General features: G+C 60.6%; 2 protein-coding genes across 3 annotated transcripts; both read left to right on the top strand.

Moving 5' to 3' along the window:
* The first annotated feature begins 18,793 nt into the window (after window positions 1–18,793).
* RCAN1 (regulator of calcineurin 1) lies at window positions 18,794–73,957 on the top strand. Of its 2 annotated transcripts, none has more exons than XM_028503952.2 (4): window positions 18,794–19,244; window positions 69,999–70,172; window positions 71,553–71,712; window positions 73,557–73,957. In XM_028503952.2, exons 1-4 carry the CDS (start codon window positions 19,002–19,004, stop codon window positions 73,718–73,720), a joined length of 741 nt encoding a protein of 246 aa, XP_028359753.1. In that variant the 5' UTR covers window positions 18,794–19,001; the 3' UTR covers window positions 73,721–73,957. The 2 variants fall into 2 exon arrangements, with proteins under 2 accessions (XP_028359753.1, XP_028359754.1); XM_028503953.2 differs by lacking the exon at window positions 18,794–19,244 and adding an exon at window positions 67,068–67,363.
* A 22,586-nt stretch (window positions 73,958–96,543) lies between these two features.
* Window positions 96,544–96,977, top strand: KCNE1 (potassium voltage-gated channel subfamily E regulatory subunit 1). Its single transcript, XM_028503975.2, has one exon. The coding sequence runs from the start codon at window positions 96,547–96,549 to the stop codon at window positions 96,946–96,948; it is 402 nt and encodes a 133-aa protein (XP_028359776.1). The 5' UTR covers window positions 96,544–96,546; the 3' UTR covers window positions 96,949–96,977.
* Window positions 96,978–114,399: the final 17,422 nt, after the last annotated feature.

The raw sequence follows: 114,399 nt of genomic DNA, 5'->3' as shown, positions 1-114,399 counted from the left end.
TTTTCCTTTTTAAGATTTTATTTATTTATTTTTAGAGAGGAAAAGGAGGGAGAGAGAGAGAGAGAGAGAGAGAGAAACATCAATGTGCGGTTGCTGGGGGCCGTGGCCTGCAACCCAGGCATGTGCCCTGACTGGGAATTGAACCTGGGACGCTTTGGTTCGCAGCCCGCGCTCAATCCACTGAGCTACGCCAGCCAGGGCTTATTGTATTTTTCCATTGTCATTTATCACCCTGTACCCCTCCCCCAGCAATCCCCACACTGTTGCCCACGTCCATGAGTCCTTTTTCCTTCTTGCTCGGTCCTTCCAAACCCTCACCCCCACCCGCACCCAGAGCTGTCAGCCTGCTGTCCGTCTAGGAGTCTGTCTCTGTTTTGCTTGTTTGCGCTGTCTGTTCATTGGATTCCACACATGAGTGACATCACATGGCATTTGTCTTTCACTGACTGGCTTATTTCACTTACCATAATGTTCTCCAGGTCCATCCATGCTGTTTCAAAGGGTAAAATTTACAGCCAAGTAGTATTTCATTGTGTAAATGCCCCATAGTTGTTTTAACCACTCATCTACCGATGGACACGTGGGCTGCTTCCACATCTTGGTGATTGTAAGTAATGCTGCAATGAACATGGGGGTGCTTATGTTCTTTCGAATTACTGTTTCCCATTTCTTTGGGTAAATGCCCAGAATTGGAATTGCTGGGTCATAAGGCAGATCCATTTTCAATTTTTTGAGGTATCTCTACACTGCTTTCCACAGCAGCTACACCAGTCTGCATTCCCACCAGCAGTGCACTGGGTTCCCTTTTCTCCACGTCCTCACCAGCACTTGTTGTTTGTTGATTGACTGATGGTGGCCGTTCTGATGGGTGTGAGGTGCTATCTCATTGTGGTTTTCATTTGCATCTCTCTGATGATTGGTGACGTTGAGCATCATTTCATACATCTATTGGCCCTCCGTGTGTCCTCTTTGGAGAAGTGTCTCTTCAGGTCTTTTGCCCATTTTTAACTGGCTTGTATGTGTTTTTGGTGTTGAGTTTTATAAGTTCTTCATACATTTTGGATATTAACCTCTTGTCAGATGTATCGGTGAATATGTTCTCCCGTTCGGTGGGCTGTCTTTCCCTTTTGTTGACGGTCCCCTTTGCTGTGCAAAACGTGTCAGTTCGACGTACAAGATCCTGTGTTGAAGGAGACCCTCAGAGACCCCGGGAGGGGGCGATTGTCCTGGAGTTAGAACGAGGGACGCCACAGAGTGAGACGACGGGGAATCGAGCTGGATTCAATGACACGGCCGGACCCTTGCATGCAGTTGTTTCTGAAATATCCCCACCGAGGCAGGAGCTAGCAGAGGAAACCCGGAGACGTTGCAGCTGTCGCCCGTCCGCATCCTGACTTCCGAGAATCGTCTGTGACAACTGATAAGAATTAGCACCGCGGTTTCCTCCCCGGGCGGGCGGTCGAGGAGGATTGTGGGAAATCGCAAGTGTAGAGGCTTAAGTAAGATCCCTGTAAAGCCTGTCACCGTTCGAGAGAAGAGGGCCCTTCTCTGGCCAGAGGTGGCCTGCCCCCGCCCCTTGGGATGGCGTACCCAAGAGAACCAAAGCTGATCCTACGGTCCCTTCGGTTCCTGGAAGAAATGAGGATGTTGTGACTTGGGGTGATTTTGACCTTGGAATTTGTAAGATCTGTGTTTACTTTGAAATTTTTAAGATACAGGGTTCAGTACAAATAACACCCCTTGTTATTACAAAATTGTAAGTGTGTCATTCCGTAACATAACAATAGCATACTCCGGCACACCATGTGACATTTTAGGTGAAATGCTCAAATTAAAACCATAAATTATGGCACCCACGCTATTACCCTGCCAACCGCACGCAAGCAGGCCTTACCTCTGCCGTATGTGTTTACTTTGGAATTAAATAGTTCAGTGTAACTTTCATTATGACGTAATTCTTCATTGGTAAGATGAGATCCCTGACACTTTCTGTGTGATCATTAGAGTCCCTTTTTCTCTTTTTCTCTCAACTCCTGATCATTGGGCCGAGGGCTGGGAGTAGGGGAGGGATTAGCTACTAGGAGCAAAGAAAGAATTGGCGTGGAACATTCCAGAGGATCCCTGACGCACTGGAAGGATGCGTTCTCCCCTCTCTCACCGGATCGCACTGTTTCTCCTTGCGCCCCACCCCTTCCGCTGCAGGGAGGTACGGGCCGCTGCAGGATTGGTCTCCCTCATTCGCTGGGTCCTGGTTGTCGGGTCCCCCTCGCTCCCCTGGGTGTGCTGATGGTCAGTGTCGGCTCCGGGTGTGTCCTGGCTTTAGGCTGCCCCCTGTTCCTCAGAAGACTTACCAGTTAGGACGCCAGAAACCGTCTCTCGCTTGCTTCGCTTCTCTGTGTCTGCGTGGTGTGCTCAATTCTTGGTTCTCGACCACCGAGAGCCCAGACCCCGTCTCCACCCGCAGCACCGTGAGGGCCGCCGGTCACGTTCAGGCCTTGTGCAACGTAACAATCCCAGTCACGGCCCGTGACCGTCAGGAAGTGGGGCTCTGTGAGCCATTCTCTCCAGCTCTGTTGAGACAGAATGGACGTGGAGCACGGGTAAGCTCCAGGTGGACAGTGTGGTGACTTAATGCATGTGCCTGTCGTGAAATGACCGCAGTCAGGTCAGTGAGTGCCCCCCGCCCCCTCCCACAATCACCTTTCTCTGGGACCGCGCTGAGAACATTTCAGATCTGCCCTCTTAGCGACTTTCAAGTGCATGACACAGAACTATCGCCTGGGTCGCCACACGGCACATGGAGTCAGCGAGCTCATAACTGGAAGTCGCTCCCCTCTGGCCAGCGTCTCACCGTCTCCCCCGGTTCCCCCCCGTCTATGAGATTGACGTCTTCAAACTCCACCCCGCGCTCCCCTCCCCCAGGTGCTCAGGGCGGCCGGCGGCCCCTGTCTTCTCAGCAAGCCCGAGATCACTGCCCGACTTCCCTCCGCTGAGGCTTAGCTGGTGCCGCTGACGCCAGCGTGGCACTGCTCGGGAAGGGGCCCGACCACGTCTGAAAATGAGAGAGCTTTGTTGTTGTTCTTAAGCTCCTTAGGGTCCCTGGATGTCACAGGCGCCTCTCCCGGCATTTATTAACACACAGCTTTGCCGGCCAACACAACCCCAGATATGCCAAGGGCAGGCCCAGCCCTTCCTTACACTTGGCGTCTGGGTGTGTTTGGACAAGTTGTTCTTTAACAAACACCTCCAGCACTCGCTCCCGGCCTTGGGCAGTGACCCCTGCCCTGCCTTTGCGAAGTTACTTGGGACCAAGCAAGAAGTCGGTAGGAACGAACCCGCGGCCCCACCAGGGCAAGGCCTCCCCCGCCAGACATGCCGTGCTCCGAGCCCAGCCGCGCACCCGGGGGGCAGAGGGGTGCGTCAGACTGATAGATCCATCCGCCCTGTCTCCCGAAACCACATAGGCAGCCAGTCAGACCCGGGGCCCTGGGGTCTGCAGGAATGTCGCCTGCTCTTCCAGGTCTGGGAAGACTGCTCTCAGGACCCCCATTGGTATGTTTGTGTGAATTTGGCTCTGTGAGCTACCACTCCAAAGAGTTTTGCATTTCATGTTCTGTATCTATCTGAGAAATAAAAACTTGGTTCCCGCCCTGGCTGGCATAGCTCAGTGGATTGAGTGCGGGCTGAGAAACAAACCATCGCAGGTTCGATTCCCAGTCAGGGCACATGCCTGGGTTGCAGGCCATGGCCCCCAGCAACCGCACATTGATGTTTCTCTCTCTCTTTCTCCCTCCCTTCCCTCTCTAAAAATAAATAAATAAAATCTGTTTTAAAAATTTACATCTTTAAAAAAATAAGATAATTTTAAAAAATAAAAGCAATGAAAAAAGAAAGCTTTTGGGTGAAGATAAAAATAAGTAAGTAAGTAAGTACGTAAGTAAGTAAATAAATAAATAAAATGTAAGATCTTTAAAAATAAACTTGGTTCCCACGGAAATTTTATGGCACCCCAGATCAAATGAGAAGCCTGTTTTTCAGGGGGGAGAACCTTTGACAGTTCCCCGAAGTTAATCCACTGGAGACGTTTGATGGAAATAGAATTAAGGTGGATTTTAACCATAGGAACGTTGATGGCGGGGAAGTGAATAAGGAGCCTGTAGCCCCACCGGCCGGCTAGGCGCATGGCAGGAAGGGGGGAAGTCCGAGATTTGGGGCGAGACGTAAGAAAAAGGGTGAAGAGGCAGATCTCAAAGCACCCCTATTTGGAGGAAGTTTTAAATTTTTGAATGTACGTGTTCTTCCTTGTCCAGCCGAGTGGTCGTTAAGGCGTGGCGGTGCGTGTCTCTGGCACACGCACCCGCATTCCGTCCCACTGGGCGAGTGAGGAGCATCTGATACCCACACGCCCAGGTGAGCCCTCTGCAAACCAGGAAGGCAACCTTTCCCAGAACCAGCCGCACCGGCTCACGTTTCAACAGCAACACAGAGCTCACAACACATGGGCTGTGTTTTTCCACCTCTGACTTGACAGTTCTTGCTTTTTTTTTTTTTTGCTTAGCTAGAAGTGTGTGCACCCTGCTATAAATCCAGGCAGCGGGCCTCCTAGGTCAAGATAAAGGTGGGCGTTTCGCCTCTCCCGGGACGCAGGGGATCTGTCCACGTTCTCCCTGACGGGACTGGAAGGTGTCGCGGTCAGACTGCTGTGAGCTCAGTGGCTTCCGAAGTCACAGGAACGGCCAGGGAGCGCGTCCCCGCTCGGAACAGGTGGCTCACGCACAGTCAACAGGGGCGAGTCCGCAGAGGAAGGAGCCGGTCCTTCTCTCCAAGGCAACAGAAGTCAGCAAACGCTTTTTGTCTCCTGTTTTTTCCAAGGTCGTAGCAACAACACGAGGCAGATGATCCGACCAGCAAGGCGCCCTAATCGGAGCCCCCGGGACACACCCGGAGAGGTTCCCCAGGTTCCTGCGGGAAGATCGTAGTTTTGTATTCGGGAACCTCAAATGGAAACTTAGCATTTCCTTCCATGATGGGTGAGGGGGAAAAAAGACAATAGTTATTGTACCTGGGATTCTACCTCCAAAAAAAATCAATGTTTTTGCATCTTACTCCAGACATAAGTTATCTCAGTTTTACTCATCCATTCTTCACAATTGCGGTGGTCCCCGACCTGCCTCTGGATTTCATTGAATGTGTGCGTAAAGAAATATACATATTTCTTCATCTCCTCTTATAGTTCTTTTTAATCACACATTCCTTCTTAACATTTGACCCCAGTTGCATTTCAGTATAATTGGCTTTCTCTGAAATCCCGTGCACCTCAATTTACTCATTAAAAGCATCTTTCAGAGCAAAGGGTGCCAGACCAGCCGAGGGACCCGTGGCTCAGAAAAGGTTAGGAACCCCTGAGGTAGAATTTCTTTCTCAGCGGTATTGAAATGAAACCTGTACGTGTGTCTTACGAGGGGCGCAAGTCACACAGGAGTGTTGGTTTGTGAGATGTAACCGTTGTGGAAGACCACCCGAGTGTCCCCGAACCCGGGCCTGGACAAACGAAGCGTGGTCCGCCCCCCCCAGCAGAGCAGTGCTCGATGGTGAAACGGGCCCGGACAGTGGTTCGTCAGTGGACTGGAGGAATCTCCAGTTCATCGTGAAAAACGGAGGAAGCCAGGCCCAAAAGGCTACATGCTTCACGGCGTCATTTCTGTGACGCCCTTTCCAAGCCAGAACCACACGGAGAGAAACCAGGCCGGTGACCCGCACGGTGTGAAGTCGCTGGCAAAGGGACACAGGGCACTTCTGGGGTGGATGGAATCTTTGTATTTCGGTGTATGTAAACTTACCTAAAATGCTATCAGTATAACCCGCATGCTAGTTGCTGAATACTCCTCATCTCCGAGTTCTCCCTAAAAACGGAAGTGGCCGGGAGCCCCACTGGGGCACGGAGGGCGGCCCCACCTCTGCCCCGGGACCCCAGCCGTGTCTCCCAGTCCCCTCTGGCCCGGAGAGCTGTGTCTGCCCTGCCTCCGCCCCATCTGCACCCACTCCTCTCTCCTCCCCAGCAGTCCGGGTGAGGCCAGCCTCTGTCCCTCGGCGTCGCAAACACACCAGCTCGCAGAGGGCGGCTGGCGCAGTCAGGATGTGACGCACAGCCCAGACTCAGACAGCTTTGAGAGCAAGTGTCACTGAGCTGGGGAAGCGGGTGTGGACCTCGGGACTGTCCTGGGGAACTTGGACCCGTGGCCTCATGGTGAGGGAGAAGGAAGGTTCAGGGCTGACGAGGGGCGGCAGGTTGGGGGCTGGTTACATCAGAGCCACAGTGGGGAGAAATGCCGAAAATTCGAATATTCCTCCTAGAGATTTTTGAGGGCTTCAGGTCACCCCCAGCCCAAGACTTTCTACTCACAACAAGGCGCCGTCCTCCCATCCCGCCTCGCCCTGAATCCTGCCCGCCCCCTGTTCCCACTCCAGCCCCAAGTGCCTGTGAATTTGTCACATGAAGCAATTTGACTCTGTCTCTGCTTCGTCCTCGCCCAAGCTGGCGGCTACTGTCCCCGAACCGAAAAGGCCTGACTGAAGGCCAAGCCGATTCGCCCTTTCCCTCCCTCGACAGGACTGTCTCAGCTGCTCTCGAATCCTAATGGCAGCAGCGACGTTGACAGCTAAGACACAAGCGGCTGTCAAGTTCCGTCCTTTCTGGCCCCTAGGAGGGAGCTAGCGACCCTCTCCCCGCTTCCAAGGTGAGCAGACTGGGAGTCAGGGGGTTCCAATCGCCCCGGAGAGCGGCAGCACCGGGGTCCGAGCCAGGACCCTCCGACGGCTCCGGGCCCCGGCGGAAGCCCTGCCTCCAGCCACCCATGTCCTTGCCTCGTCTCGGGGCACCTAGCCCGGGTGCCCGGCGCATGTTTGCTGTCTGTCTGCCGGCCTCCCTGCCCGCCTGATTCCATTGTTTGAGCAGCCAAGTGGACTCCACAGCTGACATCTCCCCCGGGCATTTCCACTGCTCGAGGAATCAGCCAAGGTCACCGTGAGCTCAGGCACGTGGTCTCCAGCACCCGGAAAAGGTCCCCGTTCTCGGCTGTCCCTTGAGCCGTGATAACCTTGCCCAGACACTTGAAGTCATTTCCCCCTGGACACCAAACCCCAGACCTGACCCCCCCCAGCAGGTGGCTCCTCTCCGGCGGCATGCTGGGAGTGGGGCTGGAGAGTCTGGGTTGGGGTTTACTGCCCGGCGACACGAATCCGGAGAGCTAGGGGCGCCTCTGGGGCAGGCCCACAGCGTCCACTCCATCCGGACGCTTGGTCGCGAGACACACCACTGTGCTTTCGTGGAACTGGCGGCGCCTGCTGTTCTGACCCACGTGTGTCGCCAGACCAGGAGGCCAGAACTGGAAATGCACATTTTCTCACGGCGACGATGTCCGCAATAGTGACTCGGTGCCCAGGGCAGCTTCCTCAGGTGGGTCCTGGGGACAGGGCGCCAAGCGGGGAAAGAAGGAGCCAAAATAAAGCTACCACAGACTCTTGAAAAATAAGTGAGTTTCTGGAAACTCCCTGCCCTCCACGGCACTGCTGGCTGAGAAGCCCATCCTGGAGAACCCCTGGTTTTCCTGGGAGGACTCTCCGCCCACCTTGTCACCCCTCCCCTTCCATCCCGGCCACCTGCTGTCCCCCTCACACCACGTCTCCTACCCTCCCCGGGTGGGTGAGCCCACTGAGTGTCCTGAAGCTCTGACAGTAAACTCTCAGTGCGGACCGAATGCCGGCCCTCTTGCAAGCAGGAAACACATACTGACCCCTGTGACTCCTGTACCGCCCCTGCAGGCAAACGCTGCTACCCGCGCCCGCACTGAAGATGAGGAGACTGGACCAGAGAGGGTGAGTGGTTTGCCCAAGGACACTCAGCGGGAGAGCGGCAGAGCCCGGAGGGGCAGCAAGACAGGCCGGCTCCAGCGTCTGTGAACTTGACCTCTCCTACAGCGGGTGCATGTACTGAACAGATACCCCTGAGACCGGCTGGTGTACCAGCCTCTGCACCAGAGCTGGGGACACCGGGGGACAGGCCATGCAGCCCGTGCCCGAATGGAGCCACGCTCCTGGGAGGCCTCAGACAAGACGGAGGTCCAGGTCCTGCTAGGAGCAGGTGGAGCAGGTGGGGGGCGTGCCCAACCCTGAGCTGGGGCTGGGAGGGTGCGGAGGGAGGCGTGGCCAGGTTGAAGGCGCAGCTGAAGGATGAATGTAATTGGTTAAAAAAAAAAAGTTTGGAGATAACACTCCGGGCAAAGGGAAGAGCGTGGGGGGAGCCCAGGGCAAGAAGTACACCGGGGGAAAGGCGGCGTGTTTTGCTGTATAATGCAGACCCTATTTTGGCCCAAACTTTCAGGCAAAAAACTTTTGTTGTAAATTTTTTAACTCAATTATTTATTTATTTATATTTATAAATGAGACCAACCATCATATTCCAGGGTGTTATTTTGCATGCGGATATGGTTATTGCTTTCTAGAGTTATACTTTTAACGCATAAGCATAAAAAATAATTAAAAATGTTTACATGGATACAGAATTAGTACTCCCCATGTATAATGCTTATTCTTTCCTCAAATGTTTGGGCAAAATGGTGCACACTCTCTGAATGAGGAGGGAGCAAACCGTGGGTCGGCAATGAGGGGCCGGGGCACCGAAGAGCCGAGAGCCCTAGAGATGCTCAGAGGGTCTGGTACCCAGGCGCTGGGGCGGGTACGGGCTGAGGGTGTCTGGAGAGGGCAGTCGCGGGGGGCCAGTTAGGAGGACGTGCAGCGGTCCACAACGCGGCGCTGGGCACCCTCTGCCTCCCGAGAGGTGGGGGCCCCAACCCCGAAGTCTAGGGCCTGGCAGCTGTGCTGGGTGCAGCATCCTGGGAGGCTCGGCACCTGTCCGATGGGGGACAGTGCTCCCTGCACCCAGGACGGGAGGAGGTGACAGTGTGCTCGTCCATTTCAGAGGCTCAATGACCCTCCATCCCTGGTGGTCTGTGGCTCCCTGCTGGGGCCGGCCCTCCCCCTCTGGGCGGAGGAAGTAAATACACACGAGTATTCGGAGGTATTTTGGTATCAGCACTCACATTTCTTGTGTAAGAGTGTAACATTCTCTCACTAATACACAAAATTTACAAATATGTGCAGATGTAAATTCGTGGTTAACATTTATTTATTTTTTTAACTTTTTTAAAGACTTTATTTATTTATTTTTAGAGAGAAAAGGGAGGGGGAGAGAGAGAGAGAGAAACACCAATGTGCGGTTGCTGGGGGCCGTGGCCTGCAACCCAGGCATGTGCCCTGACTGGGAATCGAACCTGCGACGCTTTGGTTCGCAGCCCGCGCTCAATCCACTGAGCTACGCCAGCCAGAGCTACATTTATTAATATAGTGTAATGGGATATTGGAAGCACACGTCCAGAAAAATATATTCTTTGCTAACAGGTGTTGGCATCGACGACAGACTGCTGATTAGCCCGCTCCCTTGATTCGAGGAGGATCGGACTGGGGGTGGGGTGGGGGGGTTGCTCTATTTATTTCAACACTTTACAAAAATTTAGACCAAAGGGTTCCACCCTCCCAAAATTCAACTCCTCCCCAACTTTTTCAGCTTCTGGCAGATGTAGAAGTAAGGCCATTGTGGGACAGTCACCTGGGCCCCCTCCAGCACAGCCCCAGGGCCTCACCCCGCTCTGCCCGAGGCGCTGCCCCCTGGGTGGATAGGAGCCTGGATTAAAGGGGCCGCCTCCTGGCCCAGCTGGAAGGGGTGTCGTTTTCCTCCGCAGGTCTCCTTTCCTTTCCTTTCCCACATTCTGAGAAAGGCAGCATGTCCTGCAGGGGGGGAGGTGGCGTGGGGCGGGGTAGGGGGCAGGGTGCTGGCTGGTGGCTGAAGGCTGGAAAAATCACCAGGTAGAGTTACTGGGGGGGCGGGGGTGGGGGCCCCTGTGGGAGCTTCGTCTCTGCAAGTGCCTTTCAGGTGGCCTGGCCGGCTGAGTCTTGCGCCCTCCATTTATCATATTTAAAAAATGTAATGTTCAATAGTAAATTCTTTATTTAATAAATGATACAATTATCTCTGCCAACTCAAAGGCAATATTTAATTAATGTTTTTAAAACAGAGGTTTAGCAATTCAGATTTCCAAATCGCTAAACCCTCCAGAACTCGCTTTGTCCGCCCTGGATTTTTCCGACGGCCTTTGTCCTCAACAAATCGGCGGCCGTATCTTTCCCAAACCCCCGCACCCGCTGCCCTCCCCCGCCCTCCCCCCCCTGTGAAACCTCCACGGCGACCCGCGGGCTCTTTAACAGGCCTCGCCCTGCCCTTTAGTCCTGCCCGAGCCGGCTGCGGTCCGGTTTCCGCGAGCCTTGCTTTCTCGCAGGGCTTGCCTGTGAAGTGCGTCCATTCTACAGGAAGCTTTAGAACGAACCCATCACCCGATCTCTCCCCGGGGCCCATGGGGCCGCGGTCCCTTCACAAGCCTCTTCCAGCGCCGCTGGCTCCTTGGGAGAGCGGATCGCATACCCAAGGAGTCAAGCCCTTTCTTCAGGCACGTTCACCTGTAAAGGGGTTTTTGGCAGGTGATCAACCTCCAGGAATTCAAAGCTTTCACTCGCTACCAGAAGCCCTAGAACCACGGGGCCCTCAGGCCCCAATCTGGGGGGACAGCCCGTGGAATTTCTGGCCCAGCCGTCCGTCTCAGTCTGGCTGCTGCCGCGCCTCCACGCTGCACAGATAAGCGGAATCAGAACCCTCTGGATACCCAGGGCTGGCCCCCTGCCGGCGGCGTTCCTTGGAGGTGAGTCCAGGCAAAGGGGATCCCGAGTCCTGGCCGGACCCGTGGGAATGAGCAGGAGGGGACTTGAGACAGGGGGAGGGTCAGCGTCCAGTGCGGGAGGGAGTCTTCCTCTCCTGGAGGACTTGCAGGCGCGTGCAACCCTCCCGCCGTCCTGCGGAGCCGGAAACAGATGCGCAGGTGGAGGGGGGCAGGGGTGAGAGATGGCGGGAGACCCAGCACAGGGGTGCCGCACAGGCCCCGTGTGGGCTCCACCCCAAACTTCTTTCTAGTTCTCTCTTCTTGACATTTATTCTTTAATCTTTCCTGTATTTTCTCATTACCATGTAGTCCCCTCTCCCCCTCCCCCCAGCAATCACCACTCAGTGGTCCATGCCCAGGAGTCCTTTCCCTCTGTGCGCAGTCCCCCCACGAGCTGCCAGCTGCTCTCCACCCGTGAGTCTGCCCCATTTCCCTGTCAGTTCGGCGTGTTCACTAGATCCCACCCAGGAGTGAGATCACGCGGGGTTTGTCTCGCTCTCACTGGCTTACTTCACTCAGCATAACGTTCTCCAGGTCCATCCACGCTGTGGCTAGACCTTTCTGTCACATAAGACGAACAATGTTGTTTTCCTTAAAAATAAAGAGGAATGCCCTGGCTGGCGTAGCTCAGTGGATTGAGAGAGGGCTGAGAACCAAAGTGTCGCAGGTTCGATTCCCAGTCAGGGCACATGCCTGGGTTGCAGGCCATGGCCCCCAGCAACCACACATTGATGTTTCTCTCTCTCTCTCTCCCTCCTTTCCCTCTCTAAAAATAAATAAATAAAATCTTTAAAAAAAAATAAAGAGGAAAAAGGACATGAAGGGAAAACAGTTTGGTGATTCCTCATAAAAAAGTAAGCACAGAATTACCACGTGACCCAGCAACTCCACGTCTTGGTGCGTGCATCTGAAATAGCTGAAGCGGGGCCCACACGCCCGTGCACTACCACGCACTGCTGTGCACCCCAGCACCCCTCACGGCAGCCCAGACTGTGGACTGCTGTCACTGCGCCGTCAACGGGGCGCAGGGATGCACAGGGACGCACAGTGAGCGTCTTCCTCCTCCTGCCCTCGGGGTCACGTGAGACCTGCTGCAGCGGCGCAGGGTGCCAGCACCCCTGAGCGCGAGCGCAGCGCCCACAGGGGGCGCAACCTGTCACACCGGCTCCCGGCTTGCAGGGGGTTTGAACGTTCTGCTTCAGAACCCATCCTCCGTGTGTTCGCACCCGCAGGTGCGGCGCCACGAGTTCTTCCGAGACCTGGAGAGGGGTCGGTGCTCCCCAGCCCCCACCCCGGGGGTCTCCGAAAAACAGCTGTCAGCCCCCCGATTCCACCACAGTCCCCCCACCCCCACCCACCGGCTCCTGGGGAGCCCAGAGACCCGACAGCAAGTTTGCATCAACGTGGCCTGAAACCCAGGACAGCTGTCACCAGGTCCCTCCTGACTGAGACCCGGGGCCCCTGCTTGGCCCAGAGGGAGGGAGGCGCGGGCACCCCAGGTTTCATTCGAACCCCTTCCTTCTGGGGTGTTGTTAAGCAAGCCGACCCTGCAGTACGCTCTGACCCTTCTGCCCCCACACCTGTCTGTCTGATGGAAAGTGGTAGGAACCTGACCACACCGGTGCTCACCTCTCCTCTCCTTCCCCTTCTGCAAAGGGACATGGGCCCTGCCCCGAGCAAAGGAGCCGCGGTTTGAAAGTCTGCCTCCCACCACTGGGTGGCAGTGTTTCCCCGCCTTGCTCTCCCTTCACCCGGCCGCGGGCTGGGAGTGGTTCCGGCGGCAGGGGCCCTAGCCGAATTCCCTTGGTGGGCTGGGCTGAAGCCCAAGGTTTTTCCTGAGTCTTTTTTTTCTTACAAATGACCAGTGTAGCCCTGGCTGGTGTGGCTCAGTTGGTTGGAGTGTCGCCCGGTAACCGAAGGGTGGAGGGTTTGAACCCTGGATCCGGGGGCACACGGGAGACAACCAGTTGGTGTTTCTCTGTTCCCCAGCTTCTCTCTCTAAAAAGTATTGAAAAAAAAAATGTCCTCAGGTAGGATTTGAAAAAAGCCACCAGCGTAAAGTAATCCATAGCCCAAAGGGACACATTGTGGGGTGGCAGGCACGGCTCCCCTCCCTCTACGGAGTGTTTCGGGCACGCAGCACGTGGCTCCCACCCACGGGGTCGAAACAAAGAAGGAGAAGGAGCCCGTCGCCGCGGTTAAAAGCTGTCCCCGAGGAAGGACGCGGGGAGCGGTACCAGCGGAATCCCCCGGTTGCGTCCTCCGTCCGGAGAAGAACTGAGGTTGAGCACAGTAGCTCGCTGGTCCCCAGGTGCAGCCCTGCCCTGGCGTTCCTTCCCTGGAAGCTGTCCAGAGGGGAACCTCTGTGCACCTGTCCCCTCCACCGATGGGAGATTTTAACGCAGAAGCAGAGGGAGACCCAGGACTGAGAGCGGAGAACAATCCCTCCGCGCTGAGTCCGATCCCTCCGCGCTGAGTCCCCCTGTGCCGGGCAGAGCCTGGACGCGGTTCCTACCCCCCTCGCCACGTCTTTATTGCACCTTTCTGTACAGCAGGATCCCTCCCACCACCCCGGGTCACAGAGATGGTGAAGGACAGAATGGGAATTTGGACCAGACCTGCCCGCCTTCTGCAGCGGCCCAGGAGACTCTGGCCCCCGGGACAGGAGGGGCGGTTTGCGCTCCCGACCGAGGGAGACATGTGAACAACGCGAGATCACGGAAAACGCATGGGTGCACACGCTCGGAAGTGGGCACCCCCATTTCCTTCGGCACCCACCCCCTTCCTCTGCCGGCCTCAAGGTGCCCATGATGACAGCCTGGCTTCAGGACAGCCATTGAGGCCCAGATGCTGGGACCTTCCCCAGGGCTGGTGGCATTTCTGCCTCTGGTGGCCAAGAGACACCCTACACCCTTCCCTTAAAGTCTCTCCCGTTTGGACTGGAGCCAGGGGCCTTGGTTACTTGCAATGGGGGAGCCTCTCATAGAAGCACCCAGGGGGGTGTCAGATACCATGAAAGAGCTCAGAGAGACGCAACAGCCAGGGAGCTTGCTTTCCAAACCTGGAAAGGCCAAGCCACCATACTGGCCCCCAAACCCGATTTATAACGCTAGCCTTCTGGTTTTAAATGCATCACAGACCCTAAAAAAAAAATTACAGGGACTTTGAAGAGTAAATTTTAAGAATGAACCTTGAGTAAGGAAAAAAGTCCTGTACTCTAAAATAACAGCAACAACAAAAAGAGTGTATATTTTTATTCATTTTACAGGAGGTAACAAAACAGAAACTGAGGAGGGAGTTATTTCAGGGGTTACTCGACTGAGCAGTCTTTGGAACAGCTCATTCTTTGTAAAAATAGTAATAAACCACTCGGAAATGCAGCTCTTTGCTTTCCATCTAAAATAACACTTTACAATGTCTGTAATTTGCCGGAAAGTGCGGAAATGCCTTTGGTTCATCTAACAAGCATTCCGCGAGGGCCTGCGCGCACAGCGCCCTGCATCCGCGGAGCGAAGCAGGAAGCGACTGGGAGCCGTGCAGGGAAGCTCCCCACCTGGCAGATGAATAGGCTGGTGGATGGGCGCTCGGGCGCGGGTGCAGGACTGGGCCGCAGTGCGTGCGAGAGGCAGGTGCTCAGAACCGGAACCACGTGCGGCGCTCCGGGCCCCGTGCTCCTGTCGTGTTCGGTGACCCCCGTGGCCCGCACCACGGACATGTAAGGGGGAGAGAATGAATGGGCGGTGGTGCGTTGTACTGAGTTGTGCGCCCCTCCTGCCGTTTCGTAAAAGGGATCGCTGAGAGCAGCTCCTCATTTTTCTTTTTAAAAATTGTTACTATGAGCCCTGGCTGGTGTAGCTCAGTGGATTGAGCGCGGGCTGCGAACCAAAGTGTCGCAGGTTCAATTCCCAGTCAGGGCACATGCCTGGGTTGCAGGCCATGGCCCCCAGCAACCGCACATTGATGTTTCTTTCTCTCTCTCTCTATCTCCCTCCCTTCCCTCTCTAAAAATAAATAAATAAAATCTTTAAAAAATGTTACTATGTTTTGCTCACCGTGGCAGTTGGTGTTGTCCGTTACTGTTTTGTCATTTCCCCCGTCCTCCCACCGTTGTCAGCCATCAGCTTGTTCTGTGTGTCTACGGGTCCGTTTCTGCGTTGTTTTGTTTATTCGTTCCCTTTTCACAGAGTCCACGCATAAGTAAGGTCATACAGCCTTTGTCTTTCTCTGCCTGGCTGATGAATGTCCCTGAACACAACACCCTCTGGGTCCGTCTGTGTTGTCGCAAACGGCAGGAGCTCATTCTTCCTCGCTGCCGAGTCACACACCAATGCACGCGTGTGCCTCGTCCGCCTCACCCACCCATCTGCTCTCGGACCCCGAGCCGCTCCCAGAGCCTGCCTGCCCCTGGCGCCGCCGCGGTGGGCAAGGGGGTGCAGGACGGCAGCGCTGGGCCGGTGCTGGCCCCTTTCCCCCCGGGTTTCCGAAACCCTGGCCCACACCAGCTCCCGGGAGCCCACGGGAAGGGAAGGCTCTCCAGGGAGACTGATGCCAACTCAGGCAGCAGGGGGTCTTCCAGCCCACGGCCACGGGCAGACAAGGAGAGACAGGTACCCATTCCCCAAGGGCCTTGAGGAATCGTGTCCCTGTTTTCTTCACAGAGGCACAGAGCAGGTCACCCCCTGGTTTCGCCCGCTGACCCCCACCCCAGATTGTCTGCAGTCACACCTCAGCAAGCAGCATGTTTGCTCAGGTCCCCCTGGGGTGCCGACAGCCCACTTTCTGTCTCCCCTCCTTAGGAGGGGCCCCGGGGCTTGGTGCTCATTGGCGGCATCAGTGGGGGCAACAAGGCCCAGTGCCCGCCCTTCTTAAGCCTATGCGGCACAACCAAGATGGCAGTTGCTATAAATTTTGTTTTCTAAGTGGGAGGAGAATCTGACATTTTATTACTGGGTACTGTCACCTCCGACAGGGCAAGGTCCCTGGGCACCTAGACACGGAAGGCACGATGCTCCTCTTGTCTACTGAGATCCCCTGTCGCTTTGCTCTGATGATACTTCGGGAGCGCTGGCCCCGGGGGTCTGAGGGTGCCCTGCCGGCCGCTGCTCAGGGGGAGGGTCGGCTCTTCCTGCGGGTCATCGCCCCACTGTGACCAGCATGGCTGGTGTTCTGCTTTGGCTGCTGGCTATTTGTTGGTGGGAAAATCATTCGCTTTCTTTGCACTTCAGTTCTAAGACGGGAGGAATAATGCCTGTTCGTGAGGATTCCGGGAGCTAGTTTGTGTATACATCCATGAACTGTTTAGGAGCTACCCCGATGAAGTCGGTATTATTATTATTATTATTATTGGATTCACACAGACAACTAAGAAAAAATGTCAGGGTCTTTGCTGCCTGGGGAGAAAGAAGAGACAGACAGAGTCTGTCACTGAGACACTGCACGTCCCTGTGTCTTGGAAACGACCGACTGCATTGGCAAGTCAGTTACAGGAAACTGCCCTCACCACTTGCGTGAGGTTGAACTTGCCCTTGCCTCTCTTAGCTCAGCGGCAACCGGCTGGGGTGGCGGCTCTGTGTGCACGTGGGTTTCTGTTTTCCTGGGCGTCCCTTCCTCCCCGCCCTTTGTCTGCGCTGTGAGAGGCTTAGGGTAAGGCGGAACGGAAAGAGCCTCCTGTCCTGAGGGCGATGACACAGCAGGGACCCACCCAGCGACAGGTTGGCTGGGAGCTGTGTTTCCAAAGCTGGTGCCCGCTCCCCTGTGCTTCCCTCTTCAGAGCTGCCAACTCTGCAATGTCGCGCATTTCACCCACTTCATCTGCCCCTTCCGGCCCTCCTCACATTCTTGTATTCAAAATACCAGCTGCGTTGAGACCTAACCCACAGAGCATCAAAGTCACCCTTTGAAGTGCGATGAGTGATTCTCACTATATTCATGCAGTGGCACAACCATCGCCACAATCCAATGTTACAACATCTTCTTTGCCCCCAACGGTGACCCTGTACCCTTTACAAGCCGTTCCCTGCCCTCCTCCCCCAGCCCCTGGCCACCGCTAATCTACTTTCTGTCACTATGGATTCGCCTTTTCTGGACATTTCCTATAAATGGAATGACAAAGAGCCTTTTCTGACTGGCTTCTTGAACTTAGTGTAATGTTTCGAGATTCATCCATGTTGTAATGTGGGTTAGTACGTATTGCTTTTCGTGGCTGGATAACACTCCATTGGGCAGATACACGTCTGGTTTCCCCCTTCACCATCTGATGAGCACTTGGGTTATTCCACTCGTTAGCTTCACGACTAATGACGCTAGGAACCTTTGTGCACGGGCTTCTGTGTGGACACGCGTTTCCAGTTCTCCTGGTGCACACCCGGGAGAGGAACTGCTGAGTCATGAGGTAGCTTTCTGTTTACCTGTCTGAGCATCTGCCAAACTGTGTTCCAAGGTGGCTGCCCCACTTTGCATCCCCACCAGCAGTGTGGGCTGGCCCTGATTGCTCCGGATCCTCCTGTTAGGTAGAAGTTTAGGAGAAGGAGAAGGAGGAGGGGTGGGAGGGGGTCCAGAGTACCTGCAGAAAAAGCTCATAAATAACTTTGATCAACTGCCCCTGGCTACGAATCTGTTTTGAACAGGATCACAAGAGGTGTCTGGAACAAGATAAAAATCTGAGTTAATGGTCCTCTACCCAGACTCATGCCCTCCCTTGGGAAAGCATGCACCACCTTCTCCCACCAATAGTTCCCTCGCCCCGCCCCGGAGATTGTATGCATCCTCAGGACCTGGGACAGAGCCCCTCTGCCTTTCCCACCCGCCTCCGCTAGGCCCACTCTCCTCCCTGAGACATATCACTGATCGGCTCTGCTTACGTACCAACAGGCTTGCTGACCTGTCATTCTTTGCTGCGGGGCAAGAAGACCCGAGCCTGCCGCAGCACACATCAAGTTCTATTTTACGAACTTGGCTCTGCCCGCGTGCCACTACTCCTGCAGGGTCTAAGCTTCCACAGGACACGGCTGGGCCTAGGACTGTCCTAACAGCCACCAAAGCACCCAGCGTGTTCTGAAGCCGCCTCAGCTGCTCGTTGGGTGTACGTTTTATCACCATCAGTTACGGTTCCTACCTCAAGGGTAAGCCTCCTCCGGGAGAAAACACAGGTCTAATGCCACGTCTCGCTGGAAACCTAGCCCATAAGCAGAGCTGCCCTGTTATGGGGTCCTGCACCGTGCACGGCCTCATTTTTCAGATGGGGACACTGGCCGAGCCGCTGACAGCCGAGCTGCAGTTCAGACTGGGTTTTCACTCTACCAGTGTCCTCCGCGCTGAAGGGCTTCTGTCCGCGGTGGAGGCAGGGAAGCTGGGAGAGACGCAGAGACCGATCTGAGGTCCTCTGCTTTCCCCTCATAAGAAGCTCCCCAAAGGTAGGACGGATGTTTTTGGTGCTTTTGCTATCTCCTGTTGTACCCAGTACAGAGGGTTAACTCAAACGAGCACTTCCGAGGATACAAGCTTTGAGCGCTGACATGAAGGCGAACGCGCTGAAATGGGAAGGGAAGGGACTGCTGTCCCGGGCCAGTGCACTCCTCATTCGCGACTACCTGTAATAAATAATACACAGCAGGCATCCCACCCCTTGCGCGCGGCCACGGAGCCATAGCCCGGACTAGATCGCACTTAAATCTCCGACAGTTGGCCTGCGTGCTTCCAATGTCACCGCACGGAAACCCAGCTGTCAACTCAGCTCCCATCCGGTGCCCGGGACGCTGCCTGGCGCCAGGCTGCTGGCAAACGGCCGTTGGGAAAGCGGAACTAGGCAAAGACAGGCCTTTGCCCCTAATCAACATGGCTGCCGGAGGCTTCAGGCTGGGGGCGGTGCAATGAGGATCACGTGAGAAGAACTCCATTCCTTCATTGGCCTTCTATCCTTGGAGGGCGGGACGCAAAAAACTCAGCAGGTCCAGCCTTAAAGGGCCCGCTGCAGAACCCGCCGGAGCTCCGCCCTCGAGAGCTGGGCAGCGGGGACGCGAAGGGAAACGGTGGCGGACCTGGCTGGCGCGCAGAGGCTGCGTCTGCCGGAGCGGCGGTGACCGCCGGCTGCGACGCGACAGCGAGGGGGTTAACCGCGAGTCGGCAGACGGGAGAGCACGAGCCCGGCGCGGCCGACGAGGGCGCTCTGGCGCCGGGATGGAGGACGGCGTGGCGGCACCCCGGCTCGGGGAGGCGGCCGAGGCGGCCGAGGCTCGAGTGCGGCCCGAGGTGACGCTGCGGCCCTTCGCGCCGTTCTCCGCGGCGGCCGAGGCCGATGAGGGCGGCGGCGACTGGAGCTTCATCGACTGCGAGATGGAGGAGGTGGACATGCAGGACCTGCCCAGCGCCACCATCGCCTGCCACCTGGACCCGCGCGTGTTCGTGGACGGCCTCTGCCGGGTGAGGGCGGGCGCGTGGGCCGTTGGGTGCAGGGCTGACACCTGTTGCTGGAGGACGCGGTGAGGGTCGCGGCTCCAAGGCCCCGGGCTGACAGGGACAGGGAGGAGACTCCGGGGACGCCGCGACAGCCCAGGCAGGCCTGCCCGCCGAGGTCCCCTCCTGCTCCGCCTGGGGTGGGGTCGCACTCCCCGAGGGTCCCGGTCCCCGAGCACCCGCCAGGCTGCATGCCCAGCCTGCCCAGTGGTTGTTTAGCGCCTGGGCCGGGCCCTGGGCTCCTCACCGCCTCCAGTGACGCCCCTGCCCTGGGTGTCTGCTCAGGCAGGGACCGGGAACAATTCGCCCCTGAAGTGAGGGGGGGAGCTCGGGAGCTGGTGCTGTGCTGTCACCCGGAGGCTCGTCCCGGCCGCTGCACTTACTGGTTAGATGAGGGGTCACCTCATTCCTAGGCACTCGCTCGCTGTGGCGCCGTGACTCACGCGTCGCCAATCTGCACTAGTGGAAGAAGAGCCAATGTTTGGGTGAGCGGCGCGGTTGCTCATTACCCTGCGGTTGGCCAGTTTCGGTGGGATGGTGTTGGGAGGGGAGGGACCCACTTTTCAGGCCTGTAGGACATTCCTCGGGAATCTTGCTCCCTGGAGGAGTGACATGCCACCCTCAGGGACACTCAGTCCATGGGGACTCCCTTCTCCACCAACCTCCCCCCCAGCCCCCACCCCCACACAGTTTAGACACTCTGGAAGGTGAGGGGACAGGTATGAGCAATCAGTGGTGGAGGGGGGGAGGCATTTATTTCAATCTGCGATCGGCACGCGGAATAAACTTGGACCCCATGGGCGGTGAGGAACGAAGCCTGTCTTGGAGAGCTGTGCCCGCGCGGAGAGCAGCTGTCAGGGACAAACCTCCCTGGCCCGGCTCGGCCCGTGCGCCCTCGGTGCCAACGGGGGCCGCCGTGGACCAGAGAGTGAGCTTAGTACAAACGCATCATCTATGTGCCGTGTCCTTTCAGGAGGGATCCCCAATGGCTGTGACCTTCGGTGAGCTTCCGAGTGCACATTCCCAAGCGACAATTGTCACAAACACAGGGTCTTACTCACTCTTAAACCTTCCCTCTCCCTGGGCCAGCGTCTAGCAGCGTCCGCAGTCTTTCTTGGGGGTCCCCACGATGCCGCTGGGGGAGCTGGGTCAGGTCGTGTGAGATGGCACCGTTTGCTCGGGTGTCGGGCGAGACACCGGTCACACCCTTTCCGGGAGGGTTGCGCACAACCCTGAGGGGCTGCGTGTGAGATTTTGCCCGCTCGGCTGGCTGTCCGTTTTAGCAAATGGGAGTGGAGGTGGAGCCCCGGGCCGGGCACTGTTGGCGGCTCCCAGGGCACCACCGTGATTCGCTGGTGTTCCCGCCTTCAGGGCTGACGCCCTTGTCGGGGGAGACACGCACATGAGTAAATATCAAATGTGTGGGAGGTGATGCCGCCAAAGGAAAAGCCAAAACCCTGAGGTGGGGGGGGGGGATCTGGGAGAGGAGACGGCTGCTTTGTGTGAGAGACGGGGCGGGGTCCTTGCTGGGGAGGTGGGGGGAGGAGCAGGCTGCGGGCTGGTGTTCCTGCGCACACTGGGTCGTTTATTCCCGCGCTGTTTATGCAGGGCCCCTGTGCTCTGGCTCTGTTTGAGGCCCAGTGGGTGGAGCGGTGAGCACGCTGAGCTTCCTGCGTACGTCCTGGGGGTGAGAACCGGGACACTAGAGAGAAGTAAGAGGACCCCGGTCTGTCTGAGTGGTGAGTGCGGTGCAGAAAACAGCAGGACAATGTGACGGAGAGTGACCGGGCAGGGGGCAGGGCGGGGTGGTGTCAGCCAGGCCCCGGAATCAGCACCCTGTGGTGGTTCAGGAGGTTTTAATTAGGAGCTGGTTCTCAGGGGGCAGGGCTCGGGGAGTCAGTAGGGGGTGTCGCTGGAACCCCAGGAGAGGAGCTGCCTGGTGGGAGCTGAGACCTGAAGGTGTAGCCCTGAGGTGCTGAGCCGGGAGGGACACCCCATTTGTCCCTGGGTGGCACTGACGGCTGAGCCAGGAGGGACACCCCCACATTCATCCCTGGGTGGCACTGATGACTGAGCAGGGAGGGACACCCTCACTTGTCCCTGGGTGGCACTGAGGTGCTGAGCCGGGAGGGACACCCCCACTTGTCCCTGGGTGGCACTGAGGTGCTGAGCAGAGAGGGACACCCCCACTTGTCCCTGGGTGGCACTGACAGCTGAGCAGGGAGGGACACCCCCACATTTGTCCCTGGGTGGCACTGAGAAGCTGAGCAGGGAGGGACACCCCCACTTGTCCCTGGGTGGCACTGAGGTGCTGAGCCAGGAGAGACACCCCCACATTTGTCCTTGGGTGGCACTGACAGCTGAGCAGGGAGGGACACCCCCACTTACCCCCCAGCTCTCTGAACCAGCTGGCTGCCAGGGAGCCCGCAGTGCTGGGCACGGGTGGGTTGGCGTCGCAGGGCCCAGGGCCGGTGCAGCCGACGAAGAGTGCCTCTGGGGACAGTGCAGGGGGAGAAGACTTGCTGAGGGTGGCCACCAGCCCCTCGAGACGCAGTGGCCTCAGAGGCCTCCGCACAGCTGGGACTCGGCCCATGGAGGAAGCCCTCTGTGCGAACTCCGTGTGGCTGGCATCCAGGCAGAGTGAGTGGCAGATACACCCAGTGCAGGGGCGAACTGCGTGCGTTTGGGGGACAGGGAGGGGGCCCGTGTGGCAGAGTGGAGTTCTGAGTGCGAATGGGGATGGGCGGCGGCCCCTGAGGCTGCCCGCAGCCAGGGCCCCGAGGGCCTTAGAGGTCACACAGGGATTCAGACTCTACTCTCCGTACTCTCCGGGACAGACAGGCTGCAGGATGTCTTCCGGGAGGGGAGGGGGTGGCAGAGAGGAGGCCAGCAGACTGGTCAGGAGGCTCCGATGCGGCTCGGACTCTGGCGGTGACGCAGGAGCTGCAGCGGAGGGCGGAAGGCCCGTGGGAGCCTGTCTTCTCCGTGCGGGGGGTCCAGAGCGTCGGGGTGCGGGGGGGGGCCCTTTAGCATCAGGGGCTTGTCCACGCTGCCCTGTGACATGTCAGATGACGGGTGAAGACACCGAACGCCGCCGGACCGAGGGGCCAGTCCCGGGGGCAGACAGCTCTGCGGAAATCACTGCGAGGCGTCCGGGGCAGAGGGGGCTAGCCGGTCCGCGGGGTGGGACCAAGTTGGTTCTGGGGCTTCGGTCTGACAGCCTCACTGTCGTGAAGGCCAGTCCTCCTGTCCCACCCTGGGGAGTGTGTCTGAGCCTCACTGATTGGCTGGGTGGCAGGGCAAGGGGAGGCCCTGCTGGGGGGTCTGGCCGTCCCCTCCCCTGGGTGGGCGTCTGGGCCCGTCAGGGGCTCCTGCGACAAAATACCACAGCAGAAGGCATTCTCACAGCCCAGAGGCCGGCGTGGTCACCTGCGGGCCTGCGACCCCGCCCCGTGCAGACTCCTCCCTTCTCGCTGTGTCCTCGCCAGTGGCAGGGACGAGGGGCTCTGGGGGCGGGTGTCTCTTTCCTCGGGGCACTAACCCCATGGTGAGGGCTCCAGCCCCTTGACCCGAGTAGTCCCGCCCAAAGCCCCCAGCTAATACCACCGTCCTCGGGGATCAGGGTGTTTGTTTGCCTGTGAGTTTGGGGGGGCAGCCAGACGTCCAGGTTAAGGCGCGTGGGGGGAAGGAAAAGGCCGTGCCGAACTTCCCGCCGCCGGCTCACGGCGCTCTGCCGCCTCAGCCTGAAGGGAGCGGAGTCAACGGGCCCGAACCACGCGTCCCCGGGGAGCTGTCACCTCAGAGGCGGTTTTCTAACGGTACCTGTTGGCGTCTGACCTGCAGCATTTGTCCCTGTTAGCTGGGCAGTCATTAACAGTAAATAATCTTTAATGAGCATGTTCACGAAGTGCTCACCTAAGAAAATAACTGAAACGGCATCATCGTTAATTCCAAGTAGCGAGAGTCACACGGTCACTAACGAATGAACACTTTTATTAAAAGAAGGTTACCTTCTCTTGTGCAAATGTTCACTTAGCACACGCATCACTGGCCGAGGCTGGGAATGTTTTTCCTTGTGCCGAGAAAGCAGAGCACAGCCTGGAACCAGAAATCCTGCGTGCTTGGGGCAGGGGCCCCTCGGTTCCCCAGAGTAAGCGTTTCTTCGGCCATTGCCACGCCAGCCTGGCGTCCAAGGTCTCAGACAACCTTCTGTCGGTGGCAGGCAGTCAGCGTAGGTCCACACCGTAACGGGACAAATACCACTTTCTCTGTCGCCTGCAACACGGGTGTGCGTTGCTGATCGGCAGAGCTCTGCCTGAGGGCTAAGGCGGGACATGCCAACCATAGGAAAGCTCCCTCTGCTGGAGAATAAACTCTCCTTTCTTGACACCAGTGCCCGTGGCAACCTGCAATACCCCCTGGTGTCTTCAAACCCCGGGGACTATCCGAGAGGCGCAGGAGGAGTCCGAGTGACGTCCTTACGTTCTTCCCGTCCGCAGAGACCCCCTGGGTGGTCTGCAGACCCCCTTGCCCCGGCCACCACAGACCCCCCCCCCCCCAGTCTCAGGGCCTGGGGACCCCAGGTGAGCTCCCCAGGAGATCCTAAGTGGGAGTCACGTTGAGGACCGTCGTCCCGGCCACCAGGGATTTTGCCTGACCAGAGACGTTGCACCATGGAAAGAGGACAGAACGGTCTGTCGTTGAGCCCCACTTTCGGCCAGGTCTGCGCCCGGGGTCCCCCGTTTGCAGCAGGGGTCAGGCTCTGGGCCCTGCTCCTGAGTGGCAGGGTGACTGCCCAAGAGGCCGAGCCTGTGGGCGGGCGACTCACCAGGGGCCTGCTCTTCAGTGCGGGGTCGCCACCCCTGACCCCCTCACACCGCGGCCCCTCCACCCCAAGGTCAGATCCAGTGTCCTAGCCTCACTGATGGCAACAGGATGACGAAGACGGATCGCAGATGATCCAGGGGCACAGCCGGTGCACAGTGGCTGCTGCTCGAGGGGCGGGTGTGCTGGCCCGGCCATGTCCCCCTCGCCCCCGTCTGCAGCCCCCTCACCCCCGTCTGCGGTGGCGAGTTGCCAGGCGACCTCCCAGCAGGACGGGAACGGGCGGTTCCAGGTCCGTGTCAAGTCCAGGTGTTGCCCGTCCAGCCGGGTGTCCTGGGCACGCGGTTTCTCGGGCTCAGCCGTGTGCAGAGATCCCCCTTAAACCTCCCGGAGCGGGAGGTCTGGGACTGGCAGGTTCGGGGCGCCCAGGAGGCCGTGTGTCTTAGCCGCCCCACGGGTAGATATGGCGAAGTTCACTTTAGAAGTGATCTGCTGTTTCCCTAATTTTGGAATTTCTGACCCTTACATAAATCATGTTCGGGGTTTTTTTTGTTTTGTGGGTTTTACCCCCCATCCTTGAGATCCTTCTGGTCCTCCTCCCCGTCGCTCCCGGGCAGGGTCTGGTCCCCTCTCCGGCCTGACCTGCTGTCCCAGTCACTGCTCCCGGCACCTGTCCTCCAGCAGCCAGAGCTGTGAACGCCGTCGCCTGCAATGCCAGCTTGTCCCACAGGGGGCGACAGCGGGCATTGTGCCGGGCTGGAGACCCCAGAGTAGGGCTGTGGGAGCATTTGTGGGTGTGTCTCCCTTTCTCGCCGTTTCCAAACGTGCCTCAGATGGTGCGGTCCACTCTTCGTCCTGCGTGTCCCTGAGGGGCCGTCACCCTGTTCTGGGGCTGCGTCATCCCATCGCACTCACAGCAGGTGCGCCCATCCGTGGGTGTGCTGAGGGGACGGGGAGGGGACACTCCACTCGGGGCACACTCTCCGTGGGAGGCCTCCCTGCAGGGGCTGGCGGCATGGTTCAGCCGTGGACGACAATGTGCTGCTCGTGAGTGCCCACGGCCGAGGGAACCGGGGGCTGGCCCTGGATGAGGCGGAGGTGACCCCCACCACCGTGTTCTCGGGGCCCACCCTGACCGGCAGCAGGGGGTGGACACGGCCCTCCCGCCCTTCCGGGGTGCAGCAGATGCGATCCCCAAGCTCAGCATCCGGAAAGCGTTGACGCGCTCCACCCCAGGCGGATGGATGGCGGGGCGGGTTGCCTCCCCCGTCACAGTCACTGCTGAGGCTTGTCCCTGCGCTGGGTCCCAAGGGTGTGGAGGGGCGGGTAACCTGGAGGGCTGTGTCGGGTGCAGCAGGCTCCCGCCACCCCCAACCTGTGCACGCCCAGGCACTGCGGTGAGACGGCCAGGGCATGGATCCGCTCCCCCACCTGCGCCTTGGCCTCCCCGCCTGCGAAGTGGGTGCCAGGAGGACTTGCGTCTCAGGGTGTGTGTGGCACGCCCGTCACACTGACTAGGAAGCAGTGAGCACGTGACATCCGTCCCCACATGCATTCTCCTCTGCTGTGTGACAGACTCGCTCAGGACCCGGAGGGCCAAGGGTGGGAGCCTTTGCCGTCTCCCTTTCTGGGGCGCCCCTGCCCCCCAGTCTGCAAGCAAGCGAGCCTCAGTTGCGGTCTTGCCCGAAGGCCGGGCCACAGGAGTTTGGCATCCTGGCTGCTGCACGGTGGCGGGCAGGACTGCGTTTCTGAGGGGGTGTTGGACTGGGGACTCCCTCCCTGGGGGCTGGTGGCGGGAGGCCCCCCCTCAGTCCTGCCTCTCGTGGGCCTCTCCCTGCGGCAGCTCACGGCCCGGCAGCTGGCTGCCATCAGAGCAGGCAAGAGAGGGCGGAGCGGGGCTCCCGGTCTGTGACCTGGTCTCCAAAGGAGAGCGGCCGCCACCCCCCCCCCCCCCCCCGTGTCCTGGGCTCTCGCAGCAAGGCCGTGAGGGGGCTCACCCTCGGGGAGCAGGGCTTGCAGGGGGTGGGGGGAGTGCTGGGGCTGCACACCCCCGGGGACGGGGCCGCCAGCCACAGCAGCTGCCTCCCAAGACCTTTTCGTCCTTGCAAACTGGTTTGAGTTGTGTGGAGCAGTTAATGTTCAGGATATTTATCAAGGCATTTTACACTCTGATTTTTTCCTGGCTCCGACTCTATGAAAGAATACAGTGTGAACCTCTAAACAGAAAATAGCTCATGGATAAGATTATAGGGAGGCCGTTGAGTTTTCAGCATATCGAAAGGTGCTCGCGGCTGGGTTTTGGAGAAGAGAGGGTGGGGCGGGGGTGGAACCGAACCTGTCCCACCGCGGGAGGGGCCGGTACTTTTCCTTTCGTCACTGATTTTGGCAGCTGCCGCCTGAATTTCCCACGTGGAATCCTAACGCCATAGAAAGAGGTCTTTGAGATCGGCCTGATTTCCAAATTAGAACAGCGTTACCTAATTCAGGTAGCTAATTATGGATTCATTATTATTTTTTTTGTTCAACATAATATCTTGTTTTACTTTATCCTCTTTGTATTTTCTGTCAAACTTCCTGCTTTATTTTAAAGATAGTAAAGCAGTTCCTGTTTATTTGTGTGCCTGACGTGTAACATACGTCATTGCATCTTTTTACAAGAACTCTGTGAAAAAGGGGCTGTTGTCACCCCCGGCCTACAGGTGTGGACACTGAGGCCGGGGCAGGCCAGGCGACCCGCCCCCCTCCCGTGGCCGGGAAGAGCCGGTCCTCTGCAGGGACACGCACACCTCACGTACTCCCCAGCACAGCCCGGTGAGCGAGCGCTCCGCGAGGTGGTGGCCAGGTCAGCGTGAGGGGCCGGCCCCAGGCAGACCCGGGGGGGGGGGGGGGGGATGAGACAGAGCTCCCTTCTTGCACCGTGCGCGTTGTGTGAGCATAAACACAGAGCGTCATAGAGACACAGTACACCTCTTGCCCTCGGCCAAGTCGGGAACCTCCCGGACTCCGGGTGCGTCCTCTGTCAGTGAGCACGGGAGCTGAGTAGGCCCTCGCGGGCTGTGTGCCGGTATCGAGGAGCCCGCCCCGTCGCCCCTCGCCCCGCGGGTGACGCCATAAATCAGACTCTTCCCCCAAGTGGGCATTCGCTCCAGAGGAGGATTTCCTGGGGCGACCTCAGCCCTCCTCCCTGCGGCCTTCCCTGCCCTCCCCCTGCAGGGGGCGCTGGACCCGACCCCCCTCGGATCGCGGCTGCTGCGGCTCTTTAGTGGAAAGACGGGTTCACGAGAGGAAAACAGTTGGGAGGGCGCACGCACCACCCGGGGGAAAAACCCGGCGAGAGGGAACGCAGTGAGGAGCTACTGTAAATCTCGTCCCCACGAGCCCCTCGCCCGGGGCACAGGCATCGCGGCGTCCCTGACTCCCTTCCCCGCGCTGCGCCAGACGCCCCGCCACCGCCCCGCGGCTGCCAGTCTGTGCCGCTCGGTCCCTGCGCCTCGTTCGCCGGCCCCCCGACGCCCCCTGCTGGCAGCCGCCGGTCTGGCCCGCTGTCTTGGCGTCTGTTTCTGCTCCGCTTGTCCGTTCTTTTCCTTTTCTAGACTCAGTCATTGCTGTGTATGTACTGCCGTTTTATTGTTCACGAATTTGATCTTTCTTTCTTATGTAATTAAAAAATGAACACGATTTAAATGAAGAAAAAAGTATTTTAAAAGAGCGAGGGAGAGTAAACGTGTGGAGGAAGGGCAGGCCTCCCAGCGGTCGGACCAACGCAGTCCCGCCGTCTGCAGGGTCCTGGGCCCGGAGTCCAGAGTCACCCCGGGCCGCAGGGGGGCCGATGGCCGGTACGCAGGGGGCGGAGGGGCGGGGGTGGTTCCCTGCCTGAATGGCCGCTTCACCACCTCCAGCCCACAACGACCCCCATGTCCAGGGCGAGTTTCTGGGGTGACACCCGCGGGTTTCCTTCGCGCCCCACTCCCACCTTGCCCGCGTTGCTCAGGGGGAGGGGCGCTGGGGGGGCGCCGGTGACAGCTGGAGAGGAGGCGAACCTGGCGCCGACGCTGGTTCCCCACCGGACCGTGGGAGGGTGTGTGGATGGTGTGGGGGTGGGGGGCGCCTCCTGCACCCGCGGCGAGTCTGCGCAGTGACCTCTGAGTCTGCCCGAGGTAGGGCCCAGGGTCACGGCTGTTCCTCGTTGGCAGGGTGACGACGGCATGTCCCAGTGTGGACGATAGGCTGTACAAGGAATTATCATGCAGTTAGTTTCCACCCCCCCCCCCCCATTTGGGGGTGCTCACCATGCGTGCCAAACGTGCACCGTTTTTTTTGATCCTCCTCACGACCTTCTGAGACAGGTGCTGTGCTTGCTCTTCTCCCTTCACGAGACTCGTCAGCCCACGGAACCCTGGCAGCTGGGCGCCCCCCCCCCCCCCGGCCAGGCTGTCCCTGGACCGCGCGGGCAGCGTCTGCCGGGAGCCTCGCGCGTCTCCGAGGCGGCCTCTGGCGGGAGAGGCAGAGGCCAGCCCCGACCTCCCGGGCTCCCCAGGGATTCCTGACCCGCGCTTGGCTCGTAGGCCCCTCCTCCCCGCCCCCACCCCCCACCACCACCGCCCCCCACTATCGATGCGTTCGTTTACCTCTCTGTGAAATGACGTCCCCCCCGCGGCCCCGCCGTCCAGATGAGCCTGCAGTCAGTGAGGACATCCAGAGTCAGGCCGGCGGGAACAGGCAACACTGTCCCCGGCGCCGCGGGGGGCTCTGTTCGGGGCCGCCTGCCCACCGGCTCCTGGACAGCAGGGACCTTCCTGTCCCGGGTCCCGGCCAGCGGGACTGATTCTGTTCTGAGCACCGGCGCCCGCCCGCCGCCAGGGGGCGGTAGCGTCACGTCCGTTCTGCCGGGGAGCCTGGTGGCTGCGGATTTCAGGCATCAAAGCCAGCGAGTGCCTTTTCAGAAGTGAGAGTCACACCCGTGCCGCAGGGAGCTGTTAGAAAGGTGAGTTTGCGGTTGCAACGTTACAGCAAAGAGACCCCCCTGCACCCCTCCACACACACAGGCCCCCCCACCCTGAATGGACCCGTCCCTGCCCCTGGGCCGCGAGGCCCCTTTGGTTAGGCTGGAACCACGGGGCTCCAGGTGGGCCTCAGGGGCTAACCTTCCACTCTGCGGCGCCTGGGAACCTGTGCTTGCCGGTCCGGCCGAGGCTGCTGGGATTTGTTGCAGTTTACGGGGACTGGGATTCAGCTTACCAGCGGGGAGAACTCACAGGAGGCACACGCTTCAGTTCAGGGACAAGGGGGATTTCCTGAGCTGGCCCCAGGGGCTGGGTGTACCACGTGGGTGACTCGCTTTGTGTGCGGGTAGAGAGGTCACTGCCCCTGAGCCGTGGGCGGTGTGCTCAGCCGGACCCCCTGTCCTTGCGTGAATCCAAAACTACCTGCTGCTCGGGACCGTGTAGTGACAGTGTTCCGGGCCGGAGCCGGGGTTCCGGCAAATTCTAGTAGATCTCAACTCCTTTCCCACAACCCACCTGAGGGGCAGATCTCGGGTGGTGATGGAGACCCTGCCCTGAGCCCCTCCCCACCACGGCTGGGCCTGCAGTCTGTACCGCTCCCGTGCACCCCCGAAAAGCAGACCACCGGTCAGAAGTGCACGCTGGGTTACAGCTCGGGACCTGGCCTGGCGACACGGGCCGACGTTCGGAAAGCGACGCAGGGCTGCTCGTCCCCGTGTCCCTCTTCCTAGAGGGGCCGCACCCAGGGGCTGTCTCTCAACTCCACCAGCGGCTCCACCCGGCACAGCATTTGCGGGCGGATTTCATTTTTAAACCAGTTCTGACCTCGTGTGTTTCTTTGAGGTGATTCGTCAGTGTCCCGGGGGCTCACGCCTGAGCCCCGTTGTGCTCTGTTCTGTGGAACACTCATTTAGTCCTTGATGTATATTGGGAGATACTGTTAATGGACCATAAGATACTATGTAACATCTAAGTTTAGAAAGTTTCAGTTACTTAGACCAAGCACAGGATCCCAGCCTGTCCTCAGTACGGTGAGCCGGCCGGAGAGCGAGGCACTAGGTGAGCTGGGGTGGAGACCGATAGAGAGGCCGTGTGTGGGGGGCGGTGACCTCCTGCACTCGATGGAGTGGGGGGGGGGTCCTGCAGAGGCCCCAGCGAGCAAGCAGACGGAGCGTGACGCAAGGGTGACTGAGGTGTGGAATGCATGGCACCAGCCCACCACCCCGAGGCCCGTGGCCGAGCCTCTGTGGTCTGCAAGAGGACAGTGGCAGGAAACACAGGCTGTGACAGTGTATGGAGGCCAGTGACACTTCAGAAACACTCATTTAAGCTTTACCAAGGACTCCGTTTCAATGTCAGCGAGGTTTAATGTAGCATTGCTGCGTAGTTCATTTTCTTTTCCTTCTTCGTTTTCTGTGCAGACGGCACAGGGACCTTGGTGGCAGGATCGCCTGCTGCTTGTCCATCTTATTTTTGTGGTTCAGTCCGGGTGGAGACATTTGAGGGGGTGCATGTATATTACCCACGGACGCCCGCCCTCGATGGACAGATGCCCTCTGTAGTTTGGAATTCTGCACGTTAGAAGATGGTGCGACATAGGCAGGAGTAGGGGGGTGGGCCCCAGCACCATGCCCCCCCGGTTCAAGGCCCAGCTCTGCCAGCGGCTCGGCTGTGTGACCGTGGGTGAGTAGCTTAACTGCTCTGTGCTTTGGCGTCTTCACTTGTAAAACAGGATCGTGAGGGTGAAAGAACACCGTATAAATAAGTGACTCAGAATAACAGCAGGGACATCGTTAGGGTTTAGTTTATTAGCAAGTTTGTTAAGTAAAGCAACAGTGACTCCCTCTCTGGGGCCCTCGGCACCACCGGTGCAGCCGGCTCGGTAGTTCCAGCCCAGGCTGCCCCTGTCCCCGCCCTTCCTGAGGGACAGGCCGGGCTCGGGGCTCACACAGGACTAGGGCTTGTCGCTCTCCGAGCAGGTGAGAAGATGCAGATGTGACCCCCCCCCCCAAAAGGGGGGGAGCTGGGAGCCCAGCCTCAGCCGTGTCACAGCCCACAGGGCAGCAGTCAGAGTCGGCGCCAGGCAGCTTGGCCTGTGGGCGGAGCGGCTCGGGCCCGTCTGGCAGTCCCGGGTGCCCCGTCGGCACGTGGCCATTGGGTGAGAGCTCGTTAGTTTGTGTCCAAACGTGTTAACTTGCCCACACCCGAGCGTTTCTGGCCTGAAATTGCAGGCTGTCATCATTACGTCTCCGTCTGTGATGCGGTGTCTCCCAGGAGACCAGGTCGGAACGAGTGTCTCTGTAATTATTACAGCAAGATCGAGGCTGTCCTGGGAGGTGCTCGTGCAGCTGAACTAGGGTCTGGCTGTGCCGTGCCGCTGGCGAGGGGGGATGAGCTCACCGTAGAGGGGGGCCTCCCAGCATCTTCCTGCGCCCCCGTGGCCGCCTCCTGGGGCCTGGAGCCCTGGGGGCTGCTCAGCCTGGGACCCTCCCTCGTCCCCAGGTCCCGCCTGCACCGCACAGCATCCTCACACACACCTGGTACTCCAGTGAAGTTGGCCTGCAGGGGTTTCCTGTCCCCGTGGGTGGACAGCCCGTGTCCAGCCCGTGTCCAGCCCGTGTCCAGCCCGAGGCTGGCCAACCAGTCTGGTGGGTTTTCTCCGTGCGATGGCCCTAGCAGTGCTCAGCTGTCTGGAACTCCATTTGAAACAATCCTGTCATATTGCATTGTGACAGCTGTCACACCAGCGTGCATTTAAAAAAGAACTTATCCAAATGATTGAATTTCTGTGCAGCCATTTTAAAGTTGAAGCCGGAAGAAGATACACAACACGTTGAGTGTGTTACGCTTCATTATTTCAAGAAAGGTAAAGATGCAGCTGAGAGGCAGAAAAAGATTTGTGCCGTGTGTGGAGAAGGTGCCGGGACTGATCGAACGTGTCAGAGTGGTCTGCGAAGTTTCTTGGTCCTGCTGACATTCTGGCCAAGCAGTTCTCTGCCGTGGGGCTGTCTCAGGCCCTGGAAGGCGTTTAGCAGCACCCGGGCCTCTGCCCACCAGCAGCCAGTAGCGGGAGAGAGCCGACCTACTCAACATATCCAAATCAATAAAGTTATTGGTGAAAGTGAAAAATGGGTCTGATTTTTATGGAAAAAACTGAACGGACTTTTTGGCCAGCCTGGTGCATGGGACTGTCTGGGCAAGATGGCCTCGGCCAAGAAATGTTCCTTCTTGGAACGAGAAACTCAAGGAACAGGCGACTGGGTCCTGTTCCCACATGAACTGCAGAAGTCAGCGTGGGTTTCGGTCACTTGTTCTGTTCCGAGAGTCCTGGTGGAGAGGGTGACAGGCCCTCCGGTGTTCGCAGAAAGGTGGCTGGCCCGGGTGGGGGAGGCCAAGGGCTGGTGGGGTGAGGGGCAGACTCCCCCGGTGCTGACCTGCCGTCTGGTCCTCATGCCGGGGGAGCAGCACTGCCCGCACGTGAGTCACCTCCCGACCGGGGTCCTGTCCCCGAGAGTGGCAGCCCATGTGCTGACCCCGGGGTGTCATCAGATCCTTCGTCGGCCAGCAGGCCTCCTGATGCCCCCCTAGCAGAGCTCCCCCCCAGGAGGGGAGCTCAACTGGGTTAGGATAGCTTTCCTGGGGTTCCTGGCTCCCCAACATTTTGTTCCATCCCCCCCCCAACCCACACCGGGAGCTTCAGTGAAGACGGTGGGACCTGGGGCTCTGGCGGGCGAGAAGGCTGCGAGCTGGTCGCCTTCTGTGGCACTTTCACAGCTCGAGTCCGCCCCTCCCCACCCCGTGTGTACAAGGGGGTGGGGCGGGGGGGATGCATCCAGTCCGGTGACGGTGTGTCCCTTGGACTCTCGTAAATTAATAGCAGCTTTGGCATCGGCCTGACAGTCTTTAAGGTTCAATTGGAGAGGACCTCGAACCCTTTAGACGGACCCTTAACCCACTCGGAATTCGGCGGCAGAAATGTAACACCCTCAGCTCTGTTTGGTCTTCAAGTGGCCATGTTTGAAGCCCAGCTGTCATTCCACGTCACCTAGGCCCAGGGTTCCCCTGTGCCCGGAGCTGGGGGCATCCCTGCGGTGGCGGGTCGCCCCTCTGCTGCCTGGCTGTCTGAGTCCCCCCCGCCCCGGGCCTCAGAAAGAGGCTTTTTCAGTCTTTCTTTTTCCCATATATATATATATATACACACACACACACACATATACCTATATATAGATATATAGATAGATAGATAAATAGATATGCATATAATGCTATGAATTTCCCTCTAGATACGGCTTTGGCTGCATCTTGCAGTGCTGACATGTCATGTCGTCATTGTCTTTCACTGCAAGATATTTCTGATCTCCACTGTAATTTCCTCTTTGACCGGTGGATTACCTACAAATGTATTGATTTCTTGCAAACATTTGGGGAGTTTCTACTTACCCCTTGTGTCATTAATTCCTAGTGCAATCCCACTAAGGGATCAGAAAACACCCTGTCTCGGGCCCTGGGTGTCTTTGAGACAGGCATCACGGCCCCGCAGAGAGCCCGTTTCACGAGCACGTGGCTTCTCCGTCGTCGGTGCAGCACCGAACGGCAGCTCAGAGTCGACTGCGCTCGATTTGCTATTTGTGTTGTGGCCTCACTGCATTTCGTCTGGTCTGTCGCTGACAGGAGTGTTCCAGTTCCCAACCGTGACATGGGTCTATGGCTCTTTCCTGCATGTGCACATGTACATGTATACACATGTATGTGTACACACACATACTACATTATTCGGTACATACAAATTCAGAATATCTCTCGGGCAAATCGGCCCTTTTATCATTATCAAATGTCCCTCGGACCTGCCAGGGATGCTTTTGCCTCAAAGTCCAGTTGCGTGACACGAGACAGCTACATCCGCTTCCTCCGATCAGAGTCCACAGGGAGTGGGTTTTCCGTGCCTCTTCTCTCTGTCACCTCGCTGTTTATTTCCTGTGTGCGCCCCTTAGTTTATGGTTTTCCTTCCTGACTTCTTTTGAAGCAGTTATTATCCTTTTATTATTTCCTTTTTTAAAAGATTTTATTTATTTATTTTTAGAGAGGGAAGGGAGGGAGATAGAGAGAGAGAGAAACATCAATGTGCGGTTGCTGGGGGCCGTGGCCTGCAACCCAGGCATGTGCCCTGACTGGGAATCGAACCGGCGATGCTTTGGTTCCCAGCCCGAGCTCAGTCCACTGAGCTACGCCAGCCAGGGCCTATTAATTCATTGGTTCACTCCACTAGCGTGTTTGCTGTCTGTCCCCTTCCTGTTCTGTGCGTGGTTGTTCTGGAGATTTCGGCGTGCCTCCTGGGCTTATTAAGGTGTGACAGAAACTGTAAAGAAGAAATAATATTGTAGCACACGCGGCCTCCATGGTTCACACATTGTTCTGAAAATGCCTATAAATTTCCATCTATCTACTTACCTCTCTGTCTATCCATCTATCTACCCCTAAAGACCTAGAGCTGTTAATGCAAGAATCACCAAAATGAGCGAAAAGGGTGAAGTTGACATCATATATAAAGTCTTCAGAAGTCCTTAAACACTTTTGGAAATTCTGTTACTAATTTTCCTAGAAAAAGAAAAAAAATTCAGTTTAAACAAGAATAACTTACAAACTATTTTCAACCTTGATCGGAATCAAAGTCCACAGCTCCCATAAAAACCTAACAGCCGGTCCCTCCCGCAGACAGAAGCTGCGTCGACAACACGCCCGTCGGAGCCCGTCTCCGCGGCCACGGATGATCATGGCTCTCGTTCCCAGGGCCACACACTTTACACGGAGCTGCCGGGATGGGGGTTCGTCTGTCATTTGGACTCGTGGGGCCTTGTGAGGCCAGTGATGGAAGCGAGACTCAGACAAGGTCCAGGCTGCCCCACCAGCGTCCTTTGTGAATCCGCCCCCCGCCCCCTGTCCCCAGTCACAGCCTGTCACAGCCTGTCACCTCGCAATTTGACGGAAACCTTCATAGGTGTTACTATCAGCGGGATTACATTTCCCCTAGTGGGGGATGAGATTTTCCACTGCTGTCGGTGAGAACAGGGCTGACTCACAGAGCAAACTATAATTATGAAGATTTATTTTTACAGAGCATGACTTTCTTAACCGTGGCAGTGTCCGCTTTCTCAGAGTCGGTAGAAGCATTCAGAAAGAGGAGTGCCCTGGCGTTGGAAGGCCTGTTTCGCCCTTGCAGCCTTGCTCTGATAAATTCATTCTGAACGAGACGTTTTCGCTATTTCTAGCTAACTGAGTCTCTGGTCTCAGTTTGGATTGTGACGGTCCCCTGAGGGATATTAATAGACATTACTGGAAGTCAGAGAGGAGGTTTTTCTGCCTGTAGAATGTGGGCAAAAGGTCAAAGTCAACAGCCTGCTGCGTGATGACTGTCAGCAGCCGGACCACCCAGGGGGCTCTCGCCGGCTGTCGCTGGCTGCCCCTGCCATCCTCGGGCCTCGGACAAGAGCCCCCACACTCGTCAGCGGCCGCTTGGGAGAGAGTCGTCCTGGGGCCACCGGGGTGGGGAGGCAGCTCCGGTCGGACCTCGCGCCCGAATGCGCTCTGCTGGGGACGGGGCCGCGGTTTCTTTAACGGCCGGCCCTCGGACTTTTGCCGCGGCTGGTCTGGGCCTGGCCCCTCCGTAAACCCAGGCGAAGGTGATCCGCCGACAGAGGTTCAAAGCGCAGCGGGGGCACACGCTTGTTTTCTCGCCGCTCTGGTGGCCGCCGCCCAGGTCGCGGGGCCGGTGGGTCTGGTTTCTCCTGCCACCTCTGCCCTTGGCCTGCAGGTGGCGCCTCCGAGCTGTGTTCGCGCGTGACCGTCCTTCGTGCGCCCGTCCGAGGCCGGTCCTGTGCCCTCATCTCCTCTTTGTCGGCCGGCGACTCCAGTCGGACTTCAGGGGGGCCCGCCTGAAGGGCCTCTTGCTAGGTCGTGGCCTCCCTAAAGACCCCTCTCCAGAGAGGGTCGTCACACGCTGAGGTGCCCGGGTTAGGACGTCCACTTGCACATCAGGGGGCCCAGTTCAGCCGATAACACGGCTGGGGTCATTGTAGCCGTGGCGGAAACAGAGCGGAACGGTGGTCCCTAGGGGCTGAGCAGTGTGTGGGGGGTGGGAGGGGCGCAGCAAAATGGGGAAATGCTGGTCGGAGGGCGTGGGCTTCCGGTTGGAGATGAGTTGGCCCCGGGGCCCACTGTGGCACACGGCTCCCTGCCGAGGTCCGTGGCACCGTGCGGTGCACTTGGAGTTCACCGAGAGGCTGTGCCGGAGCGCTCTCCCGCGCACATGAGGGGCCGGCTGTGCGGGGTGACGGTCTGTTGACCAGTTGCCGTCATCGGCTCACAACGCATGTGCGTGCAGTTCGTCACATCACACGCCTTGAATACGTAAATTTTCTGTTTGTCAGTCACACCTCAGTACCACGGGGGGAAGGAGCATGCACAGGGATCTGCTAGCACCGTGGTCCCCCAAACAGGCATCAGGTTGTTCCCTCCCTGACACCAGTGACTCTGAGCCCGTCCCGGCGTCACGTGTTTGGTGGGGGGGGGTGTCCCCACACCATCGAGTCTCGGACACCAGTGGCCGTCCTTCAGTTCAGCCCAATTCCGACCCTGTCTGCCTGGAGACAGGGAGAGACACAGCATCAGGTCCCATGGGTGGGGCTGGGACCCACAAGACTGCCTCCCACACCCCCCCACCCCCGATGCCAGGGGCCAGAGTCCAGGCCGTCGTCCTGGCATCTGACAAGCCGGCAGGCCCAGCGCCCCTCTCCCTGGGTTCGGTTTATTTGCTGGAGCCGCTCACAGGACTCAGAGAGGCACTTTCCTCGCCAGACCCGCAGGTCCTTAAGGAGGACGTAACTCAGGAGCAGCCGGAGGGAGGAGGTGTGCGGGGCCCAGCGTGGGGGAGACGAGGGCCTCCACACTCTGAACGCACCCCTCCCCCCAAACCTCCGCGTGCTCCCCACGCCAGAAGCTTCTGAGCCCCGTCCTTTTGGGGTGCTGCGGAGGCTCCATATGATCATTGGCCATGGGCTGTTGATCCAACCTCCAGCCCCCTCCTTTCCCCAGGGATCGGGGGTGGGACCGAAAGTCCCCCCCCAGTGACAAAAGTCACCTCGTTAACATAACAAGAGACAGCTGTCTGTGCTCATCACTCAGGAAGTTCCCAGGGGGTTGGGAGCTCCGGGCCAAGCACAGGGTGAAGAGGGAATTCCCACTTCTTACCGTGAATCACAGCATCGCACTCTTTCAACGGCATCGACCCCCTCCTGGCAGCCCCCGGGCCCCTCCTCCGCCCGTGTCCAGCCCAGGGGCTGAGGACACGGAAGGAAGGGAGCTGCCCCGCTGGCAGCCTCCAGACAGCCCCTTCCGCGCTGGAGGCCACTGGGCCGCAGAGCCCGGCGGGGTGGGGTGGGGGTCGCCCTCCTCACCGCCAGCTCCGAGACACCAGGGGGCACACAGGCCCCTTCCTGATCTCCCAGCTTTCTCAGAGTTTTTTTCTGTGATACACTGTGAGAACTGCTGTGCGAGGCACCCTGGTTGTGTGGGATACTTGTCAGGCCTGGAAGCAGCAGAGGTTTTCGTGTCTGTGACCTGTTGCTTCGGCATCGCGCTGATGCCTGGAAACGACCCCCTGCTTTTGGATGTCTTGCTGTCCGCCTTGCTGGCATCTGTCTTGCTGGTGCTTGGGAGGTGAGGAGCACGCCCACGCCACCTCCCAGCCTCATCTCGAAGCCTGCAGGGCTCCCCTGCCTTTGCGGGCTCTGTCTCCGGCCGCGCCGGGTGGCAGCGCACAGCTCCTGCTGCCCTGGCACAGCACAGGACAGGTGGCAGCCTCGCTGAGTGAGCCGCAGTGACGCCTGAACATGCCCCCGGCTGGACCATTCTGCAGTCATTCAGCCCCGGGCCACGCAGTGGATTCATACTTTCCACGGCCACGCGGGCTGGCCGGTTTCCATGTCAGCCGGAGCCCCGGGAAGAGGGAAGGACATGCCGTCATTCTTTCCATCCGAGCTCCCTCCCAGGCCCGGATGCCAGCACGCTCGGCCGAAGGAAGCTGCCAGGGCTGGCCAGGCTGTGTGCAGACCGGCCTCCGGGCCCAGCCCTCCAGGGGACAGAGGAGACGGCTCTGGACAGGCTAAAGCTGGCCCGGCCTCGCCTGGGACAGCGACATAAATGGAGCCTCTCCCTTCCCCCCGCCCCCCCAGAACCGTTGCCTGGGTGCACCGGTGGCAAGCGGGGAGGCGGCTGCCGTGCAGACGCCCGGGTCGGAGCGTGACACCAAAGGTGCCGTTCCTCCCTCGCCCCTGACACCTGGCGCCGGCCGCAAAGGCAGCCCGCAAGCAGACCCCACACAAGGGCTCCCGCCAGCGCCGGGAGCCAGATGGGAGCCGTGAGTGGTGCCGTAGAGAGGAGAAGGCGTTTCAGAAGGAACAACAGGTGTTCTGCTCAGGGTCGAACACTGGGGGCCAGCAGCCCCCACAGAATTGGAGCTCCCTGCCTGGAGCCACCCACCTCGACCCTCGAGGCCCGGGGACCCCGCCGGCACGGCTGCCGTTTCAGAAAACGTGTTCCAGGGAGATGAGAGGCGGGTCTATTTTGGGACTCCTGACTAACTCGCTTTATTCCGTTTCCTGTAAAGCCGAGCTAGCGTAAGGGTCCGGGACAATATGAGATCTATTTCTGTAGCAGACACCTTCCTCTTTCCCGTGTCCGAATTAATGCTTCCCCGTGGGTTGTCCATGGGGCTCTGACCCTGGCCGGCTCAGCCCACCTGTCCTGTCCGACCACTCCCGCCTGGGTGCTGACGGACACCCAGACCCCGCTGTGGGGCTCCGGCCCCGCTGGCCCTGGACCATCGGCAGGCATTCGGAGCTCCCCACGGGCCGGTGGTCCCCCTCTGGTCCTCCCCCATCCACTCGGTCTTTTTGTGCCAGATACGGGGCCGGGGTAATGTCTCCCTGGTCCTTATTCATTCAGCCAAAAGGCCCGGAGGTGCTGCATCGCGGGGGAGCCTCCCATCGGTTTCCTCCTTCCTGTGCCCCTGGAACGGCCTGCCCAGTCCCTCAGAATGCCCCTGCCCCGCCACCCCTCGCCTCCTGCCTGGCTTCCCGCCCCCTCGGACCCCTGCAGCCTACCCCTCCAGCGGCTCCTGAGAGATCTTTCTGAAGTCCTATTTAGCCACCTCACCCCCTGCTTTTGACAACTCCCCCGCAGTTATCCGTGCCTCTAAGGTGAAGGTCAAGGTCCTTACGTTGCAACTAAGGCCTTCCACTCGGCTCCTGCTTCTGTCTTTCTCGCTCCTCCCCTTCCCCGACACAGCTCGTGAGCGCGTGGGTACAGAACCACCGGGGGTCCCCAGAACATGGCATAGGGGGTGGCAGTCGCTGCTGGCTCCGCCCAGGGTGCCTCACCGCCTTCCACGCTGAGCTGAGCCTTGGCGGTTCGACAGCTTCTGACGTACACTGTGCTTGAGAGCAGTTGTGTGTTCGCGGCAAAGTTGCGCGGTGGCCCGGAGACCTGCCGCGTAGGCCACGCCCCCCGCCTGCCTGCCACGTTACCAACACCCCCACCCCCGACCCGAGCAGTGAGTTCGTTACAACAGGGGAGCCCCACATCATCGCTGCCCCCCCAACCCCCTCCACAGTTTCCAGGGGGCCCCTCTCAGGGCTGCGCGTTCTGTGGGCTTGCACGAACGTTTAATGACGCGTGTATCGGCCGTTGCGGTGCCACGCGGCGGAGGGCTTCCACGGCCCTGGAACCCTCCGCCCCGCGCGCATCCCGGGTCTGCGTGCGGTGCGCGGATCTGGGCCCTGACCTTCCACAGGCAGAAACCGCCTTAGTGTCGCCAGCTCCGGGCCGGGTCACCGGCCGCGTCACCTGTTGGTAACACGTGTGTGACGGATGAATAAGGTAGCGAGTCACCTGAAAACCTCGTCCTGTCGCTGAACCAAAGGAAGGAGCCTCATTGGTAGGTCTCTCCCACCCGCTCATTTGCATTTTGGAATTGCCAGGCTGCAGCCGATTTCCCGCTGAGCAGCAGCCAGACCCCCGGAGACCTGCCCGGTTTAGACCTGAAGACGCGGGCGGCTGTTTACAAAATGCGCGGACTTCTCCAGCGCTGGAGCCGTAGTCCCAGCCCGCTGTGACTTCTTCAGGTGTCAGTTGTGTCTTTCCCAAAATTCATCGTTCTTCCGGAAAAAAAAAAAGAAAGGCTGAGATGAAGGGCACACGGCACGATGACAGGCAGAAGGCAAAGGGAACACCCCGGGGCTGGGAACCCCCCCCCCCCCCCCCCCCCGCCACGCGCCGCCCGCAGTGGGCTGGTGTCCTCATTGGACGGTGCCCCCCGCCCCCGGGCTCTTTGCTCCTTGTCCCAGGTTCCTTTGGGAGCGGAGAGGCCCCCCACTCCCCCCGGCTTCCAGCTGGAAAGTGCAGGCCAGGCAGTGGGCGTGGCCTCCAGGCTGGGGCGCAGCGGGTGTGAGCCTGCAGAGTCCCCAGACTCGGAGACGGCACCGTGTGCGGACATTACAACCAAAAACGAAGGCCGGCTCCAGAATCCGGGACTTCATCCCCGGCTCGGGGCTGGGGCCTGGGGCCTGGGGCTGTCTGCGGCAGCTGCCTTATGGAGCTCTGGGACTCGTCAGTCGGTCTCCCGCGCCTTTGTTGGTGACCGGCTTCTCGTTTCTCTTAGGACATCTCCCGTCCTGCTCCATGCTCTGAACGCCGGGCCGGGTCCTCGCGCACGGTCCTCTGCGTTTGTGAGCTCTGTCCAGCTGCAGACCCGGCGCCTCTCCGCCTGAGCCTGCCTTCATTCCCTTCTCTTCTCCCTGGGACCCTAGTGAGTGCGAGTTGGTTGGGGTTTCTAGTTGATATTCCGTAGCTCTTACATTTTCTGTCTTTAAGTGTTTTCTGGACACAGGTGATTGTGGCAACTTCCTACTAACTGGAGAAGCAGTGCAGGTGGGGACAGCAACCACGGGAACCCCAAGGAGGGGTAACTGGGAGATGGAGAGGGACGTGGGGGGCGGAGGAGGCGGCTCGGAGGGAGGGACCGGAGGCCTGGTCTTTGAGGGGGAGGCAGGGTGCTGCCTGCTGGCCTGGCGGGGAGGAGCCGAGGGGCCCAGGTCCGGCCGGGGAGAGGTTCATCCAAGCTCCTCCACCTGGGTGGTCTCACAGCACAGAAGCTGGGGTCAGTGACCTCCCCGAACACTCCGGGCTTGAAAGGAATGAGACGTCTGCTGAAGCCACAGGCGGTGAGCGGAAGCCGTCCGGGACCTCGCAGGGCGGGTTTGCGGTGGGACCCGCGGGCCCGGGGTTGGGGCGTCCAATCGTCGTCCGCCCCTGTGAGCAGGCGCGGGGTGGAAATTTGGCTAAGCGGGCACGGTGACAGACCGTGCTGGAGGGCGCCAGCCAACCAAAGCAAACCCCTTGCGTCCCGGCGGGTGATGTCCAGGGATTAGCTCAGTAACCCGAGTGCGTGACTTCGTGCTCTCCAAGTGTCCCGCCGCCGTGCCAGAGCGAGCCCCAGGGAGAACCGAGACGAAAAACAGGCTGGAAAGGTCTGACCCCCAGATTGGAGAGGCTCCGCCGAAATCCCACGAGAGGGATTGTGTGTTGCACGCAGCATGTCCGGCCCACGTGGGCTCGGATCTGGGAGCCAGGCTCCCCCACCTGCACGGAAGTTGGAATGATGAAGCTGCAAGAAACCTTAGCCATCAGGCTCGGTGGTTTGGAAATGGTCTCTCTCTCTCTCTCTCTCTCTCTCTCTCTCTCTCTCTTTTTTTTTGCTCTTTGTTGTTTTCGGTGAAATATTTTTCAATGAACTTCTCCACCGAACCCGCACACATGCAGAATGAAGTGGGGCCGCCCGCTGTGCGGAAGGGCCCGCCCTGCGGCCCCCCCCCCCCAGCTCCCCCTCTTCACCCCCGCACTGCCGCCTCCTACGCGGAGGACTTTCCCTGTGTGGGACCCATGAAGCCGAGCCGGAGGAGGGCCGGCAGGGCCGGCGCTGCACCCCATTCCCCCCCTCCCCCCCCCCCCCGCGTCTTCCCCCGTGTTTGCATCGTTCTTCCCCAGGCCACCGCCCACTGAGAAGCAGCAGGGCCTGGACTGAAAGTCACGTGTGCGCATCCCACCTTTGACGTTCCAGCCCCTCGGGGGTGGGGGAGGCCCCGCCTCCTGCGAGTTCAAGCCCAGGCTTCCCTGCCTTTGGCTCTCAGGGATCTCATGGTCACTGGGTCGCTCACTGGCCGCCCAGCCTCCCGCCCCGGGAACCGCTGGGCATGCGACTCCCTGGCACTAAGAGGGCTCTTCCCGGGCAGGACCAGGACGGAGGCCGTCTGCCGGCCCCGTCATTGGCCGCATTACTGATAACTGCATTAGGTCTCTGACAGGCACGCACGTAAGCGCGGTTCACTGTCATTTATCAGGCTAAATGCATTGCCATGACGATTCCTCGTAAAGTCATTTAACGTTTTTATCTGTATTCTCTGCATCGTCTTAATGTAAAGTTAATTGATGGGCATTATTAGGGAAATTTGACTTTTTTTAATTAAAAGTGTATTCGTGCTTTGACACGATACTTATTTTAAAGAGGTAGATGTCGGTTTAATTTCCATAGGCTACACTTAATCAATTTGAAGTGGTGACTTATTTTTTTATCTCAGCACAATTGTGTCAGACGACCCACCCGTGTCCTGCCGTATTTAAACATGTTCCGTTCATTCGCACAGCAGCGTCCCTCTGGGAATTCTCCCCGGCCCTGACTACTGTTTTGTAGGTGTTTGTGAAGTTGGCAGCTGCTTGAGCGCGCAGCACACAGAGGGAAGCTGGGACTCGGTCCTGGGGGCCCAGGGCCCCCCTCCCACCCCCAACACCACCACCTTTCACTCTGCATTTGCCTGACGACGTGGCATTGGGGCGGGGGCAGCCACTTCTGCTCTGGAAAAGCTGCAGATTCAGTACAAGCACCGCTGTCTCTCCCCCTGAGCCGGGTGAAGGCAGCTGCCCTCCTGGTGCCGCCCACCCCAAATGCAGCGGCCTGGCTCCTTGAAACCCGGACACCGTGCTGCCCTCACCGTGACCCCCTTGGGGTCAGGGCGCGCCGACCCGACACCACACTGCCCGGGGTCCTGAGGTTCCGCCCCCAGTCCCCCTTTCCCCCAGTGGCGCCCTCTGCAGGACAGGGGCTGGAGGAGGCAGGGTGCCCGGAGCAGGTCGACGGCCTCAGTCTCCATGACGGACGCATGGAGGGCCTGGGGTCAGCTTCTCCAGAGGAGCCCACCCTACCTGCGCTCGCCGGGCGTCTGAGGGCCGCACGCCCGTCCTGGGGAGAACGTGGACTGGCGTAGGCCCCGGGGCCCTGGAGCACAAGCGGCAACCTGAGATTTCCTGCCTCGAGCCCAGAACCCAGGGACCCGGGACCTGAGGGGAGTCCCGTGTCCACAGAGCCGGCCGTGGGGGAGGGGGGACGGGGCTTCTCTGAGTGGGAGGGCGGAGGGACAGTGCGGCCCCTGCCACGGGCAGCGGCGACAGAGAATACCTCGGAGTTAACAGCCAGGGCTCACTGGCGTCGGCCCTGTGCGGCTTCTCTCCCTTTCACCCGCGGGTTACTCAGGTGACTAACCTTTTTGTGAAGTCAGCCAGAAAGCAGCCAACGTTTCTGGAAAGTTCTTGCCATTCTGCTTCCCAGCACTCAAACCAGCCAGGTAAAACCAGCAGCCGTACTTTTAACTGGTGAAGAAGGGGGCTCCCCAAACGCACCCGTGTGCACGCAGAGCAGAGAATCGAGTTTCGGGTAAGCGGGCGGTGGTGCGGGCGGCCACCGTGTCTGCATCAGAACCGTCCGGCCGTACCTTCGGAGTGGACCTTAGGGAGCGTTCTCCTTGGAACTAAAAATAGAAGCGGTAAAGTTGTCAAAAACAGCTTCCGGGCGTAGACGGGGAGCTTCCTTCCTGTGTCCGCACGGATCCTGATTTCAGCGCGGCGACTGCGGGCTTTCCCGCAGCCCCGAGCGGCGGGCTGGACGCGCCCTTTTCCGTTCCTTCGTTTCTTAGGTCCCTGGGGAGCGAGTCCGGCTCCCCCCCGGCGCTCTCGGTGCTCCCCGAACACAGCCCGTTCGCCTGCCGTCTTCCGGCACATCTCCAGTGACTGCGGGAGCTACTGGAACTGGTAAACACTTGCAAAACAGTTTCCGTCGTAAAACCCTGTTCTCATCCTTCAAAGCTGTGCAGCCGCCCAGTACACGCAGGCCTCACAGAAGTCAGCAACCTTGGGGCCAGTGTCCGTGTGGGTAGCCCTTGTTTGCTTCTGCTCTTTCTCCTCCGTTTTTATTATCACTCTCTCCCGCCTGTTGGTTCTCCATCTCACGGGAGGTTCGGAACTGGCCTCCTCGAGAATCTTCCAGCCCATCCCGGGGCCGATGGGGGGCGGGGGGAGGTGTGCATCCTCTCTGCTCCGCCCAGGGCCTCCTCTCCTGTCTGCTTGCCCTCCGGGCCCCTCGTCAGCTGCGGCTCCAGAGCAGACGGCCCCCTCAGAGTCACAAATGGAGCAATCTCTGCGACGCGTTTAGGCAGACTTGGGGTTTGCATGAGGGTGCTTGAGAATGCCGTGGACCCGGCTTCTGGGAACGCAAGATGGATTTGGGGGACGGTTGTTTCCATGCTCTCAACTCTTTCTCGGTTCGGAGCCCGAGACCCGAATGGCTCACCAGTGAGTTGCATTTGCCGACTCATCGCAGAAACCAGGGTGCATGCCCGGGCGCCTGCCGGGCCTTTTCTCTCCATCCTAGGGATTCACGGGGAGGTGTGTTTGGGTGCGGCCACCCTGGGGAGCACTCAGAGGGCATGGGTGTGCGTGCTGACTTGCCACTTAGGGGTGCATGACCTTGGGCGAGTGCTCTGAGCTCACTGTTTCCACAAAGGGAGGGAGGGAGGGACACGAGAGCCTTCCTCGCCCTCTCAAGACGGTGTCAGGGCGTGTGCAGGAGCCCCCCCCCCCACACACACACACACACGAGGGGACACGAGGAGTCCTTGTGTGTGGAGCTTGACCGCAGCTCACAGTCGAGGTCAGTCTGACACTGGCCCTGAGCCGTGACCACCGTGCACCGCCTGCGGTGGAGGCGGTGTGGAGTGCAAGGTTACAGCAGCCCCGGGCCCGAGGCCCGCTGTCTCCACAAAGCCTTTGACCTTGGCCTTTCTCCAGCGTGTGCTTCATCCGGGTATCTGTGCGGGGCTCCCTCGAGGGTGGCATCTTCCGTAGAGTGGCCGAGTCCCCTCGAGTGTCTGCCGCACGTGAAGGACTGCGAGTTTTCCACCAGTACCTCGGGGGCCCACGGGCACCTCCTGAGCAGCTTGAACTTGTCAGTAGTCTGTCACCGGCTGGCAGGGATCCTTCTTCACTAACTTAAGAACTTGTGTTAGGCTGGGAGCAATTCCACTGGCGCTCTGCTCCAGATTCCGCGTCTGAGTCAGACGCCCCGGGGAGTCAGGCGTGACCAGTAGCCGTAGTCCCGGGTCCGTAGAGTGGGACCAGTGCTGGTCTCGGAGGGCGCGTGGGTCGAGGGGCTGAGGCGGGGGGTATGGGGGGATGCTGCTCAGTCTGTGAATGTCACCTTCTCTGAGAAATGGATTCCACCTCTCCTCCTCTTTTAAGTGCAAGAAACGTGAAAGTGGTTTTCATGTTCATGATCTTTAAAAAAGTACCTGGACACTTTAAAACCCCACCATGTGACCCTGGCTCCCACGCACCCTGCTAGGTCACGCAGTTAACCTTTGCTCCCGGGCACGGAGCAACGTGCGTTGTGCCGGCCAATCACTGGATGCGGGCCGGGGTTTCGAGGTGCGGGGCTGGGTTTATTCTGGCCTCCCCCCGAGTCACCGCTGACGGGAGCAGTCACGTGATCGGTGCCAGTCTTTTCGCAGTGAAACCAAAACACACCGAGGGCCACCTCCCCGCCCTGCGCACCCCTGCGGCTGCCGTGGAGTGAGGGGCGGTGCTTCTGATGCGGGGGGGCGGGGGGGGGGGCTGGGAGGAGGGGGCTGAGGGGCGCGTCCGGCAAAGGACCGTCGTGCCCTTTACCGACCGCTCCCGGGTGGTCCTCACGGCCGGAAAACACAGGAGGTGTCCCCCACGGTTCAGCGGCGGTGCGGGGAGTCCCCCAGTGAGAAACGGAAGCCCCGGCGATGCCCGGTTCTCCTGGAGGGGGGCGGGGGCGCCGCTGTGCCCCCTGCTGGCCAGCCTGGCGCGGACCGTTCCGGGGTGTCCCGGACGGACTGCACCGCAGCGCCCCCAGAACCGGCCCCCCTCCGAGAGAGTCCGGGGTGCGCTTGTAGGGCTGGGGCGTGACGTTGTTCATCGGGCCTCGCTCTCCCGAAAAGTGATTAGAAATCGAGTTACGGATTTTCAACCCGTGTGAGTTATATTCCTTATTTTAACAGCCACTTTATACCACATCTGTTTAGACTTAGTGCAGGTGGAGCTGACCTTGTTTGAAACACCCTATCGACGTTTCCCTGCGTTTTTTCCCTGTGACTCTTTGCCGTGGGGGTTCAAGCATGTGCAGAAGCACAGAGGCCGGTCTGCTGACCCCACACCTGTCCTCGCCACCAGCCGCCACGCGTGTCAGCTCCTGAAGGGCTCCTGCCCCCACACCACGTGCCCCACACCATGGGGCGGGGGGTCTTAAACGCGCCCGCAGGCAGGTATCACACGGTTCCAACTGCGGGCCTCCCTAAGAGAGAAAGACCCCTCCCTAAAGACACGGATGCAGGCAAGTGCTTCCTGAGCATCACGCAAACACCCTGCGCGCACGTCTCCCCGGCTCCGGGAGTCCGTTTCTGTGACTCGTGTGTTTGCATGGGAGCCGGACAGGACACGCCCACCGCACTGACTGACAGGACTCCGCCGCCGGTCCCGTCCCGGTTCCCGGCACAGTCGCTGGGGTCTGAACTCCCCGGCCGTTGGTCTGGTAGACCATGACCCCGTCTGGGAGCAGGGGTGGCACCCCGCCAGCGCCCGTGACCGCACCCCTCCCCCCCTCCGCTCCGGTGAAATTCCAGGTCTGGGGGGGCGGGGCGGGGTCAGAGCGTCTCACCTGCTTTCGTGTGCCTGAGGGGTCCTCGTGCTGACCCCTGCGGTGCCCCGGCAGCTGTGCACCGAGGGGCGGCCTCTCCCTCTGCGTGTCGGGCAGGCTCGTTCCTGGGTTCCGGTGCGGCCAGCCCGGCCCAGCGTACACAGTCAGTCCCCCACCAGCTCTCTAAAACCCCGAGGCTGTAGCAGCCGGGGCGGATCTCGCCTCTCCGGTCACTGTCTCCCGGGGTTTCAGCGCCCAAAACCTGGTTTGCAGCACCTAGCGCATAACTCAGTTCGAAGGATTTTCCAAAAATATTTCTCAGTGGGCACGAGAAACTGCATGAGTCAAATAAAAGAGTGATTTTTAGGTAAAACTGATTGCATGATTCAACATGGTTTCACGTTTTAAAATAGAAGCATGCTTTGCGGGAGGCTAACTAGGAAAGGAAAAATCATTCTGAGCCTCAGAGACAAGACATGGATATGCAAAACAACCGGGCGGGGGCGGGGGGTGGCTTGTCCACTCGGTTCCCTGAGCTCCGGGCGAGTGAAGATCTGAGGCGGGTAGTGTTTCCGAGAGAACAGGGTCGTGTGACAGCGTTGATCTTCCCTCGGGCAGGAGCACAGCGCAGGATTTTCGAGTGCTCCGTGTTCCTTTTGCTAACAATGTAAAAAAAGAAAAGTGGCTAAAGGTTGCAAAGCTCCTTTCACTGCAGCACTGGGTCTGCGGGGGGGGGGGGGGGGGGGGGGGGGCTGGAAGCTCCCAGGCCTCCACCAGCCCTGCACCTGGGGGGGGGGGAGTCAGTGTGCGGTTTCGTTGTCCGCGCCGGCGGTCACATTGATGGAGTGACAAGTCACCTCCGCCCTGTCTGTCAGGCTTGGTGAGCACGCGGGCCCTCGGTGGTTACTACGGCCTGGGGCACGTCTCCGTGTGTGAGTGTGTGTGTGTGAGTGTGTATTTTCGTCAGCACATCTGAGGGATTCGTTCCGTGCGCTCACGCTCCCGTTGAACAGCCATCAGTTCCCCGCACTCCGAGTCGCCCCTGGCAACTGGGAAACGTTTTCTTGGGCAGAATCCAGTAAAGCGGATTCGGCCGGTTTGCCATTTCTGACCACCAGGGCGCAGCTGCAGAGAACAGGGTGCAAGGTACCCGAGGGCCCAGTGACGCCCCGCCCCCTGGAAGGGCAGTGACCCGAGTCCCTCCTCCCCACCCCCCAGCCCAGGCTTCTCAACCTGCAGTGCGCCTAGACCGAGTGCTTGTGACCCCCCACGCCCCGGTGCTGAAACCCAACCCCAGTGTGAGGGTACCAGGAGGCGGGGCTTCTGGGGGGATTCGGTCGTGAGGGGGGAGCCTGGTGAACGGGATCACTGTCCTTATCGGAGAGACCCCAGAGCGCCCCCCAGTCCGTCCGTCCACCCTGTGAGGGCACGGCGGGAACACGGCCTCCTGTGAGCCTGGAAACAGGTTCTCGCCCGGCTCGGAATCTGACAGGGCCTTGACCTTGGACTTGCAGCCTCCAGAACTGGGCGACATCCGTGCCTGTGGTTCATCGCTGCCAGCCTCCTGCCCCTTGTCCCAGGAGCCCGGCCAGACTGGGGCGGTGCGATGGGAGTCACCTGGGGGCCTGGTTGAACCGCACTCGGTTGCCCGGACGGAATCGGGTTACCGCCTCAGGGGGCTGCTTTATGACCAGGGAATTTTCAGATACAGTGCAAGTCCGCATCGTTGTTCTAAGATCCCAGGAAATGTGATTCAGGGGTTGTCATTCTGTTTTCCAAGGAAGAAACCGTCACAGACATTGTCTGCAAGTGGGAACGTCTGTGACCTTTCCAGTGAGCAGCCAGCCTGCCCCCTGCCCGGCGTCCGGAGCATGGAGAGCCGCGTGCCCTCCGTGGCCTCCCTTCTGGGAATGGGCGCCTTCGGGAGTTCTCCGTTTTCCCTGGGTCTTTGTTTAGGGAAAACGGCACCCCGTCCAAATGAGCGCCGAGAATGTGGCACTTGAAAAGGCGAGTTTAATCGCTGTCACAGAGTCACGCGTCTCACTTTATCAACCTCAGGGGGTTGTGTGCTTTCGCACACACACGAGTGACCGACTCCCGGTGCGGAATCAGATGAAGGCGGGGTGTGAATCCCCCCGATACCCGGCAAGGTGCGGGGGGCAGCAGCGAACATGCCGGGGGTAGCGCCGGCTGTGTCTGAGTGGGGGCTGGAGCGTCTGTCCCCCCATTCCTGTCGAACCTCTCCCTCCAGAGGCTTTTCCACGCAAACATGAAGGCACGTGCTGGCGGGAACCCATGGGGCTCCCCCGAGGAGGCCTCACGTGAGGGTGTTTGGTGGGAGCGGTGGGGCGAGGTGGGCACGTTTTAGGCCGCCCCTCGGGCTTCTGTGGGGGGCCATGTTAGCACCCCAGGGCTGCCGTGACAGGGCGCCACAGCCTGGGGGCAGAATGCACTCCCCCAGCTCAGGAGGTGGGGGTCCAGGATCAAGGTGGCAGCCCCTCCCGGAAGCCCCTCTCCAGGGCTGGCAGACGGGACGGCCGCTTTCCCGCTGTGTCTCCACACCGTTGCTCTCCTGGGGGTTCGGCCACAAGCCCGTTGGTTAGCGGCGAGGCTCAGCGAAGTCGCCAAACCTACGCAGAATAAGGAACAGGCTCACAAAGCAAGCGCAGGGAGGAAGCGTGTTTCTCCTTGTGGTTGCTCTGCACTCTGTGACAGACCTTCGCTCGAGGGCACGGGGTGAACTCGGGCGAAATGACGTTCTCACTCCAGAGGCGCTGAGCCGGAATGGGACGCACCGAGCAGTCACACTCGCACCGAGCAGTCACACTCTCACGGAGCAGTCACACTCGCACCGGGCAGTCACACTCGCACCGGGCAGTCACACTCTCACTGAGCAGTCACACTCTCACGGAGCAGTCACACTCTCACGGAGCAGTCACACTCGCACCGGGCAGTCACACTCGCGCCGAGCAGTCACACTCCCACCAGGCAGTTACATTCTCACCGAGCAGTCACACTCGCACCGAGCGGTCACACTCGCACCGAGCGGTTACACTGGCACCGAGCGGTTACACTCGCACGGAGCAGGAGTAAATTTCCCGAGGGGTGTGGAATTTCCCGGCAGCATTTTAAAGTCTCATGAATAATGTTTTCCAGTTCAAACAATATTTCTCACGATTTAAGCAAAAGTTTCTGTTTTTATCACAATACAGTCCGAGACAAAGATCTGTCAAGTGCCGTGACGGTGTTTGAATTCTATCCCCGTGAAGCTGTTTAAAAGGTACTGTGTTCGCATTTCAAAATTGTCACGACGGAAGGGGATTCAGGTCCCGAACGTGCACCGACCCACCCTCTCTGAGCATTTCCTTTAGAAAACCGCGCTTGCCCAGCGTACGTCTGAGCCCCGCGTGCCCACCGTAAGGGGCCGCCCCAGAGCCGTCTCGGGAGTTGGAGAGGTGTCGTTGGGTGGAGAGAGCTGACAGCCTCCTCGAGGTGGGGATCGCACAGCGCCCTCCCAGCGCGGGTGTGACCCTGCAGAGCAAGCCCGTGTGCAGCCGCGGGAGCCGGGCGTGCCCCGGGGAGAACACGAGCCGACTGCCCCCCCTCCCCCCGTCAGTGCTGCGAGGGGCACGGGCTTGGCCCCCGGGCCAGGCGGCAGCACTGGACACTCTGACAAAGTCCTGTCATCTGGGCACAGACGTGTCTCCCTGGGGCCGAGGCTGGCCGTCCGAGTGCCAGGGGCCGGCGGGGCCCGTCGCACAGTGCCCTCGTTTGGCCGGGGTTCGAGCTCTGGGTCTCCCCTTCCTGTGGAGACCCTGCTCCTGCCTGGAGGGCCCGCCCTCAGGGTCTCCTCCAGACCTGACCACGTCCCCGAGCCCCTGCTCTCCGACACCACCCCACGGCGAGCTGGGCTTCGGCGTGTGGGTCCGGGGCAGACAGGACTCAGCCCGTGCAGCCGGCAGGGTACTCCACAACCTGGCTCGCTCGCCAGGCTCCTCCGGCAGGTTTTCCCTTCTCCTGCCGAGACTGTGTTTGTCCGAGTCCTCTGTCTCCTGGGGGTGTTTCTGCGGGGCAGGCAGGCGGGGAGGGAGGAGGCGACGCAGGCACACGCACGGAGCCCTGGGCCGGGCAGCCACCGTCTGCCCATGCCAGGCCGTCTCTCGGCTCCCCTGAGCGTGCCCCGCTCTCCGGAGGGGCTGGGACTGTCCCCGGGCCTGGCTGGGCTCAGCCTGCCGAGATTCCAGGGGCATGGCAGGGGCAGGGGTGGGGGTGAGGGCATGGCTGCAGCTCCTGGGACCCAAGTCCACCCCACCCACGTCCACTCTTTCACCCTCAGCAGAGCCCTTGCAACAGCACGGACGGCAGACGCAGAGGTCAGGGGTGGGGGGAGGTCACAGGGCAGGCAGGTCTCTGTGCTTCCAGAAAGCCGTTTTGAAGAAGTCACGCTCGAATGACTCATCAGCCTTTCCACCTTTTTGATTTTCCAGATAGGAATGAAGCAAGCCGCTTACACCTTTCCTGTTTCCCCTTTTCTCGGGGAAAACACGCTAGCTTTTCCACCTCCGAAATGGAACCGACCGTTTCTTGGAAAGCCTGTGTCTCGAGGGGGGGAAACCCAGCGCTATTCTGGACCTGCTGGGGTTCCCGGTGCCGCGGGGGTCGCTGAGCACCCCCTGCTGCCGCCCCTGAGCGGGGGAGCCAGCCCGGCCTCCCTGTCTGTGCGTGTTTGAGAGCGCCGTGTTGCATGTTGGTCTTCGCCCCCAGGGGCAGCAGGCTCCGAGGCTCCGAGGCTCCCGAGCCCGTGTGGGTGGTGACTTCTTCCCTTTAGCTTCAAAAATAAACAGCGATACGCCCGTTGGCAACATGTTAGCAGCAGTGCTGGGACTTCTCAAATCATTTAACACTCGGTTTTACCAGTGCATGATTTTAAGTTAAAGCCTCTTTATTTTGAAACCAAGAAAATGGTGCCTACCTTTTTAAAAAAAAAAAAATAGATGAACACTAATGCTTAGGAAGAAATAGTGAGGAAGGGCAGAGTCGGTATTTTTGTGTCATTCCTTCTTAGAGTCAAAACTTAGCAAGCCCTGCGCACGCTGGCGGAGGTCTGGAGCCCCTGTTGTTAGGCAGGTTGGCCTTCCAATGGAAAAGGGTTGCCCTGGCTGGCGTGGCTCAGTGGATTGAGTGCCAGCCTGCAAACCAAAGGGTCACCGGTTCGATTCCCAGTCAGGGCACAGGCCTGGGTTGCGGGGCCAGGTCCCCAGTAGGGGGTATGTGAGAGGCAACCACACACTGATGTTTCTCTCCCTCTCTCTATAAATAAATAAATGAAGTCTTAAAAAAAGAAAAGGGTAGATATTTGCCCGATGCGATCCCCGGCCATTTCCTTGGCCACTGAAATGTTCGTGTCGCCCATTTCTGTCTGTAAATGACCTCCTCTCGCCGCCCTTCGGCTGACCAGGGAGCGTGTGGTGTCTGTGGGGGGGGTGCCATTTCGTCCGAGACTGACCGACGTCTTTCAGCGTCTCTACGCGTGTCTCCAGGGAGCAGTTGACATCCGGACGGTGGCCCCTCGGACCTGCTGGGAGCGGCCATTCTTTCCCGATGAATGAACGAGAAACCGAATGAATGTGTGCGGCGTGCTGGGGCTATTCTTAGGACGTTAGAGCAAGCCTGCTTAATTTTAGGTCCCAGAGTCATTAGCCTCTCAGGGTGAGGCTGAAACAAACTATCAGGGAAAATCCGTGGGAGTCGCCAGGGCTGAGCAGGACTGGTGGGGGGGGGGGGGGGGGGCGGGGGCTGCAGCATTTGGGGAGGGGAGCGGTTGCTGTGCTTTTGTCTCCGGTTCTGTTTCTCTCCAGACTGCAGGCCGCTGAGCAGCCTAGAGCGCCAAGGACAGGGCTGCACGGGGGAAACCCGGTTTCATCCGAAATGCGACGAGTGTAGCAGCTGGGAAACACGGAGGGACCCCCTAGGCGCCCAGGGTGCCAGGACGTAGAGGGCCATCCGGCCTGGCCCAGCCGGCTCCTGGCACAGAAGCGTGACCCGGGGGGGTCCACACAGATGGTTGCCGGGTTTTCCAGCCGCCCTGGCCCCACGCTGCAGCCCCTCTTGTCCGAAACCACAGCCCACAGCTGCTTCCTCATTTCTGCGGGGACCTTCTGAGTCACGGCTCGCGCCAGTTTTCCGTGGGGGCCGGGGCCGTGGGCTGCAGCCACACAGTCTTCGGCCTGAGGACGTCCAGCCGGGCGCCGGCCGCTCCCAAAGCCCCGGCCGGTGCCGGAAGTGCAGTGGGCCCCGAGTGCCGGCCGCACACCGCACCGTTGTGCAATGCCGCGCATGCCCACAGGAGCGGGCAGCAGCGTCCAGCTGGCACTGTTCTTCAGAACTGCCCCCCCCGGGGGGGCGACGTCCTGGGCCCGCTTCCTGTTGCAGCTGCACCAGGCGGCCTCGCGTTCAGAGGCTGGAAACTGCACACCTTCCTCGCTCACAGTCCTGGAGGCCAGGAGTCCACCCCCCGCCTCCGTGGGCTGAAACCACCCGAAACCCCCTCCCAGGTCCTGGAGGCTGCAGCCCCCACCCCTCCAGCCCCGGCTGCCGCCTGAGGCCGGCTCCCACTCCACCTTCCCGCCCCTCTCACAGCGACCCCAGCCCCGCCCCTGCCCCCCGCCAGTCCAAGGCCATCTCTCAGCGTGAGGCCTTTAACTCAGTCACGGCTGCAGCGTCCCTCTGCCAAGGCAGGTGACACAGTCACAGGGTGCAGCAGGGATGGGGATGTGGGCACCTTCCAGAGGTCGTTCTCTAGCCTGGCCACCCAAGCCCCGTGTTTACAGGGACGAATGGCAGACACCTTCCCAGGACTTTCTGGCGCTAGTGTCCTTTCTAGACGCGAGGTCAGCCTGTGCCTCGGCCACCGTGGGGTGCGTTCTACTCATCCTTGTTTCTCAGGCGGAGAAGCAGGAGCTCAGACCTTCCCCCGGGCCCCGCCGCTAAGAGTGGCTGCTCCAGGCTCCAACCCGGGCCTCTCCCGCTCTGCTAGGTGCTGTGCACGGAGGCTCGGGCGGAGAGCAGACACAGCCGGCCCGAGTCCCGGGGCCTTCTCTGGCCACACTAATGGGACGTCGGGATGGGGTCGCTGCACCTGGGATCAGCCCTCCCTGACCCCCTCCCTCCCGAGCACGATGGACGGCCCGTGTGCCTTCTGGTCATGGGAGGGGCCGTTGTGGGGCTCGCCCCCCCCCAGCTCCAACAGCGAGCTCCCTGTGTCTCGGGCACCGAAGCCCCGTTACTGAGCACCCACTAATGGCTCCATGCTTCTCTGTTCGACCATGAGCTTTCGTGAGGAACACCGCCCCTCGGTTTCTGTGTCTCCTGGGAGGAGGTGGGCCCTCGGCCGCCTGCGTGTGTCCAACAGACGTGTTTGTGGAAGGTCCCGCATGTTCCGGGGTGCGTGGCCTGGCCTGGCCTCAGTTCAGTGGGGGGACCAGCCAGTGAGGACGTGGTGCGCGGTCGGAACGAGGGGCCCCCCTCGTGGGATGACCACAGGGGACAGCCATCAGTCGACCCGTCGCGCAGGCCCTTCGCACACGGCAGCCAAATGAGCGAACAGATGAGCACTTTGCCTCGGGACGCTGTTCCCGGCCCCAGACAGCCACCCCGGAACCCGCTCCGTGCGGGGACTCGGGAACGATGCGTCTCTCCTGCAGGCGGGCGGGCCGGCAGGCAGCCCCTCGGTCCGGGGGGCCCGTCCATCCAGGGCCTGTCCCCTGGGACCCACAGCCACCTGGGATTTTCCCCTGAGTGACACGAGCCGCCGGGGCTGGGATTTGATCTCCAGAATCTGCCGATTAGAGACCAGCTTGCTAGGAGGCCTTACGCATTAGCTCGTCAGCACTGACAGTGCAGGTGGGGGTGGGGGGGTTCCTTCCCTAACATTCCAGCCTTGTTAGAAGGGAGAAGCAGAGGGCAGGACCCCCCACAGCGAGAAGGGAGCAAACTGGGCATCCTCCTGGGTCGGCCAGAAGGACGGAGAGAGCAGGCAGGTGAGGGAGGGGCAGGTGTGGGGACTCGGAGTGACAGGAGGAACGTGGCCGTGTTGCTCAAAGATGGCCTCGCACTGGGGCCGTGTGCAGGGCCTGGAGGGGAGATTTTCCAAGGATCATTAGAGTTCTCTGGGGGCGGGGCACACCCCGGGGCCCTCCGGACGTGCTTGGGGGAGACCGGCTCACACTGAGACAGAGCTCGGCCAGCTACCCGCCCCGGAGTGGGGCACCGTCCCCCGACTCCCGGCTGGGGCAGCCCGACTCCGCCCGGATGGTGCAGTCCACACGACCGACCGCTCGGGCGTTTCCCCAGATGAGGAGCGTCGGCAGGAGAGATCGTCGCAGAAAAGCAACACTCACACTTTCTAGCGACGTCCCCGTGTGTAAGGGCGAGAAACGGAGTGCGTTCAGCAGTCGGCATGCCGAAATAGTGACGGGTTAAAAACGCCGGGCTCGGGAGCTGGGGAGGAGAAGCACCGGGCAAAGCACTGAAAAGCCAGACGTCCTCCCGACCGGACCTTCGTCCTACGTACACGGCTCGGCGGGTGCCCCCGGCCGCCCTGCGCGCCGGCACGGAAGGAAAACCGGGCGTGTGGGTGGGGCCGCAAGTCCCCAGAAACACGAAGGACAGTGTTGTGTTCTTCATCGCTACCGTGTGCACTTTTTCTTTTCACCCAAATGGAGTCCAGACAAGAAAGATTACTTTGTAACCTGCTTTTCTCTCTCAACAGCGAGTCGCGAACATCTTCCCACGTCATTAAACAGCCTTCGCCTGCTTATGTGAGCGGCTCTGCGGCCCGGCCCGGCCGCCGCGGGTCCCTGACGGGCTGTGCGGGCGTTTCCAGAGTGCTGTCTGCACAGACGGCACTGCGTGCGGACAGTGTGTCTGCCTTTGCACCTTTGCCTGCCGCCGGGAGGGTCTCCCTAGAGTAAGTTCCCGGGGATGAAGCTGTTGGGTCGGTATGCAGGGTTGGCCTGGTTGGTGCTGAAAGGGCCAGCTGTTGAGTTGGCTACTCATTTGGCCACATTCCTCGGAACTCCTTGCACGGATAGATGATCTAATGATGTGGAGCAGAATTAGCAGTGGCTTCGTGGTGCCCACTTTGAAGTCTGTCATATTTGCCAGAAAGTTTAAATGACTAACTTAGAGCATAAATCTTTGAACTTGGGTCTCATTGGTTGGTTGGTTGGTTGGTTGGTTAATTGGATGGCTGGTTGGTTAGTTTGCTGATTGGTTGGTTCGTTGGTTAGTTGGATGATTAGTTGGTTAGTTGGATGGTCGGTTGGTTAGTTGGTTGATTGGATGGTTGGTTGGTTAGTTGGCTGATTGGTTGGTTGGTTGGTTAGTTGGATGGTTGGTCAGTTAGTTGGCTGATTGGTTGGTTGGTTGGTTAGTTGGATGGTTGGTCAGTTAGTTGGCTGATTGGTTGCTTGGTTGGTGGATACTGTGACACACCCCAGGTCCCTTCAGGAATAAAAGATGTCTCCCAGCTGCCCCTGGCTGTTGCCCCCTTGGGGATGACTTCAGCTCATGAGAGCCACCTTCCCAAGTCCTCCCCTACTCGAGGTGGCCCTGGTCCCCCAGTGGACCAGGGTGAGTGTATCGAGGCCCAGTGCTGTGCTCCACTAGGGTGGTCCCCTTGCCAGGACCCCCCACGGGGTCGGGGAGGCTTCCAGTGGGGCCACACTGCCCTCCCACTGCTCCCTGTGCTCGGCCCCACTTTACACCCCTCCCCTCCTCTCTTCTGCCCCTCCTTCCCGGGGTCTGACCCCGATAAACCCCCTGCACAAGGACCCCCGACCCAGGGTCTGGGAGCAGCCCGTGCCTGTTGGGCTTGTTGGTTGGAGGGGGGTTGGCAGGGTCGGGGTGGGCTCAGCAGCCCCCCGCAGGTGGTCACTGTGCAGAGGGCAATGGCGTCACCGTGAGCTCCGTCGGAAGCTCTGATTCAGAGGAGGGTTTCTGAGAAGGACGGGGTTGGTCACGATCTTCCAGCAGGTGCACGGTCACAGTCACGCTGAGGGCGTGGGTCAGACTGTACCCTAGAGTTTCACAGGAGCAGTGGAAGACGCTGTATTCTCAGAGTGGCCTTTTTAAAAACCACCTTGAAAACCTCACCCTGAAAATGCCTGGGTCTCAGTCTACTTTCGGCCGCCCTTCCCACCATGCCGTGCCCGTCCTGCCGGGACCCTCCTGCCGCGAGCGTGGTCGGCTGGTTCTGCGGAACCTCCGGAAGCGTCAGGGCTGGGGTGCTCGGCCGCACCGCCTGCCCGCCTGCTGCAGCCCACTCACATGTCTCACTGACCGGTGCTAAGGGGGCGGCTGCGGCCTGCAGACGCCGGAGCGGAATCCAGGTCATCCCGGGAATCCCCGTCTCCACTGCCCCCTCGAGTGGCAGTTTGATTTCAGGGTGGGGGGAGCCCCTGGCAAGGGGGCAGGGAATCACCCGGGGAGACGGGCCCCGTGAAGGGGCCAGGAACAGGGAGGGGCTGCGTGTGGGGAGGGAGGCGCGTGCTCTCGGGGTACGTCACCCGCAGCAGGCGGTACTTGACATGACACCCTTTGGGGCCCCATGGGGGTGGGGGTAGGAGAGCGGCTCTCAGCCGGGGGGGACGCCTCTGTTTTCGGTGACTCGCTCAGCCAGGGCCCCAACCCCAGATGCCTGTGGGGTCCAGAGCCTCAGGGCTGCCAGGGTCCGATGGCACGGGGTTGGCCACCGGTCCAGCCTCAGCCATGGGGGGGCCTCCAGGCCCAGCCTCCTTTCTTTTTCCCAGAGGAGCCGGAAATCCTGTTTTGGGGTGAATCCTCCCCAGGTTTCAGTAATGACCCCTGAGTTTTTTAAAAGGTGGGGGCTGCCAGCCCGCAACTGTACACTCGCCTGGGGTTCCAGACCCACTGGGGGGAGGGCAGCTCGTGTACCCCCGACTCTCTGGCTCGGAAGGATGGGTCCCCAAAGTTTAGTCACGGGACACGAACGCCCGGTCCCCTGGAAGCAGAGTCGGCCCCCGCGTCCTCTGTTTCGGCGGCAGAGGCCGCTGTCGGCCATGTAGTGGGGTCCTGCCCGGCCCTCGGTGCGGTCCACTGTGTTCCGGGGTTGGACTGAGTCCGTGCCATGCCCTCATGCAGCTCCCTGTCATGTGACTTCTGAGTGACCAGCGAAGACGGTAACGGGGGTGTGGGAATGGCCTGGCGTGGCCCATTGGCCACGTCTCACTACAGACAGTGACACGGGGGGGGGGGGGGGGGGGGCGGGGAACGGGAGGGCGGAGCTCTCTGTGCTGCCTAGCCCCTGGCCAAACCGGCTCTGAGCTTCTATTTATTTTATTTTATTTTTTAAGATTTTATGTACTTATTTTTAGAGAGGGGGAATGGAAGGGATGAAGACAGAGAGAAACAGCTATCGCTTGCGTCTCACGCCCCCCCGCGGGGGCCTGGCCCCAGCCGACTCGGAGCCGTCAGACCGCGGCGGGGGGGGGGGGGGGGGGGGGGGGGGGGCCCGGACCGAGCACTGCGGGTACCCAGCGAGGCGTCCCTCCCTGGGACGAAGGATCTGCAGGTTGCCCTTGGCCGGTTCTTTCTCCTTCCTCCGTGACCCTCTCACCTTCCGATCGTGTGCCGGCAGCTCAGCCAGGCCCTCGCTGGCCCCCGAGGGCCGTTGCGTCGTCCCGGTTCCCTGGCAGAAGCTGCCAGGATGGCAGCCATCACCCCGGCCAGGGCAAAGGGCCAGGCTTGTCCGCCAGCGTTACCGCGGCCGGCAGAACTCACACTCGGACCGCAGAGGGTTGTACTTGGTGGGCCTGAGTGGGTCCAGGGCGGGGCCGGCTGCCCGGTGTGAAAATGACCGGCGAGCAGGGCTGGTGGGTGGTGGCCACGCAGCAGGACTCTGCCTGCCCAGGTTTCTGTCCCCGCGGGATTGCGCCCTGCCCAAGGGCGGCATCAGAGCACAATTAAACTCACGCCCTAAAGCCAGGTGGTCCGGGGAGGGGCAGACAGAAGGGTGCGGTGCGTGAGGGTGTCCAGGCCCCAGGCTCCTCTGGGCCCACGTCGCCGCCCTGGGTGCGCAGCACCTGTGGGTCCCGCCCCCAAGGGCAGCTTGGGTTGCTTGTGGCGGTTTCTCCACTTTAGTCGACACGAGCTGTAGTTCCCAAGAAGTTCCGGAGGGCGGTTGATCCTACAGACTGCGGACCGGCCGAAGTCACAAGAAAGGCGAGTGGAGGGGTTCCCAGCGCACCCGGAACGCAGCAAACTAGACGCAATCTCGTAGGAGCTCCGCCCTCTCCGAGGCTCCGCCCTCTTCGAAGCTCCGCCCTCTCCGACGGTGTGAACCGGAACCCACCCTTCCCCCCTAATCTTCCCCAGCCCTTTTGGTTATTTGTGTTACTTTGTTTCCCGTCTTCTGTCTTTCCTTTCATTTCTTTAATGATTGCAGTCTTTCTCTCTCTGCACTACGAGCTCTAACACGACACAGTTGCCACCCTGCCGGGAAGGGTGTCAGCATTCCCCCCATTCCGTCCATTCTTTCCGGCGCCGGCACCGGCAACCCGCCCGTGCTTTTCCCGCGGAGCCCCCGGAAGCTCTGCGTCACCCCGGCGGGCGGGCGGCACGTCTGCAGCCGGTCTTCGGCGGGTCCCTGCCAACTCTCGAGTGATATTTCAGGCGTCTTTCCTTCTTTTCCAAGGCTGAGAACTGCCAGGCTGATGAATAGCATTCCTTCCGCCTTACCCCACGCGTTCTGGAGATGCGCGCTTGTTCCCTGCGGGCCGGTCTCTCCGTCTGGGACTGCGAGTTCTTGGACAGCGCCTGCCGCGGGGGAGAGCCCCAGCTCGCCCGTCTCCCCGGGGGCCTCGGCTCAGCACCCTCCCGGCTCCTCCCAGGGCAGGACTGTGTGCTTTGTCTCACGTTCTCCCTGACGTGGAGCCCCTCCCCAAGGCCCCTCAGATCCCACCAGGAGCGCAGCGCTGCTCAGGACAAAGCGCACACCCCAGCCCAGCCCCGGCCTCCCGAGTGAACTCCCCAGGGGCCCCTGGACGTGCACAGAAGTGGAAATCCCGTTGCAGATCAAAAAGAATCCTTTTCCCGTCCTCTGTCTCACCCTGGACCGTTCTGAGGACGCGGGAGAGCCTGGGCATTGAGTCACACTACCGATCAACCCAAGGGTCTCCAAACATTCCTGATCACAAACCTCGCTAGTAGAAGGTTTCTGAGTACAAATCAAAGCAGTCTATTTGTAAATTCTAGATGATTGCTACTCGACACCGGGCCCCTTATCAGATGCACTCCAAAAATAGGCATTTAAAGCCCTGGCTCGCGTAGCTCAGTGGATTGAGTGTGGGCTGTAAACCAAAGTGTCGCAGGTTCGACTCCCAGTCAGGACACATGCCTGGGTTGCAGGCCATGACCCCCAGCAACCGCACATTGATGTTTCTCTCTCTCTCTTTCTCTCTCCCTTCCCTCTCTAAAAATAAATGAATAAAATCTTTAAAAAGTAGGCATTTAACGGGGACGGGGGACACGTACGAAGCTGAGTGTGCTCTGCCCACACGTCCCAGGACCGTGGAGACTGCTGCCGTAGACCCGCAGGAAAAACCTTGAGTCCCTGTCGTGCCCCATGGGGTGGGGTGCGAGCCCCACAGCAAGGACAGAGAAAGCACAGCCGGGCATGTGACGAAAGCCACAGACGCGGATGTGCCCCCGTCAGGAACTCGAATGGCCGTGGCCCCTCGTGCTGGCGAATGCTTGCCGCTCACCTGCCTCAGGTGCGCCCTCCCTGGTGCAGTCTGTGAACCCCCCACTCGCTCTCACTGTCATGGGGCGGTCACCAGGTACCGAGGGGGACAGGCGACTGCGGTGGGAGCCCGGGGTCCCGGGGTTAGAGAAGGGAGAGCACCCCGAGTCCCGAGGGCTGCTGGAGGAGCGGCGACTGTGCACGGGCTTTCGAGGACGAGTAGGAGCTTGACGGGTGGGGAAGGGGCTGGAGAGGGGCCCGCTGGGGGTTCCTGCCCCACCGGACGCCCGCGTCCGCCCTGCCCCTCGCCCGGACCTGGGCCCAGACACGGGAGCGGCTCTGTCTCGGGGCAGCTGGCCGCACCCCACCTCGGCTCGAAGCCTGCACCTCTGCTGGCCCCTCTCCCAGCACGGCAGCCGGAGCCCCTCCAGGGCTGCGGGTCCCCCACGGTCGTGCCCCCGACTACTCTCTCCGCGTCCCTCCCCTGCAGGCCCCCTGAGCCTCCCGCTGCACCGTCCTCATGCCAGCATTCTCCCGGCCGGGGGCCTCTGTGCCCTCGGGCCCCGGCACCCCCGGTCCACCCCTCCCTTCGGGGCCAATGTGTCCAGGGATGCCTCACCCACCCGGCTGGCCCACATCTCCCTTTCCCAGCGTTTCCCATGCCTCCTCCCCACCTCCTTCCAGCACCGATTCTCCAAACACGCTCCGTGCTCCACCCGCTCGGCTCGTCTCCCCTCCCTGTTCTCCCCATCAAGAACGCAGGCTCCACGAGGGCAGGAGTTCTGTCTGTTTGTTCGTTTTTGAGCCCCCAACACCAAGACCAGTGCTTGAGGGGGTGGGTGGACGGATGGATGATGGATGGATGATGGATGGATGGATGCCCGAATGGACAGATGCGTGGATGCACGAGCAGACGAAGAGGTGGGAGGCATCGTCACCGTGACGAGCAGCGGGATGGCCGAGGTGTGGGTGGTAGGGGAGGACTGTGATGCAGCTCCGCTTCCGGGCGGGCGATGTGGTGGGACTCGCTCGCTCTGCTGGGGCAGCAGGGACCGGGCCACAGTGAGTCGGGAAGGTGGCGCAGTTGCAGGGGGCTGCCTGAAGGGGGCGCTGGGCGCGCAGAGTGGAGGGTGGCACGGAGCACCTACGCCCCCCTGCACTGACCCGCGGGGCACAGAGCGTCTAAGGCGCCCTGGACAGTCCAGCCAGAGGCCCGAGAGAGTGGACGGGGGGAAACCAGCTCCAGCAGCAAAGGGCACCGACGCCAGGTGGGCACGGTTTGTGGTGCACGCGTGGGGCCTGCCGCCACAAGCCCAGGGCGACTCTTGGCTCTGCCGAGCGCAGCGGCCCCTGGTTCCTCGGCGTCTGTACCGGCGAAGCGGGAATAAAACGCAGCTAACGCGCATCGACCTCCCTGCGGCGCCCCGGGTGAACGCCCCGCCCCTCTGACCCTCCCCGGGGCCCTGGTCCCGCCCCGGACCCTCCGCCAGCTCCCTCGTCCGCTCTGCGTCGGCTGGCACGGCAAAGCCACACTCCCTGGTCGTCCGTGGTCATCGGGCAGCGCGTCACCAGGCGAAGATGTCCCCGCCCCGCCCCCCCCGCCTAGGGGTCCCCTGGGCAGGCAGGGGGCGTCCTCATGGTGCCCCGGGAACGCGGGGGTGGCCGGCGTGGAGTTCAACGCCAGCCTCGAGCCTCCCTCCCTGAAGAGGCGGCGCGTCGGCCTGAACGGCCTGGCGCCTGGGGAGGCCACGCGGGGTCGGGACGCTCACTCCGGACTGTTCACGGCGAGCCCCGCAGAAACACGCAACGTGGGAAGCTGTTGGTCAGCCGAAGCGTTTCATCTCTCCTTCAGCTTCGGGTGTGCCGTTTGGAGTGCGGTTTCCAGCCTGCTGCTCAGGGGTTCTGCGGGGACGCTGCCGTCCACACGGCGTTCCCCCCCCCCCCCCATCGCTTAGGTCCCTGCCGCGGGGAAGCCAGGATGCCCCTGGGTCCCCAACCGCGGGGGGCGTGGGAGGAGACGGGCAGCGTTTCCACTGTTTCTCAGCAACCGCAGTGGGGAGTGACTCACGTGACGCGACTGTCACAGATGTAAAGCGTGCAGGGCGGTTTCGGCAGGTGTGCGCGCGCGGGAGGGCCCCACCACAGTCGGGAGTCGGGCGGGGCATCTCCGCCCCCCGAGAGGTTCCTGTGGTGCCCAGCCCCTCCCCCACCCCGGCTCCGGGCAGTCACTCACTTGGGTTCTGTCACTAGAGGTTAGTTTGGGCTCTCCTTTATTTTTTCTTCTTCTTCTTCTTCTTCTTCTTCTTCTTCTTATTATTATTATTATTATTATTATTTAAGTTGTAGGTGCACAACATTATAATTTGACAACTGTATTCACTACCAAGCTGTCCCCCCCCCAAGGTCTAATTACTGCCCATCACCATCCAGGTGACCCCTTCTCCCCAGCTCCCCAGCCCCCTTCCCCTCTGTCCGAGGATTCGGGCGGGTTCCCGTGTTGTCGATTCCGCAGGTGAGTGAGGTCCTGGGTATTTGTCTTCCCTCCTGTGTGACCCCACCGAGCCCTGTACGCTCGCGGTCCCTCCGTGTTCTCGCCAACGGCGAGACTCCCTTCCGTGTTGTGACCGAGCCGTGCTGCACTGTGAGCCTGTACCGTGCCGTCTCTACCCGTGCGGCCACCGGTGGGCACTCAGGTTGTCTTTGTGTCCTGGCTGCTGCGGCAGGAGTGAACGCAGGAGAGTGTACAGCATCTCAAGTTAGTGTTTATGTTTTCTCCGAAAAACACCCACCAGTGTTGTGGAAAATCCACCCACACGCGGGGAGATAACGAAGCACAAACTTTATTACCCGGGGGCCCAGAGGGGGTGGTTAACATCCAAATCCTCTGAGCACCGATCCTCACTCTCCGGGGGTTTAAATAGTCCCGGGCCCCCTACCTACGTGGCGAAGCGAGGTTACAGAAGCTGAACGTGGAAGTTAGGTCCAGCTACCTTATATGGGAGACGAAGGGAAAACGCAGGAGGAATTTGCAGAAGCTACAGAGCACAGGAGCTTATCATGGGAGTCTGTGTACGACCTTGAGTAACTGGCCGTTGCTTTGGTTACGACTTGTCAGCTTCTACAGTCCTGTGTGAAATGTTGCAAGTGTTACAGTTACAGAGCATAAGAAACTTTTGGAGTTTTCTTTTCCAGCCACACCAGCAGAAGTGCTGGAGCACGCGGTGGTTCCCTTCTTAGTTTTGTGAGGGGTCGGCGTACCGCTCTTTCTGTGGCGGCTGCACCCGTGCCCACTCCCGCCGAGAAGGGTTCCCTGTTCTGCGCGCCAGGTCCAACGCCCGCTGTTTCTCGTCTTTCCGACAACAGCCACGTTAACAGGTGTGAGGGGACACCGCACTGTGGTTTTCGTCCCTATTCCCCTGGTAACGGATAACTCTGAGCGTCTGTCCGCGCGCCTGGTGGCCCCTGCACGTCCCTGGGAGAACGCCTGCAGACCCCTGCGCGTCCTTCCCTCCGGCGGTGTGTCTGCTGGTGCCGGGCGGGGGAGCCCCCACGTGCGCCGGGCTCAACGTGGGCCTGGTCCCGCGTGCTGTCTGCAGACGCCATCTCCCGTCCGGCCCATCGCCTCTTCGTCCCGGTGGCGACTCCCGCGGCTGCACGGAAGCCTTTGCATTTGGAGCGGTCCCGTGTGTTCACTTTGGAAGTCCGTCTCTTTAAGTGCTTGCTTTGGGGCCCATTTTTATTCTCGGTGGGGAAAACCGCCGTTTACAAAGTAGATCGTTCTGCACAGGGCGTTCAGAGACCCAGGAGGTCCAAGTTCAGTCGGTAGCAGGCGGGAGGGCGTCGAGGGGAGGGGACCCGGTGCTGCCTCTGGGCACGGGCCGGCGTGTGTGCCCGTGGTCAGCCAGGGCAGCGGAGCCCCGAGAAGGGGCCACACGGCTCAGCCTGGCGCATCGAACCCCCAAGTCCGCTCCGCACCTGCCCCTCTGAGGCAGGGGAGCTTGCGCTGGTGGCCCGGGGGCCTCTCCCCCCACACGGGGCTCTGGTACCGTCAGGGGCTGGTGGTTTTCGCCACACGGCGCCCTGACCGCCCTCCCTGCCGTCGACCGCTGCTCTGAGCCCCTCCCTGATGCAGAAATGGGAGCACCCGAGTTCACGGGTTCAGATTCAGGCGGCAACTCAGATCAGTCCAGAGGCAGGTGCCGAATCGCGCGCTCTGTGGCGCTGCCGGGCAGCCCAGGGAAAAGCCGGTCGGTCGTTCATCGTTGGTGTCCGTGCACGAGGACAGGTGGTCCGTCTTCTGATATCTGACTCTTCTTTTTTCCTTTCACCCACATAATGGTTGCACGTTTGGGGGAGCCCAGCACCGCTGTCTCGGGTGAACGGAAACGGCCCACACCTGAACTGGAGCTTCGCGTCAGCGCGTTTTACAAGAGAAGACAGGGAAATTCGCCTCCTCCTCCTCCACCGGTCACCCTCCAGCTGTTGGCCACAGTGGACCAGAGTGGGGGACGGGGTCGGAGTAGAGGGGCGCCCAGGGGAGGTCCAGCTCCTCTGGAGGGTGCAGTGCAGCCCCAAGTGCCCACCCACCCCGCCCCTTCCCCTTAGCTGCCCCCGGCACCTCCAGGACCCCCACCACCAGCCGCACCACCAAAGGCTCTCTGTGTCCCCAGGACACGCTGCACCCGGCACTGGGCACCTCAGTCCCAGCACCCACTCCCCTCGCGAGCACCCCCCACTGTGGCCATTTCCCCCCAGGTGCTTGATGCACACCATTTCATCCACGGCATTCCAACGTTTTCTAGAATATGTGCAGGTAGATCTTTTCGGGTTGGGAGTTATGGGTGATTTGGCAAAGCAAACACCCTACCCAGCTTCTTACGTAACTCCCCAGTGGGCAGTAAGGCCCCGTGCAAGGAAACCAAGTAACACTCATTCATCCGAGACTTTGCTTTTCCTTTTTTTTTTTTTTTTTGGAGGAATTAATGTTCTGGTTTGTTTTTGTTTTTCCCGTTGCATGTATTCTTTGTCTTTGTGGCTGACTCTTTAGAAGTGAGTGGTAGGGCCCCTTTGAACTTTCGGAAGCTTGAGAGGTGCCCCTGTGTCTCTACATTGCCAGGCGCTTTTAGGTGGTAATGCACCTGGGGAGAGGCGGAGGGACCCAGGACCCAGACTAACCAGAGGACGGATCTGAGCTACTCAAGCACCTGGAAGGGCCAGACGTCCCAGATCCTTCCCAGAAACAAACCTGGGAAAGGCCAGCGGGACTACCTTTTCAGCTGCACTGAGCATTCCTCCCTCGCTCCCTTCCTTTCCTAGTTAAACACACACACACAAACAACCAAACACAAAAACAGAAACTTTTAATCTATGAGTCTCACAGCTGGGGGACCTCTGAATGCCTTTCTCAACTTCATACACTAGATTCTTTAAAATGTTTTTGTAGCTTTCTCTGAATTCAGTAGCTGCTACGAAATGATCAAAGTGTTGCATGCTCCTGGCTCTCCGATCACAGCAGCACGGTTTTCCCGCGAAAATTCTGTGATTGCACAAGGTTTCCTGGCGCGCGGCACAGCCCAAGCGGGCACCAGGGCGTTCGCCCAGTAAAGTGCCGTTGGGGGGGAAAGCCGTATTTCACAATGAATTCCACTGTTTTCTTTAAAAACGCAGTTCCTTGACCAAGATAGCTTCAGAAGTTTTTTCTCTACTGCCCCAGTGTGAAACTTGTATTGTTCTTCAGGAAATAGCAGGGATCAGAGAGCTGGCGGGGGCTGGAGTCCAGGTTTCCCAAAGCCTTGAAACCCCCCCTGGAGGCTAATTACTGTTTACCTCGGACCTTCCTCCTTTTCTGTGGTAACATTTTCCGTCTTAGGGAGGGTCGGTCCCCGCCCCCCACCCCCCAACCCCGAGCTCGCTGGAGCGCGGGGTCTGAGCGCCAGTGCAATTACTACCAGTGGAAACTATGTTGCAGGAGCCGGCAGAGGCAGCTGCAGAGAACCTCGCAGATTTTTCCATCCCGCCCGGGCGGCGTTCATTAGCATAGGGAAAATGACTAAGGTGTTGACGTCACCTCTTTCCAGCAGAAACTCACACGCTGTCCCTGTCTGCTGGAGCTCGCAGGGCTTGACTCAGGGATTCGCTGTCCAAACAGGATGCGCTGGTAGCGGCGCTCTTCCCGGAGGGGGCTGGGCCGCCGCGCCGCCTTATAAGCAGCGGCTCCGCGGACGGGCCCCAGCCGCGCGCTCACCGGTAAAGCAGCCTCGCGCTCGCGCTGGACCCGCGTGCGTCTCGAGCGCGCTGCCTGTGAGGAAGGAAGATGCATTTTAGAAACTTTGACTACAGTTTTAGCTCCTTGATTGCCTGTGTGGCAAACGGTGATGTCTTCAGTGAAAGTGAAACGAGGGTAAGGCTTCTTCTATGATGTGAGATTAGAGAGTTTTTCAAAGCATTCCGTTAACCGGGACTATTAACTGAACCATGTAGGGGTGGGGGGAGGTGCGTGGAGTTCTTGTGGGCTTGGGGCTTGTGAAATAATCCAGAATACTTTGAGCTCCCCAAAATCAAAAGCTGTCTCCTAAGGAGTTAACTGCGAGGGATTTTTTAAAGTTCTCGGGACTTGAACACGTCCAGATCCCTTGACCGCGGAGGCAGACCTGGGGCACTGGGTGCGTTTCAACCTGGGTGAGCGTTTCAGAAGTTCCTCATGAGCAGGACGTCTCGCTTTGGCACCTAGCGTTCGGGATGATTGGGTTTTGCCTTAGGGAATGCACGTTGCTAAGGCATTCGCGAGTTGGCAGGCATTCCAGATTTCGCTAGCCCTGGAAGGCCCAGCCATAGCCAGTAATAAGGCTGAACAAGTCAGTGTGGGGCGAGCGTACCCCCTGGGGAGCAGCTCTCAGTGTTGGTGATTAACATAATTAGTCAGTTTCGTTACTATAATCTTCTCCTTCCTCCGATGAGGATGCAAGGTTCCCATCGGTGCCGCCCCAGCTGTCTCAGTGGTCCTCACCGATGTTGCCTGTGAGTGAGTTCTGTGCGTTCCATGGGGGGGCGGGGCGGGGGGGCGCCTGTAACACGCTGTATACGCAAAGCCTTATCGGATGTGCAAAGGTTTCTTTTTTTTTCTTTAATCAAATTTAACCCCGTAAGTATAAATGCTAAGCTTGCCAGCCCGGGCTGTGGGTTTTGAACTAGATAACCAGAGCACATTCCGTGTTTAAAAGTAGAGCGTGTATTTACTGTCAGCCTGATGTGAGTGCAGTTGCCAGTTCAGCACAGCGGAGGCGCCACCGAGCCCCGCAGGAGCGAGGTGCCCGCGGTCGGGACAAGTCAGAGCGTTTTTGGAGAGAATTACGCAGCAGCGATGCGGCCTTAAAGGCTCACGTGCACTCGCTTGTGTCCTGGCCCCGAGCCCTGCCTTGGAGTCTAAAAATACTCGTCCAAGTCACCTCTCCTAAGCTATGAATCGTAACCTCAAAGCTCCACCGTCGGTCCCAGTGCCCGCTGACGAGGGCACTCGGGGTGCCCAGTGTGTGGGGACCCCGGCCGAGCTCAGGAGAGGAGGGGAAGGAGCCTCCAGCGCCCAGTGCTGCCGCCCAGCCTCGGCATCTGCCCTGCCGCCTCTCTCGGTCTTTGCCTCTGCCGAGGCTTCAGGGAAAGTCGCCGGCGGGGCCACAAACTAGAGAGAAGCCAGGGAGTTCGAAGAGCGAAAGTGTGTGTGGTCCCCCTGCCCCCCCTCCACAACCTGCCTGGTGGGGTCGCCCGGCGGCTGGCACACAGGACCTGCCCGCAGCCCTGCCCCGGGCGGAGTGGCCACGTCCCTGCTTCCCGGCACCCAGCATTCCGGAAGGTGCTGCCCTCGCTGGTGTGGAAGCCTCCCCCCTCCCCCGCGGGAACGCGGCTTCCCAGAGGTCTCGGGCCCTTGGTGGGCCGGGCTCCTTTCTGCAGCACTCACCCGTGTGTGCATCACTCACCCGTGTGTGCAGCACTCACCCGTGTGCGCATCGCTCACCTGTGTGTGCATCGCTCACCTGAGTGTGCATCGCTCACCTGTGTGCGGGGCACGCTGCCCCGCCACCCTCTTCAGCCAGAAAATACGGCCACCAAAAGTCCTCGTGTTGTCCTCCAAGTTCCAACTGTCTGTCAGCACCCTCTCCGGCTGGAACCCAGAGGGACTGTGGTGGGCTCCCAGCGCCCCTTTAACAACCCCCCACGAAAACCTCCAGCTGCTGGGGGGGGGGGGGGCACTCTCCTCGGAGCCTGCCCAGGGGTCCAGTGCGCTCGCTCCTGAATGCAAACGTGAGACCCTTGAACTCGGCACCCCCGGGCTGAGAGCGCGGGCTGTGCTTGTAACCGCCGCAAGGCGGGTCACGCTGCAGGCGTGCACGGGTGTGGGGGCCAGCGTGCAGGCGTCGCTCCGCTCGCCGTGCGGTGGTTTTGAGACCAGCGTTGTATGAGAGGGTTGCAGAGCAGCAGGTTGGGTGCGAGAACAATAGTGGGAATTTTTTTGACCTCCGTCCCTTGCATTAAAAAGTGCAAGGCTTCTTACTCATGACTTCGTTGTTTTCCGAGGCAGTAACCGTGGTGTTCTCGGTCCGCTCGGCCGCTGATAACCCCCAGAGACACACCCGCTGGACAAGGGGCTCGGCCCCGGGAGGGGGGTGCAGCGGGGGGCTTGGGGCTCCCTTCTGTGGGGCCGGAGGGGTGGCGGGGTGGGGGGGGCCAGAGTGCACTTGGCGGGGGCTCATCGTCCTTGAAGAAGAGCGTGTCTGTGACCACGGGGGGTGTTCAGGTGTCGGGAGTGGGGCTGCTGAGTGAGTTCCGTCGGTCGCCTCCTTTCTTACAAAACCATGTGTGATCGAGTTAAAGGGGCGGCAGGCAGAACCTCGCGGGTGGAGGGGAGGGGCTCGCTCTGGCTGCTCCGAGGAGCCGGGAGCTCCGGAAGGGATCCGTGACCCGCTGCCTCCGTCACAAACGTCACGCAGGCGTCTCAGGTCGCAGGAAGGTCCATTTTAACGCCTTTCGTTTTCGTTTTCCAGGCCAAATTCGAATCCCTCTTCAGGACATACGACAAGGACATCACCTTTCAGTACTTTAAGAGCTTCAAGCGCGTCAGAATAAACTTCAGCAACCCCTTGTCGGCGGCCGACGCCCGGCTGCGGCTGCACAAGACCGAGTTTCTCGGGAAGGAGATGAAGTTGTACTTCGCTCAGGTGAGTGGGGAGGGTATCGCTACGCAGGCGCCTCCCTTCTTCTAAAACCAGTAGCCGCGTTGCTGTCACACTGGTAAGAACTCATCCTGAGAAGGGTAAAATCCACACTCCAGATTTTCCGTCTCGCCTGCTTTCAGGAAACAGCGGAGTGTGTTTGAAAGTAACTTCTTCCCCTTCTTGGGTGGAGTAGTGCTATTCCTGGGGAAGGTGTGGCGTGCAGGGGAGGAGGGGGCAATCGGGCCCCAGGATGGGGGACGCCTCAGCCCAGCCCAAGCGCCCGGCTGGGAGCTGGATGGTCTTTCTCCCCTGCTCGCCACCCCTCCAGGGCTCTCCCCGGCAGGGAGAGCCGCACACACGTGATGTGGGTCTGGTCGGACAGGTTGGCGGGGAGGGGAGGGAGCCGCTGAGGGGCTGCTCCCCAGTGAAAGCGAGCCCCTTGGGGCCCTGTGTTCCCCAGGCCCCCACTGGAGCAGCCCCCTCTGGGGACGCATCGGGACAGCAGAACAGGCTCCGTTACTGGACTTCAGAGCTGGGACGCCCTGCCGCGCCCCCTAGTGGTGTGTGCCGGACGCAGGCTTGGACTTAGGACGCTTAGTTCTGAATACGCTCCTTTCAGCATTGGGTGGTTTCACATAAGTAACTATCGAGTCCCTCTGCGACTGTTTCTGGTTATTCCAGTACATGCATTGTAGAGATTGGCGGAGAGGGGCACCCAAACTGGGGAGACTTTTTTTTTATGTTATCTTCTGTTACCGTGTATCCCTCTTATGCCCCGCCCCCTGCCAGCACCACGCCGTAGTGCATTCATGTAGTTCACGTGCATGAGTCCGTTTTCCTTTCCGCCCCCCCGCCCCGCCACACTGGTGAGATTTTCACGTGAGATCTTCCTGCACAGGCTCAAGCCGGAATCCTAGGTTGTTTTTCCTTGTTGTTGTTTCTCTGTCTTGGGGAAGGAGGGTGTTTTTTCTTTCTCTTCGGGCATCTGACTCAAAGCCCCGAAGACAGGGAGTTTCGAGGCTGCCATGGGCCCGTCCCTGCTTTGTTCCCTGCCCCCTGCCCCCTGTCCCCTGGCTGCTGAAGCTTCCGCTGGACCTGTGCTGTGAGGGCTGGGAGGAAGGGATTCCTAGACGGGTTCCAGCCTGGACGCCGGTGGCTTTGTTTCTCCGTTTTGGGCAAAAGCCTTATCCACTGTCCACCGTCTGGGCCCAGCGGGGTCTCCTGGGAGTCCGGGTCCCGGGAGGGGCTCCCATCAGGGCTGCACCCACTGGCCAGTGCTGGACGCCCTCTGGGCCGTTGCACCGCACCCAGGCCTGCCGCCTGGCCGGCGGGGACCATGCTGTCACACCTCGCCTGCATCTGCCCACCCTCCTCTCTCCCCAGACTCTGCACATAGGGAGCTCCCGCCTGGCCCCCCCGAACCCCGACAAGCAGTTTCTGATCTCTCCGCCCGCCTCGCCACCCGTTGGCTGGAAACAAGTGGAAGATGCCACGCCCGTCATAAACTACGACCTCTTGTGCGCGATCTCCAAGCTCGGGCCAGGTAAGCGTGGCTCCCCAGTGCGGGGGGGGGGGGGGGGGGGGCGGCGGGGCAGCAGACGTGGAGAGACGGCTCCTGAAGGCCCCGGGTGCAGATGCTTGCCCGCACTAGGGCCCTGTGGTCCCCCCACGGTCCTCCCCGAGGTCCCCCCGTGGTCCCCCCAGCCCCGTGTGATTGCTGCAAATGTGGATATCCTCCGGCCGTGTCTTCTGTTTCCATGGAACTTGTGCCGGGGCGTGTACGCCGGCCTCTGGCCTCGGTCCTCAAGGAGGTGTGCAGCAGGGACTGGGGTCGGTTTGTGGGGACCGGGCACCACGAGACTCCGCCCCCTCGCCCGCTGGGCACAGCCTGTGTGGGTGGCCCGAGGCCCCAGGCCCTGTCACCCTGAGTGGGGATGAGCAGCTGGACTGTGGAAAAGGAAAACAGACCCCCCCCACCTTCAGGAGTGTTTGGGGAGGGTCCTTCCGTCCTGGACGTGATTACTCACCTGCCCCCCACCGTGTTGAGGGAGGGCAGAACCATGGATTGGGGTGCAGAGGGAACCCAGCCCACCCCCTCGGGGTTCCCCGGGCCACTCCCCTGCTGAGTGCACCGGAGATTAAAGGAGAGGTTGCAGGCACTCCGGCCTCGGGCTCCTCCCCCAGGAAATGGGCCCTATTACCCGGCGGCAGTGTGAGCGAGCGGCCCTGAGCCCGTCCCACAGAAAGCAGCGGTCCAGCCGGGCCTGGCCCGCAGGCCACGCTCCGTCCACGCCTGAGAGAAACTGCAGTGGCTGTGGCCCCTGTCCTGCGTGACGGGGGCTGGGTGAAGAAGGGGGTGGGGAGTCTCGGGGTGAAGAGGTGTGAGCCCCCCTCCCGCCCGGTCCCTGCAGCACGTGGGCTCCAGCTGAGACCGGCCGATCCCTACTCCCCCTCGCCCGGCCACTGGATGCTCCTCTGGGTGGAGGGCGTTAGCTTCTTGGGCCGTCAGCAGCTTCCTGCTGAAAGGACCCCATTTCCGGAAATGCTGCCCGGATGGGAACTTCCTCCGGGGTGGAGAGCAAGGCTCACCTTCCTCCTGCCCATCGTGGGGGGGGTGCAAAGGTCAACGTGGACGCGGCCAGTCTGAGGAAGCACGCGCTCCTCCTGGCTGCTCCGGCCAAGGCGAGCAGTGGAGTGGAGGGTGGGCGTCCCGGGGCCCCAAGCTGGGAGACGGGCAGGCCGCCCCAGGGGCAGGGAGCGAGGCTGGAGAAGGTCCCCGCACGCCCTGGGGCCTGCCGCTGCTCTGCACGAGGCTCGTTTGAGAAGCTGCTTTGGAACAAAGAGATCCCAAAACCCGTTCACCCTGAGTTTACCTAACAGCGAGCACAAATAATACAGTTCCTGCTCCAGCCGCGTTTTGCAGGCCCCACGATGGCGGGGGACTCTGCAGGTGGCGTCCTGCGCCCGCCCTTCCCGGGCTGTGACTGGTGATGGGAGGCTGGGAGGGTTTGTAAAGAGCTTCCCGGCCCAGGTGCCCCAGGGTCCAGCCGACCGCCCACCTCCCCTCTCTCCCGAGAGGGCCGGGGCCCTTTTCAAATGCAGTTACGGTGACACCCGTCTCACCGGTGCCGTCCAGAAAAGCGTCCCCCCCCTTTTTAGGACAGAAGCGCCTTCCTCGTGGACACAGCACCCCGGGCAGGGGCAGCAGGAGACCCTGCTTCCTGCTCTGGCCGCCCCAGGCACCGCAGCCCAGGGCGTGTCCGGCCGTGTCCCTCAGCCCCACGGCCCGTGCCCCCCACCCCCGGGCCTTCCCTGTGCGCGCCCGCTGGGCGGCTTCCCCCCCCCCCCCGCCCGAGTCACCGAGCGGCCCTTCCTTTCCCTCCCCAGGGGAGAAGTACGAGCTGCACGCGGCCACGGACACCACGCCGAGCGTGGTGGTGCACGTGTGCGAGAGCGACCAGGAGGACGAGGAGGTGGAGAGGACGAAGAGGCCCAAGCCCAAGATCATCCAGACCCGCCGGCCGGAGTACACGCCCCTGCACTTGAGCTGAGCGGGCCCCTGGCCGAAGCACCCCAAGCCCCACTCGCGGGGAGGAATCTTTGGCTGTGGGAGCGGCCGGCCACCACTTTGGAGGGGCAGCCACGATCGCGGTGGCGGGAACGCCAGCTCCCGCCGCTCAGAGGAGGATCAAGGCTTTGTCCCCCGGCCCTGACACTGCGCACGGATGCCGCGGCCCCGGGGTGTCGCGGGCCGGCCGCTGAGTGCGGGGTGACCGCACGCGGACGTTAAGGAGAAAACCCGATGACCATGGCGTCCTGGACCTGTGCTTCCCTGCCGGGGCCGGCGTTTGCCGAGGGCAGGCTGGTCAGAGGGGGCCCCCAGGCCGTTCCCACACAGCCCTCCGGGCAGCCCCTCCCCTGCTGCGAGGCGCCCGCGGCCACACCGAGGCCGAGGCTGGAAGGCTGGGGGAACCACGGGCCGTGTGGGTGTCCAGTGACGTCTGGTGTTGCTCCCCCGAGTCCCGGTGCCGGTGCATGTGTGTTCCCGACTCCCCAGACTAACCCTCGTCCATAGGTAGAGTTTCGCCCTCGTCATGTCGCATGTTTTGGGAGGATAGGAAGGCGCCTGGAAGCTCGCACCTCTGCAGACACACGGCTCCTGGTGGGGAGTCCTGCCCGGAACGCGTCACCCGGCCCCCGCCCTGTATGTCGCCCGCCCGTGCTTTCACAGGAGGGGAGGGGGCCCTCGGGAGCTCCCAGGCCGGGCCCCTGCTCACCCGGTTCAGAGGGTTTTGCTGCCGGCTTGTCGTGGGGGAGGAGTTCCCGCCTCGGCGTCCTGGGGCGCCATCGGCCTCATGTGTGCCTCACACGTGGGGGTCCACGACGGATGAGTCCCAGCCAAAACCTTTCCTGGGGATGCTTGGTTGAAAGAGTTGATTTTTTTTTTTCACCCACCAAAGCACCAAGATAAACGTGTAAATAAAGCCGATGCGTGTATTCCGACCTGCTGTGCACTTGGGCGAACAAACGTGGCGGTGGGGGGGTAGTATGAGATGGAGCAGCCCACCTGTGACCGTGTGTTGTGGAGCACGCCGTTACAACGTGGGGCGGGACTCGAGTTCCAAGCATGTGCGGTGGACAGTGGGCGGGCAGTGACATGAGAGGGACGCAGTGCCTTCCCCGTCCACTCCTGATGGAGTCGTCACCCTCGTCAGTGTCTGTGGATTTTTCTAGTTGTTGTGTAAGCGTCTGGTCAACAGGTATTATGTTTTGGCCTTAAGAAAATACCGTAACCAAGTTTGTCATTTTGAAATACCTAATGCCGAGTTAACAGTGCATGCTTTGGGAAATTAGGAGACGGTTCCCCTGGAGAAGCGAGTAAATTCGACTGTTCACATCAGGAAATTGACGGAATGTTCTCAAAGCCCTGCCTACAGTTCTCGGTGGGGGCGGGGCGGGGCGGGGCAGCCCTCGGCGTGTTCCTAGGTAAGTGCTTTCAAACCGGAGAGGCTGACCTCAGAATATGTTTTTTAACCGAGTTCTATAATAAATCCACATGATATGCTCTTTATGGAAAAGCTGCCTGGTCGTCCCTTTATTTCTACTGGTCAGTCGGCGAACCCTTCGGAACCCGCAGTCTCGGGACACGCCCCTTCACCCCTTTGAGTTTAGAAGCTCCCGCGTCCTCGCTCCGGCTCACAGAGGGTGGGCCTGGCCGACGGCACATCACGAACGCAGGAAAGGGGACGATGGGTGAAACAGACGGAAGCGTCTCTTCTGTCTGGGCAGATGACAGGAGAGGACGGCCCTCTGAGCACCAGTGTGATGGCCCGTTTGAAAAGTCCTCTCGTCGGTTAGGAGGTGCCCGTGGGAGACACTACATGGCAAAGGCCAGTTACCTTCCCACCGTCCACCTGGACGTGTCCGTCCAGATCTCAGGCAGCCTTTTGCCGGAGACTCTTCCGACCATCGGGAGGGGAGCTTTCTGTGCCCACCAAGGCCTGCCCAGCCTGGATGTCCTTGACGGGGTGAGAGGTCGGTCACTGAGAAGGAACAGCTCGTGCACCTCGGGGTCTTAACCCACACGCCTTAAGGCAGCTGGAGCAGTAAGAAGGGGGAGAGGGGGGGAGGGAGCTGGGGCAGGACAGCGGACAGAAGTCACGGACCGGAGGGCGAGCAGCGGCAGGAAGGGCCAGGGCGCGGGTCCGTGTCTGGGTTGGGGGGGCTCCATACCATCAGCAGCAAGGATGCAGTAGCGGCGCAACAGGCTTGGCGGCCCCCAGCCCGCCAAACCCCACGCCGCACACGGCAGCGCCGCGTCACGCGGAGAGCGCGCCTTCCTGACGCTGACTCCGTGCTTTCAAACTCGGGATAAACTCTTCCAACCCCGGGAAACAGACACAAGTCAGGACCACGTCCCAGGGCAAAGGGCCTGGCGAGGGTCTGACGCCGCAACGGCCTCCGTGAGGCAGCGTGGCGCACAGGCAGGCCCCCGGCAGCCCGCGCGGCCGTGAGCAGCGTCCTGACGTGGCGCTTCTCTGCAAGACCCTGGCTGTGTCCGTGACGCTTTGTCGATGCTGAGAATGCACTCGGCTCCCGTTTCTTCCAAGTGTGACGTGTGACTAATCTTTACGCGCTCAGAACCCACATCTGCTCTTTCGAGAAGGACACACACCCACGTGTGATCGGTGGCGAGTGAAACCGATGGCAGCCTCATGACGCCAGAGCCAGCCCACGCTGCCGGGTGACCTCGCACCCGAGCGGCGTTCCGGGCCAGAAAAGCGCGTGTGCAGTGGGGCGTGTGCAGTGAGTGAGCTCCTGGGAAAAGAAAGGACGAGAAAAACCCCACTTTCCACACGGCCAGCTTCATTTCTGGATCTTCTAGAACAGGTTTCCTGCGAATCTCCACACACACACACAAATGCACACCGCTGTTTGTTACAGAAGTACATCCGGAAGCTCTGTGGCACCACCACCAACACCATTCTCAGGACCGGCTCCTGCCACTCGGGCGTGGCGATGCTTCCCAAGTGTAACGTTTTTCACGTGGTTTTGGTATCGCCCCAGTTGCCACATGACTGCTTTTCACTGAGCTCATTTGAATGGGGGGTTTTCATAAGGGAGAACCAGCGGCGGTTTCGGTGGGGGGGTCTCCGTGTGGCCGGTGGTTTTTGAGATCGGGAAGAATTTGCTTTGCAGAGGTCCTGGTGGACAGGTGTGCAGAAACTTCCTGGAAATCTCCTCATGTGGAATAATCAGCACGGGGCAGGGGATGTCACACAGATGAGCCACACACTCATGACGTGACATGCAGGCGTGCAGCCACAGGCAGCGCTGCCGTGGAGGGAGCTGTGATGGGGGACGGTGCCCCCTGCTGCCCTGCAGGGTGTCGGGGCCGAACCTGTGGGCCAGGTGAGCTGCCGGCCTGCCCAAAGGCCCCTGGTTGGCCACCAGACAGACCAGCCAGGGTGGACGCAGCGTGGTGGGGCCTGGAGCCCACCCAGGGGGACTGCGCTCAGGAGGAGGAAAGGGTCCAGGTCCAGGCACATTCCTGGGACCCCCTGAAGGGAAGAAGTGGGGAGGATGTGAATGCTACAGCCTGCCTGGGGGGTCTTCAGAGACAAGGGGGGCACAAGAGAAGGGGCAGCCCAGGCCCCGCCCCGTGCACCTAGGCACCTCCCCACTCCTAACTGTGTCCTCCCCAGGTGGGTGCGTGCACATCTGCTCCGGGGGCCTGGCCCGGGGAGCCCCTGCCCCTGCACTCTGCCACCCACCCCCAACAATGTGGGCTGGGGCACAGAGGATGGCCCGCAGGCTCCAGCTCAGCCCGCCTCCTCCTAGTGAGGGTCCTGACCCCTGGGAACAGCTGGGGATCCTAGGGAGGTGAGGTGAGGGGTCCAGGTGTGGCTGCCTGCGGCCAAGGCCAGCAGCGCCCCCTGCTGCCGGTAATGTGCTTTGCACACCGGAGAGGACTGCAGAGACTGGTCTGGGCTGGAGGGGGTTCTGAGGGGGACGCAGGGAGGTGACCCAGGCGGGTCCTGCGAGGCCATGGGGGAGCTCTGCAGGTGGGCGTTCCTGGTCTGGAGAGACAGGTCCTTTGTGTCCAGTGAGTTCCCTGAGCTCGAGGCCGTCCGGCGGGGTTAGAGGATGAGGTCGATGAGGACGGGCTGTGAGTTCGGGTAGAGGGGCCCTGAGACCCCCACGCCACCCCCCAGGGGGGCCCCACGCACCCGCCCTTGAGTGTGAGCAGGACCTGTGACTACAACGGGACATCGCTCCTGACTGTGTTTCTCCAGAAAAATCGATTTTGCAAATAGAATTCAGTTGCCTTTGAGTTCACCGAGAGGCTTGCCCGGCTGGACCTGACCTCATTGGGAGAGCCATGGACGGAGACCCGGGGCCGCAGGAGGGCTCCCCAGTGGGCCGGGAAGAGGGGAGCTGCCAGGCTGGGAGAGGAGGGGCCTGTGGGCAGCTTCTGGGAGCTGAGGGCAGTCCCCAGCCTCCTGGGAAAGGGGACCTCACAACCCCACCCACAACCGCAAGGACATCCATGCCGCTGTCAGCCTCGGGAGTTGGGCGGAGCACCCTGACGGGCCCCTGTGAGACCACAGCTCCGGCTGACCCCGCCACGCCGGGTGGGCACACCAGGAGGGAGACGCTGAGCCAGGGACCCTTGGGCCCACACCCAGCCCCCCGCCCCGCAGAAACCGTGATGGGGGCATGCGTGCTGTTCTGGACGTCCGTGTTGGTGACAACTGGCTGCACAGAAGCAGAAAATCAGTCCAGGCACTGAGAGCGACACGGAGCGGCTCTGGTCTCCCGCCCACCTACAGCAGCTGCTCCTGTGGGAGAGGGGGTGGGGCCCTTTTTCTCTCCGCCTTGCTCCCGGCGGTAACTTTAATTAGTGCAGAGAACCTTGGCTCAGGGTCCTCCTCTCGGTGGCGACCCCCCCGTTCTGTGGGACTTGGGACAGCCCTCCCACCCTCAGCTCTGCGGTGGGCAAGGGCAGGCCCAGCCCCCACAGCCGGGCGGCTGCCGGCACTCACGCCCGTCGGGCCTGCCCTGGCTGAAGCGGGAGACCCCGGTGGCAGCCAGAACCGGTCCCGTAGCTTTGGGCCAAGTGTGGCTGACTGTGGAGCGAAGTCCCCCAAAGGGTCACCTCCCTCCTCTGGGACCTGCAAATAGTTCAGGCTGGTGTCCCCAAGCCTTGGGAAACTGAACTAAAAGTCCGCTACCTGGGACGCTCCCCGCACTGGTTCACCCGGAGCCAGTGGGCACTGTTCAAGCTCCCCCAGGATGGGGCCCGAGTGGAAACCCGCTGCAGAAGGCAGGACGGGGCAGCGGGGGTGGTGGGGCTGGTCTCTGGTGAATTCCTAGGAAGACCAGAGGGGGCCCTTTGAAACGTTGTGCGGGGAGGGAGAGCGAAGCTTGGGGTGTCGGAAGACCCTCCGGCGGCCTCGCAGAGGGCGGGCAGCAGAGGAGCGAGGCCGGGAGACCAGGTCAGAGGCTGTGAGGCCATGCAGGTGAGCAGGGGTGGGGCCCGCAGGCCCGGGAGGGAGGGGAACAGTCTGAGGAGGATTAAAGAGGGGTTCGCCCTCGTCCCCCATCACCCAAGGTCGCCCCTTGTCACTTCCCTCTGCTCTTAGGCTTCTGCCGTCCGCGAGTGGGTCTCCAGAACAGCGGCGTTAGAGTTCACGCCGGACGTGAGGCCGACACCCCCTCATGAAGAGGCAGGAACACCCAGATGCCACACACAGCTGCCTGCTTCTGGCTGAGGACGCCGAAGGCACCCCCAACATCCCCCGATCAGAAGACACAGCTCTGGAGTCCCCCCTCCCCCACCCTCCAGCCTCCCAGTCTCGGCGCACGGCACAGACTCCCCACGTCGGCTCAGGGCAACCCGGGCTGACCTTGATTTCTTGCTCCACCCCCTGGGCTCGGCCGCGTTATCCACAGGCATCCAGGCACCTCCCGTCTGCTGGCTGCTCTCTCTCTCCTCGGCACCCAGCCTCGTCCCGCCCCGTCTCACCTCGAGTGGGCCCCATGAGAGCTGGCCTCACTCCCTCACTCACCTCGCCCGGCGCACGGCCGGGCTGGTTCCCCCTTGACCTCCACTGCCCGGCGGTTCCCAGGGGCCTGAAGGGTCTTGTCAGCGGCTGCAATTCACCCTCCCGGAGCCCCGGTGATTACCCGTCATGACAGATCCCACGCTGACAAGGGGCTGGTGAAGCACAGAGGGCGCTGGTCTCTGAGCGAGAGCTCCTGTGGGAAGAAGAGAAACCCGTGGCCCCGTTCCTCAGAGGACCTGCGGGTCCGTCTGTCCTCCGACACACGGGGCCCAGCGTTGACCGCAGGATGCTCGTGAATTCTCCTGGGCTGTTACGTGTTATTTTTTTTAAAAGATTTTATTTATTTATTTTTAGAGAGGGAAGGGAGGGAGATAGAGAGAGAGAGAGAAACACCAATGTGCGGTTGCTGGGGGTCATGGCCTGCAACCCAGGCATGTGCCCTGACTGGGAATTGAACCTGCGACACTTTGGTTTGCAGCCCACGCTCAATCCACTGATCTACACCAGCCAGGGCTTGTTACATATTCTTACAGGGGCGTGTGTGTGTGTGTGTACGTGTGCAAATACACACATGGTTTTCAAAGCTAGAGAAAAATAGAGAATAATGTCATGAACCCCAGTGTATCACAACTTTGCATTCTGCGATATATGTATTTGATAAATCCACATAAACACTGTAGGTAGAACGTGAGACCCTCTACCTCCCCCCTTGATTCTCTTTCCCTTCCTCTCTCTCCAGGGGGAACCGCTGCCTGAAACCAGGGTTCGCGATCTGGTGCGCGCCTGCGCATCCAGATGCACCTTGCAAGTCTGTGTGCAGACCCGGGTTTTTGTCTCGCCGGTGACGAATCGGTATATTTGCGGTATTCTTTGGCAAATGGCCTAATTAAATCCAACGTTATTTTTGTATTTATCCCTGCGGATACACATTCTGACTCATTCTTCGTGCATTCCTCCCCCCCCCCCCGACCCCCCCCCCCCCACAACACCGAGGTTCGTGATTGAATGGCGCAGGGAAGAACACCAGTGCGGGCAGTGGGCAGTTCGCGTAATTAGAGAAACTGATGGATCCAGGCCCCGCCCCCGACGCCCCCCCCCCCGACGCCCCGCCCTGACGCCCCGCCCCCGCCGTCGTCCCAGAACCTCCTGCTCCGCTTCCCCGAGGAAACGCGTTGCTAGCTTCTCGCCGTCCTCGCTGCCCGTTTCCAGCGGAAGAATCCCAGAGTTCGTGCGGACTCGTGTCTGGCTGATTTCGTTCGACTTCACACTGGAGAGACCCAGCTGTGTTTTCGTGCCCTGGCAGTGTGTGCACTTTACATTCTTCTTTTAACTGACTTTACTTTTTAGAAACGTCTTTGGTTTTCAGAAACATTGAGAGGACAGTGCAGAGAGTCCCCAGATACGCACATCTGGTTCCTTTTAAAAAAAAATGTTTACACATGTTGGGGTGACATCAGTTAATAGGGCCACGTGGGTTCCAGGGCACCTTTCTGTGACACTAGATGGTGGGATGCGGTCTGCCCACCACCCAAGGTCAAACCACTGACCTCCCACCGGGCTTTCCCTGCTGTCAACAGGGCACATTGTTACAATTCATGCGCCAACAGTGACTCCTTAGTAACAAAGTCCATCGTTTGTTTTGATTTTCTTGGGCTCTCCTTAACGCCCCCGCTGTTCTGCTCCAGGGTCCCACCTGACACTCAGCTGTCACGTGGAGGAGTTGGCGTCCACCCCAGCTGGAGTCTGCAGGGCCAGCGGGCTGCTGCGGGCCCAGGAAGGAGCACCTGCGTCCCCCTCTGAAGACCGTCCGGCGGGAGAAACCTCTCACTCGGGGAGAGTCGGCCTCCATTCTGCTCAGGGTTTCAGCTGAGGGGGCAAGACCCAGCCACACTGGGTAGGACGATCTGCTTCACTCTGTCTATAGATCCAAACACCAATCTCACCGCAAACAGCCTCCCAGAAACACCCAGAACAACGCTGCAATGAACACCTGGGCGCTGGGCGGCCCGGTCAACACATAAAGTCACCCGTAACGGCGTCGTGCGAATATCAATACTACTGATAAAATACGTTAATTACACCCGTCCACCTCTCGGTGCGACACCATCTGCAGCCGGCCTGGCGTTTCGGGAGCACCTCTGCCTTGGCCACGGCACAGAGTCTGTTGTAGGAAATTGCCTGGTCCGGTTTGCTGCCGGTTTATGCGGCATCTTCGCATCTCTTCTCCAAATTCCTGTGGCCTCGTGGTTTGGCTCTGGCTCCATGAAATGAGTCGAAGGTTGGTGACCACCCATAGTGTCAGATTTTTTTTTCCCCACCTGTTTTAGAATTTTGGTTTTTAGGCTCATTTTGAGTGGGTTTTTTTTAAAGATTTATTTATTTATTTATTTATTTTTAGAGAGGGAAGGGAGGGAGAAAGAGAGAGAGAGAGAGAAACATCCATGTGTGGTTGCTGGGGGTCATGGCCTGCAACCCAGGCATGTGCCCTGACTGGGAATCAAACCTGGGACACTTTGGTTCGCAGGCCGAGCTCAATCCACTGAGCCATGCCAGCTGGGGCTTATTGAGTGGGTTTTTGTTTTTTCTTGTCACTCTTCTGCCCACCTACCGCCAGCCCTTCCCTGACCGGCATTTCATGACAGCGTCCCCCTGACCTCTGGGGCTCCGTCCTGGACCAGACGTTGGAGTGGTGTTTTGGGGTGTCTGTCCCCTAGTGAACCTGGGGGCGCCCCTGCCACCGCTGGGCCAGTATGCGACGAGCTTGGTCTTTGGCCAGTGACTGGGTCTCCTACTCCACGTTCCTGGACCCTCATTCCTGTAAGATCTTGGTCTCAGGCAACGAAATGCCACAAATTTTTTTGACGGGGTGGCAGGCTCACACCCTAGTTGCCTGACTTCAAGCAAAGCTCTCGGGTCCCGTCCGCCACCTCCGGTGCTTGGTGTCGGGTGGCCCCACGGCAGCCACCCTGATGCCGATTTCTGACGGAGAGCCCAGGGGCCGGCCTCCGGGCAGGATCCGCTCCGAGTCCACTGAGACCTCTCTCTGGCTTTCCGTCGTCACACTTACCTGTCGTGGCTGTGGCTTTGCCCTGGGGGTGGAAGGCTGGGCCAGAGCGTGAACTCGCCGAGCCGTCTTGTCCAGAGCGCTCTTTCCAGCGGAACGTTCGCATGTTCGGTTCCTGCCTTTGTGCAGGGGCATTAAAGGAGCGATTTCACTGCCTTATACTGACCCGGCGAGTCGCACGGAGCGGCTGCTCCTCCTACTCCCGGAGACAAACGGGCGGAGGAGACATGGAGAGCCCCAGTGCCCCCGCCGAGGTCCGGTGAGTGGAGGTCGGACACCCGCGGAGCCTGGGCCCCCCCCACACGGGGCTCCGGAGTCCCCCCCCCCCGTTTCAGCTGTCGGACCCCTTCTGCTGCCAAGAGAAGCAGAACTCTGAGCAGTCTCGGCGTTCGTCAGAGGCCGTCCCCTGGCCCAAACATCCGGCATCCGCGGCGCCGTGGGCCTGCTGTCATTCCCAGCAGAACGGTCGGGGGGCAAAGGTCGGGCCCGTGCTCACAGCCGTGGGTGACCGTTTGCACGCTGCCACTCACTCACCCCTCGCCTCTCCTTGCCTTCTGGTCCAGCGTCCACGCTCCAGCACCCCATGGAACTCCCCTCCCCTCAGCAAATGTTCCCCAAGCTCTGTCCGGTCAGGGGCCACCAGCTCTGGCCGTCGAAGGCTCCAGAGAGAGGTGACCCCCAAATCACAACCAATGGGTGACCAGTTCTCCCATCAAGAAAGAATCTCTGAGCCCCTTTCTACCTACCCCAGGGCTCCTCGCTGGTCACCATGGAGACCAGAGACGAGTCAGCTCATAGAGCCTGTCGGCCCATGAGCAGAGCCAACGGGGTCACCCTCACCCACACGAGAGACAGGAGGCGAGGTGGGGGGCGGGGGAGGCTGGGGGAGGGGAACAGACCGCTCAGGGACAGACGAGGGGGCTGGGGTAGCCGGGGATCAGCCGGGGACTGCCCGTTTGCTCCCTGGAAAACGCTGCTATGTGTCGGCCTTTGGTGGGGGCTTCTGAAATGAAGAGAGAAGAGTGGTCCTGGGTATACCTGGGGGGGAGGGGCAGGGGGCGTGGCCAAGGGCAACACCCTGGAGCTGTCGGAACCTGCACGGCTCTCCCCACCAGGGAGCCGAGACCACTGCTCCCAGGAAGCCTTGGCCGGGTGTGGTTGGCAGGGTGGGGGTGGGAGGGGGTGGGCGGTCGGAGGCAGAAGGGGGTGGGCAGCCTAGCTCCACCCTGCAAGGGGGGCCAGCTCGGACAGGTGCTCAGTGGGGTGCTCTTCCCCTGCCCCCCAGGAACTCAGTAAAGACTGAATTGGACCGACCAGTCATCAGAGAGCACATTCGAATGTGGAGAGAAATTTTAAGGAGAGAGAGCTAAGTTCGGAGCAGGGCGGTCACCAGAATAAGGACTCCGTCTGAAGATCAAGGCTGCCATCAAAATTTTTCACTGTCCACGAATTTTGCATTCAACAGTATTTTGGAATCTGCCTTTCTAGAACTTTCCAGCCGGGACAGAGGCCCCGAGCAGCCGTGACCCTGCACGGTGACCTTCACGCGCTCCCACAAAGGCTGCCTGTGCCGGCTTCCCAGGCAGGCTTGCCAACGTCCTTCCATCCCGGGGACGCCGGCCGCAGCCGCGCTCCTGTGTTATCAGGAGTTGGAGGTACACCAAAGTCGTATCCCACATGCGTGCGAGACGCCGGGGAGATGCTAATCTCCCTCCGGCCACCCCCCGCCCCCCCCGCTGGCTCTGTGGCCGGCGAGACTCCCAGCACACTGTTACCTCTGTGACTTGAAACCCACAGCGTTTGAAAGGGTTATACAGAGGCCCCGGGTTTTTACTGGACCAGGAGGGTTTTTAAAGCACCCACAAAGACAATGCCTGTATTCAGATGTCAAGCATCGCACGGGCAGATTCAGTGCTGTTTCCTGGCCACGAATGACATTCCAGGCCGAGATTAATTTATCCGTGTTCCCATCAGCACAGCCCTGTGCCGGAACAAAAAGGGGCGGAGAGAGGCAGGGGGTGGGGGGAATCAATGCTGTTATTGCTTTTGGGGGAAGCTTTCTTAATGGGATTTGTGCTCATTTCATAACAAGCTGAAGGCTGAGGTCATGTGTCAAATGCAAGGGCAGCTGTGATGGTCGCTGCTGGCTGCATTGATGTCCTCGGGTGACCCGAGGTTGCCAAGAGTGGGTGCAGACACCCCCAAGACGCGGGCAGAGGCAGCTGCAATGGCCTCTTCGTGGATGGCCCTGCTGCCCACCGGTCGGGCGGCACGAGTCCTGGGACAGGCAGAGTCCGGAGCAGAGGCCTGTAGGACTGATGCCATCGAGCTGGCCGTGTTTTACGGAGAGGAGAGTCTGGCCACCACGAGTCACCCAGCACGCCGGGTGCTCGCGAGGCTCCTGAGTTGCCAACCAAATGCTCACCCTGGGGGGCGGGGGGAGGGAGCCGTGGGTTTTCTCGGATTCCAAGGGAGAACCCTGAAGACCTAAGAGCCCTCCGTCTGAAAGGGTACACAGAGCAGACACGGCCGACACAAGCCAGGAGCACTGGCCGCACGACAAATTACCTGGGGGGCAGACGGGACGAACAGCCGGATGAGGGCTCTGCGGAAAGCGGGCCTGGGAGGGGAGGGCCCAGAACAGAGGTGGCCGGCTCCGTCCCTATGGAACGGACGGCGGCTGGGCATCCAGGGAGCGGGCAGCTCGCGGCCCGCAGGGAGCGTGCGGTAGGCAGCGTTTTTGCGGGAAGACGCCGATGCCCCCAGCTCCTGCCGTGTGTGGCTGTGCCGAAGGCGCATCCAGTCTCCCGCACACTTGGGTTCTGCGAAGGAAGCCGGAAATCTAGAAGTGTAGCGTGCGAGCACTCGGCTTTCTCCTCTTAACACCCAATCCAGAGCTCTTGGGGAACAGCAGCCCTCCTGGGGGCGTGCAGCCAGGGGAGGGCCGGTGTCCTCTGGGGAGACCCGCTGGTGTGCGGGCAGCGGAGTTGGGGAGAGATGAGCCCCGTCTCTCGTGGGCATGTGCCGAGGCTCGCAGCTCGTGGGTGTTACAGTGTTTTAAGACCCGTCACTCTCGTGGCCTGGGGAGGGGGAGAACGAGAGCCGGGGCGGAGAAGCAAGGAGAAGAAGAGAGCGCTCCCAGTTCCCCGGGGCGGCGAAGCACTCTCTCTCTCAGCGGCACACGGCTCGTCGGCACAAACAGGACACAGGAAAGCAACGGGATCACCATACAACAACTCGTCCCGCGTGGGCTGGAGAGGGCCGGGAAGAGAAGCAGGTAACTCGTCCGTCCGCTCGCAGTGTCCGGGTGACAGGTGACAGGTGCGCCAGGTGGGCAGGTGCTGGCCCACCCCACGCAGGGGCGTCTCCGCAGCCGGTCCGGGGCCTCAGGCACATCCGCCCGGCCCGAGAGCTGGCCCCGGAAGGGCCACGCCTGTTTTCACGGGACAAACCTCTGCACATTCTGCTGCTTGAATTCCTTTCCCCTCCTGGCAGCGTCCTTGGGAAAGACGGGCAAAAGGCCCTACATGCAGGAGCATGACCTTGAGAAGGGAGAGTCCAGGGAATTCTCAGATGAACTTGACGTACCTTCTCCTAAACATCAAAGCAGACAGCATCCCTGGGAAAACAAGGAGAGCAGACCAGCCTAAGTGAGAACGCAAGTCTTTCGGAAGCCCCCCCCGCTGACAGATGATGGTAACATCACCGAGTGGTCCCCTGCATGTGAGCCGATGCATAGCTCCCCGGGTGCACCACACGGGGCCTCGTGTCGTGACAGTGTGGGGGGACCCCGAGCCATTGCAGACGGCTGGGTGCGAGTCATCTTGATGGCTATGTGTGATCTTCTGCCACGCAGCACGGTGTTCTGTCAGGGGACCGCCGTTTCACCGGTTTCCTGTTCCAAGACTTGAGGCTCTGCTTATGTGAGTGAAACTGTGGAGAACTCCCCGCGGTTCGGGTCCTCCCCACAGAGAGCATCCCACCCAGGACGACTGCACCACCCAGCTGGGGACATCTCAGCACTTTTCAGGGCGGCTGGGAGGGGGTGTGCTGGAAGCACCCATGGCCCAGGGCAGAGCAGGCCACCCTAAGAGGGCGGGAAGGCCCACCAGACGGACCCCTCTGGGCCGAGGCCTCTGGAGAAGTGATGGGCCAGGGAAGATGCGGGGACCCCAGGAAGGGTCTGCTTGCCCTGGTCCGGACCACCTGCTCTGCCACCTGCCTGCGGACAGCAGGCCTGGACCTTATTCCCAGCGCTTTGAAGGGGCAGTCATTCGGGAGTTGTCCGGTCTCACTCTCGCTTCCTAGGCTTGGGGGGGCCCCTGCTGTGGCATCTGCCCCAGGCCACCAGGCCCAGCCCCACGGTCTGCACCCAGTCCCCGCCAGTCTGGCCCACAGCTGCGGCCCAGCTCAGGACCCACACCAGCTCAGAGGGTGCTCAGTAAATGCCCAACAGATGCGGGGCCATGACCCGGGTGTGGGCGTGGCTAGGAGAAGTCCACCGGGGCTTGGAGGGGACCGCGGGGGTGGTGTGAGGCTGTTCCCAGGGGTGTTAGTCTGGGCGCTTGGCCGAGGGCAGGGGCTCCGGGTCGGCCTTTCCATTAGCAACAGCAGCGTCTGGCCTCCGAACCCCAAACACCTGTAAGAGGGTGGGTCTGTCGGTGGCAGTTTTAATAGGGGCTTTGGGCGAGCCCTTAGCCCACCCGCCCTGATCCAAAGCACTCACTGGGGCATCGAGATGCTGGGGGGAGGGGGAAGCAGGGGAGCCAGGCCAGCCTGGGGTCGCCTGGGACGCGCCGGAGGGGGGGGGGGGCGGGGCGGGGCGGGGCCTCGGTTGGCTGGGAAAGCCCCTCCCACCCCGCGGCGCGCACTTAGCCGCGGAGGGCGCAGCCGGGCCACCGCAGTCGGTGCCCTGCGCTCCACCCGCACGGACGCAGCTGCGCTCCCGGCTCCCTCGCCGCCCCAGACCCGGTAAGTCGGGGGTTCCTGCCTCCAGGCTCCTCGCGCAAGTGCGGGGGCCCCAGTCGGCGCCTCTAGGTGACTCCAGGGCCCCGGTCTGAGTCCGGAGCGCGCCCTGGGCGCCCCCAGGCAGGAGGCGGGCGCGGCGACCCTGTGGCGGGAGAGCGCCTCCTTAGGACTCCCTTGCTCGTCCTCTCCGCTTGGAGAAGGCCAGCACGGAAACGCGGCTCGCCGCCCCGTGCGGACCGCGTTTTCCCAGCGTCGTTCAATTACAGGCGTTCTTGTAGGACGCCTGGGAAGTGCCTACCAGCATCCAAAGAAAACTAAATCCGCCCACAAGTCCAGGCGCCCCCGCCCCTGGTTTCCGCGGCTTCGAGCTCAGGCAATGCACACCGTCCTCAAAGGGAACATTTATCCATTTATCTATCATCTACTTATCTATCTATTCATTCATTTACTTGTGTTTGATCAGAAAGGTTCTGGGGTCTCGGCACCCCCCCCCACTGGGAAATGCATGGGACACGGAGAGGGCTGTGGGTGTCCGCTCTGGACCGCAGTAACTGGGGAAAAGGTGGGGCTCGGGAAGAAAGTCGGGGCAGCAGCAGCTGGTGCAGGTGTGAGCTCGCCCCACACCCCACACTCCACGCCCCACACCCCCCGGGGTTCCGGATCTGCCGCAGTGAGCTCCCTGGAGCCCGGATTTAGGTTAGGAGGGGCTTCCCAGCTCCATCCACGGAGGGCCTTGCCGGTCACCACGCTGTCACCCACAGACTCGGCGGTGGGAGCTCCGGGTGGCCACACCGCCACTGCTCTGACTCTGTGTGATGGACGCTGCAGCCGCCCTGGCTCTGGTCCCCGCATTTCCGATGACGGGGCAGGAGCCTCCTGCCAGCCTTTCTCTCGCTTCCCAGCCGAGGCGAGCTGGGATGGGCTGGGGGGAACGCTCTCTTGCTGGGTCTTGCTCTGGACGGGTTGTTAGAAAGTGGCTGGTTTGAAAACAAAGTGCGTTCCAAGGGACGCACCAGAGGGCCGCCCCCCCGTCCCTCCGGTCTCGGCAGGGAGAGCTGGGAGACCGTTTCCCAGTGGTGGCGTCCGTCCAGTAGTTGAGTGGGACATCTGTTCACTCAGGCGTCCCTGCATGCACCCCTGCGTCCTATCAACAGCCCCCCTCTCACAGCCCCTGCCCAGGGCTCCGGCCATGAGCAGACCCCGCTCCGGCCTGCGGGCCACGAGGACCAGCACAGCCGAGGGCCCCGCCCTCAGGAGCAAGCGTGCGTTTCGGTGGGGAAGACAGACACCGAACGAGGAACATAACGTGCAAGAACACTGAAGTATCTCGGCATGGGGTGGGTAGTGTGGGCAAAAGGGAGCGAGGCGTGGGTGCCCCCTGGGGAGGGGGACGGAAACCATGCTGCGGAGCTGGGATGGCCGGCCGCCCTGGCCTGCTTGAGGGACAGGGAGGGTGTGGAGACACTCAGAACAGGATACACTTAATATACAATATAATATACTCATATACACGTACTACGCAAAGCAAATAATGCGGATACAGTAACAACAGAAATACAAGTCATTTCAGTTTTCTTACATGAAAACATGCTCCGCGGATGGAGGTTGTCATCAGGTTCCACGCCCCTCCCCCATGTCTTTCCGGAGCGTGTTGGTGCTTTATTACCTGCTCCCAGGTTGCACTCGCCTGGAGCCTGGCCCTTTCTGACTCGGCGAACCCCCGCTGCCACCTCCCAGGCGGGCGTGGGAGAGGGGACGAGGGGAGCCACGCCTCTGACCTCGCTGGGCTCCTGGGAGGAGAGGCCCAGACAACCCCGCAGGCTGCCGTGACCCAGTCAGTGTGGGGGCTGACAGACAGGGGGCGCTGCGTGTCCAAGAGGCTCGGGGACACCAGGGCGGGTTCACGGAGTGGGCTTCCAGAGGATTCTGACAAGCAAGTGTGGTGCTCACACCTGTGTTGCAGAGAAAGCAGCGAACACAAGAGGCAAGGAAGTGGGGGCTGGCGGCATGCCCCCCAGAACCTGGTGGTGCAGTCGGGGGAGATTCCATCCGTCCCTGTTTCGGGGGAGGGCCAGAGGCTCCCCGACTTATTTTAATTTGCTGAGAGTGAGATTCCATCTGCCTTCCTTCCATGTGACTTCAGCCACCCCCAGAGCCGTGGAGTCTTCCTGTGACCCCTCCTCCGTGCCCAAACGCCCCTCCTTGCTCTGGGTGGTGTGTGACCGGGCCCCTCTCCCCAGCGTGCTGTTCCCATTCCCACCTGTCACACCCCAAGCCCCCCTCTCATCACCCTGGGGAGGTCTGGGAAGCTCCCGGCCCTACGACCAGACTCAAGAGCCACAGCCCAGGCCCAGCAGGGAGGTGGCAGGAAGCCCATCGAGATCCACAGGGACAGTCACAGGCGGTGCCTGTGCAGGTTCCATCCAGATTCCTGAGACCCGGCCCCGTGGTGACTCCCTGCCTCCGGGGGGGGGGGGGGGGGGGGGGGCGGGTCACGTGGGAAGCCGGCCGCCTGCCTGGAAGGGTCCGGGGGCCCTGCTGGCTCCTCTCCTGCCAGGAGGCAAACGTGCCTCCAGAATTTGGACACAGTGTTGCAACAATGATGCAAACAGTTGACAGCCGCTCCTGAGGAACGCTGGCTCCTGGAATTCTCGCCCCCGTGAGCTCACGGTCTCCCAAATCAGGCTTCTCTGTAATGGTGTCACCCCGGGCCCGCTTCCTGAAGCCAGCCAGGCCTCCTGCTGGTTTGCAGACCCGGTGCTCTTTCAAGAAAACACTCGAGGAATGCTGTGAAGAATGACCGGCACGTTCGCCTAGATAAGCAGCTGAGGTCCCGGGGAGAGCGTGCGTGTGCTTCAGCTGGGACTGAGCAGGCTTCACTCAGGTCCCTGAGCTCTGAGTCGGACCTGCCCCCTCCCCTGCTCCGTCCCCAGGGCCTGGCCCTCTCAGGGCAGAGCTTGGAGTCAGCCGCAGGGGCCTGGCCCGCCCGGCCAATGCTTAGGAAAGCATGGAAGCTGGTAATGCTGGGAAGCCAGCTCCGAGAGCTTACAGGCTGCTGCCAGCGCTGACAGACACGGAGCTGGAGGGAACATGGGGGGGCGGGGGGGACGCAGAGGGCTGGTATGTGCCGGGACAGCGTGCCATCCGGTCGGTGGGGGGCCTTACGGAGGGAGCCCAGGGGGTGGGGGGCGGCTAGCTGCCAGCCCAGCTCAGCACCCAGGGCCTTGTCCGGAGTGGTCGCGGCAGCTCTGGGTCTGAGCTCCAAGGATGTCAGCGCGGTCCGAGCGTCATCGAACCGGCTGTGTTTGGAGGCAGGGCCCGCTGGTTCCACTGCCCCGGCCGCCTGGCCCCTGCGTCGCTGTGCACCGTGCGAAAGCTGTGGGTGTCCCCCACGGGGGAGGAGGGTGTCCCCCACGGGGGAGGATTGCCCTGGCAACTCTCCCTCCAAAGCCGGTCCTCCTTCAGGTGGACGCAGTTTTACTCGATAGAACTGGCCAGCTCCCCGGTTCCCTGGAGCCTAAGAATCCGTCTCCTCCCTGCCAAGACCCAAACCTCCTTTTCTGTACTACCTCTTCACGCTTTAGACGCCTTTTTGGTAACAGACACGACCTTGGGCGGGTCCGCTCGCCCCCACGGAGCCCAGGTGTCCGTAAGCTGAGACCCACCGTTAGGTCGGTTGCCGTCCAGGTTCACGTGAGTCCACGTTGGAAACGGCGGCCACTGGGCGGTGATTTGTCGTGACCGTGGAAGTGAACTTGGAGCCCAGGACGTCCACCCCCAGTGGGGTCTGTGTCGTGAGTGGGTTTGGTCAAACGCACCCTGAGACTCACGGCACCAACCACCACTCGGCCCGGCACCACGCGACCCGGCACTCGGAGGGCCCTGGCGCACGCAGAGGGCCTTTGGCCAAAGCGACACAGTAAATCAAAGTACAGGAAGAGCCAGACATTTCCCTAACACCTCGAGCTGTTACTGGAAAGGCCGCTGACTCACTCACTGCACCTTCCTGGCCCGGCCTGGAGCTCTGCCAGGCCTGCGTGGGGTCAGACGCCGGCGTGAGCGGGGGCGGTGGGGCAGCGGGGCGGCAGCAAAGGGGCCCCCTCTGCAGGTTCCCTTCGGGTGACACCGGGGACGCGGGAGCCCAGGGGAGAACATCTGACAGCCAGGTGGGAGTGGGAAAGTAGGCTGTGAAACCCCACGTCTCTGCGTGTAAACACTAGTTCCCCAGTGCCTGGCCGCGCAGAAGGCTGACGGGTCAGCCTCTTCGGGCCTCGCGTCAGAGCCCGGTGGTCTCGGTCTTGGCTGCACGTCAGGGCCACCTGGGGAGCTTTTAAAAGTCCCAAAGCCGGCCCTGGCCGGTGGCTCCGTGGGTTGGACCGCCACGCCAAGCCCCATGCACCCGGAAGGTCGCAGGTCCCATCCCTGGCTGGGGCACGACCCAGGCTACAGTTTCAGCCTCAGGTAGAGGTGTGGACGGGGGTCACGGTGTGGACGGGAGGCCACCGATAGTTATTTCTCATGTTGGTGCTCCCCCCCCACCCTGGCCAATAAACACGTCCTCAGGTGAGGTTTAAAAAAGAAGTCCCGGCACCAGATAGGAGCCCTGACCGAGGACATCCCCTCTTTGGAGGTAAAATTCAAGCATCGTTTTTTAAAAACTTCCCAGGTGGTTCTAATAAGTCACCCAGGGGGGTCCCCAGTGGGAGCGGCACCTGGGAGCTTGTTAGGAGCCCGACTTCTCCGGCCCCAGGCCTTCCCCGTCGGAAACCCCGGGGGTGCAGCCGGCCGGCTGCCTGCCTTTTCGGGCAGTGACTCCAGAGCCTGAGCACACGGCCTCGGAGGAAGGCTGGAGGCCCGCGGCCTGGCGGGCATCCAGGGTGGATGTTTCTGGTTGCTTCCTCTGGGCACAGAAAAGCCCATCTGGTCTGGAGTGACAGGCCCCGGGGGACTGAGCAGCACGCAGCAGTTGCAGAGTCGCTTTGAACTTGACGTGGGCTGGGACCCAGCGCACCTTGGGCAGCAGCCGCTGGAAGCCCGCTCACGTGGTGGGGAAGCGATAAGGCCGGTCCAGCGGGGGCGGGGGGCGAACGCCGGCCCACCGCGGCCCCTGGGGGTCTGGGGAGGAAAGGATATCACCAGCTCCAGGCCGTGTTGTTCTGGGCAGCGTTGATGAGCTCCTGAGTGGTTTCCCGTCATTTGAACAGAAAATATTGGACGTCAGGTCTGGAAATTCGGAGTGATTTCCAGCAGCCCGGCCGCCCCAGGTCTGAGCTTTTAAGGAAAGCACTTGTTACCCAGCGATTCCTGCCCGGCTCCTGGTCAGAGAGGGGTCGGATGCTGGTTTTGTGGAAGAGTCTCGCAGCTCACCCCCCCACCCCCGGTCCCAGATCTCCGGGCACGGGCTCGAACGCCCCGGAGGTGTCAGTGTCGGGGAAGGCCCAGGACACGCGTGTCTCTCGTGTTAGCCGTGTCACCACGAGGTACAACAGAGCCCCAGAGGTCAGCTGCGGAAGAGCCGAACCCCGAGCCCCACCCCCCCAAAGCCCCGGGCGGCTGCTTCCTAAGGAGGTGGAAACACCCACACCCCTCACGCCCGGGACACCAAGTACGCACGCTGTGTGCCCCACACACTCGGTCAGCCACTCCGGGACCTGGAGGGTGACCCGCAGCCCAAGGGTCAGTGGCCTTTCTCACTTCCCGAAGGGGGAAAGACAGGCCTGGGCTGGCCTGAGGAAGCAGACTGGGGTCGTGGGGGCAGGAGGGGGGGGGATGCGGGGGCCTGGATCCAAGGCCGGGAGGAGGTGTGATTCTGACGTCTGAGTGCCCCCTGCCTCCCTGCCCCCCTCATGGATCTGGGAGAGTGGTTCCAGCCGGGAGATGGCGGCCATCACTTTGGAAAAGGGCCGTCGCTGTAGCGCTGGAAGCAGCCGAGGCATCTGCTAATTGGAGAAGCCTGCCAGGAAGCGTCGGCCCGGAGCGCCAGGGGGCAGTGAGGGCTTTGCAGACAGCCCGGTGCTGCCGTGTGCCAGGGGGGCCGTGGGGCCGTGGGCAGCGGACGGAGGCAGTGGCCGGGCTGAAGCCGGCAGGGGGAGCGCGGCGGCCCCCAGCGCGTGGTGTGGGTGCTGCTAGCCCGCCCCCGCGGCGCCGGAGGAAGCTTCGGGGAAGAGGTGAGAGTCCGGCTGAGTTTCCAGGGGTGGCTGGGCACCATGCAGGGGAGTCCCACCCTGGCTGGAGACGTGCAGAGACCCGGCGACAAGTTCAGGGTCGCAGAGGCGGCGAGCCAGGTGGGAGCGTGGGGTCTGGGAAAGTCATGTCAGGGGGGTAAGACAGAGAGCAGGACAGGGGGGAGGATGGGGGGAAGAAGGATGGGGGGTGGGGACAGGGAGCAGGACAGGGGGGAGAACAAGGGGAGGAGAGGGGGCAGGACAGGGAGCAGGACAGGGGGGAGGATGGGGGGAGGAAGGATGAGGGGTGGGGACAAGGGGGAGGATGGGGGGAGGACGGGGGGGTAAGACAGGAAGCAGGACAGGAGGGAGGATGGGGGTGGGGACAGGGAGCAAGATGGGGGAAGGAGAGGGAGCAGGGCAGAGGGGAGGATGGGGGGAGGACGTGGGGGGAGGACGGGGGGAGGACAGCGAGCGGGACAGGGAACCGCGCCCCCTCCCAGGGCTGCCCGGGGTCACCAAGCTGACAGCAGTATCCTTCTCCCTAACGGCCGGGAGGCCCCGGGCAGGCTGGGGCTGCCGGGACTGGCTTTGTGGTGTGGCTGGCCCCAGCACGCGGGTGGTGACACAGCTCACCAGGTGTGGAGCAGGCTCCGTCCACGAGGAGGGGCGGGTGGGGACGGCAGAAGGTGAATGAGCCCTTGGAAGGTCCCTGGACACTGGTGCTCGCTGGGCACCTGGGGTGGTGGCCACGTGGGGGACCCCGGAGGAGCAGGTGCGGCGAACAGGGAGAGGCCCGCGTGGGAGGGAGGAGGGTGGGCAATGGATTCCCCCCGGGGATGGCGGAGGAAGAGGGCGGGGCCAGGGGCCGCGTCTCCGCCTGGCACCGTGTGCCGTAACCCTCTGAAGGGGAAGCCCGCTCCACAAAGAATTAGCGCTGGTCCAATCCGGGGGTTTCGGAGGCTGACATCCATGATCGTGACACAGCCGCGGTGCCAGCCCGTCCGCCCTGCGGAAGCCTGAGCCCCGCCCCCCGCCCCCCAGCCCCCCACATGCGCACAACGCGCAGGGCACATGGGCGTTTCTCCTCCTATGGCATTTCTGCCAGAAACCGTGCCCCCCAGCGCCCCTCCCCCGTGGTTGCAGCAGCCACCCAGGGAGTTTCACTGAGCTGTGTGGGGGGCCCTGAGAAGTAACACAGACCGTTAGTGTGGGACTCGCCCTGAGCGCCCCCTTCTGGGCTGAGTCTGGAGTGCGCGCCCCTGGGCTTGGCCCAGGGGGCTCTGTGTCTCAGCGGGAAGTGAGGGCAGACACCAGACTTCTCCCAAACAAACAAACAAGAACACAAACTGCTTTAGCTCATCGGTGCCTGCAGGGCCCCTCCCCCAGGTGAGGGTTTCAGAGGGGCCCATGTCACAGCTCCAAGGCGTATTACGTGGGCAGTCGGGGACAGTGACCTCCAGATTAAAGTGACGGGGAAACCATCACCTTCTGTGCAGCTCATGTGGGGCATTCAGGGGGGGGCGGGGGGGGGGCCGTGCAGAGAGGGGCAGCAAGCACCAGCCGGGACACAGCCCCTTAGCACGGAGCTGGAGGAGAGCCGTCACCGCACCACCTCCGAGGCCGCCATGTGGGGGAGTGGGGCGGGGTGTCCACTCAGGGTGTGGTGCTCCTGGTGGCACGACCTCCCAGGGGGCCCCGCAGCACCTCAGTCTGACCATTGGCCCAGCACCGGCTGTGCGAGATGTGGAACCTCCCCAGGTCCCCAGGGGGCCGTCGGCCACCCTGCGTGTGGGGGGTTGGTGGCGCAGCAGTGTCCGGCTCCGGGGGATGGGCACAGAGAAGCCGTGGGCACCGCCGTGGGCCCCCTGTGACAGGGAAGGACGGGAATGCAGGAGGGACAAGGGATGCCGGGGGGCTCGGCGCCCCAATCCCCCTCACACAGAGCGTGTCCGCCAGCTCAGGCCACCGTCACAAAACGCCACAGGCGGGGGACGCCACCACGCACATGTGTTTCCTCACAGCCTCGGAGGCTGACAGGCCAAGGCCAAGGTTCCTGCAGGGTGGGGTTGCCGCCCCGGCTTGTCAGACGGCCGCCGCCTCCCGGTGTCCTCATCTGTCCTCCTCTTCTCGTGAAGCCACCATCCAGTGGGTCAGGGCCCCGCCCTTGGGACCTCCTGCGACCTTAATGACCTCCCTCGGACCCCGCCCCGAGGTGCGGTCACTTTGAGGGGGAGGGCTTCAACAGAGGAGGGGGGGAGGGACACAGGTGGGTCCTTCGTGGGGGAATAAAAAGGCAGGCGTGCGACAAGGTGTGTGTTAAAGGGGCGGTTCTGGCGGTCCCCTGTGGGGGTCGGCGGTGGGGCTGGTGAGTGGGAACGAGAGGCGATCAATGTATCAGGTGATCGATCGAGTGAGGCCATTGTGCAGACCCAGGGCGGCGCCCGGTGTGGCCCGGGGGTGTCCTGAGCCCCCTCGCCCCTGGGATTCTACAAACGGCGTGCGTTCATGGGCGTGGAGCGCGGTGCACATGCTGATTCCCGGCTGCGCTTCCCCTGCAGGCGGCTCGCCCCGGAAGGCCCCCCTCCCACCGTGGACACCCCGTGTGCAGGATGGCCCTGCCCAACACCACGGCGGTGACGGCGGCGACGACGCCCTTCCTGACCGCGCTGTGGCGGGAGGCGGCCCACCAGGGCGGCAACGTGTCGGGCCCGGCCCGCCGGGCCCTCGGGGACGCCCACGGCGGCATGGAGGCGCTCTACGTGCTCATGGTGCTCGGCTTCTTCGGCTTCTTCACCCTGGGCATCATGCTCAGCTACATCCGCTCCAAGAAGCTGGAGCACTCGCACGACCCCTTCAACGTGTACATCGAGTCCGACGCCTGGCAGCAGAAGGACAAGGCGTACTTCCAGGCCCGCGTCCTGGAGAGCTGCCGGGCCTGCTACGTCATCGAGAACCAGCTGGCCGTGGAGCGGCCCGAGGCGGGCCTTCCCGAGGCGAAGCCCCCGTCCTGACCCCCGGCCGGCGGACTCGGGGCCCCGTCTGATCGTCCTGACCCTCTGCCCCCGCACACGCTTGACTGCAAGGACACACTTTTCTGCTGTTGCATCGGTGAGGGGTGTATTAGCAGCACCGTTTCTCTAAGAGCACATTCCTTCCGTCCTAGACCGTCAGCTGTTGCCCAGGAACTGTCCCTGAACGGTGGGGGGGGGGCCTCGGAGAATGAGGGCTGTAGTTCCCAGACTCCCTTGCAGCTAGCAGGCCGTGTGATGACGCTTTGGCCAGCGGAAGTGGGAGTGATGAGAGCACTTTCTGCGTGATTCTTGGAAAGGAAAGGACGTGCCCTCTCTTTCCCTTTCCCGTGTCCCGGTGGCTGGGTCGGGGGTGAGCGGTGGGCCAGCTGTCACTCTGGAAACGGACAGTGTGTGCACAGACCGCAGACTCTGGGGCCCCCGGCAGCCCCGTGAGGCAGGCCCCCCGGCCTTCCTGGACGCCCGCCAGCTCAGGCTTCGTAGGGAAAAGAAACTAACTCCAATCTCCCTTAAGCCACGGTTATTTTGGTTTATGTTAGAGAAGCAGAATCTGTATTGTAACGAGTACACCCATCTTACAAGACTGCGATGCAGGAGGAAAAAAAAAAGGCCCACTTCAGAACGTACACCAGGCAGAAGGTACTCAGTTATCACGGCAGGAGGGAAGGGGCCCCGCCCCCTGGAGCCCTGGGGGAGGGGGGTGGGGGTGGGCATGTGCCACCACGGAGCACTGAGGTGGCGGGGCCTTTTGAGCTTCTGTGCCCATTGTGGTGGCACTGTGTCCTCACAAAATATTTGTTCACGTGCCTGGTACCTGCCAACGTGACCCTGAGTGAAAACAGGGTCTTTGCAGATGCCATCCAGGTGAGGGGAGGCCCCTGGGGTCGGCTCTGATGAAACATGACGGATGTCCTTCAAAGAAGGGGGAGGTGCGGATGCGGACACGTGGTGGGGGGGGGGCATGTGACGACAGAGGCAGAGACTGGGGTGACGCAGGCACAAGCCGAGGAACAAACACCACAGTGACAGCCGCAGCGAAGCCGGAAGAGGCGAGGAGGAGTGTCCCCTGCAGGTGACAGAGGAAGCACCGTCCGTGACCCTCGGCTTCAGCCTCCTGGCCCCCAGACGGTGCAACACTGAGTCCTCTGGTCCGAGAGCCGGTCACGGCAGCCACGGGAAAGTCACTCAGGGCCCCCACCTCCACCTCCCACCCCCACGGCTGCTGTCCTGTCTGCCGTCCGGCTCCACATGACACAGAAGACGCCCTGGCGGACGGGGGTGGGAGGGAAAGGGACGGGGTGGGGGTGGATGGGACCGGGAGGGGGCTCACGGCCGCAGAATCAGCCCCGTTCTCGTTCGTGTGGCCCGAGAGAGTCGCAGAGCAGGTGCACCATGGGTGCAGCGCCCCCCTCCAGCTGCCGTGGGTGCACGAGCGCCCTGGGACAGCCGCACGCTCGCCTGTGGGGGGCGGGACGTTTCAAACAACCGTGGCTATTCACAGCCTCCCCTGGTGTCAGTGGCTGTCCTCAAGGGCACCGACCCATCCCCGTCCACCCCCAGGCCTGGAGGCCTGTACAGACAGCGACACCGCTGGGCGAGCTGCAGGCCCTCGGCTGGGACATCCCTGGGGCAGAGCCTGGGGGACTGGGTCCTTGAGACGGGTGGCTCTTGGGGTCACAGAGCCCTTTGAAAATCTAATGAAAGCTAATGACCCTCCCACATCCCCCCAAAAAATACTCATATGTGCAACATGCTGCCCACCATCTTGGGGGTTCACAGGCCCCCCAGAGGCACACCTGGCTCCTGTTTCACACAGGCACGTCTCGCCGTGGTGAAGGAGGGGCAGGCGGGGAACCCGGGCGGAGGGGGACCCGGAGCGGCCGCGGCTGCGTCACAGCGTCTCGCTGACTTTGGTGTCCCAGGCACAGAACTGGCCCCTTACAACCGGTTCCTGTCCCCCCCCCACCCTGCACCCTGAGACTCCTGCCCGTCCTCGGGGGACCAGCTAGCTGCTCGGCACACCCCCCACGGCCCCCAAACCCCTCACAAGCTGCAAATTTCCAAATCCTCGTCACTGTGTTTTAAAATCTGGTTTGACGGATGGGGACTGTTGGCCACGCCCAGAGGCCGGGCCGAGCTCCTGACAGACAGAATCTCAGCGACTGTTTCGTGTGCCATGTTTCACGTGTTCGGTGGATGGGGCAGCGACGTGCCTTTTGAGGAGTTAATAAGATCTGTTTAAAAAATTAAAGCCTTTTATCGTGCTCCGTGGTATGTGTTCTCTGACCATCACTATGGCCCCTTCAGAAAGTGGTTGTGGGTTCTCAGGGGGCTCTGAGGGGACCGTCATGGGGGCTCAGGACGAGGGTGTCGGGTTGCCAGGGGGCAGGTAATCTCCGAGGTGACCCGTGGGTGCCCAAAGACAGGAACCCGGGAGCCAGGCCCAGGCAGAACCGGGGGCAGGCTGTGGAGCCTCCCCATCCCCCCACCCCCACCCTCCACCAACATAACCGAGTGTTTCCCACCAGCTGGAAATGTGCACTGTCTGGATGGACTTATGGGTTATTTTAAAAAATAAACTGCAGGTCTGTATGTCTGTTTGAAATCTGGTTTTTGCCCTGGCTGGCGTAGCTCAGTGGATTGAGCTCAGGCTGTGAACCAAAGTGTTGCAGGTTCGATTCCCAGTCAGGGCACATGCCTGGGTTGCAGGCCACAGCCCCCAGCAACCGCACATTGATGTTTCTCTCTCTCTCTCTCTTTCTCCCTCCCTCCCCTCTCTAAAATAAATAAATAAAATCTTTTTAAAAATCTTTAAAAAATTGAAACTGCTTTCTAAAAAATAAAAAAAGAAATCTCCTGATTTTTAAATGTTGGCAACTAACTCATTTTCTAGAAATTGTGTGGGCCAGACGAAATATGACCTTGAGCTGGACTCTGCTCCCAGACCTCAGATGTACACACTGCGCTTCAGGGGGACAGCCCAGCCCCCCACCCCAGCCCCGGGCCCAAGCTGGCAGAAAGCAGAGTCGGAGGGGGGACCCGCGTCTGAAGGGCTACCCGGCCTCGGCAGCAGAGTTCTGGCAGCCCTGTCCCCAGTGTGGTCCTGGCCAGGGGACCCGCAGGTCCCAGCCCCACCGGGAGATGCTGCATCTGAGCCTAGGGCTGCCCTCCCCTGGCTCAGAATTCTGGGGAAGGTGCTGGACCCCCCCCCCCCCACCCACTGGGCTGGGCCCCCCTCTGCTGTTTCCAGGAACTACACCACCGTCCCCTCCTGCCCTTGGAAACCCGTCTCCCAGCCAGCCCGGCGCCCCCTTCAGTCCCAGGCCTGCGGCACCTGCGCTGGGCACAGAGGAAGGACTCCCCCCGGGCGATGGTGGCAGGCCCGGACACCCCCCACTGGGGAGGGCACAGTCCCGGTCTAGCCCTCGGGATGGCCCAACACGCAGCGCCCAGCACCGGGAGGATGAGGTCCCCGCGGCTGATGAGTCCCCAGCAGACCTGCTGCCGGCAGGAGGGCTCCCTTTGTCCGGCCTGCTCAAAGGGCACCACAGGGACCCCTAGCTGTACAGGGTGCAGCCAAGAGGGGGGACCCCAAATGGGCATTTGAAATAGGATCCAGAACTCAAGGTGTCCAGGAGATTTTAAGATGTCTTCACCCCTTCCTCCACAGGTGTGGGTTGGAGGAAGTGGCACACAGAGCTGTGGCCATGCTCTGGGCCAGGGGAATGGAAGGGAACTTCCCCACCAAGATGTAACTGGGGGCAGGTCCCCCGAGTTATAGTGCCTGCGTGGGAGCTCGGAGATGATTGGCTCCATGACAGGGGGCCACACCTGCCCAGACTCATGATGGCGGCCCAGTAAAACTGGAAGGATATGAGTCCTGGCAGGTGAGGCCGATTGTAGGAGGAGCCGGAAATGGGGCTGCAGAGGAAGACTGGTGCGGGGATTTAAAAACCAAAATGCGGCAGCCACTGGGCAGGGGGAGAACCATGCGTCTTTAGCAGAGTGAGGATTCCCGCAGCCCTGAGAGAGAGAATCGCCACTCGGCTTTGGCAGAGTGAGGACCCCCTTCCCCGCAGCTTTGTGGGGAGAAGCACGCGGTTTTGGCTGAGTGGGGACTCCCGTGGCCCTGGGGGGGAGAGGACCGAGTGCCTTTGCCAGAGTGGGGACCCCCTTAGCTTTAGAAGGGGGAACCACCACCTGGCTTTAGCAGAGATCCCGGCGACACAGCTGAGGGTGCTGGGAACCCAGGGAGGCCTACCAGCTGAGACGGATTACTGAGAAGAACTGGGGGCTGCCTGAGCCACGGACTTCTATTTCTTTCCCTGAGATACGGTACCCCAGACTGGGCAAAGGGGGGAGGAAGGACTGTGTGTTTTTGTGGGTGTTTTAAGGGACTTTGGGATTTTGATGAAGACATTAGGTCCCTACTTTAAGTCTGTACAGCATTAAATAAACATTTCCTTTCCTTTTCACCAATCTCTGGCATTGAGAGATGTTTTTCCTCTGGCGGTGGACATAACGGACCTGGGGGTTTCTTTCAGCAATAGTATATCGTCCCAGGCCCCCCTTGTTGTGCTCTGTAACATAACCACCTTGGACCCTCATCCTGCCTGCCCCTTGCACCCCTGCCCCTTGCACCCCCGCCCCTGAGCGCAAGCATTCTCGGTGGCCCGGCCCGGACAGGCGCATCATCAAGCACAGTTACCCCGGGGCCTCCCAGGAGTGGGCACAGAGGGACACATCCGGGGACCCTGGAGTCACTGCATGCCCGCCAGCAACCTTGCAGAGCCGTGGCGGGGAGAGAGCAAGGCAGCGGGGGCTCTCACCTCCTGCAAGATGAGAAATCTAACCTGAGTCCCCAAGAGGCTCACTGGGTTTGGGTAAGAAGACGCTGGGCGCCCCCCGCAGACCCCGTCACCGGAGGGCAGTGGGGGAGTTGCTGCTGGTCCAGGGCCCACCCACTGTGAATGGGAGCTGGGTCCGCGTCCCCCCACCACCCAGCCTGTGCACCCGCCCCTCCATCTCTCACACTGACGACCCCCAGAGATGGGCTCCTGTCTCAGGTTCAAGACGCAGGGCAGGGGGCGGGCCGGGCTGGGCACGTCCAGGACAAGCCTGAAGGTTGCAAGGAGACTGGGGAGCGTGCCTGCTCTGGGCACACCCAGGTCCCCCACGAGAAGAACCCAGGGTTCCAGGCGGCCCTATAAACCCAGCTTCTGGGCGAGGCTTCGGTGAGCTCCTGTGGCCGCCATAACCATTCACCATGACCCCGGCGGCTCCAAACAGCCCAGATGTATTCCCTCGGAGGGTTCTAGAGGCCATAGTCCAACGTCCAGGTGTCAGCAGGGCCCTGCTCTCTCTGGGGCTTCCGGGGAGGGTCCTTCCTGCCTCTTCCCGTTTCTGGGGGCCCCAGGTGTCCGTGGGCTGTGGCTGCACCCCTCCAGGGTCTGTGTCAGCCCCCACATGGCCTTGCCCCTGGCTGGGTCTTTTCCTCTTCTTATGAGAACACCAGTCATCAGATCTAGCCCCGCCCCCACCCCAGGGCAGTCTCATTCGTAGACCCCTACGTAATTCCACCCGCCACGGATCCATCTCCAGGTAAGGCCACACTTGGAGGTTCTGGGCGGCATTCAGCCCAGCATGGGGATTTTGGGCCAAGAGCTCAGGACAACGCAGACACAGAACAAGCCCTCGACACAGGGTCACATCCCCTGATCTCACCCCCAATGGAAGGTGCTGCTACAAACCGACTGTGAGTTCTGCCGGGAGAGGTTCCCGCTCCCTCAGCAAACAGGCTCTATCATGACAGCCGATCCTTCGGGCGTGAGGAAGACAGCAGCCTCACCCCGTGCGTGCTGGCAGAGATGCCCACGCAAAGGGTTGGTCCAACGGGCGCGGGAGAACCGAAGACGTGGTGCAGGGAACGGGGCTGAGCCACCCGGAGACGCTCGCGTAGGGAGCCGCCCGCCAGCGGGACGGAAAGAAAGGTTCCTTGTCACTTGTGTGGAGCCGGCTTCGCTGTAACCAACCACACGGTTTGGCAGATCATTTGGGTATTTATCCAAAGACAATGAAAACACTGCTTCAAAAAGATACATGCACCCCTACAGCATTATTTCCGAGAGCAGGGCTGCGGAACGGCCTGGGTGCCCGCGGGCGCAGGGCTGGAGGAAGGAAATGCAATGCACACACACAGTGGAACGTCGTCCACACGAGAGCATGGGCTCTCGCCACTTGCAACAACGTGGATGGACCTGGAGGGGAATGTGCTCAGTGAGATAAGTCAGAGAGAGACAAGTACCGTATGGTTCCACTTGTGTGTGGAATCTAAAAAAAATAAAATAAAATGAGTGAATGAAACAAAAACAGACTCATAGAAACACAGGTCAGAGAGACGGTTGCCAGAGGGGACAGGGAGGGTGGCCGGCTGACAGAGGCGAGGGGAGTGGGGTCCATCACATCGCAGTAAGTTTGCAAGGCGACAGACGATGCCTAGGATTAGTGGGGCGACCACACTGTAAGGGATAACAGTGCTGAATCACTGTATCGAACACCCAAGCTAAACGTAACGAATGTACTGGTGCATACTGACTACATCACATGGAAAATAAAACAATGGTAAGTCCTCGCGTAGGCTGCCCGGGGCCGGACATCGGAGGCGAGGTTGTCCCTTTAAGCCGAAAGCGAGGGAGCCCAGGGCAGCCCTCCCACGGCCCTTGTGCGGGGGTCGCACTGGGAGCCTCCTGCTGCTTTGCTCTCACGGGCCGCCTTGTGATACTTGTGGCGAATATGCCTAAAGAAACCCCCACAGCATCAGCTATCTTTTTTAAGATTTTATTTATTTATTTTTAGGGAGGGAAGGGAGGGAGAAAGAGAGAGAGAAACATCAATGTGTGGTTGCTGGGGGCCGTGGCCTGCAACCAAGGCATGTGCCCTGACTGGGAATCGAACCTGCGACACTTTGGTTCGCAGCCTGCACTCAATCCACTGAGCTACGCCAGCCTGGGCCAGCATCAGCTATTTTAAGCAAGTCCCCAAGAGTGGGCAGGTGTAGGGAATCGGCTTGTTTTGATCTGGCCAGTGTGACTCAGCTCTGCATGGAAAACCTGCAGAAGCGAGGTGGTGGGCAGGAGCCAGACCCTCAAACTGAGTTTCCCCGTGGGAATCAGGCCCAGAAAATGCACACAGACCGTTACGGCTTGCTCTTGCTGAAACTCCCCACCCCGGTCTGAAACAGGAGGTGTGCATTGTCTCTCTTCCAGGTAGTTCCCAGAGCCCGTGTGAACTTTCCCAAGGACAGAGCTCATCAGCTCGCCGCCCTTCCCTTCTGCGTGTGTTATTTTCGCTTCCTTGATTGTCCCTAAAATGGGGACAACAGCATGCTGTGTAGTGGGTAATAAATCCTTCTCTGATTTAAGGCCCAAGAAAAACAATAAAAGCCTGTCCAGGCGAGGGCTGGGCGCTCTCTCCCCTTGAGAGAGTGGCCGTGCCGTCCCCTTTTCCCCACAGGACTGCTGTCGCCTGTGCATTTGTTCTCGTCTGCAGTCACAGCCGGCGGTCGCTGCGGGCCGGAGGCTGGCACAGGCAGGCCCAACCCCCTCCCCAGCAGGAACGCAGGAACACAGGAACCCGGGGAGAGGTGGAGGGTATGCACGCAAGGGCTGACCCTGCAGTAAAAGAGAAAAACGAGGCCCTGGCTGGTGTGGCTCAGTGAACTGAACGCCGGCCTGCGAACCAAAGGGTCGCTGGTTCAATTCCCAGTCAGGGCACACACCTGCGTTGTGGGCCAGGTTCCCCAGTAGGGGACACACGGGGCAACCACACCTTGATGTTCTTCTCCTTCTCTGTCTCCTTCCCTTCCCCTCTCTCTAAAAATAAAATAAATAAAACATTTTACAAAAAAGGAGGAAAGGAGACAGAAAGCACCACCGCCCCCCAAGTCCGAGAGAAGGAGGGGAGGCCCGCTCGGGGCCGCGGAGGACCGAGGAACCGGTGCACCTTCTCTGGGCTCTGCGCCCTCCAGGTCTTCGGGAGACGCTGCGCAGGCGTGGAGGGCCTGGGTGCGCCCTCTGACGCAGCCGGCGAGGATGAGAGCCCTGGGGGAAGGGCTGCGTTTTTTGGGCCGATCTCTCTCGGGTCAGAGACTCTGGGGCCTTCCACAGCACGGGGGCGCTCTTCCCCAGAGCTCCCCGAGGTCGGACGGGTTCTCGGGGCCCCTCCCCCGAGCTCCCCGAGGTCAGACGTGTTCTCGGGGCCCCGGAGGTCCGAACACACTGAGTCAGGACCAGGCTCTCACCGGACGTGCTAACTGAGCAAACGGCAGCCATCGGCCGCGCTCGTCTCCCTGCCGGGCGGCACACAGAGCTCCGTGGGGCGGCACACCACAGACCATCATCACGCTGCCGGCAAGGCGCGGCGTCCCTGGAGTTTAGAGACAGGGACACATATTCCCAACGCGTTTGGCCAGCTATGGCGCACAGGCCACATCCAGCCTCCCACCTGTTTTTGTAAAGAAAGTTTTATTGGCACGATCACACGTTTATTTACAAACGGTCTAGCATGGCATTCGAGAGTTGCAGTCTTGGGACAGAGGTCGTATGAATCACAGATCCAACAGTGTCAGCCATCTGGCCCGTTACAGGAAAAGAAAATTAAGTGAGCTGACCCCTGACCCCTGACCCCGGGCAGGGGCGTCACACTCGTTCTCACCGGGGGCCATAGCAGCCTCGCGGTTGCCTTCAAAGGGCTGAATGAAGGTAACTTTAGAGCTATGTAAATGTAACTACTCCAGTTAAGCAAGAGCTCAGCACTGCCCCCAGCTGGAAGCAAGGTGCAGGGCGGGATAAAACAAGGTGGAGGGTGGGATGTGGCCCGCGGGCCTTGTGTTTGCCCCCTGTGCTCTGGGACCATCCTAAGTGTTTGCACACGTGGCCACACTTGGCCAGACATCCTGGAGCATGTGGCACCGAAGACCCCGAGGAGAGGCACCTGGGCGCCCTCCGGAGTCAGGCGGAGGCAGCAGCTGATTAACATGCCCAGGAGTCCTGGGCAGGAGTTCTGTCAGTTAAATACAAAACATCAGAATTTGGAATTTAAAATATCAGTCACTCTCACTAGGCCCATAACTATGCACTTTACAGTTTTTCTAGTGCTTTTGTGTGAGTGTGTGAGTGTAAAATCCGCACACCACTGCTGCGCTAGAAAGCACGCGCAGCTCCGTTGCACAAACCGGGCTGTCGCACCAGCGCCCTCTATTGGGCGCCCTGAGGCTGGACCGCCCCCCCACTCCGCAGCTCCGCGGCGGTGGCCTGGTTGTTATAGCGACCTCTCACCGCCAGGGGGCAGAGCATCCACGGGTGCCACAGAGTGTCTGCCTCCAGGTGGCGCATGGAGCGCGCTCTGGGAGAGACCAGGTGGGCTGTGTCGGCATCAGGCCACTCAATGGAAGGCAGCAGGAATGCCTGAATTTCAAAGGGCTTTTTTTTTTTTTTTGGTTAAGAGTCTGGGCAACCGCAGGTGCAGTCTTTCATCTCATTCCTCAGGTAGCTATTTCTCTAACAAAGGGCAACATTCCTAGAAGTTGCAAACCAAGGGCAGAGTTGAAGTCTGGGGAACTGGATTTCAGATGTCCGAAAGCCAGAATGTCAAACATACTGGCCTAGAAACGGCTGATTTCCCCGCCAAGTGTCAGTTACTAATGTTCCCTGCACACTCAAAAACTTAGATTTGCCTTTCAATGGATAAGAGACACATGTAAAGAAAATACACAAATCCTTTAAAGGGGTGCTGCTCAGAGCCATGAAAGGGTTCCTGGGTCTCCCCTCTGAGGCAGCCTGGACAAGGGTGCCCAGCTCTTCCCGGAGAAGGGTGTACAGCGTGCAGAGGTCCGCTTCGAGCCTGCTCCTTGGTGACACACAGATGACCACTCCTCACGGGCCCGCAGACAACCCCCTCACTGCTTCTCATGCGTGAATAGTGTCCTGTGGTATGGATTTCCCTGCGACCTCGAACCGGCTGTCTCGATGGACATTTATAGATGGCTTCCCACCTTTTGCTGTTACAATGGGGCAGAGACAAGACCTGTGCGTATGTCCTGGAGACAGCTGTCACGCACCTAAGTCCCCCGAGTTCCTGGAGGACTGAGCGGCCGGGAGATACGCATGCTGTAAAATTTCAGCGTGTCTGTTCTCCGAGATGGTGACGCTGGCCGCTGCCCCTGTGTGCCTGAGACCATTCCCACTGCTCCCTGAGCCCATTTCGTCACAGGTGACCTGGACCCCTCAGCAAGCCCTGAAGGAGTTCTCCGCATCGTTTTTATTTGCATGTCCATCAGGATGCATGAGAATGAGCACGGCTTGGTCTGCTTTAAAAGCACTCACGCTTCCTTCGCCGTGACCGGTTTTCCTGTGTTCTGGCCCTCTTTCTGTTGGGACGCTGACCCGCTGCTCAATGTTGAAAGCCTTTGCCGTACTAAGGAATCTGCCGCTTGATCACATGTGTTGTGAGTGATTTCCCCCAATTTATCACTTATTTATTTCTTGAGTCTGATAAAAGCCTTTTGGTTTTGCTGCCAAGACATTTTTAATGCTTCAGTCTTGTCTTTTGGGATTCCTGATGTCTGTGGCGTGCCTGGAAAGACGGGCACAATCTTGGGGGATAAAAATAAATCTCCCATGTTTGTCCTAGCTCCTTCCTAACTTTATTTTAAAGAGTATAACTTAGCTCCATCTGGAATTTATTTTTGCTTTGAGCATCAAGCCGGAGGCCTGCGCTCACTCCCGCCCGGAGGTCTGCGCAGTTTTCCCGCACATTTGTGAAATGGCCCACCTTCCGTCCGCTGACCTGAAATGCCCCTTCTCCTTCACACTGTTTTCCTGAGTGTTTCTAGTCTGCTTCTGTTCTGTCTCTCTGTCTGCCTGTTTATGTGCTCGGACTAAGTGCCTTTGGTTTCTGAGACTTTGCCTTGCATTTTAACATCTTGCAGGAATATCTCATGATTTCCCTCCCCTGGAATTGTCTCGGCTGCTCTCATGTGTTGACTTTTCCATTTGAATTTTAGACTCAACTTGCCCGTGTGAATGGGAAAGGGGCGAGGCTCTCAAAGTCTTTGTTTAAATAAGAAATCTAACAGATCTCTTTACCTTGTCCCCGGAAGAGAGGGGGGACGCCCAGGAGGGCCCACGGAGGTGTATTCCTTGGAGGAGACAGGTGCCAGTTAAAACAGGTCTGTGGGGCCACCAGGACTGAGTAAGACCCCCGGTCCACTCAGCCTTTGGGGAAGTTAGGGTCACGGTCCTCGGGGTGCAGCAGCCACCTGGCCCACCCAGGTGGTCTGCCGGGTTCTGTGTTGGGGGAACACCGGTGCTGTGCACCCTGGCTGCGCTCCTTTGCAGCTGCCGGGGAAGAAGGCCCGTTTCTCCTTTTGACTTTGCTGCACTAATCCCTTTGTGAGGCCCCACCTTGTGACCTCATCTAAACCTGATCTCCTCCCCAGGAGGCTCCGCCTCCAAACGCTGCCACACGGGGGCTTGGGGCTTCCACATAGGATTTTAGAGGGACACAGTTCGCTCCAGAGCACATGTCCCCCAACCTGCTGCACGGACTCATCGAGCACTGTGCATTCTCCTTTCTAAATGTCTCCCCATCCATGGGCTCTCGTCTTCTTCCGGCCCCCCAGTTCCAGAAGCCTCTCTCCGCTCCTCCCTGCAGACAGGCCTCCCTGCAGAGGTTCGAGGTCCCTGAAAGCTGGAAAACACAACAGTAAGATTAAAAAGGGAAGGCAAGGATGACCTTTAAATTAAAGATCTTCAAAATGCACTGAACACCTTTTAAACGTCCTCTGGAAGGCTGCCCCCCCATCCCCCCCCTCCCAGAGGCAGACCCGTTCAGGATCCGGTGTTGGAGCAGGACGCCGCCGCAGCGAGAGCCCTTGGTCTGGGCCGCTGCCCTGTGGCTTCCGGCCTGACACTCTCAGTGTCCTTCCGCCGCGCAGGGGCCACGCCGGCAGCGAGGTCTGCCCCGCCCCCCACCCAGAAAGCACTCCTTAGGAAGAAGCTGACCGTGGACACGCACGCTTATTCACTGACATTTTTTTAAAATGCCAGCTCTGACACATGTACACTCAAAACCACTTGTTTCTCTGTCCCCCGCCCCCCTTTTTTTTGGACAGCTACACCCACATCCTTGCTACCCTCGCTGGCAATTCAGACATCTTCAAAGCTCCCTGGCTTTTCAGGGGACCCAAAGTTTAAAAAGAGAAACAAACGTCATGCCCCTCTGGGCGGGGTGAGTCTCTGAAGTCAGAGGAGCTGGGAGGGGGAGGGGAGGGGGAGGGGCTCGCTCCCAGAACTGCCTCTGGGACAAATATTTACCGGGGCGGCTTTGCGTGGCAGCACTCGGGCCAGTATTTGTCTAGACCGAACCGGAGGCCTAAGGAGACGCGCGCACCAGGAGGAAGGAAATTCGTGACCCTCGCGGCGGTACGAGCTGTGCCTTGCCACTGTTATGTAAGCGTCCGGGAACGGCAAACAGTGCGGAGCACGCTGCCCGCGGAGGCAGCGGCTGCCGGGCCCTGTGACCCTGGGCTTGGCCACCCCCCTCCCCCCGTCCCAGTGAGGGCGCGCTTTTCATTCGATGGCACCACGTGGCCACGGCTACAACAGAGGAGAAAGCCCCTGTTAGAAAGAGCGTTGTAGTTCTCTATGGGAACCTCAAGCTGCCCCCCACCCCGCCCCCCTACTGCGCATCACAGCCCGGCGAGGTGTGCGGGACGCAGGCAGCCACGGAAACACCGCGGGCGCGCGTTGGGTTCCGGGATGGGCCCCACAATGGACGGACCATAAGGCAGAACACGAGCGGCCCCCAGAGTCCCTTCAGGGCCCCTGCAGTCCCCTGTCCTTTACCTTGACTTTGAACATCGCAGTTTGCTTTGAGCCAACAAGGAGAGTTCAAGGTCACGGATACCCCAGAGCAGTGGTGACCTGGAGGGCAAGGGATCCCAAGGACTCATGGACCCTGGGTCAGGCATGCTGGTGACACCCAGGTGGCGGAGGGAGAACACCTTTGGTGCGGGGCATCCCAGCTCTGTTTCCCCCCCCCCCCCCCCCCCAGCTGGTGTGACAGTGGCATTTCCCTTCACTGAGCCTGAGAGCCTGCCCCTGCCCTGAAGCGAACCGTCCTCCTGCCTGGCAGGGACCCGGAGGCAGAGACCCCGCAGAGAAGAGCTCCTGACCCAGAGCTGACCCCCCACCTCCGCGCCCCTGGCTGCAGCGCCACGAGACCACCGGCCGCCTTTCCTGCTGTCTCCCCGCCGGGCTGAAGGCCAAGGCCCGGGCCTTCCCAGGTGGCTCCGTCTACAGCCTCTGCCTTGAGACTCCAGCTGGCAGGCCCCTCCCTGCCCCACGGCGCCTGCGTGGGCAGCGCTCACAATCAGACACCTCCACAGGAGCACCCCCCCTCGCCCCACCCACTTCCTCCTGCCTTCCTGGGACCCGGGGGTGTGGGATCCCGGCCCCCCACCCTGCAGGGGAGGAAGCTGCAGTTCCCAGAGGGCGGGGACTTGCCCAGGGTCGCACTAGAGGGCACGGCTGGGACCCCGACTCCCTGCCAGGCGCTGCGCATGGCTCAGGGGTCCGTGTAGGGACCCCCATCCTGGGGCAGCAGGGGCGGAGCTGTGGTCTGGCCACCGCAGGGCAGGGGCCTGCAGAGGACTTGGCTGGGCCGACTGCTGAACAGGACACACAGCGCCGAGTTCGAATCCTTTAGGGCATGAAGAACACACAGTGAGAATTCTGCCTCCCGGCCACCCGCCTCCTGCCCAGGGCTCCCCACCGCGGGCCCGCCCTTCCTCAGCCTGGCGTCCCTAAAGCGGCCTTCAGTGCCTACCGAGCGAGGTCAGGGCCGTACGGTTCTCCCCGTGCCTGTCTCCGTGGATGTCACACACTTTCCTCCTTGCTGGCTGGGTCAACAGCACATCCCGGAGAGGAGACCTTTCGCACCAGCACACAGATGACTTCCTCATTCTCCCCCACCGCTGCAGTGCCCGCCGCAGACCGACACGACGTTGTCCAAATGTCACCCCCACGCCAAACACACCACCCCCCCCGCCCCGCCCAGAGTGTGCGGTCCAGAGGCTTGAGCGCGTCCCCAGAGCCGCGCCACCAGCACCAGGGGCAGTTCACGCCCCCCTGCCTGCACCCCAAACTCCCCCCAGCCCCGGGCCACAGCAGGACCCCCTCCATCCGTACAGACTCGTCAATCTCTGGCATCTCACACACATGGAAGCACACGACCTGTTGGCCTTTGTAACTGGCTTCTTTCACTCGGCACAGTGTTTCCAAGGTGTATCTAACTTGCAACAGGTGTCATTTTTTATTGCCAAATAATGTCCCGTTGTAGGAACACCCTGCATTCAGTTTCTCCATTGGTCGGTGGGTGGGCATTCCGGCAGCTTCTGCCTCGCAGCTGTTACAGGGACACCTGTGTGCGGGCTTCGTCTGGACGTGTTTTCATTCCTCCCTGGGGTGGACTGGGAGCAGGACTGCTGATCGATCACATGGCCGATTTTATAACTGACTGCGCTGGTCCCCCGGTGAGGAAAACTGCATCAAACGACTCCTGAAAAGCCACAGCCCTCGCCGGTCGGGCACGGCCCGGTCGTCTCGGCGAGGGTTCCGGGGAAATGGGGCCGGGAACAGGCACTGCAGGGCCGGCCTCTCCGGAGCCGGGATGTATCTGCCTGGACTCCAGTCCGCCTGCGACTCCCTCCTCACTGCCTGGCCTGTGGCCCGAGGCCCGCCGAGCCCTGCGGGGAGCCCCCGGCCCCATGGCTGGTCCTCCTGCTCCTCCCTGTCTGGTTTCTGCCTTCAGGACACAGTCTGGGAGGAAGCTGGTGACCCTTGTCCATGGAGTTTCCTGGCCCCACGACAAGGGGCCTCCGCCACACCTGGCCAGGTGCCGCACCTGCAACAGGTGCGAAACCGGGCAGATCAGGAACCACCCAGGCTGTGAGCCGGTAGGTGGGCCAGCCCAGGGGCAGCGCCGCACGGCTGCAGGGCCAGTGGGGCCTGGAGGGCTGGAGAGGGCTCAGTGCGGGTCTCGTTTTCAACAGTTCTTCTGCGTCAGACCGTCCCCACTGGCCGAAGCCGGGAGACACTGTTTGTCCTGAGGTGACAGGAGACCATTGGAGGTCGATTCCCTGATCGGCTGAGAGAGAGACAGCTCTCCCAGTTGTCTCTGCTGCGTTTCTGCTCCGAGCTGCCCTGCCCTTCTGGGGGCGGGGGGTCCTGTTCCTCCCCCACGCAGGAGCCGCAGTGCGGCCGGACTCCAGCGGCCTGGTGACCCTTTGCCAAGCGGGGTCCCCCCCTTCGGCTTCCCGGGAGTCGAGGAAAGGCGCCTCCTATGGCAGGTGAGTGTCCTGCCGCCACACGAGGCCGGGCGGCTCTGGCGGTGCCGTGTCCCGCACCGCGGGGCAGGGGCCACGGGTGGAAGGGGTTCCCCGCCACGCCGCCCCCTCACTCCCTCTCCTGTGTTCAGAGCAGAACGGCAGAGAACAACATACTTCGCTAATTAAGACAGTGAGCTTCTCTCCTGTGGAAAAAGGACTGGGTTTTAAATAACTCAGTGTTGTACGGTTTTATCGGGTGTTTTTTACGTGCTTGACCCATCCCGTCATTCCAGAACAATTCGCAGGGAGTTCTGTGTACGTGTGCGCTCCAAGCTTAAACGCGTCCTCTGGCTCTCGTTAAGCTTACGGCGTTCTCGCCGCCGGGGCGACCTGTTTGTTCGGGGCCGTGGGAAACCCCCTCCTTCTTCACCTGAAGTCCACAAACACCCTGCGGACGGCGGTGTCGCGTTCCTGCCGGGCGCAGTGTTTCTCATGAGCGACCAACCCTACGTAGTGAAACCCGCCACCCTGGGCTTTGTCAGATGCCATCTGCACAGTTATTTTTAGCTGGCTTCCCCCTCCGCTGACAGGAGCGAGGGTATTCATGCATTCTGACAGTTCGCGACCATAAAAAACAGCAGCTGCTCCGAACCTGGCCTCAGCGGAATGAACGAGCAGCAAACCAGCAACAGAGACCCAGCGTTTGTGGGGTCCCTGAGTCCGCCCAGCCGCGGGCTGCGCGGTGGCGCTGTGACGCGCCCGCACACGCCTGCGTTGGCCGAGAGCAAGGAACGGGGGTCGGAACCGGGAACGCTGGGGGGGAGACGCCTCGCAGGTCTGCCCACGCCTTCTCTGGCTTTGGTCACTCCGGTCCCACCGGCTCCTCTGGGAGAGAAAACAGTTTGCAGTTAAACAGCGGTTGAGATCGTAATCTCCCGGCCTTGGAAAGGCGCCTGGCGTCTTCACCCAAGGGCACTGCCCCGCGGAGGCCGGGGGCGAGCCCGCCCGGACTCTGGCGTCTGAAACCGCTTTCCTTCTGAAAATCAGTGCGCGCGGCTCGAGCTGTGCTCCGCAGCGCCCGCCCGGGACGAGCACAGCACCTCCCCTCCTCTTCCCCGTGGGCGAGCGCGGGAACCGACTTCCTGCGCATTCCCCCGGAGGTGTTTTACCTCCGCAAGCACCAGCTTCAAGCACACACGGTGCCCCCTTTATTCACACGTCTGACCGTCGCAGTATATCGCAGTTGGGTCACTTGTTACTTGTTCATGTTTAATGTCCAAAAAACCCTTCATGGATTTTCATGGCCGCACAGTACTGCTGCATGGAGTTTCCAAGATGCATTTGCCACCCCCAACATTGATGCGTTCAGGCTGCCCTTGAGCCTGAGCTGTCCTGCCCCGCAGTGACTCACAACCATGCCCCGCCCCAGGCCTGTTCCGCCGCCCCTGTAGGGGGGGGGTCCCTGCAGGGGGACCGGCTGCACCGAAGGTGAGTGCGTTTGTGGTGTCACAGCGCCCTCTGCACTGGCCGTGTGCATGCACACCCTCCGCCGCCCTCAAGCGGAGGCTTGCTCGCTCTCCCTGCGGACACGCCGCACAGTGTGTGTGTGAAACGTTGTGAATTTGCACACCCGACCGCTATCGGAATGGCATCTCGTTGTAGTCTTGCTTTGCGTTTTTCTTATTATGATGCTTTTACCATGTTCAAGGTCCATTTCTTTTTCTATGACTTCATCGCCCATATGCTCAGCATATTTCTTCTACCAGAGTTTTGGTCTTGGTCTTCGGGAACTAACGGTCATCAGGAGAAATTCAGGAGTCTGGATTGTAAGCTTCCTCGTCTCTCACTTGTTCTTGGTTTTATAGTATGCGATGGTTTTAAAGGGTCTGTGCGGCTGAATTTAACATTTTCATTTGTCCTCTTTTCTCCCCCTCTGAATGTTTGCGTTTTTTGTGCTTCGAGAGGGTGATCCTACTCTGGGATGATAAAGGGGAAAACCCACCATGCTTTTTTCTAGTACTTCCCCTTGTTTCTTTTGTTGCTGT

The sequence above is a fragment of the Phyllostomus discolor genome, chromosome 2 (assembly GCF_004126475.2).
Source record: "Phyllostomus discolor isolate MPI-MPIP mPhyDis1 chromosome 2, mPhyDis1.pri.v3, whole genome shotgun sequence".
In the NCBI taxonomy this organism is placed as follows: Eukaryota; Metazoa; Chordata; class Mammalia; order Chiroptera; family Phyllostomidae; genus Phyllostomus; species Phyllostomus discolor.
This window is presented reverse-complemented; position numbering and strand designations above follow the sequence as displayed.

Bases quoted from the DNA above. Each gene is read 5' to 3' on its own strand.
- RCAN1 (XM_028503952.2), top strand. From the start codon at position 19,002: ATGGAGGACGGCGTGGCGGCACCCCGGCTCGGGGAGGCGGCCGAGGCG. The intron at 70,173-71,552 runs GTGAGTGGGGAG...CTCTCTCCCCAG, and splicing joins TGAAGTTGTACTTCGCTCAG to ACTCTGCACATAGGGAGCTC. The intron at 71,713-73,556 runs GTAAGCGTGGCT...TTCCCTCCCCAG, and splicing joins GATCTCCAAGCTCGGGCCAG to GGGAGAAGTACGAGCTGCAC.
- KCNE1 (XM_028503975.2), top strand. From the start codon at position 96,547: ATGGCCCTGCCCAACACCACGGCGGTGACGGCGGCGACGACGCCCTTC.